The 144,179-nt window shown below is 44.4% G+C and overlaps 1 protein-coding gene across 1 annotated transcript; it reads left to right on the forward strand.

The window, feature by feature from the left end:
* The first annotated feature begins 867 nt into the window (after window positions 1-867).
* cyth1a (cytohesin 1a) lies at window positions 868-99,210 on the forward strand. Its single transcript, XM_084329479.1, has 13 exons — window positions 868-1,072; window positions 53,064-53,146; window positions 58,317-58,381; window positions 60,647-60,713; window positions 62,081-62,199; window positions 64,239-64,319; window positions 65,863-65,975; window positions 74,140-74,288; window positions 74,784-74,895; window positions 80,039-80,115; window positions 80,217-80,285; window positions 81,874-82,028; window positions 97,179-99,210. Exons 1-13 carry the CDS (start codon window positions 1,045-1,047, stop codon window positions 97,255-97,257), a joined length of 1,197 nt encoding a protein of 398 aa, XP_084185605.1. The 5' UTR covers window positions 868-1,044; the 3' UTR covers window positions 97,258-99,210.
* Window positions 99,211-144,179: the final 44,969 nt, after the last annotated feature.

A 144,179-nucleotide genomic window follows, 5' to 3' on the forward strand; every position in this document is an offset into this window, starting at 1 on the left:
CTGTGGCTCTGCAGATATACCCTACTCGTTTACACACAGGCAAGAGGAGCACGTCATCTGACAGGGCAGGCCCAGTTGCGTGTAGCTTATTCCCAGCGGAAGAGTGCGTCGCGTTTCTCTGATTGGCCATGACGCCCATGTGACCGCGGCAGCGCGAGAGAGCGGCAGTGCGGAAATAGGCTGCATCCTCCACGTCAAGAAAGACAGACAGGCATTCTCTGTGACAAACCCTAACCTTAACCAACTCAGAAATAATGCCTAACCTTAACCCTCCCTAACCTTAACTTAACCCTAACCTTAACCAACTCCGAAATAATGCCTAACCTTAACTTAACCCTAACCTTAACCAACTCCAAAAGAATGCCTAACCTTAACCCTCCCTAACCTTAACTTAACCCTAACCTTAACCAACTCCGAAATAATGCCTAACCTTAACTTAACCCTAACCTTAACCAACTCCTGACCTAAAGAATGCCTAAACTTAACCAGCGGAAGAATGCACGTTTATAGCGAGAGATGATAAACGTAAAAAAAAAAAAAAAAAAATTGAAGTGATTCAAACTTGTGACAAACCGCACCGCAGGCTCCACAGCACGGCGGCATACCAGTTGAGCTAAGCGTCGAATGAAAAACATTGGGGATTACGGCCACATAATGCCGCAAGCTCTGCCGCTCCGCTTCGCGGCTGCCGAGCTGCCGCGCTGCCGCGGGGCGTGTCGCAGCCAATCAGGGAAAACGCGGAAGCACTCGGCAGCACTCTTCCGCTGGGAATAAAGAATAGGCGGCCCAGTTGCTTCACAGACTTGCTGCGGAGAAAACATTGGCTGAATGAAGTCCTCGGTCTCGAAACCACTCCCTTGAGCGGTAGACAGAACGCCCTTCCTCAACCGAGAAGAATCGCGTCCGGTACATTTGTTTTAGTCCACAGAGCAGTGCGCAAAAGTTTAAGTTTATAAATACATCGATATTGGCTTCGGATCTAAGTTCTGACGCACGAACAAAACTGAAAGTCCAACTCGCTTCACTCGGACCACCGCAGACAGAATGGTGTTAAAATCGGAAGACGGAGTCGGTGAGTAAAGAAAATATTCTAGATCGAAATGTGGCCTACGTACGTCCACAAACGAGTTTGTAGTTATATCACGACAGGTACGGTAAGTTACATGGCAGTAGAAAACTACTACTAAGTTTATTGGACAACTTTTGACAGACAAAAGTCTTGAGACCAGCAATGTCCGAAATGAAATGCTGGGTCGTCAAATGGCCTTGTTTACATTACTACTGTTGTGTTATCAATTCCAAAGGGGGTTTCTTTATGTAATCACCATTACAAATATGAATTATGCCTATAGTAGGCAGGCTATAAGACCCTTTATTGATATGTTAGGGAGCTTTTCATATATTGTTCCCTGACTACATTTTAATTGAAAAGTAAACGAGATGCAATATTACAAGTTATAATATATTATATAGTTTGTCTAGTAGTCTAATACATTTGCTAAAATTACTTGTTTGCAACAGGTGTGAATTGACCCATTGTCTCGAAATGAAAGGACACTTTTGGCACATGAATTAGCCATTTTTCATGCCAAATTTGCCAACATGCACTTTTCACTCAGATTAGCCTACCCCCTCATCTCGAATATGTTAGTATTGTCTTCTCAATCAACTAGTGTGTGATTTGTGTGTCCAGTAGAATGGCGCCTCTGCCCTGTTGTTCAGTCTGTTTGTGCTGGTTAGCTATAAGCCCGGGCAGAATTAATTAGCACACTTGGGGCTTATGAATGGCATTAGAGGAGCAGTGAACCTTTGACCGACTGATCCCATTAGGTGCTGAGAGAGAGAGAGAGAGATAGAGAGAAGCACCTAGAGATCTAATGGGCCCTGCTGCCCTGGTACTAATGCCCCTGGTGGCTTAATAATCATCATCCCCACTCTCTGCATAATCATATTTGACCTCCTCTCTCCTCATCCATTCCATCCTCTTCTTTCCACAATGGGGGCCAGTGTGCCAAGCCAATATAATGTAGAGCTGGCAGTGGCATCCAATTGACCAAGTGTGTGTGAGTGAGTGGAGAGTTTTGTTCAGAGGCCATGTTACGTAACACAGCGACACAGTCACACACACGCACACACACACACCTCCATGTAGGCCATATTACTGACATAGTTTAGAGAGGTGTTCTGTGGGTGCTTGCTGCAGGCTGTCATAGATACCGCAATAGTACCACCAGTCTGGATGAACGATTATTCACAAGACTGGTATTGCATCAGCTGCGAATTGCATGGTTGATTTGCATTGAGCTTAGCTTGTATTTCCTCTGAGAAGCTTATCGTGTACAGGCTTGCGTCGCTGTGTCATATCCTGTTCTGGCCTCCAAATATCTGTACTCTTATTAGCATCCCCAGACCTACATATTTGAGAGTATTAGGAGATAAAGTGGTGGTGGTAGGGGTTTGGACCAGGGTGCTGAGTTGATGCTTAAGATATTCTCATGTCCCTGTTCTCTGGGCCAGTTACACCTAGTGATGCACCGATGTGAAAATTGTGGCCGATACCGATATTAATATTGCTGTTCTGGCCGATACCGATATTTACCGATGTCGATATCTCTGTATAGAAAACACGTTTTTATGATAATCAAATAAAGAGCTATTTTCCTAAACATATTATTTATTTTTTTACCTTTGTAACTTATTTTCAGAAATGACTTGATATTTTGAAACTATTTAAGGCCAAAACATGTAAAAAAAAGAATAATAAAAAAGTAAAAAATATAAATTTAATTTCTTTATCGGACCGATACCGATGTGTACAAAAACTGCCATATCGGCCGGTATTATATCGGCGGCCGATATATCGTGCATCACTAACCACTGGGAATAACTATTATTTCAATCTAAAATTATAGTAGCATAATCTTAAAATGTAGCATAAATGCAATTTTATCTTTAAACGCCTGTTTCAAATCATAAATGTAATCCCATGTAAACTGTGACTTCCCAACTCTGACGTGTGCAGTAAATACAGAGTTGTACCATAATGATCTGTTCTAGAGGATGTGAGAATAGATAGGCCCCTCTTTATCACCACAGCTCATCGTGGAGACGCCTGTGATTAATGCACCACCACAGCGGCCCTGGGGGCCCTCTTCCTCTGTGGGGGAAGTGGACGAGTGGGTTCATAAAGTCATTAGATTTGTAGTCTTAACTAACTGCAATCACACATAGCTCCAATTATGCGCTTTCACTTACAACACTTCTGCTTCTCAGACTCTATGGCTTCACTGGCCATGTTCTGAAAGTTAAAGGGTAGTTCAGTCTCTCTCTCTCACTCTCACTCTCACTCTCACTCTCTTTCACTCATATTCTCTCTCTCTCTCTCTCTCACACACACACTCTCACTCTCTTTCACTCATATTCTCTCTCACTCTCTACCTCTCTCTCTCTCTCTCTCTCTCTCTCTCTCTCTCTCTCTCTCTCTCTCTCTCTCTCACACACACACTCTCACTCTCTCACACACACACACACACACACAACACTATCTATCCCACTCTCTTTCACTCTCACTGGCTCTCTTTCTCTCTCTCTCCAGTATATATCCTATGACTGAGATGATATTAATTCATATTTTACTTTACGCTCCATGCATGTCTTTCACTTTACACTGAAGCCATGGCTAAGATGCAGAGTGTGTGTGGGGGGGAGGGGGGGGGTGAAACCAGCAGTGCTTACTTACTCACACTGCACTGCACTATAGGGGTGGACGGTATGGTCTAAAATTTATATCACGGTATAATTTGAAGCATAGACGGTAACGGTATATATCACGGTATCATTGTTTTTGATAATTTTTATTTTTTATTTTATATAATTTTTTTTTTTTATAAAATATATATATTATATAATTAGACTTGTACTTGTATTATCTGCGAGACATCGCCACCACGCAACAAGCTCCACTGTCTGTGTGTACTCTAGTAGCCTCCAGCTACGGCCAGGATTCCCCGGAGCTGCACCTGGACCTATACTCGAGTAGCCTCGAGCAGAGCTACGGCCAGGATTCTCCGGTGCTGCACCTGGACCCTATTCTATTGGGATAACGTTAGCAAGCCCTCAGCTCGAATACGCATCGAATCAGTGTTATAAGACATTGATATCAGGAGCTATCCGGCTAAGCCGGATATATAACGTTAATACAACGCCTCAGTGAATTATTTAGTTCAATGGGACATTTCGTTTTGAACGGTGAACTAACTTGCGTTAACGTGAGCTAACGGCTAACAGGTAGCACACACACGTCTCTCTCTACTAGACTTTGTGGAGCGTTTGTTGATGTCAGGAGCTATCGGTAGCTGGCCGACTAGATACCGTTCGGTTAGACAATGCCTCATCATGTATTAAACTAAAAGTGAATAGTTGACTGGGTCATTTTGTAACGGTAGCTAAGCTAACGTTAGCTCAGGGAGACGCCGCCGACAGCTGAGCTCCCGTGTCCCGTCCCACTAGACTACTAGATCCGTGTTTACATGCGTGCGGTAGGGGCTGGCACGCCCACTGCGCGAAGCCTCCCAAATAACTTTTTCCAGTTCGCACATATCTATTATCTATGACTAATTCTATCTATTTTTAGGGGCAAATGCGAGTGAAATAGTCGCGTTGTGGTTACATGACGTCATTGGTATTTTAGAGCTGCACTACCGGTTTAGACGGTATAGTCAAAATCCATACCGTAGAGCAAATTCATACCGTTTATACCGTATACCGTTTATACCGTCCACCCCTACTGCACTACGCTCCGCTCCGCTCCTCCGAGCCATTACACCCAATCCCTCTCATTCCTCTAGGGAGGGAAATGTTACCAGCTCAGCCTGTGGCTCATAATATTCAGAAACGGGAATAAACTGGAATATATGGGATATATTGTTTGCAAAGGCTTTTTTACCATGTCATATGCAGACGGGGCAACAGTGGCTCAGGAGGTAGAGCGGTCGTATGGTAATTGGAAGACATTAAAGACCCGCCATAGACTCAGCTTGCCTGGTAAACGAGTCAGGTGTCCCCCTGCTCCCCCCCTCTATGGCGAGCTGCTAGGGCTGGACCTCTGGACTTGAACTGTGCTGCACTGTTTCCATGTCTCCTACCACTGCACTTTACTGTCTTATTGTTGTCTCACTGTTCTGTCCTGTTTTGCACTTACTTATTTATTTATTATTATTATGTTGTTCCTATTTGTGAAAAAATCAATCATGCACTGTAATGTCAAATCACGTTCCATTTTGTACCTGTACAAAATGGTGAATAAAGAAATCTGAATCTGAAGGTTCCCTGTTTGATTCCGGCTCTTCCCGGCAGCATGTCGAAGTGTCCTTGAGTAAGACACTTAACCCCCCTAACTGATGAGCAGATTGGCACCTTGCATGGTTGCCTCTGCCGTGTGTGAGTTAATGGGTGAATGTGAGGCACAAGTTGTGAAGCGCTTTGGATAAAACACTATATAAATACCATTTAGATAGAAACAAACCTTTTACCATATCGTAAGTAGATATAATTGCAAACCCTTCCATTTGAAAAAGAAAATCAACATTGATTGATTGATTGAAAATTGTAGGGATGCCCCGATCACGTTTTTTGCCACCGATACCGATCACCAATCGTCTTGAGCCATATCGGCCGATACCGATCCGATACCGATCGTTTTTGATTAATAATTTTTATTTTTTATAAAATATATATATTATATAATTAGACTTGTAGTTGTATTATCTGCGAGACAACGCCACCATGCAACAAGTCAAAATGCTCGCTATCTCCACTGTCTGTGTGTATACTCTGCTTTGATCAAATCACATTCGGCTCTGCAGATTTACCCTAGGCTCTGCAGATATACCCTACTCCCTCAGCTATTCCCGTTAGTGACTGCGACGCAAGCCGGGCTTCGAATATGCATCGAATGAGTGTTATAAGACATTGATATCAGGAGCTGTCTGTAGCTACTGCTAGCCGGAAATATAACGTTAAGACAACGCCTCAGTGAACTATTTAGTTGAATGGGACTAGGGGTGGACGGTATAAACGGTATACGGTATAAACGGTATTAATTTGCTCTACGGTATGGATTTTGACTATACCGTTTAACCGGTAGAGCAGCTCTAAAATAGCAATGACGTCATGTAACCACAGCGCGACTATTTCAATCGCATTTGCCCCTAAAAATAGATAGAATTAGTCATAGATAATAGATATGTGCAAACTGGAAAAAGTTATTTAGGAGGCTTCGCGCAGTGGGCGTGTCAACACGCAATTGTCATTTCATAATAAACACATATCACCGCGGCGCACAGCAAACTTTCAATTTCAGTTCCTGGCATTTTTAACCAGTGGAGAAAGGTAAGATATTTCCCTATCGTTTTTCTTATATGAATTATTCTACGTTAATAAAACATACCTGGTGATCAACTACAGTTTGCTGTAAACATTACGATATGTGTGTAGTGTTATGATAACGACGGCAGCAGCGGGAGCCGGGAGGACGGCTGCAGCAGTGGATTTGCGAATAGCATGCAGCTGCAGAGCCGCAGAGCCAGGGGCTCTTTCAGGTCTGGTCACAGGCCCGTCAAACAGCGCCCCCCCACCCTTGCGCCGTTCTGACCCCCATCGTCTCTAAGCATTTTGTGTGTCAATTTGTTGACACATGTGTCAATTTGTTGACACAATTGTCAATTCTTAAAGCTGAGGATGAGTGGCACCTTTGTCTCAATTCTTATTCAATTCAATTCGCTCTGCGGCTCTGCAGCTACATATGCTTCTAGCAAAATCCAGCCCTGCTGTTTGCAATGGGAGCAGGAGTCTCGACTCGGGACTTATTTTATTTGGAATATAATGACTTTATACGCAAAAGTAGCCTAGTTTTAAGTTAAAATATTATAAATATACATGCCTTGAGGATGTCATTCTTTATATAGCCTGCCTATCAGGCAAAAAAAATTATTCGAACAGAAACACTGATACCATGATATATACCGTTACCGTCTATGCTTCAAATTATACCGTGATATAAATTTTAGACCATACCGTCCACCCCTAAATGGGACATTTCGTTTTGAACAGTGAGCTAAGCTAACGTGAGCTAACAGAGGTATCATACACTAGTACTAGATAACTAGACTATTGCTGGAGCATTTGTTGATATCAGGAGCTATCAGTAGCTAGCCGGCTAGATACCGTTCAGTTAGACAATGCCTCATCATGTATTAAACTAAAAGTGAATAGTTGACTGGGTCATTTTGTAACGGTAGCTAACGTTAGCTCATGGAGGTCTTGTCCCACTAGACTAGACTAGACCCGTGTTTACATGCGTGCGGGAGGAGCTGGAGGAGGAGCAGACGCGCAGCACTGTGTGCAGCTCCCGGTGTCTGAGACAGAACTCAGCGAGTGAGATCTGTTTTGACGATCGGCGAAAATAAAGCATTATCACCGATCACCGATCGCATATTTATACTGATTATCGGCCGATAACGATCGGTGGCCGATCGATCGGGGCATCCCTAGAAAATTGTATTAACAGATTGCAGAATGGGTACAATACAGTACGGCTCAATACACACAATTGTTAAGGGTATGCAGACCAGAGAAAGACTTTCGTCTTGTTTACATCAGGGTCCCGCATTTTCAATTCATAATGACATTTATGACATACAGATATATATATCATGACATTTATGACATACAGATATACAGTACTGTTTAACAGAGATCCTAACAGAAACTATATACATTCGAGGGGGAGGAAACTGTACATTAGGAGGGGGTTGGGTGGGGGGTTGGACATTTACGGGGGCCAGTTTCGAATTGCAGCCTCCCGTAGGTGCTCTTTGAGGGCGGTTTTGAAGGTGGGTAAGTAGGGATTCACATTATTTTACGGCTGTGGGTAGTAGGGATGGGTACCTTTCCCATTTGAACCGGTACCGGTACCTGTGAATCGATACCGGTACCCAACGGTACCTTTTTTCGGTACTTTAGTCTCAAGAAATTTAATTTACCTACCCCAGTTGTAAAAAAAAAAATCCAAACTTCAAATAACTACAATTTCGACAGTTTTCGGCTTGTCATTGCTCCGACTGCTTTGTTGTTGAATCAAGTCAAATCCTAGGTAAGCATATATTGTGCGTGTGAACGTTGACATGAAAATAAAAAAGTAAAAAAAAAATAAAAAAAGGTAAAAAAATAAATAAATAAAATTTCTTTTTTTAAATTTTTTTAAATTTTTTTTAAATTTTTTTTTCGGTTTCTCACTTGATTCGATACTCGGTAGTACCGACGTGTTTCGGTTCGGTACCTCAAAAGTACCGAATTCGGTACCCATCCCTAGTGGGTAGTAGGGGTGGGACCAGGGACCGAAACTAAAGCCCGCCGCCCGCCAGGGGCGCTCAGTTTTTACCTTTGGCGCTTGACACTTAGAGGGCTGCCCGCCGTGTGGCGTGTAGACGTGTAGTTCATAACGATACTCTTATTTTGATTGTGCGAGTACAGAGTATAGCCTCTCTCGTCTTTTTTTTCTCCGCCGCGAGATCGTTAAAAAACTACAAGTCCCACATTGCACTCAAGTCAACGGTCCAATCACAGTAGAGTGACGTGACTGGTTTCATGAGAAAGAAAGCAAATGACCAATCGGAAGCTCTCATTTGGCTTGTTTACTTCCTGAAACGCCACCATTGCGATATGCGGGCAGTCTGCTCTAGTCTATATCGGACCTCCATGAGCTACCGTTACTGTTTAAACAATGACCCAGTCAACTATTCACTTTTAGTTTAATACATGACGAGGCATTGTCTAACGGTATCTAGCTGGCTAGCTACTGATAGCTGCTGTTATCAACAAATGCTCCAGCAATAGTCGACTCGAGTGCATAATACCTCCGTTCCCTCGTTAGCTAGCTCGCGTTAGCTAGCTCACGTTAGATCGATCTGTCCCAGTAAACTAAATTGTCTTAACGTTATCTACCGGGCTAGCAGTAGCTACAGATAGCTCCTGATATCAATGTCTTATAACATTGATTGAATGCGTATTCTAGCTGAGGGCATGTTGAATGTGATTTGACAAAAGAACCGTAACGTTATAAATAGGGTCCAGCTGCATCGCCGGAGAATCCTTGCATGCTGAATGTAGGGTCTAGCTGAATATAGGGTCTAGCTGCAGGGCCGGAGAATCCTTGCTGGAGCTGGAGGCTACTCAAGTATACACACAGACAGTGGAGCTGTTTGCAGATAGCAAGCATTTTGACTTATTGCGTGGTGGCGATGTCTCGCAGATAATACAACTACAAGTATGATTATATAATATATATTTTATTTAAAAAAAAATTATATAAAATATATATATATTTTTTTTAATCAAAAATTTTTTGGCAGGTAAGAAATATGCTTGGCGGGTAGACTCTTCCCATCTACCCGCCACTGGCCGGTGAGTCAAAAAGTTAATTTCGCTCCCTGGGTGGGACAATACATCGATCCAGATCGATATATCGATCTATTATCAATAATCAAATAGGATCGACGCAACGTAAAAAGATCGATTCATATTGCGATACTCTTATTTTGAAAATCCCCGCGAGTCATATCCGCCGGCGCCCAGTATTGTGAAACTCCGTGTAGACATTACAGCAGTGTTTGCGTCTGCTGTAAAGCACTCAGAGCGTCTATTTTGCGAGCCGATATAAGTCTGTGCAGTTTTTTCCCCGCAATGGGTCAAATGCATATAACAGGCGTTGCATCGTCGCCATTCCTTTATGACAACGTCGCGTTAAATATCTAAATGAACGTCGCGTTGGCTGCTTAAAAGCTAAGCAGCTAACCGTGAGAGAGAACAGGAGAGGAGAGAGGGGACTTGGAAGGAGGAGGGGTGGGGGCTGTGGGGGACTGTGTGTGTGTGTGTCTGTGTGTGTCTGTGTGTGTGTTAAAGCTCAATATATAAAAACAAAAGTGAACAGGAGGTCTATTTGTATTAAAAACAATAGATTGTTTTTCATTTAAATGTCTGGAAGAGCTCAAAAATAAATACATCAATTGATATTTCCGTAGCCTTTTTTTAGTTGATCTAAATGTGACTGATTGTGTTAAATGGGCACATAATATCGCCTCATATCGATCGCAGGCACCTGAATTGAATCGTATCGTATCGTGGCAGACTTTGTGATATCGGCAAATATCGTATCGTTGTCCAAAGAATCGATATCGTATCGTATCGTGATGAAACTGGTGATTCCCACCCCTAGTGGGTAGGGTGTTCCACATTGTTGTGGCATAATTGCGAAACGTGTTTAGTCCCTTGTTTGTGCCGAATCTGGGTTGAACATGAATGATTTGTGGAACTCCCTCTGGTGTTGTGGTCATGGAATTCACTGACCTTTGGGAAGTATTTCGACATGTACATGGGTATCTTAGTGGTGTAGTGTATAGAGCTGCCGCGGTATTGATGTTTTCCTTACCGCATAAATTTGCAAAATATTTCCTACCGCCGCGGTTATTACTGCATGCAAAAAAGAAAAAAAAAAAAAGTTTGAATGCATTTTTTTTTTAGTAGTCTACTCTTTATAGCATATAGCCTGCCTCTAGTCTAAATGTCTATCTTTAGAGGATGACTTTGCAGCATGAATATTGTTTGGGATTCGGCAAGCACGCATTAGTTATTGAAAGTGAAACACGGATTCGAAGTTTCCCCTCTGGTCGTGCGCCGTTCACTCGGTGTCGCGGGCAGGGGTGGTTACCCCCCCGACCCTTTCTTATTATTATTACTATAAAGTTACTACTTTATAATAAAGGCATTCGTTTTGTGGCATTAACATTATATAGTTATACGTTCAATAACAACCGGACCATAGCAAGGCAAGCAACTCTATTCATATCTCAGTTACTTTCTTTGCTCAGAGCGTGCTGAGTTGTCCCATTCTGCGGTCTGTTAATAAAGTTTTCAATCAGACAAGTGTATAGAACGAAGGGCTTTTATTATAACATTCGTTGCAGACAGTAAAATCATTATGTCTCGTTTAGTACTCCGGCGGGGAGCTAAAGCTAACGTTATTAGCCGTATTGTGATGAGCTCTGATCAATGGCTGACATTCAGGACGTAAAAAACTGCAGGACGCTCCAACGTGTGACGCGTCTCTCTTCTGACCAATCAGTGGTCTGCAATGTTTCACGTGACTTTTCTGGTACCCAATAGGGTCGCTTGGAACCTCGATAGAGGAGTAGGGTATATCTGCAGAGCCGCAAGCCCAACGAGAGGAGGGTACTTTATTATTATTATTATAAAAAACAGCGGTGATGCGGTATTCAGCCTACTCTGCAGTGGCCGTGATGTAACAGCGATACCGCGGTAATGCGGTAATCGCGGCAGCTCTAGTAGTGTATCTTGTAGACAAGGCCCATTGCAAGCTGCTGTTTTTGACTTACCAGCCATTTGGCTGGTAGATTTTAAAAACTACCAGCCAGGCAGATTTTTTACCAGCCAAAGATTATAAATAGCTTTTTAGTATATCGCCATGTGTTATTATTACTATAATACTCTCATATGCTATTTTCAATTAATATCATAAACAACATAAGAATATTAGCATAATCTTGAGTGGACTGAAGGAATGGGTCAGCGTTAATAGTTTTAAATGCAAATAATTTATTGAAACATAGAAGTGGGGTCGGTTGGGACACACACACAATGGGGGACCCTGATGTAAACAAGACGAAAGTCTTTCTCTGGTCTGCATCCCCTTAACAATTGTGTGTATTGAGCCGTACTGTATTGTACCCCTTCTGCAATCTGTTAAATAAAGTTTTTATTCATTCACACTGTTTCAACTCACCACCCCTGCATCATATTGTAGTCTAGTCTGTCTTCAAACTTCCACTCCTCTCGAAACTTTTTTATATTTGAATATCAACATTATCTGTCCATCCTCAGTAATCCTCAGTTTACTATAATATACTCCTGACTGACTTCGTCGTCTTTCCAAACGCACGCACACACACACACACACCCTTTCCCCAGTCCACACTGTCTGCTGTTCTCTATTGCTCTGCCTCTGATCAGGATTAGCTTGTTAGCTTACGCTAATGTAACGTTCATTTCGGGCAATGTTGGCATAAAGGAATGGCGACGATGCAAAGCGTGTTAGATGCATTTGACCCGTTGTGAGAGAAAAAAAACACCACAGACTTATTTCGGATCGCAAAATAGCCGCACTGCTGTGTAGCGCTGCTCCTCTGCTTGACCGACCTGCGCCGCAGACAATAGCACGGACTGGGCGGATATGACTCGTCGAGTTGCCACTGAGTTTTTTCAAAATAAGAGTATCATATAGAGCTGCCGCGGTATTGATATTTTCCTTACCGCACGAATTTGCGAAATATTTCCTACCGCCGCGGTAATTACCGCACAGTGCGCACAAAAAAAATAAAAAATTTGAATGCATTTTTTTTTTTTTAGTAGTCTACTCTTATAGCCTGCCTCTAGTCTAATGGCGCTTTTCCACTGCATAGTACCTACTCGACTCGACCCGCTTTAGGCACCTGGTACTTCGTTCCTTTTCCACTGCAGCCCAGCGTTTCCGTTAGCCGGTAATTACCGGTATTTTACCGGCAAAATCTGTTTAAGTCCGACATATTTTATCTCTCCGGTCTTAATGTCCGGTGAAAATAATTCCCTGAGTCTAAGCACAATTTGATTATTTGAATTGTATTAAAATAGGCTAAAATTAAATAGCCTATGCGATGAACGAAACGATCATTACATTTGTTTCCTCGTTGCTTCTAATAATGACAACGACGTTGTCGGCGAGAGCTTAGTGCTGGGTGTGCGGACTTTTCTGAAGCTGTAGAGCCGCAGTACCAGCAGTACAATGCAATATTCCAGCAGTACTCCAATTCAGCCATTTTCAGCCAATGTTGGGTGGGGGGCGCTGTTGTGCGGTTCCCAGAAAAGAGCCAATAACAGCTGAACAGCTTCTCTGCAGCGCCATACTCTTTGCAAATAAGTCGTTGCGAGGTGGAGAGAGTCGTCACGCAAACCCACGATAATGTTGCCGTCTCTCTGCTTTCTCAGTTCTTCGCTTGATATAATTAATACAAATGTCCAATATAACGGAATTCGTTAGCTCATAAAAATGTGATTATAACAGACTGCTGTTTAGTGTCGGACCGACTGCGTATCGGTCTATTTTATTTCAAGTCAGCAGCAGCACGGAGTATCGAGGGACTTATTTTATTTGGAATATATTAATGACTGTATACGTGAAGTTGAACATTATGATATGTGTGACGTGTCTGATACAACGAGGTGAAGCGATGTCGACTCGAGATTCATTTGGGGGTGCGTGTGACAGAGCTGCTGCAGCGGGAGCTTGATGCTGGTAGCGTATCGCACTAACTTGAGAGGCGAGAGATAGTAATTTGATTCTGCAAATCAATTTCTCATTCTTCGCTTGATGTAATTAATACACATGTCCAATTATAACGGAATTCGTTAGCTCATAAAAATGTGATTATAATAGACTGCTGTTTAAAACTCTGACCGGAATATCTCGAATATGTCCGGTGATAGAAATCTTGCAGGACACTCAGACCGGCACGAATATGTTCTAACGGAAACGCTGCTGCAGCCAGGTGCTACTCCGTTTGTCTCCGCGTGGGGATACAGGCGGGGCCGCTCGCTTGTGTGTGTACACTGAAAGCTCCGTGGGCATAGATGTCCGAGGGCTTGCAGCAAGCCAGAGTTTAACACAGTTTCAATCAATCAATCAATAACAACATTAACCAGACTCTCGTTGCGTCTATTCTGCCAAAGCTAACGTTACCTCTCATTGTGTATTCTACCAAGCAAACCCGGGTTTAACGTTACCTCTCGTGTATATCGGCTGACGGTAGTATTAAGCTAATAACAACAACAAACTTAACACATCAGCGATCTTGTTGTGACACTAAACTCTCCGCTCTGTGGTAAATTGGGTTGATGTCGGTTTTGTTTCATCAATAAATAAGGCAGAATACACAGTGAATCTTGTAAGTCGCTTTGGATAAAAGCGTCAGCTAAATGACTAAATGTAAATGTAAATGTAAATGAATCCATTCTTTTGTTTATTGCACTTGGTTCTGTCGCAAACAAATCCTGAATGAAATGCATCCTTAGCGAGGCAGTAAAGATGGCGGCGTTCTGTTTTCGTTCAGAGGCTACAAAGTGTGACGCGTCTCTCTTCTGACCAGTCAGTGGTCTGCAATGTTTCACACGACTTTTCTGGTACCACTTCTACCCAATAGGGTCGCTTGGAACCGAGTAGGGTATATCTGCAGAGCCGCAAGCCGCAAGCCAACTTTATTATTATGATAAAAAACAGCGGTGACGCGGTATTCAGCCTAACTCTGCGGTGAGCGTGATGCAACAGCGATACCGCGGTAATGCGGTTATCGCGGCAGCTCTAGTATCATATGAACCGAACGTTGCTAGCTGACGGAGCCATCGATATTATGACTGGAGCTGCGCTTGGGGCGGAAATGAGACCCGCACAGGATTTTTTCAAAATAAGAGTATCGATATGAACTACACGCCAGGTGGCGGGCAGACCTCTCATTGTTAGTCGCCAACCCTTAAATCTGCGTGCCATTGGCGGGTACTTATTTTGTTCCCTGTATCCTAGGGATGAGCATTTGAAGGCATTTTCTTTATTAATCGGTTAAGTGACCTGACCCCCCCCCCCCCCCCCCCCCCCCCCCAGTCAGTCGGCTGAATCAGTGCATTTGACACAAACAAAACCATCAGCTATATAGTCGAATACCTACATTGTTTGGAATTAATCAAATAACCATGCCGGTCCCCACTTCATCATACCTTACATTACACTGAGTGAGATACCAGTGAAATGGGTGGATTCATGTCATTATCATCTGTTACGCATGACTCAGAAGAGCGGATACCTAGGCCCTGGTTTTCTGATAAATCTCATTGGCTTTAGGAGTGATGGGATAGTGACTCCGTGTGTGCATGCTGCACCTGCGTTGTGTCTGTCCGTCTATGGAAAGGAAAGAATGGAAGGGAGCAATATAAAGACCCGCCGCCATAGAAACAATGTTAAAAAGAGGTAAACAATTCAGGGCCAGCAGACTCGTTGTATAGCAGACTGTGGGCTGTCTGTATGGGGTCAGAGTCGACGTTTGACCCCTGGTCTTTTGAGTAGTGCTCTGTCAGACCACCGCCATATATTGTCGTCTTGACTGCAGAATGCACTGTCCTCCATCTTGCTGTGGCAATTGGGAGATGGAGAGATTTGTGGTTTGTGAAGTAGGAGGATATATGGTTTGCGCTTGTCCTGTCATTGTTTTTCACACAGTGAAAAATGGGCGGGGTTGGTGAGTGCCCACTTTCATTCCCTCCCCTGGTGCTGTGAGAAAGCGTCGCAAACAGGAAGTTGGTGAACTCGATAATGTGCTTGCCAGGAGGAAGTGACATGCCCACAACACAGGAATTGTGTGTGGCTGGTAGGGCTGGGAAATTAATAGATTCATAGACCTATGCAATCTCATAAAAAAATTATGACTATTTCTTTTTATAAAAAAAAAGAACAAATTATTACATTTTATTTTTTTACTTTTTACTTTACTTTTTTAAATGATGACGATTCTGACTTGAGTTATTTTGTATGTTACAAGAGACTTTTAAGTTTAAGTCAAGCACTTTGATATATGTTATGTTTAGAGATGTTCCGATACCATTTTTCCCTTTCCGATCCGATTCCGATACCTAAGCTTTGGGTATCGGCCGATACCGATATTTATCCGATACCAGTGCATAAAAAAAAATTTAAAAAAAAATTATATAAATTATACTTTTTTTTTTTTTTTTTTTTTTTTTTCAGATACTGTTATACTGTTTTTTAGTAATAACTAGAACGTATGGTATTTATTCAACAACAGGTGATTGTATAGATTTGTATTAGTATCATTAATCAATGAGTATGGGCTGCAGCACTGCAGATATACCCTACTCCAATGATCCACACGGACATTAAACGGTGTTGCACTCGCTACTCAGTGGCTCTGCAGATATACCCTATTCAGTCTGTAAGCTAGTGGCAGATAGAAGTTCGTTCATGTTGTGATTTTTGATGCAAAATAAATATTCAACATTCTCTTTTGAAACTCCGCCTCAGACTCTTATCCTTTGGCACTTGCTGTACTTTGCTTGCAGGTCTGCAGCCATTATTGCTGGATTATGTGAATAGCACCAACTTTAGACACGGTAACGTTATCAAGCTAAGCTAACTGACCTAGCTCGCCTTCCCGCATCGACATTAAGATAACGTTAGTAATAGTCAGCTAACGCTAGTCCGTAGCTACTTAACTTAAATACAATTCACCGTGGGTGCATTATTGTTGATAGACGGTCACGGACAGTGTTAGGTCCTGGAGAAAGGACAGGCGATCATCTGATTTGATGTAACGTTAAAAGCGGATGTTGTTCCAACTAGCTATCTTTCCAGCCAAACACCAGCCAAACGCATCCCGATTCCCGTCCGAGCTCCCCGTCACACCGCACTGTCGGGGACAATGGAATTTAAGAAAGTGTATCTGCTGTTAAAATGACACAGCATCACACTTTAAAACATGTTCATTTTATAATCCTCACTCTCCGCAGGAGATAAATTACATCATGGGATCGGAGGCTAGAATTTACGTGTACTCGCCGATACCGATACTAGCATTTTAGGCAGTATCGGCGGCATTTCCGATACTAGTATCGGTATCGGAACAACTCTAGTTATGTTGTCTGTTTAAGAAAGAGTGAAATAAATTATTTTATTGAAAAAATAAGAATTGTGTGAGAGAATCGTGATCTCAATTCTTACTCTTAGAGGGAAAAATCGTGATTCACATTTTAGCAAGAATTGCCCAGCCCTAGTGGCTGGTTTCTACACTATCTTGTCGCTGCAGAGAAAGAGAGATAAATGAAATAAAGAGATGAAAAGAGTCAGAGAGAGAGAGAGAGAAAAAAGTTTTACCTTTGTAATGTTGGTAGAACCAGAGAGCGATGAGATGAGTTTCCTGTCTGGCTGGCTGCTCCATTGTGTTGGTGGCCTTTTGTGATGGTTCATCTATCATGTGACTGGGGTTTTGGACTGTGTGTGTGGTGTGCAGGGGGGGATTTCCCTACCTCTGGCCGTTTGTTTTTGTTGCCAGTGGGGATAGGATTTATCCCCCCTTATCGTTCTAGATTATTGTTCATTCTAGCATTGAATTAAATACATACATTTCTTAAAATGGTCAGCAGCCTAAACACCGGTGTCTCCTGCTTTCCAGTGTGCCATCTTGCTGGGACAGAAAGACACACTGCAGTGCTGACTACAGCAAGTTGTGTTGTTGCGTCTGGCACTTTGTTTCATTGGCCTCTGCACTACAGTTGAAGATGAGCTATATATCATCACAGGGAAGTTGTAACGCGCTGTAGCGTCCCCGTTTGCTTTGCACCATACGTTCCATCTTCTTCCGAACACAGAATTTCAGTCCAGATTAGGGCAAATTCTGCAATATTCCACGTTTTACAGTTTATTCCATTTTTATTGGTCAATTCCGCGATTCCGTGAACGTGGATTTCATATGGCTCTAGGGACGTGGTGGAGATGAGAGTGACTGACAAGAGTGTTGTGGATTTTGCTGAAGGATATCAATCTCGTCTGCTTCTTCCTAAGCATCCTCGTCACAAATGCCTTTGTGGAAAGAGGCTGCTCTCTGTCATGACCTGTGCGTGAATGGAACAATTATGCAGTGTGGATCTCACGAAGAGGGGCGTTTTCACACCTAGCTCGTTTGGAGCTGTTGTTCCGAAACCTGGAGCGTTTACCCCCTATTTCGGTTAAGTTGGGCATATGTGAACACAGCAATCGCATTCTGTTGCGGAACAAAACAAGCGGGCCGAGACCACCTAGAGAGGGTGGTCTCGGCGCACTTCCAACCGAACCCGACGCGACTCGTACGCTGTGAGAATGCAATCGACTTAACAAACCGACACAACTCACTTGCTGTAGCATATGAATGAATGTGGAAGAGAGCCGTGATGTAAGTGGTTGCAGATACGGCTGTGGGGGTGCTGGAGACATGATCGAATAGACTTGTATCCGCCTGAATCTCCTGAACACGGCACGAGCCATTCCTAATCGATCAGAACTAAATCGGCAGCGAAAAAGCCCATTTTTAAAGCACCTATTCCCCATGCACATGCGCAGATTGCCCACGGAGTCTGGACGACGCGAGGTGACGCACGAATGAATGTGGACTGTTCCATCAGAGGGGCGAGCTTCGGTGGCCAGTGTCCTTTCAGCCGAACAGGATAATGGAAAAAATTATCCCACTAAATGGCCAGCCGCGTCTTATGGCGACATCTACAATTACCTCATTGAGTCTCCAGGTAGACTAATGTTTATATTTAAGTGCAGCGGTCTGTAGCCACTCACATTACCACCGAAGCTCGCCCCTCTGATGGAACATTCCACATTCATTCGTGCGTCATCTCGTGTCGTCCAGACTCCGCACACACCCCAAAATCTGACCAATGAGTGACAGTTTGCTCGCGCATGCGTTTGTTTTGGTCCGCTGTTAACACAGCCGTGTGAACACAAACGAACTAAGGGACAAGTGCAACATTGTATCATTATAGTCCCTGTGTCTCCCTGAATCGGAACAAAGCAAACGAACTACAGGTGTGAAAACACCGTGAGATTCAAGACTTAGGCTATGGTTAGACTAGTGTATTCCTGGCGTTTTTTTATACGTTTTTGACGACGTTTGATGTCCTATCTACACAGAAATGCGTTTTTTGGCGTTTTTTTGTGGATACGGCTGAAACGCAAAATTGTGTTTGCGTTTGGAGATACGCAAAAAAAACGCGCCGACAACAGCGTGTAGTCTGCACGCTAGCCGTTGTTGCGAAAACGCCCATGCGCAGTAGATACCATCGCGTGCCCTTCCGGTGACAACAGTGTGTGTGTTTGGGACATAGCTCCTCCGTGTCCCAAATAGCTTCAGCTACCATGTGTTGTCAAGTTATTGTTATAAGGACCCCAGTCCAAGCTACAACAGTCTGCATTCCCTTAACAATTGTTTGTATTGAGCCGTATTGTATTGTACCCATATGCAATATGTTAAATAAAGTTTACATCCATTCATTCTGCTAGCATTACCGATTGCATGAGCAGCTGGCTAACGTGAGCTATCAGGATTCAGACCCTGTTAGCTCAGAGCTACTCTTTCAACTTAACAAGCATTAAACAAAATGGCCCAGTCATCTATTCACCTTTGTTTAATACACACAGCGTTGTCTCTAATGTTATCTAACTACTGATAGCTCGCGATATCATCAGTTTGTGCTGGCTAAGTAGCGTGAGCTAACGTTAGCTTCTAGCCACAATGCTATATTGTTATAATGGCATACTCCATTGACGTTAGCATGCAGCTAACAATGCTACCGATCGTTTTTTAGACTAAACTATCCGCTCTTGGTGGTCACTTGTGTTGATGTTAGTTTTGTTTCATCAACAAATGACAGGCAGAACACACAGTGAATGTATCCGTTTTGTTTATTGCACTTTTATTAGGCTTTGCTGAAGAAGAATTGCTGCATTGAGTAAATAGGCAAGATGGTGGCGCGGCATAGGCGCCTGCCTTATTGACATATTTTCTTTGCTGGAGCTTCCAGGAAGTGTATTGGCACATTCGTTAGGGATGCACCAATCCGATATTGGTATTGGTATCGGTATCGGCCGCCGATATCGGTAAAATAGCTGGATCGGGTATCAATAAAAAAAAGGTATACAGTTTATTAATTGAATGAATGAAGTTTATTTTCTGTCTTTGTTTACAACAAATCCTTTACAATTCTTAAAAACAAAATATATTTTAATATAAAATTTAAATATGGACAATGGGTATCGGATCGGTATCGGCCGATACCCAAACCCAGGTATCGGTATCGGGACTGAAAAAGTCGGATCGTGCATCCCTATTTCAAGTCAAAGCGAATTTTTCTGACATGCCAAACGTTTTATAAAAATCTAAGCAGCATGGTCCAGCAAAAAATATGAATTCCTCAAAAGGCCTATAATGGCCTACAATCTATGTTCTGTTCTGCAGTGTTACTGCTCGTTAGGCATTTGGTCTGTTTAACCTACTTCAAATGCTTCATACATTATGTAAATCTTTTATATCGATATATATCTTTAAATAAATAATAACGTCCCGCCCTTTTTTCACTATTCTAGTCGTGTATGTGTGTCGCAGTTATTTCATCCAATTTCATTTTATTTAGTCAGTAATCATTATTATGCCTAAGTGAAGACTTCTCACTGTTTTCCCTCATAAGTAGAAGAGTGTGTGTGTGTGTGTGAGCACATGTGCAACTTGGTGCTGCTCAAAGAGGATGTTGATAGTCGGACAACAGCGATAAGCATCAAGGGCAGCAGCATCACAGAACAAAGGAATACATTGTAGACACATGCACGCACACACTCATATACACACACACACACACAGACACACACACACACTCATATACACACACACACACACACACACACACACACACACACACACACACACACACACACACACACACACACACACAGCACTTCTGCTTATGAGGAAAAATAATGAGATGTATTCACTTAGGAAAAGGCATAATAATGATTACTGACAAAATGTATTAAATTGGATGAAATAACTTGACTGAGTGCGTGTGTGTAGCCCCCCCTCCCATGCTGCAGGATGTCAGGATGTTTATGCTGTGGGGCCATGTGTGTGTTTGTTTAACAACCAGGCTTTGTCTACTTTGGTTCTCCTCCATATGTGTACAGCCCTGGTTCCCACCCAGCCACAACCTCAGTCCATACGTTCCAATACACCAGCTTTTACCGGACTGATTATTTAACCCAAGTCAATTGTAGGCAGAGCAATGGGGGGTTACTTCCAGTAGAACAGATTGGCTCCCACTGTGCCATTTACAGTAAACCCCATGACTCTGTATCATGTGATACATGACACCATACCTTTCTTTGTTGTTTAGTTGACTACTTTTTTAAATAAATATTTCCCCTTATGTTGAACAAGTTACTTCCTATAAACCGATCTACGACCCTATTACTCCATATAAAATCAAAAGATGTCTCAACTTCTATTTTCTTGCTTTTGCATTGGCTTTTTATATACTGTATATTTTTATATTCATCAACTAAATAGAAGTTTCATAAACTAAACGGAGTGAATATTGAATATCAAGTTCACTTCTATTTAGTTGATTTAACTATAAAAAAGCCAATGCTAGTTGAATGAACTAAATAGGAGTGATTTGATGTGATCGCTTGAATGCCAGCCTTTTTGGACAGATTTTCCGATATTTCGTGATTTTCGCGGAGCTATTTCTATATTCTATATTATGGCTATGTGTCTAATACGCCCGTCGCTTATCAATGACTTGCTTGCAGTCAACATGTATGAAACGGATTGTTTTTTCATCTGTATATTTCCGTTTTATAGCGTTTTGAAAAACTGAAGTTTTTGGACATTTCTAGGGAAAAAAAAGATTCTGCGGAAATAGCCATTTACTGGAATACACACAACACGTTGTCATTTTCCGGCTGATTTATGAATCGTTTTCAAATAAACGCTAGATTATCGATAGTATATGTGTACTTATGCACGCTAGAGAAGCGGGCTGAAAAATCGATTATCTATGACCTGGTCAGCGCTAACGTCATATACACGCATACACACATAGGGGACACGTTGTGGAATATGTGAAAAAAACATCTGATTACCCCAAGACTGGTCAAATAGATTCCTTACCTCACATCAGATGTTCTGCAAAAAGATTATTCCAATTCCTGATCGCCATTCCAAATATCGATCGCGTTTATTGATCCAACGATCTAACCTCGAAACACATATTCCACGCTCCTCTGAGGGTCTCCAATGAATGCAATCGTCTCGGGTTACATGCCTGAGAAGTAAGATGTGGAATCCGGGTTTTTTTCCCCCCATGCATTTCCATTGAGTCCAATCCAATGGGTGCATTACCATCCGGGAGACGATTTGATTGATTGATTGATTGATTGAAAAGTTTATTAACAGATTGCAGAATGGGTACAGTACAGTACAGCTCAATACATACAATTGTTAAGAGGATGCAGACCTGAGAAAGACTTTCGTCTTGTTTCCATCAGGGTCCCCCATTTTCAATTCATCATATGACACACATGACATACAGATAGACAGTACTGCTACATCTATACATTTATGACATACCAGATTTTCAAATACAGTACTGTTTGTGATACTAAAAAAATCCAGAAGAAGAGTATATACATTTGACATAGAAACTGTGCATTGGGGGAGGTTGGGTAGGTGGGGTGGGGCTGTACATTGGAGGTGGGGGGGGGGGGACACTGTACATTGGAGTACTGACATACATTTGACATGGAAACTGTACATTGGAGGAGGTTGGGTAGGTGGGGTGGGGTTGGGTGGGGCTGTACATTGGAATAGCCATGCTTGGTCTTTATTGTACAACTGGGTTAGGACATTTGTAGGGGCCAGTTTTGAATTGCAGTCTCCCGTAGGTGTTCTTTGAGAGTGTTTTTGAAGGTGGGTAGTGATTTACATTCCTTTACAGCTTTGGGTAGGGCGTTCCACATTGTTGTGGCATAATTGCGAAACGTGTTTAGTCCCTTGTTTGAACCGAATCTGGGTTTTACATGATTTGTGGAGCTCCCTCTGGTGTTGTGATCGTGGTATTCACTGACCTTTGGGAAGTATTTTGACATGTACATGGGTACCTTGGTCGTGTAGTGTATCTTGTAGACCAGGCCCATTGCAAGTTGCTGTACTCTGTCGTCTACTCTAAGCCATCCTAGGTTGGCAAAGTGTGCAGGGGTGAGGTGGGTTCTAGTAGTCAGGTCAAGCAGTAGTCTGACTAGTTTGTTTTGAGATGTTTGTAATTTGGTTTTTAGTGCCTTTGAGGTGCTTTGGTACCATGAGGTGCAAGCATAGTCGTAGTACCCTTGAATGAGTGCTCCTGCCAGAGTCTTCAGGGTATTCTTGTTTACCAGGGAGGAGATCCGGTACAAGAATCGAGTTCGTTGATTGACTTTTTTTATTACATTGGATGCCATTTTGTCACAGGAAAGATTAGCCTCTAGGATGGAACCCAGGTAGGTAATTTCATCTTTCCTTGTGACAATATTGTCACCCACTGTAACTGAGAAGCCGTCTGTTTTGCTGAGTTTGTTATTTGAACCGAAGAGAATGGACTCTGTTTTGCCCATGTGTAATGACGATAGGGGGCGGTATTTACCCTTTTCGAGGTCAGAGCCAGTCCCAATGATAACGTGAGGCTGGATTGATGAAAAACGTATGGATATCGCTAATAAAAGCAATAACGATTAAATAACGAGATTTCTCGTCATTGGCACTCAACACATGGCGGCGAACAACGCGATTTCTCGTTGTTGGCACTCAAAGTGTTAATATTCACTCTCTCTTATTCAGTTGATTCAACTTAAAAAAGTTAATATATAGACAACTTTTTGTGTATGAATGTATGGGTCACCCTACTAATACTTTACTCTCCGGCCCCATATCAGAGTCAGAGGAGAGGACGCAGCAGAGTGAAGCTAACACAGCAGGGACACTAACATGAGTGAAGCTAACACAGCAGAGTGAAGCTAACAGACCTGAGTGAAGCTAACAGCAGAATAAAGCTAGCACAACAGGGAAGCTAACATGAGTGAAGCTAACACAGCAGAGTGAAGATAACACAGCAGAGTGAAGCTAACACAGCAGAGTGAAGATAACGCAGCACAGTGAAGCTAACATGAGTGAAGCTAACACAGCCGGGTGAAGCTAACACAGCAGAGTGAAGCTAACACAGCCGGGTGAAGCTAACACAGCAGAGTGAAGCTAACACAGCCGGGTGAAGCTAACACAGCCGGGTGAAGCTAACACAGCAGAGTGAAGCTACCACAGCAGAGTGAAGCTAACATAGCAGAGTGAAGCTACCACAGCAGAGTGAAGCTACCACAGCAGAGTGAAGCTAACAGAGCAGAGTGAAGCTAACACAGTAGGGTGAAGCTAACACAGTAGGGTGAAGTTAACACAGCAGAGTGAAGCTAACACAGCAGAGTGAAGCTAACACAGTAGGGTGAAGTTAACGCAGCAGAGTAAAGCTAACAGCAGAGTGAAGCTAACAGCAGAGTGAAGCTAACAGCAGAGTGAAGCTAACAGCAGAGTGAAGCTAACAGCAGAGTGAAGCTAACACAGCTAAGTAAATATAACACAGCACAGTGAAGCTAACACAGCTAAGTGAAGATAACACAGCACAGTGAAGCTAACGCAGCAGAGTGAAGATAACACATCAGAGTGAAGCTAACACAGCAGAGTGAAGCTAACACAGCAGAGTGAAGATAACACAGCAGAGTGAAGATAACACAGCACAGTGAAGCTAACACAGCAGAGTGAATATAACACAGCTAAGTGAATATAACACAGCACAGTGAAGCTAACGCAGCACAGTGAAGCTAACACAGCAAAGTGAAGTTGACACAGCAGAGTGAAGATAACACAGCACAGTGAAGCTAACACAGCAAAGTGAAGATAACACAGCAGAGTGAAGATAACACAGCAGAGTGAAGATAACACAGCAAAGTGAAGCTAACGCAGCAGATGGCTCCAGGCGGACTCAGTCTGGCTGTGTTTGTGTGTATAGATGTGAGGAGAGTAACTCATATCCCCTCTTCTCCATGTAGTGGAATCTAAGACAAGAGTAGACTCATCCTGTATCAACAGATAACTATAAGGATAGTTGTGATTTTTGGGAGCCTGTTTCCAGGGGCGGAGCTTCCTACAGACGACATAGGCGGTTGCCTAGAGCGCCACCCATAGGGAGGCGCCAAAAACTGAACACAGTGGTGAAGCTTGCCTAGGGCGCCAAATGTGCTAGGTCCAGCCCTGCCTGTTTCTTACTTACCAATGATGGTGATGACTAAAGTCCTTTCTCAGCAGAATCCATGTTGTTCCTTATAGCTCTGCATAGTTGGCCGCAAAGTCAATGGGGTCGAGCTCCTGTCTGTACAAGCTGATTGAGGCTCACTGAAATCTACTTTGTGTGCACTGTGGAGTAAATCTGTGAGCCTTGGTCAACTTGTACAGACGGGAGCTTGACCCCAGTGACTTTACATTGGTTTGTGCGTGTGGCTAACTAGTCGGAGTTAGTAGAAACAGCATGGATTGTGCTGAGAAAGGATTCTACCGAATCCGATCAACATCATTGGTAAGTAAGAAATGGGGCTAGGATTACAAAAATCAGAACTATCCCTTTTTTAAATGTTTATTTTCAGACTTTCTTGAAGTCAGTATTAAAACCAAAAATCTGTCTATTACAGACGTGAGTGTTGGAGTCTGCTTTCTCCCTGCAGTAAAATCCGAGGCAGGAGGAGACGTGTGCTGCTGTACAAACTAAAGAGGGACTTAAGGAAAGAATGCCGGGAATCTTGTGCAATGATTTGGACATGGGATGGGCCGTCACTACAGCTGTAGGCTGCCTAAACAACACTGTACTTAAAGCCCCAATCTGGATCTTCTCTTGACCATATACAGTAAATATGGGGTATATTCACACATACATTCCTCAAGACTTTGTTCTGTAGATTGAAAATATGTTTTTGGGAACTTTATGAACCCATTGTAAATCAGAATATACTGTAGGTTGATTTTACTCCCAATGTTATAAACATTACCGACATAAGTAACCATATTACAGCCACCAAAAGGCAACAAATTCTATTTAAAAACTCATATTTACCTGTTGTCTAATGTTAGTTATTGTATCAAGAGAGTCATGTCCTTTTTATTTTTCTATTTGGATCACAGATCGGGCCTTTAAAATACACAATTGTCTTCAGGACTCGACTCCTCTGTTCAGTTGGGGGTTATGATGATGATAGTATGACTGGGCAGGACAGAGAGAACCAGACTCAGAGGGAGGGATGACTGACTGGGCAGGACAGAGAGAACCAGACTCAGAGGGATGACTGGGCAGGACAGAGAGAACCAGACTCAGAGGGATGACTGGGCAGGACAGAGAGAACCAGACTCAGAGGGATGACTGGGCAGGACAGAGAGAACCAGACTCAGAGGGATGACTGGGCAGGACAGAGAGAACCACACTCAGAGGGATGACTGGGCAGGACAGAGAGAACCACACTCAGAGGGATGACTGGGCAGGACAGAGAGAACCAGACTCGGAGGGATGACTGACTGGGCAGGACAGAGAGAACCAGACTCCGAGGGATGACTGACTGGGCAGGACAGAGAGAACCAGACTCGGAGGGATGACTCATTATAATAGCTCCATGTTGGAGCCAGTGGTTTGTCCCCTCCAGGATCACTACTAGGAGACTTAAGATGGAACACCATAGTCAGTCATCATCATGTATTCACTTTCAAGAACAATGCATCCTTCCACATTTTTATTCTAATTTGTGTATCACAGAGGAGAGGCTGTACTCTAATACCAGATGTTAAATATATATATATATATACTAGGGCTGACCTTCGAAGCTTTTTTTGGCAATCGAAGCTTCGGGCCGAGCTTCGATTTTAAATTTGAAGCTTAAAAAAAATAAATTATAATATTTATTTATTATTTTATTTTTTTTATCTTATGTTGTGGGACTTGTACAGCACTTTGGTAAACTTTGTTGTTTTTAAATGTGCTCTATAAATAAAGTGGATTGGATTAAGTATCCCCTTTCGTGACTGTGACGCAGCCAACAAGGTTTCACTCGGCTCCGCTGCCTGGGTGCAGTGGGGCTGCTCTCACAGCCAACGACATGACATTACATAATTATGTTGCAACCTTCGTCTATCAAGCAAACAATTATATTATATTTAATTTATAATTATATCAGACAATGCACCTACAAAAGCAGATGATTACAATTAAATTAGCCAACTTGGTAACACATTAGTCATAGCAGCATAGGCATAGCCTTATTAATGTTTTGTGTGGCGTCGCTGTCGTGTACAACGATACTTATGTTTTTTAGGTGATTTGACAAAGTTGTTGTAGAGTTGTGATATGCCATTTTCTTCTGGCATATCTGGCACTCGGCTTTTTGGGCATTGTCTTTGCATATTTTAAAGTGTAACCACACGTCTGATGACTTCTTCCTCAACATGTCTGCTGCACATGTCCTTGTTGTTTTCAACACAGATAATCTCCATGTGCTTGTTGTAGAGAGGTGGAGTCGAGGCGCCGCTTACTTTCGTTTCATTGGAATGGAGGCGCAAGATTTTGGAGGCAAAAAGAAATAATTTAAATTATTATTATTTTTTTTTTACTTCGATTTTCTTTTATGTTCGAAGCTTGTGCCATCGAACGAAGCTTCGAAGTATTTAAGACACAGCCCTAATACATACATATATAATAAATATGACTATTTTATTTATTATTATTATTATATATATGTTTTAAGATATTTTTAAAGTCATGTAAAGGCCTGCATTCTCTTTGGAGCTCTGGGCCTTGTGATGACCCGTCATCTGGTACACTGTGTATATAATATGCGTGTGTGTGTGGGGGGGGGGTTCAGTGTGAGAAGAATAAGCAGAATAGGGAATGGCCACTGGGTGGAGCCTCCATGTTAATGATAGTAGAGGAGAGAGAGGGAGAGAGAGAGAGAGAGCAAGAGTGAGGTAAGGAGGGATGGAGGGAGAGAGGGAGGCAGTCAGTCAGTCTCCAGATGGACCGTGGCAGTGAGCTAGGAGCAGGCTGTTAAGTGAGAGCTGTACTGTACAGTAGTAGACGCTTGGCAGTCTCTCTCTATCTCCTCTCTTTTCCCTCTCTCTCTTTCCACTCTCTCTGTCTCCCTGTCTCTCTTTCTCTGTCTCTTTCACTGTCTATCTTTCTCTGTCTCTCTCTCTATCTCTCACTCACTCACACTCTCTGGAGGAGCAGGCTTGTTTGCTCCCTCTCCTCCTCACTCACCATGTGGACATCAGGTTTGCCAGCAGCACTCTCTCCAAGTAGCTGACAGCAACAGGGACTATACTGTATCGTTTGGTCTCTGAGAAAGAGAAAGTGATTGAACAGGGGAGGTAGAGGAGGAGAGGGAGGAAGAGGAGCTTTTCTGGAAAGAGCTGATATACTTCTTCCAGGATTTCTCTCTCAGGTCAGTCGCTACTATTTTATAGTTGCAATGGTAATTATATGCTTATTAATATATGGTGCCATTATTTTGCCATGTTCTCATAGGTCTGTGTGAGTGGCTTGGTGTGTTTTGTAGCACATTTTGTTTGTGCCTGTGCGCTTGCACATGCTTGAGGGCTTGTTCATACTTCATACACTGTATACTATATGGATAATATATATATCCATCCATACCTATTTTAATTGTTTGTAGCAGTTAGAATAGCATCCAAGCTGGAGATCACATAGGCCGACACGTCCTGGCCAAATCAATATCTCACTATGATGGGATCCATATGGTGTAATGGGTTTCAACACTCAGTTGGCTTGACTTAACTTACCATTGGATCGTATCCGTTGATCTGCTCTCCTATTCACCTGCGTGGCCTGGGTTCAGCCTTGGCTTGTTGCAGTGTGGATCAGGCCAGGGATCCATGCAGACAGGCCAATGGCTAGGTCATGTGGCGCTGTCAGCGAGGTGTGTATGTGTGTTAGGGGGGATGGTAGGAATAGGTTATTATTTGTTTGTGCTGGTTATACGTCCAAAGAATAAAAAGCGCAGCGGTTCATCTACAGGCACAGGGTCTACGGGTGTGGTGGTAAGGATTAGGTTTTGTTAACGTTCCACCAAACATGAATGTGTCTGAAGGGTGAACTTGGGACAGTTTTAGGAAGTAGTCCCCCCCCCCCCCCCCCCCCCCCCCCTTCCCATCCTGGGATTTGTGTTTAAATACAAAACAAATCCACTGGACTGACTAAAGGGGAACAAGCCAAGGATGCTGCAGCCAGTGACCCCCCCCACCCTCCTTTCGCTGGGGCCTAGCTGTGGAGGAATGTCCTGAGCCAGTGTTCTCCAGACACAAAGAGAGCTGTGATTGTCCCACCGCTCGTCCCACTCTCCCTGTGTTCGCCTGCCATCCCCGGGCCGAACACAGAGCCTGTTCAACCTCCTCTCCGCCTCCTCTCACTCCTCCTGGCCTGGAGAGTTGGGAACCCCCCCCCCCCCGTCCTCCAATGTGGCTTTGTGTGTGTGTGCAGCCCTTATCCATCCCTGGGACTCCCCTTGACAGCCAACAGTCGGTAGGTCGGAGGTGGTGAACAGTGCCCACAGTGACTGGCATTCCTCCACCCCCTGCTCTACCTTGTTAGACTAGTCTAGTAGTCTATAGAGACTAAAACTGCTGTTTGGCTGGTGGATGGATGCTTTGAAAAAAGAAAAAAAAAAAAAAAAAAAAAAATATATATATATATATATATATATAAAATTATATATAAATAGAAGGGGGTGGGATGGGATTGACTGCAGTAATGAGATTCAGAGTCTCTTAGATCTGAGATTACAGGATGGCCCTCTAGCTTTTGAAATCACCCGCTGTTGGTCATGCAGACAAAATTAACCATCTAATGAACGTTTTAGGCAAGGGGTAGGGCTGGGCGATTCTTGCTAAAATGTGAATCACGATTTTCCTCCCTAAGAATTGAGATCACGATTCTCTCACAATTCTTTTTTATTTTATAAAAACATTTATTGCACTTTCTTAAACGGACAACATAACATATATCAATGTGCTTGACTTAACATAACTTATATCTTAACTTATAACAAAGTGCTTGACTTAAACTTAAAAGTCTCTTGTAATACAAAATAACTAGTCTCTTTTCCTCTCTTATTTTAGAACACTTAATCAAAGTGATTCACTTAAATGCTGCTGAACATAAAAAAAACTAGAATGTAAAATGTATGAATAAACTTAGGTGTGATTGCTTCATCAGTAATGAATGTTCGGTTATGGCTTTAGAATGTTCAGAGTGAAATAGGATGTTCGCTTAGGGCTTTAGAATGTTCAATTATGGTTTTAACATGAAATAGAATGTTCAGTTACAGCTTTAGAATAAATAATAATACAAATAAAACCTCATCACATCACGCAGTTCTGTCTCGACTGTCGTTCGACACTGGGTGTACAGAGCAGACAATGCAACATTTGAAAAGTATTACGTAGCACTTGTCTAGCGTCTTGATCATTTTTTATTTTTTTGTATCTACTTTTTCTCCCATTTTCTATTTTTCTCCCATCCCAATTTCGTATTGTCCAATTCTACCCTCCCCTGTCTCGAACGTTGTTAGGCCATGCCTCCCACAGGTCGGCTGCAATGTGGACGAAACCTTGCATCACGTGTCCCCTCCGGTACACGAGGAGGCAGCTGTCGCATCTTTTCACCTGAACAGCGCAATCTCTCAGTGGCGAGGGTCTGCATGGGAGGGACACGCCGCCCTCGTTGCTTCCTGATTCTGCTGCGCAGGCGCACCAACCGACCTGTAGGAGTCGCTGTCCACAACGTCCGATCCCCACCCACCAGCTTCCCACCCCCTAATACTGCCAATTGTATTAGTATGAACGACCAGCTCGAACCCAGCATCTCCTGCATTAGTGGCGAGCGCCTTGCCCACTGCGCCACTTAGCCGCCCAGCGTCTTGATCATTTTCTTAAACCCCTCGTTTTGAACGGTGTTGATTGACTTGATGGATATGACGATGCACTGTATAACGTTTGCGTTATTGAGGCTTGTGTGGTCTGACGGCTGTGATTTTGTGATGTGGTTGTCCTTCATTGCTAAATCATATTCGACTTTATGGTGTCGTTTGAGGTGGTTGTAGAGGTTGGTCGTGTTACCTTGCGTTGCTGCGATGGTGCCAAAGCATTGCTTGCAAAGTAGGACTCCTCCTCAGGGCTCTACGCTAACCTTTTTCACTAGGGGCACAGGTGCTCCTAAATGAAAAAATGTAGGAGCACACAAAGAAATTTAGGAGCACCCAAAAATATTTAGGAGCACAGTGAAAATATTTCAAGTAACATTTTTTTTTTTTTTTTTTTTAAATAAATGTATATTTGTACTGTGTCTGTGTGCATGTCCAAACGGGAACGGGACACACCATCGGTGCAATAGCACATACCACCAAAGTCACTGGCCCACTGTGTGCGTGTGTGTGTATCATCTGCGTGTGCAAACGGGAATGGGACACAGACATTTGAACTATTAATTAAGTGATTAATGCCTACTGTGGCAAAGTTGTAGCCAACAACTCTGCCTAATAAGAAAGGCAGTGACATTAAACAAAAAAGAAAACACTGGCATTACCACCAGGGCCATCAGTAGAGGGGGGAGCTAGTGTTGCTCTTCTAGAAAAATAATCCTTTCAGGGTTGCCTATTAAAATACTGTACACCTCCAGTACAGAAACATTGTTTATGAGTTTGCGTGTCAGGTAGACCATTGATTGACAGTCGATTCTGCCAATTACGACGTCACACCGCTTGCACTCTGGCCGTCCGGCGCTGCAGCTGGACCCTATTGCCCACCTCTGCGGTTGATAACGCTAGCCAAGTTAGCTGTACACACATACACAGTGGGCCAGTTACTTTGGTGTAGGGGTTAACAATGCATCGCAATGCATCGATCCTACTTTGCAATATTTACAAAACATGACATTGTTTTCGAACTCTAGCCATGGGAAAATGTTTAGCCAATTCACGTTAAATTTGTATGTCTTCCCTCCGGCTCCAGTGGGTGTAGCTTCGCTAGCTACAGTGGGTATATTGGGTGCTACAGTGGGTGTAGCCTCGCTAGCTTGGCCAACTTCGCTAGCATGCTGGCTAGCGTCAGTATCTTGGTTAACGTTAACTATCACCTCTGTAACATGAGCTGCCTCGCCTGACTTCTCATTCTCCGGTATCTTTTGCGCAAAATAAAAATGAATGGGCTTCGACATGGCTGTATTGTCTGACTCAAGACAGTGACGCTGATCGTTACTTTCAGTTTCCAGTCACGTGACCACGGGAAACTCTACTGTGATTGGAACGTTTATGCGGCTGTGAACTGTGGGACTTGTAGTTTTTTAACGATTCTCACAGCGGAGAAAAAAAAGAACGAATGAGGCTGTAATCTGCACTCAGTTGCACGCCGTGCGAGTAATTGATTTTTCAGGTTCGCACACACATATTTTTAGGGGCATATGCAAGCAATATGGTCGCACTGTAGAGCCCTGCTCCTTGTACATCATAGTCGGGTTTAATTAAACCCGAAAAAGTTCCATACACTGGAATGTGCTCCTTTTTTCGGTATAAGCACAGCAGTGGATACATCACTCTCCCTCACCACGGGATTTTCTTCAGTGTCGCTAATTTCTTTCTTTTTTCTTTAGCTTGAAAATGTCTTGTCGTGCTCGTTCGACAAGTGCCTTGTTATGTGTGAGCTCAGCTGTTTACTCAGCTGAGTAGCCTGGGGGGAGGGGCATTGTGGGGAGGGCAGCGGCAGTGAGTGCTGTGTGAGCGAGGAAGAGAGTATAATAGGAGCGAGTGTTTTTAATGCACTTGATCTCCATTTTGACGCAAATGTAAATACATCAGAATCGCCGTCATTTAGAAATGAGATCGCATAGGTCTATGAATCGAGATTGCGATTAATTAATTAATCGCGCAGCCCTACAAAGGGGTAGATAACCCCTGAGCCCGCAGGGACTTCCATGGTGCTCTGGGCAGGGCTGGTATGTTTATAATATGATGGACTGTGTTGAAGTCTATATGGGTGAAAGTCTGCTTTTTATTTTAGTGCTTCAAATTCTTAGAACGATCATCAACACACCCTAAAGATCAGTACTCTCCTAACCTATGGACAGTTTTTAATACCATGATCACAAACCACCTTGCTTCAACTGTTTTAACAGATTTTTTTAATAAAAAAAAAAAAATCTCCCATCCCAATTTTGCTGTGCCAATTCTCCCCTCCCCTGTCTTGGACGTTGCTCGCATATGCCCCCCACTGGCCGGTTGTAGGGAGGATAGAAGCCTTGCATCACGTGTCCCCTCCGATACACGAGGAGGCAGCCTGTCACATCTTTTCACCTGCCAGCGCGGACTCTCATTGGCGAGGTGTAACGTGGGAGGCTCACACTACCCCCGCCATTTCCTGTCTCTGCTGTGCAGGCGTCCCCCAACCGACCTGTAGGAGTCGCTGTCCACAACGTCCAGATTACCACCCATCAACTTCCACCCGCTAACTCTGCCAATTGAGTTAGTATGACGGCCGGCCCAAGCCAGAGGCAACGCTGACAGCCGGATTCTAACCCGGTGTCTCTTGCGTTGGTGACGAGCGCAATGTCCGCTGCGCCACCCAGACGCCTTTTACAGATTTAGCTTTACCTTCACCTGTGTTGGTCTTGTTCACTTTAACGTCTCGGTACACTCAACGTCATTGTAAACGAGGGCAACCTCAATGGTTCTTATAGTTTTAAATAAATGAATTGAATTTGGGAGATAAGAGAGATAGGCCAGGAGGAGGAGGGGGGCAGGAGAGGTAGCAGCTGGGCGGATGAGAGGAGGGAGGAGGAAGAGGGGGTGGGAGGAGAGGTAGTGGCTGGGTCGGATGAGAGGAGGGATGATGGAGGAGGAAGAAAGGAGGAGGGTAATCAGGCCTAATGGAAAGCTGTGTGTGAGAGCTTCTCCCAGATCAGTGATAAGGATGGAAACACACTGGTGAGTGGATGAGAACCAGAGATGAGGGCTCATTGCTGCTACACATGTCTTTTATCTGCCTGGATTGCTCCACTGTCTCCGCACTCTTCATCAAAATGGGATATAATCACACACACACACACACGCACGTAAATACACATACATATGGCTGAATACCCCCCCCCCCCCCCCCCCCCAGTCAGATCATAGTCAATCTTGCAGAGTAAACATTATTCATTGACGTTTCCATCTGCTGCTGCGATCAGTAGGATTACATGGTGGTGGTTGTTGTGCTGCCCAGGAGAGACCTTTTGGACTGGTATAATCCTGACCACATGCAGAGATTGCTTGTAGGCACCTCCTGATCACTGAAACAAGACACTAGTCTTCAGAACATGTTAGGGCTGGGCAATTAATCAAGTTTCCATTACGGTTATGGCTTCCCACGATCTTGAAAACAAGATAATCGAGCCACAGAGCGTTTCTCCAGTTATTTAGGCAGCCTTTGGTCAAGAAGATGGGTAAAACAAATTCGGTTGTCGTCATATGATGTTCTCAAATCAATGGGTAATCGTATTTAATAATCGTGATTTCAGTATCAATGGAGCAGCCCTGGTGTGTGCTGAACGATATAGTCCCTAAACCCTGGCAGCCGCTGTACCAGTGGATGATGACCTGGAGCAGAGCTTATTTTGGTTGATCACTTTATTTTCTGAGTGTGGCGGGGTCTGCTCAGAGGAGCTCTCTGAATTGGGTCATATTTGAAGGGGGGGTCAAGAGATCCTTGGAGCTCTCAGATTTCAAATTTCCTGATTTCCCGAGGAGATTTCTCCAGTGATCTGGGTGGAAATGAGACGTCTGCTTCATCTGCCAGGATGGCAATCAGCTTCTGTCTTGCTGGGCTCGGTCCACCTGGGAGATGGGGAGGTATAATTGGCATCTCCCTCTGACCCACACCGTGCTAAAATGGAGGGGTGGCACACTCAGGAACTCCACAGATGAGCTGAGCCGCAGAGGAATAGAATCCAGAATTATCTGATGAGGTTGGGTGGGACGCAGCGCCAACGTTGTTCTAACAGAAGTTTAGCACTGGGAGACGGTCTAACTTAATTTACCGTTGGTTTGCTCATTAGATCGATTGATTGATTGATTCATTCACAAGGTCACTATTTTTGCATTGGCTTGCTGCTAGTTAGCTAGTGTAATGGGAAATATTAAAGGACTAAACGATGAGCCGTTTTATCATTCTGAGTCATTATTAATAAGAACGTTTATTTCACCATGGCCACAAATGAAAGGACAGTTTATAGTCGGAGACAATATGTTAACACATTAGCGTCTGGCCATAGACTGACCAAGAGTTCTGTTCAGACATATGTTAAATACACAGTTGTCGGACATAACATAATATCAGATATGATGATGAAGGTAAACAAAAATGGTTCTCAGTCACTGGAAGCAACAACAAAGAAGTTATGGCTGGGGAGATGTTGGAGTCTTCTTAAAGAGACATACACACATTAACCAGTCAAGCTGGTCACACTCAGGGCACGAAATTAGAGCCCGCCACCCGCCATTGGCGGGCAGATTTTACGTTTGGCGAATGACACTAAGAGGTCTGTCCGCCATGTGGCGGGTAACCAAATAGTCATGTAAAATTATTAAAACTGCGGTGTGTTTTGGTCTTATGACAGGCCTAATTTGTGGCTTGTTTACCGATGTCACATCCACTACTCTTCTGTCCTGACTGCCCGTGGCGCCTGCTTGCACTGTAGCCGGGAGCTAACGTTAGCTTAATAACTTTAAATGGGTTACAAATAGAGTTGTTCCGATACCGATACCAGTATCGGAAATGCCGCCGATACTGCCTAAAATGCTGGTATCGGTATCGGCGAGTACCCTCTAATGTTGCGCTCCGATACCATGGCGTAATTTATCAACAACACTGCGGACGTTGGGCTCTGTAGATACTTTATATACTCATACTTCGCTGGGTGAGCATTATAAAACAAACGTGTGCTTAATCGACCGTGAATTAAAGTGTCAATTGCCATTAACAGCAGAGCAGATACTTTCTTAAAATGCCATTGTCCCGACAGCGCTGTTGACGGGGAGCTCTGATGAGTTCGCTTGGTGGCTGGTGTTATTAGCATTGAACAGCTAACCGAAAGCTAGCTTTGACGTTACCTTGGCTAAAGTTGGGGCTATTCACATAATCCAGCAATAATGGCTGCAGATCTGCAAGCAAAGTACAGCAAGTTGGCAAAGGAGTATTCCAAGTTAAATCACAATGTCACCGGCAGTAACGTTACAGTCTTTCCATATAGCGGTAGCTCATGCTAGCTAACATAGCTCACGGTAACGTTGTCATTGCACAATTGCACGTCGCGTACACAATTAATGACATGTTGCGGACAGCCATATCGGCAACAATGTTTAGCTTTTAGTGCCAAATGATAAGAGTCTGAGGCGGAGTCTCAAAAGAGAATGTTGAATATTTATTGTGCAAAAATCACAACAACAGAGCCTCTGGTACTAAACGGAGCCTTCTTGTGGAAGCAAGTGCAGCAACGAATAATGTCCGTGTGGAACTAATGTGCCAACAACCTTTCCGTGGGTGAACTCATTGAGATAGTTTTCAATTACTGATACTAATACTAATCTATACAATCACCTGTTGTTGAATAAATACCATTACTTTATAGTTATTACTAAAAAACAGTATATATAAAACAGTAGCTGTATTAAAAAAAAAAAACGTTTTATAATTTATATAATATTTAAAAAAAAATTTAATGTATGCACTGGTATCGGATAAGTATCGGTATCGGCCGATACCCAAAGCTTAGGTATCGGAATCGGATCGGAAAGGAAAAAATGGTATCGGAACATCTCTAGTTACAAATAATGTGGAACTATGGAAAGAGTTTTAGCCGACCGCTAAAAAGAAAACCCACCGCAGCAGCGAGAGCGGGACCACCAAACAAAAGAACGTTTTGCAGAGCTTTTCCTATCATTTCATTATAGACAGACCATGAGCTGACTAAGCTAAGCTAATTAGCGTTAGCTGCTAACCCTGGAAACGCTCAAAGCACCGTCAGTGAGTCCACAAAACCAGTTCCATTAGTGAGGAAAGGGGGGGGGGGGGGGGTTATATTAACGAGGCTTGACAACAGGGGTTCAAAGATAACTTCACATTTATTGGCTATTGGTTTCTTTATATCGTTTCATGCATCGGGCATCCAGGCTCTGTGTGTTCTGTTGACATCCTAGTCTAGTGTGTGTGACATCATCAACTACGCGACTCAGACGGGGGCTCTCTCGCTCTCGCTCTCGCTCTTGCTCTTGCTCTTGCTCTCGCTCTCGCTCTCTCTCTCTCTCGCTCTCTCTCTCTCGCTCTCTCTCACTCTCTCTCTCGCTCTCTCTCTCTACGTTCAATATGATTTAAAGCCAAACGTTAGTATAATACTAACTGGATAGTTGATAAACATTTCATTATCTGAAATATTCTAAAAATCATTAAGTCTGCTATAAGCCATTATCCCTTTGTGTGTGATTATTATTTTCTCACAGTCAAAGTCAAAAAGAAAAACAGAAACAACACGTTTGTCATCGGTAGTAAATCAATGAGATTGTGGACTCTGATGAGGACATGATTGAGGAGGTTTAAGTTAGGTTTATAAAACCTTCACATTTTATTATGTTCTGTTAAATCCTGCAAAGAGGGTAAAGTGAGGAGTCTGATGATTAACAGTAGGTTACAATTTAAGCTTAAGATTGAATTGACATGTATTGATTAATCAATCATCAATGAATATATTAAAATAATTTGCTTAAAACTCTACTCTGGCCTCTTATTTAAGTGTATTCTTCAACATAATACCCTATCTACTTGAAATTTACAGATTTTTTTAATATATATATATGTGACACAAAAATGCGTATTTTTTTTTGGCTGGTAAGAAATATGCTTGGCGGGTAGATTTGTCCCATCTACCCGCCACTGGCCGGTGAGTCAAAAAGTTAATTTCGTGCCCTGGTCACACTGAAAGTCACGCTGTATAACATGATATCTCAACACAAATCTATAAGGACATGATAATATATTCCACGACACTAGCTACCCTAACATTTAGATCAGTTAATTTTTATGACCACTCTCTCCCCATTGATGGTCTTGTCATTCAAGCAAAGAACACCTATGAATATGTTACCATAGCTGGCCGAGAAGTTGATTTTGGGCTAGAGCTACATGTTGTGGGGAAATGTCTGGTGTACTATTCATTAGACGGAGACAAAATCCCCTACTCTATCTGTCTGTCTATCTCTGTACACTGTACAGACTCTCATAACCGCAGACAATCATTTACAGCAGTCTTCTCTGCAGCAGAGCAAAACCTTGGCTGCCCTCTTTAAACGCAGCTTGGTGTGTGTGTGTGTGTGTGTGTGTGTGTGTGTGTGTGTGTGTGTGTGTGTGTGTGTGTGTGTGTGTGTGTGTGTGTGTGTGTGTGTGTGTGTGTGTGTGTGTGTGTGTGTGTGTGTGTGTGTGTGTGTGTGTGTGTGTGTGTGTGTGTGTGTGTGTGTGTGTGTGTGTGTGTGTGTGTGTGTGTGTGTGTGCTGCATTGTTTTGCATTGTCACTGTGTGGTTATGCGCTGTTGGGAGAGATAAACCAACAGTGAGTCAATTATAGATTTGGGTCAATGAGGGAAATAGGGGTGCAGCAGGACAAGCCACAGATGAAACACTGTCTCATAAGAACATATTCCAGAACATATTCCATTTGATTAAAAAGCACAATAAACCTTCTGAGGGAATATAATTAGAATTGTACTTTTTTGGTTCGATGACACAATCAACTGGATGTTTTACTAATGAGATTTCACAGCATCAGACATATTGGTTATTGTGATATTTATTTCTTCCTATTGTCATTATATGATGTCCTCCGTGCTCCGTCACTCTGGTAAATCAGTTAGTTATGTGTTTATCTTTGGTGTTTTTGTGAGGCGCCCGCTGGTCCTCATGTAGCCATCATGTGTTCTTGTGAGGAGGCGCCCGCTGGTCCTCTCATGTAGCCATCATGTGTTCTTGTGAGGAGGTGCCCGCTGGTCCTCTCATGTAGCCATCATGTGTTCTTGTGAGGAGGTGCCCGCTGGTCCTCTCATGTAGCCATCATGTGTTCTTGTGAGGAGCCCGCTGGTCCTCATGTAGCCATCATGTGTTCTTGTGAGGAGCCCGCTGGTCCTCTCATGTAGCTAGCCATCATGTGTTCTTGTGAGGAGCCCGCTGGTCCTCTCATGTAGCCATCTTGTGTGGTGGCACGGGCCCGCTGGTCCTCATGTAGCCATCATGTGTTCTTGTGAGGAGCCTGCTGGTCCTCATGTAGCCATCATGTGTTCTTGTGAGGAGCCCGCTGGTCCTCATGTAGCCATCATGTGTTCTTGTGAGGAGCCTGCTGGTCCTCATACGCCATCATGTGTTCTTGTGAGGAGCCCGCTGGCCCGCTCATGTGTTTGGACTGAGAACACAGCCGGGGTCTTGATGGCTGTTCCGTGCGCTAGACTTGTGTACTGTAATATTATTGAAAGTTTCCGATGGAACAATAAAAGTGATCTGCACGGTGCTGAGTGCTGACACAGCACCAAGCACAGCAGGAGGGCATACTGTGCGAAGCCTGAGGCCTTGGATTGTGTGTGTGTGTGATTCCCCTGAATGACCTGTTTTCCAGGTAGCACACAAGGCCCAGAGGCTAGAGGACGGGTGCAGTCTGTTTCTCTCTCTCAGCCCACGGAAATCACTTCACACTTTGACTTCATCCCACAACCAGGTTGCTGTGGGATAGGCTCCAGTATACAGTAGAAGAGAGAGAGAGAGGCAGATCATGAGTAATATACACCTCATGAATATGGAGAGGGAAACATTTATCTTCATATCTGTCCCTCGCTCTTATCTTTCTTTTTACCAGAGCATCAGTAAATCTGTCGGAAGATAAATTTAAATTCTCTCTCTCTCTCTCTCTCTCTCTCTCTCTCTCTCTCTCTCTCTCTCTCTCTCTCACTCACTCACTCACTCACTCTCTCACTCACTCACTCACTCACTCACTCTCTATGTAATGCCTCTCACCAGTCACCACCACTCTCTTTTGGCCCCGCTCTTTCTGTCTCTCTCTCTCTCTCTCTCTCTTTCTCTCTTTCTCTCTTTCTCTCTTTCTCTCTTTCTCTCTCTCTCTCTCTCTCTTCCCCCCCCCCCTACCCTTCTACTTTTTGACAGTATCTTCACCTCTCAGCTGTGCCAGTGCTGCAAGGCTTGCTTGATGACTGGTAGCCAAACAGCGGCGCTCCCAAACACTCTCAGCAATTAGTTAAGTGGATGGGTTCCCCCCCACCCCATCTGCTGCCTTCTGGGAAATGTCACTCACATTGGTGCCGCATGGCTGCCACTCAAGTCTGTCACAGCAGAAGGGCGGGCCCTTCTCCTGTCATGTGGGTGGAGCCATGATGAAGTCATATGTTGGCCGTTCTCTAGTCGGTCCCTGAATAGCCCAGGGGATATGATGTCATGGAATTGTTGGGGTGATGGATGAAGTAGGACTCATAGTTGATGGGCTGAATTGGTCATTAGGGTCTGATTCGACTAAGATGGTTAGTTTATTTCCAATGGTTTTTATTTGGGATGCACAAATATATATTTCTGCTTTTGGTTGATACTGAGATCCAATCCCCCCCCCCCCCCCCCCCCCCCCACTCATATCTGATAATGGTAATACTGATTGAGATTTTCAGTAAATTTGGAACAAATGTAGATAAAACAGCTTACCGTCAAAGTTACACTTCAATTAATAGGCCAGGCTTTTATTTGCATCAATCACTGAACCTACCCTCCTTTTATTTGGGACTGGCCTATAATTCCTATTGCACAAAAATCGAGACCTGCCTTATTTGTCAAAAACGTGTACAACACCCTGCCTTTATTTGGGACTGGCGTCTATTTGGGACTTTTAACCCTTTCACTGCCACACGACAGAAGGTTAACCCTTTACAATCACACAACCGACGGTCGCGGCTGTTGTGTGGCAGTGAAAGGGTTAACCTTCTGTGTATCGTCGCAGTGAAAGGGTTAACCGTTTTGGTAGTGCGGCAGTGAAAGGGTTAACTGAGCTTTTTTCGGTATATGGCAGCATTTCTGCAGAGGCTGTATGAGTTACTCATACAAATGCTGTCCACCTGTCTGGTATCATAACAATATTAGACTAGATTAGAAGATGCAAAACAACGTGGGAAACGGGATAAAATCAACCAATCAACAAAAATTTAAAACCATGAGCATTAGTTGAACAAGAATGTCTTCTATTGGAGGACAGTCCTATTGAGAATCTCATGTAACTGTCTGGGACAGCTCTATTATGAAGTATTCCTCTCTCTCTCTCTTTTACCCTATCTCATCCTTGGTGAAATTATAGTCCTGTCTTTTTTCCTGTCCTGTCCTCTCTCTCTCTCTCTCTCTCTCTCTGCTATATGTCAAAGTCAGGAATGCTGTGGGTGGGTTGTGTTTTGCGCCATTCTTTCCTGCTGGCTCTGAACGTCACCCAGGATGACTTCCCGTCTCCAGCAGAAGGAGGAACGGCCTTCTTGTGTTTTTTGGCTTTTGTCCCCTGGTCCCTCCTGTTTGTGCTTCTAAATAAATACACGCTGCCCTTGTTCTGGCTTCTCTCAGCATGACATTAACCTGTCCAGTCGATCAGAGAGAAGGCCAGTAAATGAGAGGTGGATTCTCAGGCCTATCAGTGTGTGTGTGCGTCTATGTGTATTTAAGGCCAAGTCTTCCTCGACACGGAGACCCTCTCGAGGGAATCGTCTAGCGTCACTCTAGCCACCACCCATTACATTAGCATTTGTAAATGTATATTGTATAGTATTGTATAGTAGTGTATATAAGACCCAGTGCCTCATCTGTAGCTTAACACTGTATTATTGCACTATCGCAGGATCTTAGCATGTCTTTTACCATGCATTTTCAACTTTATGTACATTATACCTGTTATGTCTTATTCTTATTACTTGTATTATTGCACAATCGCTGCGGGCATGACCACCCGCATTTCACTGTATGCCCTGACAAATAAAACTCTTGACTTGACTACATTAATATAAAATATTCCCTCTGCTTTGTGGGAATATAACATGGAGTGCAACGCTAATTATAAAACTCAGTGTGGGGGATTATGTGTTGGTGTTTGCATACATGCACAATTGCGTTTGCATACGTTTTGGATGGCTGACCATGTGCTTGCTGTGCCAGGTTTTTTGCTTATTGGTGACCTTCCTTCCACCCTTTACTGCAGGCACACAGTGTCCAATCGGAGGTTAGCCTCTCCGCTTTACCAATGCATTTTACCACTGCTTTTTATATCAGGATTATATTAAGCTCATAGAGGGAGAGGAGCATCAGCAGAAGCATCTCGAGATATTGCGGCCGGTGGGTTGAATGAGTGAAACGAGGCCTGGTGTTGATGTGGGTCAAGCCTCCTCTGTCTCAATTGCTCCATAACCACAAGCTTATTAACCCCTCCGTCATATCTTCACCAAGTCAGCCCCGGCCACAACCCCCTGACCCCTGACCTCCCCTGCTATAGAGTCAGCTGTGAGGTCACTGGGGAAATCAGAGTGAGTGACATTGAAGGACTTTGTATGTGATACTTATCTACAGGACCTGGACATATAACCGATAGATGAGTAGCTCCAATGCATTGAACCTAATAGGGAGGTGTAGTGGTTATGTCATTGTTGTTTCCGGCCGGTCCACCTCGCTTGAAAACGCTATGTATTTCCCCATTTCTAAATCGTCTCGTTTAAAACAAATAAAGCATGAACATTTGCATGGTGTACCTTTCTGTGCGTATTCATCCACAATCTATAGCTCAACAGAAAATATTCACAATTAATCATAAAATAATTATGTCAAATTTGATTTCAACCAAAAATGCTTAAACAATAATGTTAGTGATGGAAGGGAACTCATTTTGTGCAAAAATGGAAAGCTTGCCAATGTTCATGAGGCAGAATTATTACAATAGCCGATAATCCATTTTCCCAATGATAAATTGCTAAACGGGTGGACAGCGCGGGCGGTCCAAAGTGACGTCAGACTACACCTCCCTAATCCCTATAGAAGAGGTTCTCTCTATGTCAGGGTTAGAAATTAAAAAAAAAATTTCAATGGCTTTTTTTGCCCCCCTTACTTGATTTTCGGGGGCTTTTTTTGTATTTCGGGGGCACAACATTTTTATAATGAAAATTAACAAAGATTATAAAACAAAAAAAAGTCTTCGTCCCTATGTTCGATAACGTAATGTTAATGTCTCCATATATAGGGCTCTACGCTAACCTTTTTCCCAAGGAGCACATGTGCTCCTAAATAAAATGTTAATAAATAAAATCTAAATACAAATTTAGGAGCACAGTGACAATTGTTCAAGTAACACACACACACACACACACACACACACACACACACACACACACACACACACACACACACACACACACACACTGGCTTGGTTTCATGTTTTGAGGTACCTTCAATTATCTTAAATATGATTGTCCCTGAGGGCAAGTTGTGTTGTTGTCTTGATATATCTACAAATAGCAGACGAATAGCCGGTTGCCTCTGGATCAATGAATGTCTAATATTGAATAATATTATTAGCTATTTTATTTTTAACATCCCTAATTCCAACAGTCAAGAGGCTTGTTTCAAATTGATACATGAAAAACCCCACACACGCAACAACATCCACCTCAAACACAACAAAAGAACAGAGCATCTCATGAACTTATGTCATGGACTCTATGGACTATCAGCTGAACTCGCACCAATGCATAGGGAAATAGTCAGACATCCCAGAATTATTTCATAATACAAGTTTTGAATGGACGTTTGGATTAAAATCATCCCGAAGACAGCACTGGAACGTTTGTGAGTATAGGCTCTGGCCAGATCTATCAATGAAATACGTTGCACGCTCAGCGCTGTGGAATGAAGGAAATGCGCATCAGGATCTGATTTGGATGTTATTCTTTGAAGTTGTGTTACAAATGGAACGGTCTTTCCCCGCCGAACACAAGTTACTTAACGTTACACAGGTCGCGCTATGCAGATGCTTAGCTTGCTAACGTTAAGATAGCAGTGTATTACTTAGGAGACCTGACACACGAGGGAATACAAGGGGGGGACAAATATTTAATAAAGATAATGTTGATAGCGGCCAGAAAAGCAATAACAAGACTGTGGTACAAAGAAGACCCACCGACAATAGCACAATGGGTAGGAATAGTGGAGGAGATACAGGATATGGAGAGGATAACACGCATGCTGAGGTTACAGGAAGATAAATTTGGAGAAAGATGGGGAAAGTGGGAGGATTACAAGGGGAACGAAAACGACATCACAGAGGAAGAACCAAATGCATCACAAGAGGGCGAAGGGTAAAGGAGGAAAGAGGTTCAAGGAGGGTCTCTGAACCCATGTCACACACCTTTGACTTAGTTAGTATTTTCTGATTTTATTTTTAATTTTTTTGGGTATTACAATTGTATTATATTTTTTGTACTTTATTATTTATGTCTGTTCAACAATGTTGTATTAATAATCAAGGAAGATGTGGTTTGTAAATGGGTGAATCAAAAGGCAAAGAGACATTTTGTATAAAAGAAATAGAAAGGGCGAAGGATAAGAGAAGAAAGAAATTCAAGGAGGGTCACTGGACCCATACCATACATATTTGCCTTAGTCAGTATCTAATCCTTTGGAGTAGGTATTAAATTTGTCTACCTGTTCAAGGGCGGTAAACAATCAGTCTTTGTATTAAGTGCCTGGAAAAACAACTGTAGTGGAAACATATAACCAACAATGCTATTCATGTAACCATTTATGTTCACTGCATTCTTTCATGTTGTGTTATGGGATCCATTTTTGTGTAAGTGTTTGTCTATAAATGTTAATAAAAATTTAAGTTTAAAAAAAAAAAAAATAGCAGTGTAGCTTAACACTTTGGTTGCCTAAGGTTAAATTAATGATATACCATAGATTGCCAGCGCTATTTGTCTATGGAGAAAGTCCCCTTCTTTGCAGGGCTATAACTTTTTAAATTCTATTGCTACATTGCCATTATTAGGGCCCATTCAAAGTCCTATATGTATTGTTCATTGTGTAGCAACGTTAAACTTTTTCATTCACATATTCATAGTAAAGTATGGTCTAATGTATAAGTATGTTTTCATCTCTTTCTGCAGCTTTCTCCAGAACGTGATATATAGCCCCAAATGCATTATATTGATGATGAAATACAGTTTGATGGCAATCAGCGCGATATAAAAAATTCCAACTAGACGTACTTCTAGAAGTTACTACACGTCATCTGATGTTGACCGGATGGGCGAGGGGGCGTTTATAATTCCGTGGGCAGCGTTATACCAATCATCTAATGTGGGTCAAATGTTGATAATATCAGTTATTATCGAAGACGGTAACGTTACACGCTGAAACTCACCCCAGTCTCCGCGCGCCGTTGGGCGATCATCGTCGAGTAGAAATTGTATCATTATGGGATATATTATTACCCGGTCCATCTCCAGCTTGTATAATGGTATATACGTCCAAATCATGTTGTTTATCGAGTTATTGGCAATCGATCGCTATGTAGAGTGACGAGCTAGAGTCACGGGACATGTACCGAGTGGCCGGAAGCAATACGGACGTCTAGCAAAACCTCTAGTGCGCTTCCTGTTAAGCGCTTGCGCCGATCGGCCACCAGATGGCGCTCCTGAACCGCCAGAGAGCTCAGTGGGTCCTGCTGGTGGATCTCAGGCCAGCGGAGGGACATTATGAATCCGATCGCAGATTTTTGAAATATTGATATAAAGACGACGTACAGCGTCCCCCGGCAACTTTAGCATGGCCAGCAAAGACGTCTAAAGACGGCTCCCGGCACCCAAAGTGTTAATGTTACACTATGCATGCTTGATGAAAGCAGAGCTCTCTGTCTGTCTGCGTTAGCACCTCTCATTGATTGATTGATTGAAAAGTTTATTAACAGATTGCAGAATGGGTACAGTACAGTACAGCTCAATACATACAATTGTTAAGGGGATGCAGACCAGAGAAAGACTTTCGTCTTGTTTACATCAGGGTCCCCCATTTTCAATTCATCATAACATATATGACATACATGACATACAGATAGACAGTACTGCTACATCTATACATTTATGACATATCAGATTTGCAAATACAGTACTGTTTGTGATACAAAAGTGTCCAGAAAAGGAGTGTATATACATTTGGCGTAGAAACTGTACATTGGAGGAGGTTGGTTGGATGGGGTGGGGTTGGGTGGGTTGGGTGAGGGCTGTACATTGGAGGTGGGGGGGGGGGGGGGGGGGGGGGTTGGGTAGGGGACACACACACATTTTACACTGTACATTGGAATATTGGCAAAGCCTTACTTGGTCATTTACTGTACAACTAGGTTAGGACATTTGTAGGGGCCAGTTTCGAATTGCAGTCTCACGTAGGTGTTTTTTGAGAGTGTTTTTGAAGGTGGGTAGTGATTCACATTCCTTTACAGCTTTAGGCAGGGTACTACAGGCAAGTACCCTGTAACACGCAGCAGGCCCCGCCTCCCTCCCTCCTTGCAACAAATTCCACCCAAAAACTGAATTTCAGTCCAGTTTCTGAACTATTAACAGCGGAGCTGTTTTGTAATCTTCACTCGTCTCGCACACTGCAAGTAAATGATTTTTCCGGTTCGCACACACACATATTATTAGGGGCAAATACGAGGGAAATGCTCACACTGTAGAGCATATATATAATTAGTAAACTGTCGGGGGCTTTTCTTGCCCCCCTTAACTGATTTTCGAGGGCATTTGGTCAATTTTCGAGGGCATTTTGCCCCAAGCCCCTGTTAATTTCGAACCCTGCTCTATGTATCAGGAGCCGCTGACTGATCTTCTGTTGTGATCAGAGCCCTGATACTAGTGGTGTCACTTTCAGCACACGATCAGGAGTGCTGGGTCTGCAGGACTGTGTGCATTTTTGTGCACAACTTTGCTTGCATACGCATATGCATACACACACACACACACACACACACACACACACACACACACACACACACACACACACACACACACACCAAGGGCAGCCCATCATTCAGGACACATTGCTCCCCCCTCAGTCCTTGGCACTAGAAGCTAATAAGAACATCCTGCTGTGACAGACAGGCTGAAGTGCCTTGTCCTGCTAACTGTACATAGTATACTGTACAGGTACTACATGCTCATCAGCACTGTCAAGTTAACCTGTGCTCTGTTTAATTTACACCCACTAAAGTCACAGCTTCCTTTTTCTCAAAGCGCACAGAGCTCCTGCTCCATCCATACAAGTAAATGGCTGCATTTATATAGCGCTTTTATCCAAAGTGCTTTACAATTCGTTCCTCACATTTTACCCATTCACTCAAACATTCACACACGGACGGCGGAGGCAACCATGCAAGGTGCCAACCAGCTCATCAGGAGCAATTAGGGGTTAAGTGTCTTGCTCAAGGACACTTCGACTGCGACACGCTGCCCGGGAGGAGCGGGAATGGAACCGGGAACCTCCGGATTACCAGACAACTGCTCTACCTCCTGAGCCACTGTCGCCCCCAAGTACAAGTACACCTGCTACCTTCAACCTGTTAAAAGTCTTGCTTGATTTAATTTCACCCTTAGATATCCTCTTAAAATCCAAACGTGAGATAATAATTTCCTTTAGGTCCCTGCCATGCTCCTGTTCTGTATCTACTGATTCTAAGACTACATGTGAACTATAACATGTAATGTAATGATGAGTGGCATTCATATAAAAAGCTAGAATGTCTCCAAGTGCCTCATCATCATCCACACTGGTATGTTACCTAACATGGTGTATATGTTGCCTACCAAGACAAATTTACTAGTGATAGACCGAACAACTGGGCCGGCCAATTAATCAGTACTCCCAATGTGTCAATCCCCACAAGTGTGAATTGATAAAGAAAATAGTTTTTCTGTCGTTCTCAATCAATTTATATTGGTTGATACATTTGCTGATTTAAAATAATAAGTAGAGTGCAGATCTACTAAACTATTAAATTGTTGTATTTTATTAATGGAAAAAAATAAATGTATCATCAACCTTTATTTATTCTTTTTTTTATCCACTTTTTCTCCTGTTTTTCTGTGTTTTTCTCCCATCCCAATTTAGTCGTTATGCCAATTCCACCCTCCCCTTCCTGGTCGTTGCTCGCATGTGCCCCCCACTGGTCGGTCTAGGGAGCCCTGTAGTCCATCAGATGCTTCCTCCGAGACATAGGAGACAGCCAGCAGCATCTTTTCACCTGCCAGTGCGGACTCTCATTGGTGAGGTGTAACGAGCGCTTAGTCCGCTGCGCCACCCAGCCGCCCAACCTTTATTTATTCTCAAATACAATTGAGGTCACCCTCATTTTCTGTCGTCGAGACTTTTATACAGACATTTCAATGCACACATTTCTACAATATAACAATAATAAATATTAATAACTATCTATATATTATATAGTACTCTTCACACATGGACCGCAGTCCAGAGTGCACCACAGCAATTAGTATAAAATAGGCATAGGCATAAAATCAGCACACAAATTGATAAAATAAAAAAACAATGCATACATTTCAGACATAAGAATAGGTATAAAAGACAATAAAAGTAGTGCAATAAACGTGCAGAAGAATAGGCATAAAATAAGTACAATAGTACAATGTCGCTTGAAGGCATGTGAACCCCCCCGGAACAGTCAGTCCCCCAAACACCCCACACATCAATCCCTACCACATCCCCGTCCAAGACACCCCCCCCCCGATAAAGCACGCCATGACCGTAGGAAAACACAAACAGCCCGCGTGCCACTCACACCGCCATGCACGGTGACGGGAATGCCACCCCTGCGGGCCGGCCCATCTCCCCTGGTCCCGGTGCCCCCGCCACCACGAGGAAAACCGACGAATCCCACGGCCCCCACGCCCAAACTCCACAGAGGAAATGACAGGCCACGTGCCCCAGGACCCGCAGCCACGCCAAAGGAGACACAACTCCACACACAAGCAGACAGACACAACAGCTGCCAAATGAGAAGACGTGCAGGATCGGGACGCCCCCCGAGATGACACCGGGACCCCCGGGACACCCCGGGACACAGCAGAAGCCACAGTGAGCCCCCCACGCAAGGAACCCCAAAACCAGTCAGCTAACCGAGGGAGCCCAAAGACCAAGACCAACCAAAATCCACACGCAAGAGACCAATACCCAACTCCAGGGAAGGTCCATGAAAGGTCCAGCCGAAGCCATAGGCGCCATAGGCTCCAACCAAACTATATATCGGCCACTGTAGAGGCCAGGGGAGTTGAAAGCATTAATGTCGGCAGTTGTACTGGTATTGGAAGTTGTAACTGAGGGGTACAATTCCCTGACTGTATTAAAGATTGTGATATACCAAACCACTACTAGTTATGTACTTTAATTACTGGCCATACAGTACATGAATATATATGGTGAACACCCACACAAGAATACGGCATTGAGCTTGACCAAACTAAAGTTACTGTTCCTCTGTCATTAGGGCTGTCTTAAATACTTCGAAGCTTCGTTTGATGATGGCATGAGCTTCGAAGTGTAAAAAAATAAAGTGAAACTTTTTATTTTTTGCCTCCAAAATGCATCTCCAAGGGAATATCCCTTGGAGTTGTACACGACGGCGACGCCACACAACACATTAATAAGGCTATGCCTATGCTGCTATGACTAATGTGTTACCAAGTTGGCTAATTTAATTGTAATTGTAATAATTGTAAACCTCAAAGGCGCTAAAAGCAAAATTACAAACATCTCAAAACAAACTGGTCAGACTACTGCTTGACCTTACTCCTAGAACCCATCTCACCCCTGCCCACTTTGACAACCTAGGATGGCTTAGAGTAGACGACAGAGTACAGCAACTTGCAATGGGCCTGGTCTACAAGATACACTACACGACCAAGGTACCCATGTACATGTCAAAATACTTCCCAAAGGTCAGTGAATACCACGATCACACCAGAGGGAGCTCCACAAATCATGTCAAACCCAGATTCGGCTCAAACAATGGACTAAACACGTTTCGCAATTATGCCACATCAATGTGGAACGCCCTACCCAAAGCTGTAAAGGAATGTGAATCACTACCCACTTTCAAAATCACTCTCAAAGAACACCTACGGGAGACTGCAATTCGAAACTGGCCCCTGTAAATGTCGTAACCCAACCCCCTTCAATGTACAGTAATTTACCTAGTATGGTTTTGTCAATATTCCAATGTACAGTTTTGCTTGTTTGTACAGTGTTTCCCCCTCCCCAACCCCCTCCAATGTATAGTAAATTACCTAGTATGGTTGTCAATATTCCAATGTACAGTTTTGCTTGTACAGTTGTACAGTGTTTCCCCCCCCAACCCCTCCTACCCAACCCCCTGATGTAAACAAGACAAAAGTCTTTCTCTGGTCTGCATCCCCTTAACAATTGTGTGTATTGAGCTACTGTACCCATTCTGCAATATGTTAATAAAGTTTTAAATCAATCAATCAATAGCATTTTAGCATTTTTATGAAACTACTGTATATTTGTATGTCTCTAAATGTTTTGATGAATTGAAAATGGAGGACCCTTATGTAAAAAAGCCGAAAGTCTTTCTCTGGTCTTCATCCTCCTGTACTGTATTGTACCCATTATGCAATCCGTTAATAAAGTTCTCATTCATTCATTCTGACGGAAAACAGAATAATTTTGATTGACAGTAGAGTCTGCCAATTACGTCACAACGCTTGCACCCGCCCTGCTGTTCTTAGCACCAATCGGCAAGCGCATTAGTTTTTGACTTCCTGAATGCCCCGTGTGCTGAACATCAACAAAGCTACTAACGTTAGCTCCCCGCGGCCGTCGAGTAGGAGACCAGTGCTCTGCAGGATGACTAAATGAGGCATAATGATTTTACCTCAACGAATGTTATAATAAAAGCCTTTCCATACATCTGTCTGATTGAAAACTTTATTAACAGACCGCGGAATGGGCATATCTCAGCACAGGCTGAGATATGAACGAGTAACGTGTGGACCAGATTGACGCGACACAAGGTTTACACAACAGCCCCCACCCCTTGTTTTATTGTATTTGTACCTGTACTACCTGCTGTCAGCTGTTTATCTCTCTCTGTGAGCTTGATTAGCTCACGTTAGCTAGCGTTAGCTCCGCGGCTAACCCTGAACTAAATCAATGACATCATTTCGAGTAGTTTTCACTGCACATAGAAGCAGCCAAACAGCGGGAGAATTTCGGGAGCATATGGCCAAAACCCAGTTAGGAACCATCGATTCCCATCCCTACTACTAACTTTACTTTTCTTCATAGCTAAATCAGACAGTCAGCCAGTCTATCAGAGTGAGTGCTCAGTTGATTTTCCCCGCTGATCATACCTGAGTGCTCAGCTTCATCACACGCCTTGGATCATTTAGGAGTGAAATGCGAATGCAAGGCTTGAAATCCCTACTCGCAAGCCCGCCCCCAAATATTATTTACCAATCGCAACGGCCAATTAAAGGGGCAATTTGCGATGAGATCATCGCAGCGTACAGCCCTGAGCAGTACTGTCTAAAGTATAGATATAGCTATCCAAAAGGACATCGTTTTGTTTACGAAGCTTTGTCCTCCAGCCACATATTAGACGGCGCCGGCCGGTCCTCAATGTGTTAACAATTGTGTGTATTGCGCTGTACTGTATTGTACCCATTCTGCAATCTGTTAATAAAGTTTTCAATCGATCAAATCATCTGCTTTTGTAGGTGCATTGTCTGATATAATTATAAATTAAATATAATATAATTGTTTGCTTGATAGACGAAGGTTGCAACATAATTATGTAATGTCATGTCGTTGGCTGTGAGAGCAGCCCCACTGCACCCAGTCAGGGCAGCCGAGTGAAACCTTGTTGGCTGCGTCACTGTCACGAAAGGGGCTACTTAATTAATTAATCCAATCCACTTTATTTATAGAGCACATTTAAAAACAACAACGTTTACCAAAGTGCTGTACAAGTCCCACAACATAAGATTAAAAAATATATATATATATTATAATTAGGGATGTCCGATATTATCGGCCGACCAATATTATCGGCCGATATCGGCAGTAAAATGTGATATCGGAAAATATCGGTATCGGTTTAAAAAAAGAAAAAAACAATAACAATATTTGTTATATATATATCCAGTGAAATTATTAGTTACCTGAAATTATTCAGTTTTTTGGGGGGGGATACCCTGCATATATCGGTATCGGTTGATATCGGTATCGGAAATTAAGAGTTGGACAATATCGGAATATCGGTATCGGTAAAAAAGCCAATATCGAGCATCCCTAATTATAATACATTTTTATTTTTCCCCCGAAGCTTCTAATTAAAATCGAAGCTTGGCCCCGAAGCTTCGATTGCCAAAAAAAGCTTCGAAGGTCAGCCATCATGGAATGGGTGGTCCTTGTGCTGGGAGTGTTTGTAAACGGAGGGCAGTCTAGCTGCTTGCCTGATCCATATACTGCAGGAAACCCTTCTCTTCTCTTCTCTTCTCTTCTCTTCTCTTCTCTTCTCTTTTAGTCTCCTATCCTCCTTTCTTCTATTTTAGTCCCCTCTCCTTCTCATCTCTCCTTCTCTTTTAATCTCCTTCTCTTCTCCTCTTCTCTTTCAGTCTCATCTCTATTTTAGTCTCCTCTTTTCTCCCCTCTTCTCTTTTAGTCTCCTCTTTTCTTCTCTCCTCTTCTCTTTTAATATCTTCTCGTCTCTTCTCTTTCAGTCTCCTCTCCGCTCTTGTTTCCACTCCTCTCAGGCTCCTGTTTGGCTCTTCTCATACAGCTAATCGATCCCCCGCTAACAAAAAGAGCATCTCTCATACTCTCTCTCAACGTATTCTCTGTAGCAGACCTGGCCTTGGGCGTTCAATCACCCAGTGCTGTACAGGAGAAATATTACAGTATAATATTATTTGTCTCCAATACATCCTGCCTTGAGGAATAGATGTGCAGTGCAAGTGATAAAGGTGTATTGTTCTGTATTTGTGACTGCCCATGTCCTAACCCTTCATCTCTTTCTCTCTCTGTCTCGGTCTTTCTCTCTCTTTCCTCTTCTCTCCCCAGTGCCTGACGACCTCACCCCAGAGGAGCTGCAGGAGCTGGAGAATATCCGCCGGCGCAAGCAGGAGCTACTGGAGGACATTCAGGTGAGAGAGAGAGAGAGTGAATGCATGAAGAGCGAGCAGGTGCCTGCGTGCGGGACTGCCCCAATTGTTTGTGTGGGCATGGAAGTGTTGTCCCGTTTTAGTTGTAAAATAACCTGGAATCCACACAACGGACAACATGTCTACCCTGTGCACTCAGTAACCACAATCACTTTTGACTTTCCACTCATACTGAATATTGTATGAGTGTAATTAACGTTTTATGTATTATAATAGCTCCTCTTTCTAGGAAGCTACAACTTTGCATGATTCTCTATAGCTTGCTCCTTTGCTTGGTTGGTCCACCATAGTGTCCCCACCCTCTAGCCACAGTCTTCATCCTAGGTGTGTGTGTGTGTGCATGGATGCATGCGTGGTCACAGCTTTTGCGGATGCTTGTTATTGTTTATTATTCAACACCATGTTTATTGAAAGCGATGAGACATATCTCCAGACCAGTGTGAAATCATATCCTTAGAACCACTGTGGTCCACCCAGTAATGTGAGCAGAGGTCTGACTGAGGCTCCAGCTGGAACACCTCTCTGCTTTTTGATTAAATATCCTTGGAATATTTCCTCTGAAGTGGAATGCGAGGCATTTCCTACTAAAGTACTTGCTTCCTTAGTGAACTGTATCTGTTTATTCTGAGTCATGTGTGTAGAGGAGCTGTGTGTTGAGGCCACTAGTATTGATCTGTTGTGTTGTTGAAGTGCATTATTGGACTAAAACAAGTACACAAGCAATTAGGGATGCACCGATATGAAAATTTGCCACCGATACCAATTGTTCAACTAACACAATCGTCCGATACCGATATTTGTGGCAAATCTTTTTTCTTTTATTATTTACATTTTTTTTGTAATATTTAATTTTTTTGTAATACCGTAATTCCTCTAATAGTAACCCCGGCTTGTATTTGTTTCAACTGTAGCGGATACCAGGCTTGTATTAGGAGGAGGCATGTATAAGAGAGAGCCCTATATTTCAAATTTTCAAACGGATCATAATGAATAAATCAACATTTTGTGTCAGTTTGAACCCAGTAAAATGTACTGGGTTCATTTATTGAAACCAAGTACTGTATGAAATGCGGTAGTAAACAGTGCAATTACAGGTGGTCAAAAAAAGTTAAATAAAGTAAAATAGTGCAATCACAATACTGGTATAATAATAATAATAATAATAATAATAATAATAATAATAATAATAATAATAATAATAATAACTTCGTTTTATACAATTCTGAGGTAGGCTTACTCTCTTGGTAAACATTAACACCATACCATTATATGGTATTTACTGCACAGCCAGGCCAGCATATAACAACAATAACAAAATATATTGCCTATGGTAAATCCGTTGAGGGAAATACCTTAATTCCTCTAATATACATGAAACCCGGCTTGTATTAGGAGGCCGGCTTATAATTGCTTAGCTCAACAGCGCACCCGGTCATTAATAGAGACCCGGTTTTTAATTGAATACCGGTTACTATTAGAGGAATTACGGTATATATATATATATATTTTTATGAAACTACTGTATATTTGTGTTACAAATTGTGCTCACCGATATGAACATAGGCCTCTTTACTTACTTAAAAAAATGAAACATCAAGAAATAGCACTATCTCTCTCTCAGTATGGTCTGCCGGGCTGCAGCTAGATACTAGTTCTCCCAGTATGGTCTACCGGGCTGCAGCTGGATACTATTGTCTCAACCAGAGCTCTCAACCAATGAAATTTTGATTGACAGTCGATTCTGCCAATTACGTCACACACCGCTTGCACCCGCCTCTGCTGTTACCACCAATCGGCAAGCGCGTATACATTTTTTACTTCCGCTTTTGTCCGCCATTGATTTTGACGAGAGGTTTTCTACAACAACAACAACGTTAGATCCCCGCGGCGGCGCGGCTGACATTTAGCTTTTAGCTCCGCAGGATGACTAAACGAGGCATAATGATTTTACTGCAATGAATGTTATAATAAAACAAAGCCTTTCGAGTAATGCTTGCTACGTTCGGGTAAATAATATGCTGATGTTATTGAACGTGTAACACTAACTATAACGTTAATGCCACAAAACGAATGCATTTGTTAATCATAAGTAGTAACTTTGATGCAGTAGCTTGTGTGTGTGGGCCGGGGGCGGCGTTGTGCAGGACGCGACTGAACTTTTTATTACCTTTTGACGCGACACAAATTGATGGATATTTATCGGCTACTGCCATCGGCACATTCGAGCTTATCAGCCGATAGGCCGATTGCAGTCAACAAGGCACTTATCGGCCGATACCGATACCCGACCGATACATCGGTGCACCCCTACAAGCAATAATAAGAAGAAGAATATAATAAATTGGTTACAAATACTTTTTATGCAAATACGTTGTGTTTTCCAAGTTAGCTACAGCCTGAAAGCTAACGTTGACTTATTCTCTTTGACTCCACTGTCCAACCCACAAACCTGAATACGTGAACACACAATGCAGTCTGCCTACAATCAACCACAGCATTGTGTTGTTGTGATGCCCAGTAGAATCACCCCTCATCTCTCTCTCTCTCTCTCTCTGAGGTCAGGACTGATTTCTCTACTTATATTAAGAATTATATGAACGTCCTCTCTGTGGCCTCCAGTGATGTTCATGGCCCATGACCCTAGAGGACAGTCTCATTCCTTTAGCCTGCTTGCTCAGAGTCCATCCTGTCATGCTCATCATCAGCCAGAGGACAGACTCTGCCACCAGACGTCCCGACTTGGCCCTGACAAACATCGCAGGTGTGACATCGCTCAGGTCACCACCGTTCCTCCCCCACCTAAGGCCACTAACCTCCCCCCCACACACACACACACACATACCCTCCACCTCTCACAGTTCCAGCCTTTGTTTGTGCAGGCAAGCATCTGAGGAATGTGTTTGTGATTGTGTAAGCCTGGGGAAGGGGGGGGGGGGGCACAGATGCTCCCTTTTTTGAGGTTTTGACCTACCAGTGGATTGTTATTCTGTATTAGAAGAATGATACTCAAACCTTACGGCAGGGTATGAATGGATCATCTTTGGATCCTCCCTTAGCCAATAGTAGCCAGGTTCTGTTTTTTTATTGATTGATTGAAAACTTTATTAACAGATTGCAGAATGGGTACAAATACAGTACAGCTCAACACTAACAACTGCTAAGAGGATGCAGACCAGAAAAAGACTTTCATCTTGTTTACATAAGGGTCCTCCATTTTCAATTAATCAAGACATTTATGACATACAAGACATACAAATATACGGTACTGTGTACGAAAAAGAGAGATTATAAAAAAATAGGCTTGCTTGCTCTACTGCTGGAGTCTATTATCCCAGGGCTTTGATCGAGATGACATCACCCGGGTTCCACCCATGTGGAGTGCTGCCCGGGCCGGCTCTGGTCTACCCTGCACTGCCACGGTGCCACTCTGGCACCAGCAGGGCCCCTTTGGCTTGATAGACCCACCCAGTCTGTCTCTGACACCATTAATCTCTGAAACAGCACCAAAAATATATATAATCCACTTTCTCTACTTACTGCATTTGTATCGAGGTTATCCCATGAATGTTCCCCCCGGCTAATCAAATTCAGAAAGGGAGTGGATTGTTTGGAGCAGCGAAGGCAGCTCTGGGGCACACACACAGAGACACACACACCCTGTTATATTAGATCTGGGTGGTAACTGTCAGCATTGGTTGGGGAATATTGGGAATACCAGAGAACGGACTGAATGTACCCCAGCATGTAAAGGGGGCAGAGGGCCTTTTGGAGGTTTATCCCGTTTCACGTGCCACTCTGTGCCGTGTTCGTCAGCAGCCTCAGAGGAGACACTGCTCAGTTGTTTGTTCCTCTGATGTGTCTGTGTGATAAAAAAAACACACACACATGATTCAGAGAGGATAGTCTGCCTCTTGCTGCTGTCTGATAGAACCCTCTCACATTTTATGGAAACAACCAGGGTTATAAATCCTCCCAGAGCCCCAGTGCTAAGCAAACTGATGGATGGGTGGATGGATGAATGTTTCTCTCTCCCTCTCTTTCTCCATCTCTTTCTGTCTCTCTCCATCTCTTTCTGTCTCTCTCCATCTCTTTCTCTTTCTCTCTGTCTCTCCATCTCTTTCTGTCTCTCTCCATATATCTTTCTCTGTCTCTCTCCTAGGGCTGACCCCTATTAATCGATTAGTCGACTAATCGGTCGAAAGTAGCCGTAGTCGACTGGCCAACCTCTTAGTCGAATATAATATAAAAGAAATAATTTATTTTTTATTTTTTTACCATTCTTTCCAAAAGAAAAGAGGCCTAGAAGCGTGGCTAACGCTAATGGCACGCATACCAGAGGCTAACTGCCTACGAAAACAGGCACAGAGGCACTGAAAGAGGATTTCACCCATCTAATGAACACACTAGACTAGACAAATATCAAGATGTATCCATCAGTGGACCAATTGAATGCTTTTGCAGAGGACAAGAAGCCTTCAGTCGACTCCTTCAGACATTAAGCACCCCCCACAGCGTCTATACTTTCCGTAGCCGCATTTCTGCAGGACGCTCTCTGATTGGCCGACGTCAGTTTCTACACTGGTTAGGCTTAGGCACTCTTTCGAAGTAGGTTAAGGTTAGAGTTTGTCTTAGAGCGTGACGGCAAGCTCTCTCGACGGTTAAGCTTAGGCACTCTTTCGAAGTTGGTTAAGGTTAGAGTTTGTCTTAGAGCATGGCGATAGAACGGCAGGTAGTTTGCAGGCTGTTTGACGCGGAAATGGGCAAAGACACAGCTCGTCACGCAAACATGTCAGTGGCCAATCAGAGCGTCAGTCAGTGGCCAATCAGAGAGCGTCCTGTAGAAATGTGGCTACAGAAAGTATAGACGCCCCCCCCACAGCGCAAATGGAATGATACAATTTTTTTTTTTTTTTTTTTTTAAGTCGACCAATAGTCGACCAACGCACATTTTGGCCAATCCTAGTTGACCATCCAAATCCTTAGTCGGGGACAGCCCTACTCTCTCCATATCTTTCTCTTTCTCTCTCTCTCCATCTCTTTCTCTCTGTCTCTCTCCATCTCTATTTCTCTCCCTCTCTCTCCCCATCTCTCATGCTCTGTCTCTCTCTCCCTCTCTCTTTCTCTAACACTCCTCTCGTCTCTCCCTCTCCAGCGGCTCAAGGATGAGATAGCAGAAGTAACCAGTGAGATTGAGAACCTGGGTTCCACCGAGGAGAGGTGAGACACACACACATACACGCACACACGCACACACGCACACACTACCTAAACTGGTTTCTTGTTTGTCTTCTATTAACTTAGCAAATTACCCAGTGAATAATTAATGTTAAATGGCCAGGTAGCGCATCACCTCACGCTGAACCCCCCTTATGCCCCCTACCTCTCCACCCCTGCCTCTAAATTGGCCATGCTTTTAAGGCAGTTTAAATGTTTCATCATCCACTCCCCCTTGTAATGGGAGGTCCATTGAATAATGCAGGAGGTGTATGGGTAGGAGCAGACAATGGAGGGTGCGTGGGGGGTCTCATGCGAGGGAGGTGTCTGGAGTGCCAGTTATGGATTCCATCATCTCCCGAATGTTCCAAAGCACTTTCTCTGTGGTCTGTCTGAAACACATTAAGGGCTCATTCAGACCAATTTAGGGAATGTAGAAAAAACACAGTAGTGTGTTTAGGCTGTGGCAGTTATCGCATGGGGTGCAGAAATATAACATGCAGCAGCCTGCCTGGCCGTGTGGCAATAAAATGAACTTGAACTTGAACTTGAAAGTAGAACCAGAATAAACGTTTGGCGTAATCTGTCACTCTTTAGGTTGCCGCTGTTATTATATATTCCTTCCGCAAGGAAGATGCTAACTGTTAGCTGAGTGGCATTAGCATATTGCACATTTTTAATGAGAGATAACATGAAACAAGTTTATTATCGACAAGAGCATACATGTGGTTATGGTGCTGAAGCGGCATTAGCGATAGCAGGCCTAATGTGATGCCAATTCTAGAAGCTTCCTTCGTCTTCTTTGCTAACAACTTTTAGGTGCATTATCCATTTATTGCCACGTGGCCTTCTGGATTGGGGGGGTTAAAGCTCACAGCATAACGTCACACAAATGGGCCGTGTACTAGCACGCCTAGTCGCCCACACCACCCTGCGGCGAGGTGCCACATTGCCTGTATGAGCCCTAAGGCCCACAGTACTTAGTACCCGTTGTCCCCATCTGATCCATTTATTGGAGACAATTGTACACAATATACATCAGACCGGCAAAATGTAAATCGTACTGAACTTTGATCACCACCCCTCTATTTTGGTCGCGCCAGGCGACTTTTGAAGGAAAACCACTTTAGGACAAAACGCACAGATATAAATCTTTCACAATGGTGTGAACACTCAATGGTGACCAGTGTTGGAAAGTAACAAACCTTTCAAACAATGTAAGCGTTCTGCCGACTGATTTTTTATACAGACTGAATACAATGGCAGTCAATAAGAACAATGTCTGTGTCTCCCCCCAAAAAGCCAAAGTACCCGGATTTGCCAGTCTGGTGTATAGCCGGTCTGATCTGGTGTATAGCCGGTCTGGTCTGGTGTATAGCCGGTCTCCGTCCCTGCTAGAACCATAAGACCGGGATGAGTCAGCGGCATCATGAAACAGTTGGAGAGAACTGGTAGAAGTAGCGTTGTCTCCCTGTGTTTGAAGGGGCCATGTCCTCGTCATATCCTTCTAGGCTTTCCCTAGTGTTTCAGCTTCTTGCAACATCTGTTGGCTGCGTGGTGTAGCTTCACAGACAAAGGCCAGAGGAATGCAGGGTGGAATGAATCAGTGGGAAGAAGGGCCGATCTATTGCCGGCCGGGGAAGATGACGTAACCATGGCGATGACTGGGACTGAGAGTGCACTTTGACCTCTTTGACACTCCAGGCCTGAGCTTTTTCCATATGCATGATATTGGGGCTCTTTATCTCTTTAAGAATAAGCCATGGAGGGGAGCTCCAGTAGCTCACCACGTACCGCGAGTGCTATTTCAGCGCCGTGGACAACCGCGCTCGCGCGGATCTGGGGCTGAGCGCGTTCGAATCCCGGACGGCAGCCGTGCCTTTCCCAGAGTGTCTACCCCCCCATCTGAACCCTTTCAGCCTGCTTCTGTCGGTCGAACTTGACCAAGTATGAATGTGAAGAAAAAGCGATAAACGCTAAAAGAACCAGGTGACTGGTCAAAGTTTAAAAAAAAAAAGAATAGGCCACGGCCAAACGAACGAGAGACATGTTAATAGAAGTGAATGAATTGGGACAAGCCTTGTAAAATAACCAAGTAGATGAAGAGAAAATCTATTTTTATCAATGACATTCAAAGGGAAAATAGATGGCACTTAATTTATTGGCTGATTAACACAATGTCAACCATTTCAATTTTGACACGCAATTCTCTTTTCAGTGTCACTTTTCATCAGTCAATCATGTACAATGTATCTATTGATGTTCCAGGAAAAATATGCAGAGGAATAAACAGGTGGCCATGGGCCGAAAGAAATTCAACATGGACCCTAAGAAGGTGAGGATAATTATCTAGATTCCTAACCTCTTTAAGTCCTAGCCTCTAGGTCTAGAGACATCTATGGGACCTCAGGGAATGTATTCGCAGTGTGTCTCTTACTATGCTTGAGTAAATTGTAATGAATGAATTGCAATTTTATTTTTCTCATCTTTGACTGTGAATAACGCCATGCATTGACCAGAAGTGAAACATTTATTTTTCTTGATCTTCTTGAGATCAAGTGTACAAAATATCTAAGCAAATTAATAAAGGGCAGATGATTTACAGGGTTTTTTGTAGATACAGTACTGAATTTTGTCATCCGGACACATGCAATTTGAAATATGAATATATAATATAGAATATCAGGCCTATAAATTACCTTATTATGGCCAAGTCATACATCTATGGATCGGGCCAAATCTGGATTTAGTACCACCAGGCACCCGTTACAGGGCAGAAAAGACTGTGAATGAAATCTACTGTAAGTACAGTTACTTTTGTATAATGTCCATAGCTTTGCCATCGTTCACCAGATTGCGAAGCATTTTTTTTTGTAGACTTTCACAGAAAGGTAAAGAAACAATATACGTTGTATTTTATGGCAATAACGTTCAGGTTTGTTTGATCCATGAGACATAATCACAAAAATAACGCCAATATATTTTTTCACGTCACCTTTTGACCGGCTAGTGTGAGCTGGGTAGTGGGTAGTGTAGTTTTATGAAATGTCTACGTCCATCGAAAGCCCTCGGTCCAACGATTTCATGACTGTGTAATTTCGTCTAAATCATCCGATTTACGATGCAATGCGCAGAGATTTTTATAAGCTCATATTTAGCTAATAACATTTAAAATGATTGGTAAACAAACGTAGTGCTGAAGATATACACTTTGACTGCTGTTTTTATAGGGTTACGGTCTTTACTCTTGGCTACATTTGAAAAAGAAACGCAACATTAATTAATACAGACTATTGATCTATTTATGACGTGAAATAAATCTCGGCCCAGTACCGGGCCAATCGGGCTTAAGAGGTTAAAGACATGTGAATTATTATAGACAACTGGGCTTTCCTGTCTTATTTGATTAATTGATTAATCCAGTCATTATGGTCTTCTAGGTCCTAGGAATTATGAGCACATCACTGGCATCCCTCATTGACCAATATGCTTTCATTCTGTAATAAGCACTGAATTTAAAGTGCTTCCTTTGTGTGATTGCATTAATTTGCGGAAACAACAATAATGTGAGAATGATTTGTGGATTAAATAAACTATTCATTATACTCAGAAAAATCCTTTGACTTTTAGTTGACTAGTAATTTATTTAGCTGAGGACAGCCCTGGTAGGCAGGATGTAACCTGGGTCCTCTCCTCTCTCAGGGCATCCAGTTCCTGATAGAGAACGACCTGCTGAAGAATACCAGCGACGACATTGCTCAGTTCCTCTACAAGGGAGAAGGCCTCAACAAGACCGCCATCGGAGATTACCTTGGAGAGAGGTCAGGATGATGGAACCATGACTCTGTGTGTGTGTGTCTGTGTCTGTGTGTGTGTGTCTCTCTCTCTCTCTCTCTCTCTCGCTCTCTCGCTCTCTCGCTCTCGCTCTCGCTCTCTCTCTCACAGGGCTGCCTCTTCTTAAGTAGTCAACTTATTGGTGGTTACAATGAAGTCCACAAAGACCTTCTTCAGCCCTATAGTGTGTGCGTGTCTGGAGGTCTTTACTGGAAGTGCATGTGGGCTTTTGTAGGGTAGGTGTGTGTCTTAACTGTGCGGCTGATCAGGACATCAAACGGTGATGAGCCACTTCCAGATCACATAGTTTCCACTGAGCTCCATTTCCTCTTGGTCGAGGCACACACCCCTCCTTAACCCCAAACACACATTTATGAGTCCCACATTTAGACTCTACCCCTAAAAGAAGCTCTCCATTGCTCAATAGCCTCCCATCTGTTTATCGTTTTCCCAACCATTTGTGAATAACGTGATTTAAGAACCTAATCATTCTAGAGTGTTGCCTTTCAGCAGGCGGACGATCTTGATAGATTCTTGAGCAGATTCCTTGTGTCATATTGACCACATAATGAAGGCAACGCCCAGTGACCGCTGTGTGTGTTTGTGTGTGTGTGTACACTGCCCAAGGAGCATAGGCAGGCAGAGTTACAGTTAGGGTGTGGTCAGCAAACTCAAACGAGGAAATGAGAGTGCGAGCGGACATCTTTACAGAGGCTCTTCTGTTTGATTGGTATCAAGGTCTTCTCCTTGTATCCGTGTATCTAATTATGTAAGGGGGGCAGGGGGAGCAGCCTGTGAAAGAGATACCATTAGTCACTTTTTACCTGACCCACTGGGCAGGGTGGAGGCTGTATTTGACCCGGTCAGTGAGACGTGCTCAGAGCCGTCTCACTTCCCTGTCTCCCACAGGGAATATCAGTGACTCCGAAGGGGAATGATGTCATCATGACTGACTTGAGATGATGATTGTGGTGGCATGGGTGATGTCATCATGACTGACTTGAGATGATGATTGTGGTGGCATGGGTGATGTCATCATGACTGACTTGAGATGATGATTGTGGTGGCATGGGTGATGTCATCATCTCTCCTCACCCCCCAGTCCTCCTCACGTTCCCTCCGCTCCGGCACAGCCTACCTCCTCAAAGCCCCCAGGACTAAGCTGCACTCCATGGGTGATCGCGCCTTCTGCTCCGCCGCACCAAGACTTTGGAATGCTCTCCCCATCCACCTGAGAGCACCACAATCCGTCGAGGTTTTTAAAAGGGGCCTAAAAACATTTATTTTTAACAAGGCTTTTGCCTGAATTTTCTTTTACTTTTTTTTTTTTTTTTTTTTTTTTTTACTTCTATTCATTTTATTATTATTTTTTTATTTATTTTACTCTTAGGTTCTTCCATTTTACTGGTTGTTAGTCTTTTTAATTGTTTTTATTCATTTTAAATTGTTTTATTCATTTAACTTTTGTTTTTGTCTCCTGTAAGCGCTCTGAGATTCTCGCGAATGTGGAGCGCGGTACAAATCGAATCCATTATTATTATTATTATTATCATGACTGACTTGAGATGATGATTGTGGTGGCATGGGTGATGTCATCATGACTGACTTGAGATGGTGATTGTGGTGGCATGGGTGATGTCATCATGACTGACTTGAGATGGTGATTGTGGTGGCATGGGTGATGTCATCATGACTGACTTGAGATGGTGATTGTGGTGGTATGGGTGATGTCATCATGACTGACTTGAGATGGTGATTGTGGTGGCATGGGTGATGTCATCATGACTGACTTGAGATGGTGATTGTGGTGGTATGGGTGATGTCATCATGACTGACTTGAGATGATGATTGTGGTGGCATGGGTGTGTGTGTGTGGGGGGGGGGGGGGGGGGGGTGGTATGTCCTCCAGTCTTGAATTCAAAATAAAGATGCGACCCTGGCCGTGTAGAGTGAGGTGTTATCAAAGTGATGTCAATGGGGAATTGTTTGACCGTAATGAACTATGATGTTATTTTGTCTCCTGTAGAGATGATATATATATCCAAGTCCTCCATGCCTTCCTGGAGCTTCATGAATTCACAGACCTCAACCTCGTACAGGCCCTAAGGTAAGAGAAGATCTCCCTCCAGACCTCAACCTCGTACAGGCCCTCAGGTAAGAGAAGATCTCCCTCCAGACCTCAACCTCGTACAGGCCCTCAGGTAAGAGAAGATCTCCCTCCAGACCTCAACCTCGTACAGGCCCTCAGGTAAGAGAAGATCTCCCTCCAGACCTCAACCTCGTACAGGCCCTCAGGTAAGAGAAGATCTCCCTCCAGACCTCAACCTCGTACAGGTCCTCAGGTAAGAGAAGATCTCCCTCCAGACCTCAACCTCGTACAGGTCCTCAGGTAAGAGAAGATCTCCCTCCAGGGAGTCAGGTCACCCATACCGTACACTTACCTTGACCTTATTTATTATATGCCGTCGTAGATGAGGTTATGGTAATAGCTTTACAGTATCTATGTGATGTATAGAGTCCATATAGGCTGAAGCTTAGGGGGGACCGTGCTTTTGCAGTGGCAGCCCCAAAGCTCTGGAATGAGCAGCCACTGCATGTTAGGCAGGCCCCCACTCTGCAGGCGTTTAAATCACGCCTAAAAACACACTTATTTGCTCTGGCTTTTGTTTTTTAAACCGTTTTTTGAGAGATTGGCCTTTTTATGTGACACATTGTACTGTTTTATGTGTTTTTATTACATTTTTATGTTTTATGTTTTATCCTATGTTTGTGGACTTGTACAGCACTTTGGTCAACTTTGTTGTTTTAAATGTGCTATATAAATAAAGTGGATTGGATTGGATTGGATATAGCACAGAACTAGCCAATTTCATAAATGTCTCCTCATACTGTAAATGTTGTCCCCTCTATTCCCCCAAGGGGATTAATAAAGGGACACTTGATTTGACTTTATTTGCATTTACAGTGACTTGAAGCACCGATCTAGAATCTTGTTGAGTATATGGACATATTCTGTTCTTGAAGAGTTTTACTTGTAAATGGAAAGCAAACAGCCCATTCTTATTTTGTTAATTTCAACACGTAAACAAAGCGTTTGCAGCTATAGAAATTGGTAAAGATTTCAGGTTTAAATGTCATGATCATTGCTCATATAAAGAGCTCAAGTCATTCAATTTGAGACTGTGAGGAATCGAGACGTGGAACTCCCTAGCTAAAATAGCTTATACCAGTAAAAGTAAAAGGCTTATTTGATTGAGCAACAGATTTGCTAAGTTTAGGTTCTTAGAAACATATTGACATTTTAAACCTCGGAATATCATTCAGTGGATATTTATTTTTGTTATATTTTGGGTGCGTTTTTTGAGAAAATATTTTATTTACATGATTGAAATTGACATTCCGGATATTTAAGCAGTTAATTGCTAATGACATGCGTTGAGTTTTTTTTACTTACATCTTTATTTGCTACAATGTGCGTTGGGTTTTCAGTGAGCACATCCCCTCCCATCCATTTTCCCAGCCATTTCCCTTCTTCCTATATCCAGCCTCTTTTGACAGCATCACGTCGGTACAGAACTCATGCAGCTCTTTTTCCTCAGTGATGATGAGCCTTGATTGCTACTCTGTTGCCAATTCATATGAATTCACAGGCAGTTCCTGTGGAGTTTCCGACTTCCCGGAGAAGCTCAGAAGATCGACCGCATGATGGAAGCCTTCGCCCAACGCTACTGTCGGTGTAATCCTGGAGTGTTCCAGTCCACAGGTAAGACCCTCCCTTATACTGGCTCTGACCCTACTCTATAACATTATACTGCTGACTGTGATGTAGATCCCCTAGGCAAGCCCTTAGGCAGTGCATGCATGGATACCCTTGCACAGTATACAGAACACATACTGCTATACAGTAGGGATGCACACAGCAGGGTTATTGATTGCATGAGATATCGGGAAAATACCAGTGTAATATGGGGTGTCATTATCTGAATTTCCCTAGTGCCAATATCTGATATGAGGAGCCCTATAATTGCCATGTAAACATGTTGGGAATCAAAGTGAAGGGACTTGATTTTTTCCTTATTCTTAGTACATTAACATGTTAGATCTCCTCTAATGGAGAAAAATTGATTATATCTCAATATCTTATCCAAATGACCCCCGGACGTATTGGTCTAAGTCTATACTGTTCAGCAAAAAACAACGGATGGGATCGGTAGAATCGGTATCTCCAGTGAAAAAAGTGATACCGCTGCATACCTAATACGCCGTAAGTGAAGCTCTTTTCTAAAGTACTCCTGTAACTAACTCTGGTAATGCACGTATACATGCAGGGTCAAACCACCCCTACCCCTGTGTTGCATCATGTAATGGGATTCTCAGCGGGACTCCATTACCACTTGTTTATTTAACAGACATGGTTGAAGTGTGTTCCAGTAGGGTTTCTGGCCTTTTCGACCAGGACATAGTGGCCACCGCAGACGGCTGACATTATGCACACGGATGTGAATAATGCATTGGGACTTTTCTCTACTGCCTAACAGGCCAAATAAAGTGGTGCTGTGTCAGCCGCACAAACAACTGACCACATTTGGACCTCATTTTCGAATGCAGTTACGAAGAAATGTCTTCTTAATTCCACTGTCCAAGTTCCCAGGACAATTCTGGCATTCCTGAATGGTTCCTTACCTGGGATTTAAGAACGTGGAAAAGCAGTCGTAGATGGGCCAGATTGGAGTGCACCGTGTTCTTAACTCATTGAGCGCCGGAGGCCTAGAGCATCTTAGTTCCTACCATGCCAACGCTCTAAAACAGCGGTTCTCAAACTACGGGTCGCAACCCAAAGTGGGGTCGCAGGTAGGTGACAGTTGCGCATTGGCAAAAAAATCGATCGAGTTTTCCACCCAGCAGCTGTGTGTATTTGCCATGTCTCGCCCCTTCATCAACGGAGGCCGACACACAGTATTCCAATACACATCTCACTACATCCTGCGCATGTATAATCGCGGGAGGGGACCGGGGGTCTGGTCTTTTGTGTGTAACCTGGACTCGCAATGGATAGGTTTGTTGTCGGAAGTGGTGCCGGTTGGTCGTGATGAAATGGGCTCTGCACATAACCAGCTGCTATACCACACTGAAGTGAGGTGGTTATCTCGAGGCAGAGTATTAAATTGCGATTTTTAACTCGGAGAAGAAGCGCATATTTTCCTTGCAGACAAAAACAACCCATTGGCAGAGAAATGTGCTGATAATGAGCTGGATTACGAAACTCTGTTAGTGACACTCCAGGTTAATCAGCGGAGATTTGAGGGTAATTCGTCTTTTGTGTGACGACCTACTGAAAGTCAAGTTCACTGGACAGGCCCTCGCAAAGTTCTGGATATCAGTCCGGAACGAGTACCCAGTGTTGTGTAATGCTGCGCTGAGAAAGCTTGTCATCAACATACCTCTGTGAGGCCGGATTTTCAAAGTAGCAGCGGATCTCTGCCAAAGGGCACATGAGCTAATTTTCTTTTCATGTTCTGGCAACATATTTTGGCTAAATATGCCTAATTTTATAAATGTGTATAAAGAAACAATTCCGTTCCTTTTGTTGATAAGAATTAATTTCATTGATAACATAGTGCTGTAATTTCATTTTCTAATAAATATGCATGATCAAGTTCAACAACGTGTGCTTTTATTTTGATATTCCTTATTTCCACGTTGAAATTACGCGATACATTAAGTGTGGGGTCGCCAAAGAAAATCCGAAATAAAATGGGTTTGTGGTATAAAAAAGTTTGAGAACCCCTGCTCTAAAAGATAGGAATAAGTGGCTGTGTTTGCAGGGCTATATATATTCTATATTATAGCTATGGATACAATACTATGGCCCATTTCACATCAACTGTCTATCGTTCAATATGTGAAAAAGAATAAAAAATTTTGCGTTGCGATACTGTATCGATACAGGGACGCCAAGTATCGATATAAAATTATTTATTTAAAAAGAAATTTAAAAGAATTAAAACATTTTTATATATATTTTTTTTTGTATAAGGAAGTTGCATTGTTCATTTCAGTACCTGTAATAGTACAGTAGTCCACACGCACATGTGTGCATTCAGTTAAGTTGGAATATGACTAATACAAACAGTTCAGTTTGTCAGGTACATGCAACACAGATTACTGCTTGAGAAAATACCATGTTCTGCAATAAAAATTATTGAAGTGAGATGAACAGACTGAACTTTATTTTATTAGATAACATGTTGACAAAGTTTTATTTTGCAGTTGAAAAAAGGTAATAAATTAAATTTGAGCACAAAAAAAAACGCAATATTTTCAGCGTATCGTGATATTTTTTGTATCGCGATACTATCGTATCGTGACGCAAGTATCGCGATAGTATCGTATCGTGAGGTCTCTGGCGATTCCCACCCCTACACATAATATTACGTTTTTGGTTCGTTTTTCTTTTTTTTCTCGATTTTAATTATCCTATTCAATGCCAGAGACCCGTATGTTGCCGGTAGAAGGCCTACTCCGACACAGAGGGTGCAGTACCGGCCAGATTCCCCCAGGTGGTGGTATCGAGAGTGCAGTAAACCCTGTTCCAGACCCTGTGTTACACTGAAAGGTCTCCAGGCGCAGATTTTCAGTACACGGCAAGGCTAGAGGTTCAATCGGTCGCATCCAAACGTCTACGGGACATCCGATGCATATGCTGTGGTGGGTTATGTCGTGGGCCAAATGGGCATCGGATGGAGCAGATATCGATCAAACAAATTGCACTTGTCCTAATAAACTAACCTACACTGTAGCACTCAACACTTTGATGAACATTGTTACTCAGCTGATAAGAGTTGTGCCCTTCCTGATGACTTGTCGTACAGAACTTGTAAGTCGCTTTGGATAAAAGCGTCAGCTAAATGTAAATGTAAACAATTGGAATATTATTTTTGGAATACTCCCGATCAAAGGTAAGGATCATCTGACGTAAATTCTGGCTTGATTGTGCAAGGTTTTCATACCGATCCAGCTGATCAGCGTTTTTAGCGTTCAATACTAATGCCCGTTACTGGTAATCAATAATCAGAAACGACCCCCCCCCCCACCCCCCCTTTCATGGATTCATGATGAAACACAATACCTACTGTATATATTTGATTCGGGAATACTAGCGTGTATAGGCAATAAACGCCAACGCAAATAGTAGCCTTTCAGGAATTACCCCATACCGCTGTAAAACCATACTTATATTCACCACTGTATAACATGGGAATGTATGCATGGAAAAAGTATCTCTTTTTTGCATCTTGACCGGAAGAAACAGTGTCAAATGACTATAGTAATGTATCCATGGCTAGAATATAGAATATAGATTTAGCTCTACAAACAAGGTCATGCAGTCGTATCTTTTAACGCTTGGCCCAGCTACAGCGGTCCGCGTCTAATGGCTGGCATCCAATGTGTTAACAATTACATTTTACATTTATAGTCACGAGGCATCATGATGTCCTAAAATAAATAAAAGCACTACACAAACACTGCAAATTGCAATGAATAAATAAATAAGCACTAAACTCAATCGTGTGGATATGGCTATAGTGGAATAGAATGGACACATCCCATTCCTTTCATGTAGGCTATATATTTGCCATTTTGTATTAATACTCCATATTTTTTTTGTCTATATAGTCTTGTTTTCTATTGTTATTTTTTATTGTTGGTTTTATATTTTACCTTGCTTAACTCGTTCAGCGCCTAGAGGTCGCTGTTTACTGTGTGGTAAGAAGGCCAGCACTCTGTTCAATGGGGATAATGCCTGTGTTTGCGAGTGCTAAAACTATATTAAATGTTATAGCTATGGATCTAATAAACACGTCGATTGTCAGTGAGTTTCTTCCGGTCAACATGCAAAAAACAGATAATTTTTTCATACATACATTTCCGTTTTATACCGTGGTGAATATGAGTAGTTTTAGAGTGATCCTGTCGAATCCCAATAAACTCCAGCAAACGGCGCTTCAATGCATTTCCTTAGAAATCATGCCATTTGTCGCTTGATTTATTTTTTTTATCCACTTTTTCTCCCATTTTCTATATTTTCTCCCATCCCAATTTCGTATCATCCAATTCAACCCTCCCCTGTCACGAACGCTGTTTCTTGCCTCCCACAAGCCGGCTGCAATGTGGACTAAGTCATACATAGCACAAGTCCCCTCCGGTACAGCAGTCGCATCTTTTCACCTGCGCAGCTCGATCTCTCAGTGTCGAGTAGTAACGCATGGGAGGCTCACGCTGCCCCCGACACTTCCTGATTCTACTGCGCAGGCGCACCAACCGACCTGTAGGAGTCGCTGTCCACAACGCCCGATCCCCACCCATCAGTTTCCCACTCCCTAATACGGCCAATGTGTATTAGTATGAACGACCAGCTAAACTGAAAGCAATGTGGAGCGCTGGGCTCGAACAGGCGAGCCCAGCGTCTCGGCATTTGTGGCGAGCGCCTTGCCCACTACGCCACGTAGCCGCCCCCATTTGTCGCTTGATTTATGAATCATTCTGAAATAAACGCTAGATTATCTGTATTATGTTTCATCATGCACGCACGAAAGCGGGGGAGGAAAAGTCACCCCTCCGTGCTTTGGTCGGCGCCAACGGCACGCACACACATGTTGTGATCATTACGAAAAAACCATCGGATTAACCCAAGATTGGTAACATAGAGATCTTACCTCACATCTGATGTATTGCAAAAGGAATAATCAAATTCCTGATCGCCATTCCAAATATTGATCGCGGTCGTCTGTCCAACGTTTATCAACCAAAACACATGAATCCACGGTGCTCCCAGTGTCCCCAATCCGTGTGTTATAACGTTAGTCATGCCCGAGAAGGAAAACCTGGACCGGACTTCTTAGATAAGCGTACAGCCCAAGACAGAGGGATTCCAATGATGTGCAATATTGGCAGCAAGGCGTTAGGCGGCGGTATTGGCCTTTTGCGAGCTCAGACCCATTCCCAATGATAACATCAGGCTGGATGGATGAAAAATGTATGGATATAGCGAATAAAAGAAATAACGATTAAAACCCGACTTTTCTCGTGATTGGCGCTCAACCACCGGCGAGATAACCCAACTTTTTTCGTCATTGGCGCAGAATAAGTTAATGTGCACATTGTAAGAGCCAGTGGAGAAACATTCCACTGCTCATTATACTGGTAGGAGGTTGCGGGTGACGAATAAAACCTTGAACTTGCACATGGACTTGAACATCATGTAAATTGAACCATGCCATCCAATAATGAGTGATCAATCGTGCTATTTAAAAGGGTAATTTCTGTACCCTAGGCCTACACACACAATATGGCATATTTACTGCTGCTGGAAGATATCACTGATTGTGAGCTGAGGAGAGAGTGATGAGTACCTAGTGGGACGCTTCAGGCTACCAACACCTGTCCTAATGGAGCTGTGGAATACACTGGAGCCAGCACTGAGGAGCCGGACCAGACGCTCAACCCCTGTGCCACCGCACATCCACGTACTGTCCTCCATGGGCTTTTTAGCCTCTGGGACATTCCAGAGGGAGCTAGGAGAGGAGACAGGGTGGGCATATCGCAGCCATCCATCAGCCGTGGCCTCCAGTGAGTCGTGGATGGAATCATACTGGCCACACAATACATCCAATTCACATATACTGAACAACAGTCAAGAGAGGATTCCATGCCATTGCTGGTCTGCCCAACACCATCGGCGCAATTGACTGCACGCACGTGCGCATCAAGGCACCCTCCCCAGATGCATTTCCATATCAAAGCAATACCACACCATCAACATTCAAATCATCTGCGATGCCCAGAACCACCTGCTCAACGTGGTCTCCCGCTGCTCAGGTGCTGCACATGACTCCTACATCTAACAGCTCTGTGAGTGTACACCTCGAGCCAGAAGACGATGGAGACACATGGCTAATTGGTGCGTAATTAATCGTTCCAGCAACAGTAGGCTTCTGTTTTTCTAATGACTTGTTTTATTAAGAGTTTGCGGATATGCGCTGGCCCCCTGGTTGATGACCCCACTCACCAAACCAGTGAGTTGGAGCAGGAGGTGGCCTACAGTGAGAGCGCTCTCATTCCACCGCAGTTGAGCGCAGCACATAGGATGTGTTTAGACATAGCAGCTGCCACACCGGCGGGTGCCCATGACGGCCTCGATGCTCCACCTCAGACAACCCTGAGCCTGCTGTTCCTCCTTAAGTGGCCAGCATCTCTCTCATCTGTGTTTTTCCTTTTTTGGACCCATTTCTTTTTCACTTCAGCCACTGTGCGCCCCTCTCCTGACACCACATTAACCTCACCTGTTATCTCATCCCATGCCGCTTTTTTTTTGATGGCCTTGTACCCTGTATTGACACTACTAGATAAGTTGTCAGGCTAAGATGTCATGTTCTACTTCTTACAACAGTTAGCTCTGTGTTTACTGGCCTGTGCACCACCGGGTGACATATAGGACACACACACATTTTTTAAATGTCCTCTCTGCGTTTGACCAATCCCCCCCCCCCCCCCCCCCCCCCAAGGGCAGCTGTGACATGTTTGCCCACAATCACCAAATTCATAATTACCCCACACGTAGTTCCTGTTTGCTTAGACCACCCTTTTCCCGCACTTCCCAATCTCAGTTTTGTTTGCTCTACCGAGGGTCAACGTTGTGGAACTCTTTGCCTCCACATATTTTGGAATTTTCTTTTCTGAAATTCAAAAGAGCACTGAAATCTCATCTCCTAGATCACCAATATTTCCCATATGGACTTCCTTTACAAACTGTGGTCTGATGGCTTGTTGTATTTTGTTATTGTATTTTCGTTTTATTATATATTCTTCCTGTCATTAATTGTTTTCTCTATACCAGAAATCGTATGGCATGGGTGCCTGCTTCGGTGTCTATGTAGGCCTGCTTGTGTGTGTTTGTTTGTTTGGGGGGGGGGGGTTATATTTTATCTTGATATAATGTAATTTTGCTTCCTGGTGAATGCCACATGCAAGCCCCTAGAGGGTTTTTATGCAATTTTCCTACACATCCCTTGTGGATTATATTGTATTATATATGTAATTGTTTTTATATGTGTAAATAAACAAACAAACAAACAAACTAGAGAACACTTTGGCTGTTTAAAAACACATTTCCACACGTTCATGAATACGGCAGAGATTTTTCTTAGGTTTATTCTTACGAACTTCATAAGAAGATATTTAAGAAGACACTTAAGAAAATGTTTGAGAATGAGCTCCATTGTCTTTATGTATACTCGTGCACAGACATACACACACATACACACATACAAATGGTAAATGCAATTAGCTATTCTGAGACCTTACACATATAGAAAGAAAATACATTCAAATGCATCTGCACACAAATACATACTGTTAACACAACAATGACACTCCTTAGCCAACGAGTACAACCACATTCCTAGTTCCGCCCCATAGGACCCTGGGAAATTCCGTAATACCCATAGTAATGCGATTCCTTAACTATTAAACTTAACACATATGTCAGATACACACAACCACATGCACACACAACTACACAATGCGCATTAGCCGCCCACAGACATACATCTTCCTGCTAACAGAACATCACCTAGCTCTCCTTCTCTGTATGACTGTGGTCCCCAAAGTGCAATCCTTTCAGCTTGGGTAATTTGCATTCATATTTAAACAGTGCATTAAACACAGAGGCGGCACCTGGAGCTGATTGCTGTCACACACAAAGCACACGCTCATCTCCCTCTCTGTTGAGGTGTGAGTGTGAAGACATTCAGCAGTGTTTTACCCTGGGTGTGTGTTGGGATGTAACCCTCTCTTTCAAACAGCTCTAGAGGTGTAACGATGCATGGGTCTGTGTGTGTGTGTGTGCGTGCGTGTCTTTGTTCCAGACACCTGTTACATCCTGTCGTTTGCCATCATCATGCTGAACACAAGCCTCCATAACCCCAACGTGAAGGACAAGCCCGCAGTGGAGCGCTTCATCTCCATGAACCGAGGCATCAACGACGGGGGAGACCTGCCTGAAGACCTGCTCAGGGTGGGTCGAGCTTCCAAAAAACATCCCCCTGTACACCCCCCCCGTGTGTGTGTATGCATGCGTCTATCCACCGAAAATGCCTCTCAGCTTGTGTATATATGCCCCCCCATCTCCCTCCTCCATCCTACCTACTGTAAGAGCAGTGAGGCTGTATCTTTAGCTATATAACTTTTTAAGCAATATTACATTTCAACTATGTTGCATTTGTGAGTAGCAAAATAAAACACCGGTCATCTAATAACAATTCAATATGAATATGTAGTAAAAAGAAAAAGCCTCTTTCCTTTTTTCAATTCAGACTTTTGGATCTATTGATCTCCACCCACTTATCCATCCATTCTCAACCTTTTTCATCTCCTCATCCTCCCCCTCCCCCCTGTTACCTTCTCCTCCTTCTACCCTCCTCCAATCTCCGGACCCTGAGGTCCATCGCAGACCTACTGTAACTGATTCATATTCATGTTCTTAACTCTCAACCCCCCTCCCTCCCTACAGAACCTGTATGACAGCATCAAGAACGAGCCATTCAAAATCCCAGAGGACGATGGCAACGATCTCACGCACACATTTTTTAACCCAGACAGAGAGGGCTGGCTTCTTAAACTGGGTGAGTAGAACCAGAAGAGTGGAGGGCCAACATAGAATTTACCGATCTAAAAGCCCACCCTCTTTTAATCCTTCAATCACAACAGTTTTGATTGAAGGATTAATTAAAAGAGGGCAATTTGAGATAGGTAAATTACACACAAAGCATTCCAAACCATTGCATTCTGTGTGTGTGTGTGTGTGTGTGTGTGTGTACCTGTGTGTGTGTGTACCTGTGTGTGTGTGTGTGCCTGTGCCTGTGAGCACACTCACCATCTAAAGAGCCTCTGCTCCAATATATTATGAATGTGGCCTTGATCAGATCCCATGTGGAGGCCTTTCAATTATTCAAGACTAGAGATATTCAAACACTCTGATACATACACACTCACGCAAACACACAGACATGCTCGCATATACACAGACATACTGTCATATTTGCATAGCTGCACAGTGTACATAAACCCACCGGACGTACACAAACATTCAGACTCGGATACACACACACACACACACCACCCACACACACACACACACACACACACACACACACACACGCACACGCACACACACACAAGCAGTTCTTCTCCTTGTATATTTGTATCTTCTTAAGAAGTTCCTGTGTCCAGAAAGTCAGTTGGTAGTGTGACTGAACAGAAAATCCCCATGAAGCACAACCACAGACTCCTTGCCTCTCCACCCCTCTTATCTCCCCCTGAGATCTTTCTCTGTTTTGTATCGATTCACAATGACCAACTGAAACAAAATCGAAACGTCCAATCACTGTGAATCTCTACAACTACTACAGGGAGGAAGCACAATAATTGGTCTCTCTCTCTCTTTCTCCGGTGACGAACAAACTGGGAGATTTGAGTCTTAACAATCTGGGTGAAAGGTAAATAATTTTGGAGATAACACAGTGGGACCCAATGAGGAGGAGCCTAACTAAAGTACTGCTTTACAACGGTTGGCCATGGCGAACACTACAAACTTAACTTGATTGAGCGGAGCTCCCTCTGGTGGAGGTGAATTGGATAGTCCCAAAAATCCAAACTTCACATGAAATAATAATATGGAACCTGATAAATATTTTGTCCCAATGCAGGCTTTTTTTTAATTGCTGTGTTCTTTGCCAAAGTTGTAAAGCACTGCAAAAAGAAGTTCCCCCCTCACAACCAGATTAGGAGGATTGTGGTGCTACGATTTCTTATCATTTAATTTGATTTCTTTTTTTTCTTTTCCTCCTCGTTTGTTTGTTTGTTCCCATGATTTTGGCTGTTGTCTTTCCTCAGGAGGTATGTACACCAGCTCTTCCCAACTCTCTCAGGTGCTTTTTCTCGGTGGTCCACCATGCTTCCGTTCTCTTCCTCATTTATTTCTGTTGTGCGGGTTTTTATTTATTTTTGTCTTTCCATTTGACTTGGTAGCATTTGATTAAACTGTTTGTTTGTCTTTTTGGTCTTCCATTGAGCTTGTGGTCTGTCCACATGCCGCTCTTATATCTATGTGAGTGCGTGCGTGCGTGCGTGGTTACCAGGACGTCAGCGGGTGCAGTTGTCACTCTGCTTTGTGAGCACACTCTGCTGAGCAGCCTGACGTTCTGTATGCTGGGGTGATCAACCTATTTGGTCTCTGTTTTTGGGAGCTGCAGTATACCTTAATCTTCACCCAGAAAGCACCAAAAACAACTTTACAATGATGACGACAGCAACAACAAAAAGTTCAACAAGTTCACCATACTGATTGGCTCATAGGAAATGAGCATTCGTTGTTAGCTCTCTAATTGGGTGGATGGAGGATACTGCACCTTTACCAAAATATCTCTGCTCTCTCTCTCTCTCTCTCTCTCTCTCTCTCTCTCTCTCTCTCTCTCTCTCTCTCGGATCTGAAGGGTCATGATGTGGCGTGGTGAGGTGTGGTGGTGGACTAGATCAAACTAGAGTGGCTGTGGGCATGTGGGGAGAGGGGAGGATAGTATAGGATAAGAGCGCGTGCTGATAGGGAGTCTGAATGGGAGTGGGCGACTGGGATTGGGATGATTTGTGACATGTATCTTATAGGTATCCTATATGTATCCTATAACCCTTAAATGCATACCATCAGTGGTTTGGCCATGCATTCTACCCAGTAATCTAGTTAAGGAATGCTCATTTAATCATCTAATGATCTAATGAGACCATTGCTTTGCTGTGTGAATCTTACAGGGTTTTCCTCATCAGTATAAGTGTAATTAAGCAGATAGATTGCCTTTGTTTATAATTATTCAAATTAATTAAATGGTTAATTTGATGTGATTTATTTAGATCGTCTTCTCCTTCCTAACCTCCACTTGTCCAGCTCTCTACTACCCACCCCCGTGCATGGGTGATCCCCCTCACCGGCCCTCCTCCAGGGTGATCCCCCTCACCCACCCTCCTACAGGGTGATCCCCCTCACCCACCCTCCTACAGAAATCTCACGGGACATCCCCCATTGTCCGTGACATTTCTGCACGGGGGTCAGTCATCTTTCTCTCTCTCTCCCTCTCTCATTGAGTGACAGGAACCGACGTGTTCGATCACAACCGATCATTATCAACCAATCACAACCTCTGACTCCGATCAGCTCTCTTCATTGGCTGTGTGATTATGCTCATCGTGTGTCTGTTTGCTCTGTGCTCCGACACGCTGGAGAGACTCCTGTGTGGGGGAGGGAGGGGCCGTGGACTTCTCTCTCCGAGTCTGTTCAATAAAACAATGCCTATGGTGTCTGTAGATGACAGTACCTAACTAGTCGTAGCCCGTTTGAATGACCTATCATGACCCTCTGCGATATGATGGGGTACCATAAACAGTATCTTGGCTGTTATATGATACACATAAGTGTGCTTTTTCTGCCTTTTTTGTGATCAGAAACCTTGTAGTGTGTGTCTGTGTGTGTGTGTGTGGTGTTGCAAAAGTGCTGCTCTTCTCTCTTGGTAGATGAGTTTTTACTAACACTGGTGGTGGTGGTGTAACTACTAAGCTAGTACCCCAGTGTAGCCCAGGTAACATGTGCCTTGGCTCATGTTTAAAAGGGAACTGTGGCCATTTTCAGAACTCAGACATGTTATTCCTATGGTCATCTTGAAGACGGTCCAAAAAAGACCTCTCTCCCAAATCCAACAGCTAGAGTGGTAAACCTCAAATGTGTGTCATCAGGTGTAAAGTCTGAAGCTGCTCCACAGACATGAATTGGGAACGGTTTTATAGAGGACACTGAGAGCACCCAATAAAGCTGATTTAGGTATAAAAAACAACAACAAAAAAACAGAACCACAAAATCATTCTCCCATTCATTGTCAATGAAGAAGCTCCAGACTTTATACCTGATGCCATTACAAGTTTGAGTCTTACTTCTGTGGTTTCTGGCTTTGGGAGAGAGTAGCTCATGTTCACATTATATGGATGGAACTTCCACTACTCCGCTGAGGATAGTCCGAGGCTGCGTTCCCCACAATTACTCAACATTTCCACCCTATTACTCTAAATTCAGTTCAGTTCAATTGACCAATCTCAAACCCGCCCTCTTTTCCTGATCCTCCAATCTCAGCTGTTGTTTGTCCGAGGAAAGCTACAGAAAAGAGGCCAGAGTTTGAGATGTGACAACACGAGAGGCCCACGGTGCAGCTGTGAGCAGCTCCGGGCACTCTGCTTCCTGCCCCACTGTGTTTGTCAGCATCTAGTCCTCCCAGCGCGCTGGCTGCCATCTGCCACGGTGATCAGGTTTCCCCTCACAGGAAGTGGGGGTGACGAGGGGAGGTCAGAGGTCATCCACAGATCACTGAGTTAACCAGAGAACCCCTCCATACCAGGGTGTTAAAAAAAGGAGAAAAAAAGCGGTGCCGATTGCACAGCCAGTGGTGTGAAAAGACCCCTTAATCGCTCCTGATATTCTGGATATGGTCCAAGTTTTTATCATTTAATTGTTTTTCAGCCCTATAAATAGCCTGCCTGGGATTTCATATGGGCGGCAGTTCATTAGGTTCAGAAAGTGCAAAGCATAGGGCTCTATATCCTGGCTATTGATCCTGCCCCGCTGTACTGCTCTGAAAGAGAGTTCCTCCTGAGTCAGCGACTAAAGAGAGACACGGGAGGACAAAGTGAAAGGCACTCAGCTTTCAGACGCAGCCGGGCATTCAGTTAATAATAATTATAATAATAAACTTTATTTGTATAGCATCTTTCATACCAGAATTGCAGCCCAAAGTGCTTCACAGCAGTGATGTGGACATAAAATATACATAGGCATAAAATTTGCCTAAAATTGGCATAATTATAGACAGGCATAACATGAGCAGAGAATTTACATTAAAACCTCTCAGTCTTTATAGATTTCTGACATTAAAATCTAGAAAAGGCTATTAGCAGGTTTCTGACTAAATAAAAGCAATGCATAAAGTGCAGACATAAAATGAGTAAAAAATAGAAGACTCAAGAGAGGAATAAGAATAAGAGCAATGCAAAAACTGTAGACAATAAAAGTAGCATAAATTAGCATACAAGTTTGTAATAGTGCGGTGCAATAAAATAGCTCCCATCTGCAGTACAACAATCAGTCTGTTTCAAAGCAGCCGAGTGTATTAAAAGGCTAAGGTGAAGAGGTAGTTTTTTAGCTTACTTAATGCAGAGAGACACTTAGCCTTTTATAGGGCTTTGATTTAACAACAAAAATAACTGATTATTTCGGTCATCAAGATAATCCTAGCACATACTATAAGGAGACTTAACAACTACTTGGTGACATCATATTTAGGCATTCAACTTATATTACTTTGGAGAATTACATACGACTTAGAGAAGTTGAATCTATTCAATGGATGCCTGGGAAATTAACAGGATCAAATGAAGGTTCAGGTGGAGCACTCTTCCCCACAACGGGACGCTATGCATCTGCGGTGATGGTGATGGTGAGAGCATGGTATGATATGGTACGATATGGTGCTGGATGCTGGATTTCGGGGGCCATATTGGTGGGCGCATTGGGGAGAGGGAGTCCTCTAGAGCCGCCATCTCTCCTTTTGTCTGTCCATACGCATCTGTCTGCCTGTCTGCTACTCTGCTCTCCGTTGCCCGTTGCTCCGATACCCCTCTTCTTCCCCCCCCCTCTCCCTCTACCAGACCTAATGCTAGCTGTTTGCTCCATAGGGGGACGCGTAAAGACCTGGAAGAGGAGATGGTTCATCCTCACAGACAACTGTCTCTACTACTTTGAGTACACAACCGTGAGTACAGTTAAGAGTATACTCCCAAGCACACTAAATGTCAAATACATCCCAAATCGTTCCTTTTTAAACCACTGTTTGCTTACATTTTCTTTTTGCAGGACAAAGAGCCCAGAGGTATCATCCCGTTGGAGAACCTGAGCATCAGAGAGGTGGAGGACAAGAAACCTGTAAGGACGGCGCCCTCTGCTGGGTCACTCATCATGACAGTGCAACACACAATGCTATCATTGACTACTTTTATATGCATGGAGTAACCAAGGCTATTGGCTGTAATCTGGTTAAGGTCTTTTTCTAGTTAATCCGTTTACATGCACCTTGATACCCTGCACCCTGAGTGTCCCTGTTTCCACGAAGAAACAGTATAGTCCTTTCCTGCTGTGACAGATAGAACACTCTAGTAGGTTACTTCTGGAGAAACATTGATCATTCTTCATATGAGAGGACTTAACTTTTTGTTTAACCCTCTGAGACCCACATGGACCTGGGCCTTTTTTTTAGGGGAGTGGGACAGGGCATCTTTAGGGGAGTGGGACAGGGCATCTTTAGGGGAGTGGGACAGGGCATCTTTAGGGGAGTGGGACAGGGCATCTTTAGGGGAGTGGAACATGGCATCTTTAGGGAGGCAGGTCAACAGAACATGGCTGCTGCTTTTTTTTTTTTATATATCGCTTTTATCCAAAGCGCTTTACAATTTGTTACTCACATTTTCATTCACACACTGACGGCGGAGGCGACCGTGCAAGGTGCCAACCTGCTCATCGGGAGCAATTAGGGGTTAAGTGTCTTGCTCAAGGACACATTGACACGCTGCCCGGGAGGAGCGGGAATCAAACCGGGAACCTCCGGATTGCCAGACGACTGCTCTACCTCTTGAGCCACTGTCGCCCCCTGAACATGCCACATAGATGCCACACATCATCTGAAAGCTGGGAACCTGAAGATTAATTTGAGATCCAGCTCAGCACTGTGTGTTGCAGTTTTCATTTTCAAATCAACATTGCGCAAATGTTGTTGTTGTTGTTGTTTTTTGGGGGGGGGGGGGGGGTTATACCATTTGTTACACAGATTTGTTTAACCATTTTTTATCATTGGAGAATTGATAAACATGGTGAAATACCACATTAAGACACCAATACCTTGAGGAACCTCACATAATTGTGATTTGGTATTAAAAAAATTATTTCTGTAGTGTAATTGTTCAGTGATTGGATGGCACTTTTGTTTTGGAAATTGCTAATTTCTTTAAGCTTTTATCCAAAGGGCTTTACAATTTGTTCCTCACATTAATCCATTCATTAACACACTGACTGCAGAGGCAACCATGCAGAGTGCCAACCTGCTCATCGGGTGCAGTGAGTTAAGTGTCTTGCTCAAGGAGCCAGTCTCCCCCAATAAGTGGGTTAAATCTGTAACTGGGGTATAGTGTTTACATGTGTCGACCGAAAACCAACCTAACCTTAAACCAACCTAACTCCTAACCCAAAACCTGGTCACGTGAGTAGCGAAGTTCATTCTCCATGCATCTAAATGTAGCCACTGTCAATATTCTTGCTAGTTAGTCTTGTTTGACCGTTGATTAATCCACTCCAGGTCTTGCACTATCCATGCTACCGGCTCGTTAACTCACTTCTGGTGTAGAGCTTAGCAAGACGAGGAAGCACTGGGGTGTTTCACACAGTTCATCTTTCCTCAGACACAGTCCGTTGCCGCTTGTTAGCATAATACTAACCCCCGTCTCCTCACCACTCTCTGTAGAACTGTTTTGAGCTCTTCATACCCGACAACAAGGACCAGGTGATCAAGGCATGCAAGACGGAAGCAGATGGCCGCGTGGTGGAGGGCAACCACACCTTCTACCGCATCTCCGCCCCCACAACTGAGGAGAAAGATGAGTGGATGAACAGCATCAAGTGAGTTTCAGTAGGGAAATGGTGGTATGCACTAGTACTAGTCTGTATAAATTAAGAGACTCTAGGAAACCATGTGACTATGTGAAATAAGGGCTTTTTATTCACATAACTAAGTATTTTTGTTCTGGCTTCATGCAAGACATGTTCTTCCTCTGCCTGAGTCACTAGCCTGGTCAGATGAGCTCAATGGTACACTAGTTGAAGAAACATGGCTTGGTTTCAAAACCAAATTTTCAACAATACTAAATGACATGGCCCCCCTAAGAACCACCAGGGTAAAAAAACGTGCTGAGCCGTGGATGCACTCCGAAATATTGGCCGCTATGAAAACCAGAGACAAAAAATGCTCTGAGTTTTGTAAAAGTCAGTCAAAGCTTACCAAAAGCACGAGCAGCGAACTCCAAGCCTACGTGACTGAACTCAAACTGGAAAGAAACCGACTAAGAAATGACGTAAACTCCACTCTCAAAGAACACCTACGGGAGACTGCAATTCGAAACTGGCCCCTGTAAATGTCCTAACCCAACCCCCTCCAATGTACAGTAAATTACCTAGTATGGTTTTGTCAATATTCCAATGTACAGTTTTGCTTGTTTGTACAGTGTTTCCCCCTCCCCCAACCCCCTCCAATGTACAGTAAATTACCTAGTATGGTTGTCAATATTCCAATGTACAGTTTTGCTTGTACAGTGTTCCCCCCCCCAACCCCTCCTACCCAACCCCCCCCACCCAACCCCACCCAACCTCCTCCAATGTACACTTTTTACGTCAAATGTATATACTCCCTTTTCTGGACTCTTTTTGTATCACAAACAGTACTGTATTTGCAAATCTGGTATGTCAAATGTATAGATGTAGCAGTACTGTCTATCTGTATGTCATGTATGTCATATATGTCCTGATGAATTGAAAATGGGGGACCCTGATGTAAACGAGACGAAAGTCTTTTTCTGGTCTGCATCCCCTTAACAATTGTATGTATTGAGCTGTACTCTACTGTAACCATTCTGCAATCTGTTAATAAAGTTTTCAATCAATCAATCAATAGCATACAGAAATTATTTCTTATAATAATTAATAATTTGATTGATGATTGATTTTTTTTATTATTATTACTTACATGAAAACAAGACAACACAATAACCACAATAACAATACACAGAACTTCACAGGGAGATAACAGAAACAATAATAATACAGAAATAACAAATTATATAAAAAAAAAAAAAAATTTAAGGGTACTATCTCATAAATGGCCTTTCCCAGTATTCAGCACCGTTTCCCGGCCGTGTGGCCCTATATTAATAAAACGTATGTCTCTAATTCTCAAAAAGGCGTATTCTTCCAATTCACCTCACAACATTCACCCTCACCGAACTGAGTCATCTCAAAATGTGCATATCAGTGATGTCAGAGATTTCCCAGCTGCATAACAATGTGGCAGTTGCCACCGGGCCACACAGTGGTTGGAGCCCAGCCTCAAAACAGCCTAAGGTCCTGAGGTAGAAAGACGCTGCTTTTGAGTACCCAAATAGAAATACAAAACAATTAACCTTCTTGAAAAACAAAAACCTACAGAGGTGTTCCATAGACTCACAGGAACCGTGTAAAAGTGCCCAAATAGTGAAGAAATTGCAAAATAGCTCCCCCCCAATAAAATCCCCCCAGTTAAAGTCAAGAGGACAACACAAAAGACAAGACAGACGAGACATTTCCTCCTCCCCCTCCCACGAGACCGCCGGACTCCCCCGGACAAGCACCCCAACCCCGCTCAGCCGCACACGGCGGTTCTGACCTTTTCAGCTGCTGCGACCCACAGTTCAATCCCAGCCTGCCCCACCCCAATCACCCGCGCTGTGGATATCTCAAGACAAATCACATCCAACAGTGTTAGGGACCAGTTAATCACTGTGAGCTTCTCGGGCTCCTTCCATCTCAATGCTATTAGCTTCTTCGCTGCTGTGACGCCCGCTAGGATAACCCTTTTTTGTTGTACAGACGCGGGTAGTGTTGTTATATCGTTCAGGAGTAGCGTAACAGCTGTGAATGGGATTGTTAAGCCACATAGATCTGAAAGTTTGTCCGTTATTGACCTCCAGAAGCGGGCTACTGGTGGGCAATCCCAATACATATGCATATAAGTGCCAGTGGCCCTTTGAGAGCACAAAGTGCACCGAGAGTCGGTTACCAGTCCCATAGCAAATAGCTTCCTAGGTGTAAGATAGGTCCTATGAATATAATTAAAATGTATTTGCTGGTGATTGGGGTTGCGGGAGGACAATGCCACATTTGTCCAAACCTCATCCTAGTCAAACTCGGGGTCCAACTCCGGGATATCCCCACGCCAGATTGTATCCAATGATACATTTTTATACGTGGATTGAATTAAGAGCGTATAAAAGTCTGAGACAAACCCTCTGGAGGTTGTCCTGTCCACTATGAGCCTGAGGAAGGGGTGTGGGTGCAAAGCTTGAGCCCACGGCACGCCATGCGCCCTCAGCGCTGACCTTAGTTGAAGGTAAAGAAAGGACTCGCCGGGAAGATCATAAAATTCTTTTAAGTCCTGAAACGATTGAAGGCCGTTCTTATCATAAATATCCACCAGAGTATGAACTCCCCTCCTTTGCCATTGAGGAATACTAACCGGTTTGTGCCCAACAAGTAGTTGCTGGTTATTAAAAATTGGAGAGTCCAGGTGCCATGGGCATTTAACCGCACACGACTTCTGTACATTACGCCATGTTTGGATCACGTGAGTTATGATCGGTCCATATCTTAGTCGGCATTTTGAAATAGGATAGTGGAGTATACTACATCCTGTAATCTTAGCGGTGAGACCGCCGCCGCTTCTAAGGAGCGCCAAGATACAGCATCTACAGGGTCTAGCCAGCACATCAGAGGTCTCAGTGAAAAGGACCAGAAATAAAGCTTAAAATCAGGGATTGCGAGGCCCCCATCTTGTTTCCTACGTTGAGTGGTAGCTCTTTTGATTCTCGGGCGTTTGTTATTCCAGATAAACTTAGATATCATCGATTGTACCTTGCGCCAGTGGTCTATTGGAGGGGGCAGGGGGAGCATTGAGCTAACAAAATTTATCCTAGGCAGGACGTTCATTTTGATTATGGAAGCCCGGGCTTGCAAGGAGTTAGGAAGGGACGACCATCTATCTAGATCCTGGTGTATTTTATCATAAGTACCCGTGAAGTTGTATTTAGTAGTTTGACTTAGTGTGGGGAATATCTCTATGCCTAAGTATTTAAAATGTTCCACTATGGGGATATCAGCTGGTAGTCTCACCGCCTTGGCCAGCTCATTAAGAGGTAGGCAGGCTGATTTGTTCCAGTTAATCTTAAAGCCTGACAATTTACCAAAGTCGTCGATTATTTCCAGTAATTTTGTGGCCGACTGGGAGGGGTCATTCATAAAAATCAGTAGGTCATCTGCATAGAGAGCAATTTTGTGTGGTGTATTATTGATCATTATGGGGACGATGTCCTCCGATTGCCTAATAAATTGGGCCAATGGTTCGAGGGAAAGCGCGAATAGTCCTGGGCTCAGAGGACAACCCTGTCTAGAAGATCTGGAGACTGGAAAAAGTGTGGAACAGTTTTTGCCTGTCAGTATCATCGCCGACGGTGAGGCATACAGGACTTTAATCATATGAATAAAACTCTTTCCAAGTCCCATAACCTCAAGTACCTTCCACAGGTATGACCATTCTAGTCTGTCAAATGCCTTCATGGCATCCAAGGACAGAACTGTGGCCGGAGCTGTATTGTCTTTACTGTTATCGATTACATGTAACAGCCTCCTAAGATTATCTGCAGCCAGGCGCCCCGGGATAAAACCAGTTTGATCACAGTGTACCAGTACCGTCATAAACTTCTGCAGGCAGCGGGCCAGTACCTTGGCAAACACTTTAAGATCGGCCCCGAGAAGACTCAAGGGGGCCTATAGCTACCACAGTCATTGGGATCTCTATCCTTCTTAAGAAGTAAAGAAATCAATGCCATGTTGACATCTCTTGAGAACTCCCCTTGTTCGATAGCGCAATTGATCATATCGAGCATCAATGGACCCAATTGGTCCCAGAAAGCTAAATATACCTCGGGTGGAATCCCATCCCAGCCTGGTGCCTTACCCCTTTGCATTTCAGCAATCGTCTCCCTAAGTTCCATAAGAGTGATCGGTTTCCCCAGTTCCTTAGCCTCTTCCTCAGAAATGTGGGGTATCTCAAGCCCGCCAATGAACGATTCAAATTTAGAATTATCTAAATTAACCTCTGAGCTATATAACTGTGAGTAAAACTCTTTAAAAGTGTCGTTGATCTTTTTCGAATCAGTAGTGACTGTTCCCTGTCGCGTCTTGATCGAAGGAATATCCGAGAAATTATCATTCGAGCGTATTTTCATTGCCAGTAGATGGCTAGGCCTGGAACCGTGAAAGTAGTAATTTTGCCTTGTCCTATGTATCAAGAACTCAGACTGTTGCTTAAGTATGGAGTTTATTTCTTTCTTGACTATCTTGCGTTGTGTGTTTAGTCGTTCACTATAGTTAGCTTGCAAAGATGTGTATAGGTCCGCGTATAATGTTTCCAGTCCTTCTAGTTTTTTGACCGGGATTTACGCAAATTGGAGGCGAAAAGTGTGACATGACTGATAAATCCCTTCAATGCGTTCCACAGGACCCTAGGGTCTTCGACTGTGCCGACGTTGATCTGCAAGAATTCAACTAGTTTACTCCTGAACTCAGTACAGAAATCATCGCTTTTTAATAAGGTTGAGTTAAAACGCCATCTGGGAGCTCTCGTGGAGAGCTTGCCAAAGGTTGCTATAAGGGAAATCACCTTGTGGTCCGAGAGAGCTAGGGGAACCAATGAGACGTCGAAACTATCAAAAATATTAGGGGACGCGAACGCATAGTCTATTCGAGAGAAGGTTTTGTGTCTGGCTGACTGGTGAGAGTAATCCTTGAGGGTGGGATTGGATATGCGCCAGAGGTCTGCGAGCCCCGTGTCCTGGGCCCACATCCTGAGGGCCTTAGAGGACTGTTTTTGGTCACGTGTTTCAGAGGACCCGGACCTATCCATCTCCGCATCCCAGCATGCATTAAAATCGCCACCCACAATGAGAGCGTATCCAGTAAGTTCCAACATATTCCTTGTGATTGTTTTATAGAACGCTGAATCAAATGTGTTATGGGCATACAATGCGATTATTGCTATCTTCCTATGAGAAAACTCAACTTTTGCTATAGTAATCCTTCCCTCCGTGTCCGACCACACATCCAGGACTTTGATATCAAGGTTACGTCTTGTAACTATAACGACTCCTTTTGTCTTATCGGCTGAGGATGAGGAGATAACATGATATTGTCGATTTGCTAGCCTTGATACATCACTCACCAATAAGTGCGTCTCACTAAGAAGAGCAATGTCAATACTTCTTCTCTTCAATAACCAAAGGACACTGGTACGCTTGTGTGGGGTGTTAAGACCTCCTGCGTTCCAAATTAAAATATTCAATTTAGCCATGGTCGAATTTGTCTAAATGCGTAGAGAACATACCAGTGCAGCCAGGCTGAGGACAGAGGCGCTGATCCAGGCGGGCCCAGACGGTCAATCCCAAGAGTTCAGAGGAGGAACAATTACACACATATAGGACAACAGTACAGAAAACACAGAAAAATACCACCCCAGTTACAACCCCCCTTACTTCTACTCTATACACTAACCCACCCATCCTAATATTAACCTTCCTATACCCACTCTCCAATCCCCTCCCTATGCTCCATCCACTAAGGATGGTCATCTTCCTATCGTTTCCCACTGGAATCATGGATCCAATAAGACGCTCTTCACTCCGACCCCCTCTCTAGATAAAACCCTGATTAAACCCCCCACTAGTCCAAGAAACAAAAATTAAAATTAAAATAAAGTTATTGGTCAAGGTGCAAGCATTTCACCGTCCCTCTGGTCAGGCACATAGGCTGGAATGACAAAATCCTATATAAGAATAGGAGTAAACACCTTCATTAACTCGGAGGTAGTAATAAGCTATACCTGACACAACCTGTTATTATATATTATATATATATAACCGACATTCAATGACCGGAGCCTAAGGCTCAAATCCGGCCAAACCCAGTCCAAACAACAACAAAAAAAAACCTAGAAACACAACAAAACAGATCAACCGAAGGTATTACTAGTGAAAACAAACGTGAGCATTGGCCCTAATATGAGCCAACTATAAGGGAAAAATTTGCTATTATATAATAACTCAACGCCATCCCTGTAACCAACTACTTCTGAACGTCGCAATGCTTCAGCACAAATAGATAAAAAAAAATAAAAGAATTAAAGCATACCAGAAGACGGTTAAGGCAGGACCCGATCACAGTTAAATTGTGCAAACAGATGTCATTTAAACAGCAACAATAAAAAAAAATATATATATGTAAGCCTCCGGTTACCACAGTACGTTGCTCCTGTATGATCAGCTTTTAGCGTCCCACTACGGACACTCAAATACAAATGGATATAAAAAATTTAAGCATACAAGAAGTTAGTTAAGGCAGGACCCGATCACAATTAAATTGTGCAAAACGATGTCACTTAAACAGCAACAACAACCAAAATATGTAAGCATTAACGGATCTCGAATGACCCGGTACGGGCGATAGACATAGCATGCCCGAGGCTAGCGCGTCCGCTAGTGATGAATCCAGCTAGCACGCTAGCATCTGTTATGTACATTGTCCAGCTAGCTCGCTAGCATTCATAGAGGTGACACACATGTACGACCACGAGGTCAGCATTAGCAAGTAACAGAAGTCATTGAGATGCCCCGCTAGTTTGGATGGGCAAGGACCAGTTAGCCTGTTTGGGCATGACATTATACTTTTGTGATTAGTCCGCCATATCAATGTATTTAGGCCCACATCGCCACGTCACTCACCTGACACAGTTATCAAGCTACGGTCTCGGCTATCCCCCCCCGAGATATTCCTCCGCTTTAGCCATCGACCAAAAAGATCGACGTTCATCGCCCTTGCACAGCACAGATAATCTTGCGGGGAAGAATAGCGTAGGCCTCAGGCCCAATTTCCATAGCCTGGCCATGACCACTTTGTACCCGCCTCTTTGTGCTTGAACCTCCGGCGTAAAGTCTTCGAAAATGGCCACTTTGTGATTGCCGAGACTGAGTTCACCTCTCCTGGCACGGGCCGACCGCATGATGAGCTCCCTCTGTTGTATATCAAAAAGCAGGGTAGCCGGACCAGCACTCACAGGTTCAATGGTTTTTAATGGCAGCCTGAATAAATAGCAGACATGTTTCGGACAATGTCCTTCTTCAGTGATATGGCTAGCTCCCTCCGTTGTAGCCTGTTTAGCTTAACAATGATGGGCCTCGGCTCCCTCCAGGACTGATCTTGCCCGCTCTGTAAGCCGACTCGCACATGGGTGGGCTGGGGAGGACATCCTCCCCCAGTATCTTTTGCAACAACTCCGGCATGGTCTCCGAGGGACGACCTCCCTCACTGCCCTCCGGGACACCAACGATCCTGATGTTGTAACGCCTCTCCCGGGACTGCATTTCAACAAGGAGTTTGGCAACGTCAGCCTGTCTAGCCAGCAGGGAGCTCTCCAGACACGCAATCCTCTCGCCCTGTTGTGAGGCCTCTGTCGTTAGCGAAGCTAGTTCGTTAGCATTAGCCGTGGAGGCAGCGTGTAGCGACTCCATCTTCTCTCTCAACGGGTTGACCGCCAACCTAATTTCCTCCGTCACTGCCCGATGAAGGGTATCAAAAAATTCCGCCTGTGCTTTTCTTTCAGCGAAGCGTACTTCAAAGTCTGCATGGAGTTTGGTCATGACCGAGAGAACAGCTTCACTTATTTCACTGATTCCGGGGCGAAGGCGAGGATGGATTCGGTGACAGTCTGCCGGCTGGCGTACTCATGGCCCGGGTCTCCATTAACACCGCAAAAAGTTGAAAAAAGTCGACGAAAGTAGTTGACACTCCACGACCCAACAAGAAAACCAATAACAAATAAAAATAAAATAAAGACTAATGGGGTGAAAAGTGTATTTTAGCACGTTAGTAGGGATCTCTCGTGAAACACGTCCTACTCCATGAATGCCTGGCTCCGCATACAGAAATGATTTCTATACATTTATTTTTTGAAAGTCTGAACTTTGATAAAAACATATAAAATGCCATTTCTACTTCCGGTTTGAGAACGAGATGTAGCGGACACGTTTGGTCAACGCTCCGCTCCCGTTAATGTTAATTTAGCTTCAAAACCTTATTTGTACAACACTAATGTGTTTAAACCTCATCGTATATATTAAATAAGACCTTCTACTAACTATATCAACAGAAAGAAAGATTCAACATGGGACCAAAGAAAGAGAAAGAACCTGGAAAGAGACACGGAGTAGACAATATAACGGCCCCGGCTGTGACTCGCTCCGCGAGGGAGATAGCAGCGGACAATATAACGGTCCCGGCGATGACTTGCTCCGTGAGGGAGATAGCAGCGGACAATATAACGGTCCCGGCGATGACTTGCCCCGTGAGGGAGATAGCAGAGGACAATATAACGGTCCCGGCGGGGTCGAGCTTCATGAAAAGGGATAGCAGTGGAAATTGAGAAGAAAATATCCGACAATATCACGGCTCCTGCCAACGCTCCTGCAACCTCAACCGATACAGGCATGGAGAATACACCACCCGATTTCAAGTCTCTGACTAATCTGATAAAGGAATTGATGGATAAAGCGGACGTCAAGGCTGACGCCAAGGCTGACGCTTTTAAATTATATATCGATGCTAAATTCGAAGAGGTTAAAACAGCGGCTGCAAAACAATCCGAGCATATTACTGCAGTTGAAAACACCGTGATCGAATTTACACTGAAAATCGAGGAGAACAAGAATACTCTTCATTCCCTAATAGATAGTGTGTACGTAAATGAAAATGTATGTGTCTGATAAAGAGATAGGTATATATGGATGAAAAGGCATGTGTCTGATAGGGATATATTATTAAAATATTGTATAATTGGCTGATATGAACATAGATAATGTATGTAAAAGCTAAATAGTATATTATGCTGTATTGTATTATGAATTAATTATGAGTAGGTATTGTATTGTATTATGAATTCATAAGGCGTATATATTGTTGTATTGTATTATGAATTTGATTAGGGTTTTTATTGTTGTTTTAATTGTCTGTATGACATGTAAATGTTGTGAGTGTATAAGTCTGTAACTGTATTTTATGTGTTATGGACCCCAGGAAGAATAGCCCCAGCACTGCTGTGGCTAATGGGGATCCAAATAAACTTATAAACTTATGAAGGAATCATAAGGCTATGCAACAGGGGGACAAAGAGCTTTTGCAGAAGATGCATGACAACGAAGAGAAATCAATGGAGAGGCTGCTCGATTTCGAACGTCACTATCGTAGATTTAATATCCGTATTGTGGGATTGGATGAATGAATGAATCAGTCAAATGCACAGACGACACATTTCCAGCAGTGTTAGCTGAAATTCTAGGTAAAGAAATCCTCCCCACATTACCGTTAGTGGATCATTGCAACAGAATCGGTACCCGGGACCCCAGCGGCAAGAAGGTGAGAGTTATCATTGCTACTCTGCGTAAAACAGAAATAAGAGACACGGTCATCAGAGAGGCACGTAAGCAATGGGGGAAACTGAAATATAACGATAAACCAGTGTCGTTCTACGAAGATTTGTGCAGGGAGGCTATAATCCGACGAGCCCCTTACAAGGAAGTGATGCAGAAGCTCTACAAGAGAAAACTCCAGCCCAGCCTACGCTACCCAGCGTTTCTTTCCATTGTGGGGGAAAATGGGAAAAGAATCGGGATACGCTCGCCTGAAGCCGCCGAAGATTACATGAAGGAAACGCAACATGATACCGGCCCCCCGGGGCCGGGCGCATCATCGGCCCGTCTCAGATGACAAGCTTATTCATCTATTTTTATTTTTATTTTTTTTATTTGGATGACTTTGCCATGGCTCGGACTTCAAAAGCGGCAGCAAATAAGCCTGTTGACAACACAACATTGAGGTACAAATAGTTTAATACGAAACGATAGGCACTATATTTATAGATTTCTGGTTTTTGTGCAGGCAATATTCTGACGTTGACATTTTGGAACACTCCGGAACATTCTGGATTCTTCCCTCGATCGTTCAGTGTCATACTGGAATATACTGGAATACACTGGAATGACATAACTCTTGGATAGGAAGAATAATCTGGAACATAACATCAGTTTATACAAGTCAAGATCGGTGGCTAACTTTCTAGAATACACTGTACTCTTACAATGAAGGCCTGTGAACAATAACATTCGGTATGTATATGCACATGAACCAGTTATGGAAGTTCAATAAACCCTCATAACGGTTTAATGCCCACACTTGTCGGGGGACGAACTGCATACAAGGATTTAAAAAACTCATTTTCATCTAAAGGTATAAGCTTGACAAAGTTATTTTAATATTTTAAGCAATTGCTCCATTATTTTAGGGATTTACATAATTTAGTTCTAAATTTTTTTTTTTTTTTTGTAAGGTTCCAACATATACGTGTTAGTAGAAGGTTCAAATAAATATGCCAATTGAGGTATATTTTTCATATTTCATTTTATTTTTATTACATTAAAGGGAAGGCGCTAGACCACGAGTGACATTCTATTAAAACGTTTTAGATCCTATGGCAACTAGCATAGGAAAGTTAAGGTTAAAAGGCACACTTTGGGCAAACCGGTGGTGTAAGGGAGGGAGTTATACGCGAAGATTGTGTCTAAGGAACACAGCCCTGTACGACTCTCTGAGGGAGGGGGATTTAGGGGTTTATTTGTATATATGTATGTTTTTAAGCTCGGCTCTCAACGGGACCTCAATAGTTCGATGTATATCCATTGTGAATCCGCACTCCAGAAGCACTACCAACAATTACACAACAACATGTATAGATTATGGCTAGTTTGAATATAATGATCTGGAATACTGGGGGAATAAATAATCAACATAAACGCAAAAGCGTGCTCACACTGATGAAAAACAAACAGGTTGACGTGGCTCTTCTAAGCGAAACGCACATTTTAGTGGAAGACAAAGCTACGTTAGCGGACAACATATATCATAACATTAGTCACTCTTCCTTTGGAACGAGATCCCGTGGAGTTGCTATAGTCGTGAAACGGAAGTTGAATATTGAATTGAAGGAAGTATGGTCTGATACATATGGTCGGATAACCATAGCTAAAATTGTATACAGGAATAGGAAAATAGCGTTGGTAGCGGTATATGCCCCAAATTTGTACGAAGCTAACTTCTACACTACACTTACCAGAACAATGTTAAACCTTCCTGAATACTCATTTATAATTGGCGCGGACTTTAATGCCATTTGGGATCCTGCGATGGATAAATCATATCCCACCTTTTCCAACGACCAGAAAAATTCATCTAATGCGTTAAAGGATTGGTCTAAGAATACAGGTGTAAATGATCTATGGCGATCACTCAACCCTACGACCCGAAAGTACTCTTGTCGATCTGCAAGACATAACACACTTTCCAGAATAGATTACGTTTTTGCATCCCCGAGACTATTTGATAACTCTGACGTGGAAATGGTACCCAATGCACTATCAGATCACTGTTATTTACCCCTAAAAGGATCATTTGGTATACTTTGGTCATCCCGAGCCCCAAGATGGCGATTTAACTCGATATTGCTGAAAAACAAGGAATTCATTACACGATTCAAAGAAGCTCTTTCTGTATTCCTACTGGAGAATGCGAAATCGGTACAGGACCCCAGAATATTATGGATGTCGGTAAAGGGATTGATCAAGGATTTTACCAGTACTTTTCCTCCAAAATACGCAAGAATCGTTGCTCAAAACTGGCAGAGCTGGAAATGCTTTACTCTACGTTATTTTCCTCTTTACGATACAACTACTCGGTTCGACTGGAAACTCAAATTAATGTGTTAAAAAAAGAGATTAATGCCATTTATAAACAACAATCTGAAGTTCAAATACGTAGCACAAGACAACAGCATTACTTTCATGGTTCTAAACCAAGTCACCTACTAGCTATGCAGTTAAGAGTCCACGCAAAATTTGCAGATATGACTACCATTAAGGCACAGCAAGGACTTGTTACAGACCCTAAAAAAATCAACGAGACATTCAAAGAGTTCTACTCCAACTCCAATAAATCAGAAACGGCCTTCGATCAAAACAAAATGGACACATATCTTAATCAAATTAACCTTCCTAAACTATCAGAGGATGACGCTAAACAGTTAGAAACACCCATCACACTAGATGAACTTAGGGAGGCCATATCTGAAATGCAAAGTGGTAGGGCTCCTGGAAGAGACGGTATCCCACCAGAAATGTACCTCTCATGTTGGGACGTAATTGGACCCCTATTACTTAATATGATTTTATATTCAATCAAGGAGGGGAACTTCCATAAGAACGACAATATTGCACTCATAACAGTCCTCCTTAAAAAAGACAAAGACCCCACAGATTGCGGTAGTTACAGACCCTTAAGCCTCCTCGGAACCGATATCAAGCTGTACTCCAAGGTATTAGCCATCAGACTTCAAAAGCATATGGCGTCTTTAGTTCATCCTGATCAGACTGGCTTCATAAGAGGCCGCTTGATCACGGATAATATAAGACGGTTACTACATGTGCTAGATGCCAGCAAGGATGACACCACACCTAAGGCGATGCTGTCCCTGGATGCGATGAAAGCCTTTGATAGGTTGGAATGGTCTTATCTATGGGCAGTATTAGAAAGGATGGGGTTAGGAAAAGGATTCATTGATATGATTAAAGTATTATACAAAGACCCATCGGCCATGATTACAACAGGTATAATCACCTCCGAAATCTTTCCGGTATCACGCTCTTCTAGACAGGGTTGCCCTCTTAGCCCCGGACTATTCGCTTTATCATTAGAGCCTTTAGCACAATATATAAGACAATCCCAATCCATAGAACCAACCGCAATCAAGGGCACACAACATCAAATTAGTTTATATGCGGACGACGTAATACTGTTCATGCAAAACCCTAACACCTCAATGCCTCATCTTCTCAAGTTGATTGATGACTTTGGCAATCTATCGGGATTTAGGATAAATTGGCCAAAGTCGGCTTTCCTTCCACTTAATGCCCCTGCAAAAAATATACTCCTTCCAGAAGAAATACCAATGGTTAAACACTTCAGATGTTTAGGAGTTGAAGTATTCCCTACTATAAGCCAAACGGTGAAGTACAATTACATAAAAATCCAAGATAAGATCAAATACGACTTTGACAGGTGGTCCAAACTTAAAAACTCAGTACAGGCACGGGTATCAATAGTTAAGATGGATGTCCTACCTAGAATCAACTTCATTAGCTCAATGCTACCGTTACCCCTCTACCGCATACACATTTATTTGGAATAACAAACCTCCACGTATAAAAAGATCCACCGCACAGAGAAACAAAGCCGACGGAGGTATGGCATTTCCAGATTTTTACCACTATTTTAAGGCGTACACTTTAAGACCACTGACAACCTGGTTTGATTCCCAAGCATCTGTATCCTGGAGAAACTTAGAAGTAAATATAGTAGCACCACATAGACTGCAGGACATAGTATACACCAAATTATCAATTAAGCAATGCGAATTGAAATTTGGCCCCATAATTACTCATGCGATCCGGATATGGTGTGAAACACAAAAAAAATATTCTAACCTACATAAATGGCATAGTCATACTCCCCTATTCAATAACAATGCACTCCTGATTGGAAAACGACCTATAAGATACCCTAAATGGGAAAAGCAGGGCATACACACATTAAGAGATGTTTTCAACAAACAGGTTTTTTGTAGATATAAAGACATACATACATTTTTTTTATCTCACCAGTTCCACACATTATTTTTACGCACAGTTATTGGTATGTTTGAAGGCTCATGGAGTCCCATTAAGGATACCAATTGAACACCACAGATATCACAAATTCTTCTATGAAAGAGAGACATCGAGAGGTTTTGTATCTGATTTTTATCATCAATTACTAACGTCCTCGTATGGAATCCTCCCCCTAGACTCAGTCTGGAGGAGGGATATACCAGACCTGGAAATAAATTGATTGGCAAGAAGTCTGGGCAAACGTTCGAATTGCGTCACGTAACCCGGACCATCAACAAATTAATCTTAACTATATTCATAGGACATACCTGACTCCTATAAGATTGAACAGAATGGGACTTAAACAAGACTCCAGATGTTTCTTATGTACAAATGGGGATGAGGGTACATTTATGCACATGTACTGGGATTGCCCACCAGTTAAGATATTCTGGAAAGAAGTATCCCAGCAATTATCAAATTTCTTAATTCTGAATATACCTGTACACCCCTCTGTATTGCTGTTGAATGATGTTTTTGAGTTTGCAGTCCCTATACAGCTAAAGAGATTAGTTTTATCTGGTATCACAGCGGCTAAAAAGCTGATAGCATCACGATGGTTTCAACCGGAAAAAATTTGTCTGAAGGTTTGGGTTCTTGCATATCTCGATGTGATTTATCTAGAAATATATACAGCAAGAATTTTAGGTGTCAGTGAAACCAAAATTGCAATGTGGTTAGAAGTGGTGGAGAGAATAAAAGCTAGCATATGAATTGTAGTGCCTGGTTAGGAGCGAATGATAATGGATGGATTATCCAAGTGGGGGTCCGGGGGGGGGGGGGGGGGAGCGAGCGAGAGAATATGTATGTATGTAGGGTATTAGATAGCAAGTATTAGGTGTATATCTTGTATACTACATTTATTCAAATGGTGATTTCATTGGATGTGTACTGTTAATTAATGCTTGTATATCTAATTTTATGTTATGTTAAAAAAAAAAAAAAAAAAATCATTTCTTTTTATATCTAAAGTGCCCTACATTACCACCACAGTCACAATGCAGTAATCCATCCACTTCTGAAAACGAGATAAGGAGTGGTTCAATACTCATGCAGGTGCATTTACTTCCTGGCTTTTGACACTGTTTCACCCTTTGCTCCCACACAGATCTGCCATCAGCAGGGACCCCTTCTATGAGATGCTGGCCGCCAGGAAGAAGAAAGTGTCATCTATGAAGAGGCATTAAGAGCTGCTCAGCGCACCTCACATTGCACTTGACAGACTTTGGGGGGGAAACTGTGGGACTCTGCTTAACCAGCTTACCCCCCCTCTAAGGGGCTGCCATGACCGGGGCTGGGGTCTACCTTAAGACCTCTGCAGTGGGGGGGGGGGGGGTCTCTGGGATACACAGCTCATGCTTTGGGACTCTACTGGCTACAAGAAGCATGCTGGAGCTTCTAGGTAGAGCCAGGGTCCCGGGTCAAAGCTTCCCCACTCTCCTGTCTGAATGTTCCCTTTCTCTCAGCTTTGTCCTGTGTGTTTTGTGTATAGTTGTGTGGAACTAGGGGTCTCAGCCACTCTATCCTTGTATGAACCCCCTTTCCATGTGCTTTACAAAAACACTGTATATGTTACACACAGATACACATGCAGTCACCCAGCTGCTGCTCACATCCTTTAAACTCAGCAGGTCTGACCCCGAGTGTGGCAAACTCCAACCAAAATATTCCTACTAGCTTTTTGGAAAGAAAAGTTTTAAGACCTTTTCTCGTGTGCTTTAATACGTTCATCGTGTGTCTATTTTTACAGCTTCTCTCGAGTCTTCTATCAGATTTTCTTTAGTTTGCTTTTTTTTTTTATGGCCTTGTGAGGAAATTAGTACATTATACATTGCCATCTGCTTGTTTTATAGAAAAGCGAAAACTCCACTTTTGGAAGTCTTTCAGTTAAAAAAAAATGCAAAGGTTGCCACTCAGGAGATTGTTTACTACTATGTTCTGGAAGGTTCTGCAGAACCCCATGTTCCCACTCCAAACAACCATGCAAGGAGGAGTTAAAGTCCCAAACTGAACTAAATTGTTAATGTATAAACTGCAATGTGGACTGTAGGACTGCAGTTTGGACAAACACTCTGAAGCATGGTAATTAAAGACTGTAGTGTGTGTGTGATTTGGACAGGAGATTCTGGAGTGTGTGTGATCGTGGGGGTGAGGGGTCTCTCACTGTTCATTTCCTGAAGCGCCTGGAGATTCATTCTGGGGAGTCTTCTGGACAGTTGAGTGTGTATTCAGGATCTTACAGTGTGGTCTGTCTATTACCCCCCCCCCCCCCCATCTGTCTTTATTTTCCTATTTTTCTGTCTGTCTTTTCATATCTCTTTGTTTCTCATCATCTGTCACACACACGTAACAATTGTAACAAAGAAATCTTAATTGATCAGCAAAGAGTTAATCTACTGTTTCTCCTTGTCTGATTAAATGTGACAGAAAAAAATGCCGCTGGTTGGCAACAATAATTCAAGAAGATCCCTAAATTGCCTTTCCAATTGTACATGGGTACATTTAATCACAGCTGATTTTTCAAGCCACAACCCAACCTCAAAGCGTTGTACAATACCTACCTTCAATCTACCGTTGAAGTAGCTGCTCTGTTATTTACTAGGCATCAGTTTATTATGCATATTGAGACAACTTACAAGATAACATTATTGTTGATGCTTTAGACACAATACAGATAAAGCACCGACTTTTGGCAGATCGGTCAGACCGTTTCCTCTTTGAAAGGAGGGGGGGGGGGTATTGTTTTTGTGAAACAATACAAAGCTATTTATATCAGGAACGTGCATGGTGTGGTTGGGGGGGGGGGGGGGGGGGGGTGGAATCCAGTGCCAAGGGAGGAGCCAGATCAGAGAGCACTCCATGACTGGGTGACATCACATGTTGTTTTTTGTAAAAGGAAAATTGTAACATCAGGTGCACTTGGCACTCAGGTAATAATGACATAGTCTCAGCTGGCCATAAAGCTAGTCTTTTATCATAAATGCTCTCTCTCTCACTGTATGTCTTCAGTGCCTGCTGCTCTTCACATGCGATCTCTCGGGCCATTTCCATTTCCTGATCGTCTCCCTCTGCTCCTCTCAGCGCACTGATCCTACAGAGAATTAAAAGCAGAATGCAAATAAAACAATCATACTTCTGGACAGTATTGGTTTATTTATCAACCGTTGTATATACTTAAATGTATAGTGGGTGTCCATCTCCATTTTTACGTCATTTTACGATTTTATGTCTCAGTGTGTTCTTAGTTTGTAGTGAGTGCCATTTTTCTTGATCTTTATTATTATTATTTTTCTATTTCATAGTTGTTTGATTTGAGTTTTCTATCATCCCATGTAATCAAACTGAAATAAAAGGAAGGTAAAAACATGTCTCAAACACTGGTCGTGTGTCTCTCTTCCATAGCACATGCCATGGTATGGTGAGAAGCAACATGTCAATGCAATTCAGAATGACTGAATACCATCATTTGCCAAACACAGGAGTAGGAGTTTGCCAAGGCCCCCAAGTGCGAAGCTCCAATTTTCAAACCGCTGCTCGGCGTTTTGGTTGACATCGACCTGCATTTAATGTGACACCGATCTGCATTTTACTCTGAACACTCGCTCCGTGCCAAGTGAGAGTAGGGCAGGATCTAGCCCCTTTCGTGACTTATGCACCGAGTGAATCCACAGTCACTTGCTCCTCAATAGGAGACCAACGTATGTTGACCATGAAGGACTGGTTCTGGCCGAACCGTTCGTTATACAAGTATCACAGAAATTTCAAAGGTACTCACAGTTGCACAAGGGTTTCGGACAAGAATACGGGATGGTTTGTAAGCTCGGCGTCGCTAATAAACATTTTAAATATCTTTTATAAACTGGTCAACATGGCTCAAAACGGCATTATTGCCGGCGTTGGCTGCCCAATGCAGTGTTGACCAGTTTATAAAAGATATTTAAAATGTTTATTAGCAACGCCGAGCTTTCAAGCCATCCCGTATTTTTGTCTGAAACCCTCGTGCAACTGTGAGTACCTTTGAAATTTCTCTGTGATACCTGTATAACGAACGGTTCGCCCAGAACCAGTCCTTTGTGGTCAACATACGTTGGTTTCCTATTGAGGAGCAAGTGACTGTGGATTCACTCTGTGCATCAGTCACGAAAGGGGCTAGGCAGGATCATGACTAAAAAAATGGGTAGGATTGGTCCGGTAAAACTTTGGCAGGTAGATGACGCTAAATTTAGTTTTACTGTTGCTAATCGTCATCCATTCCAATTCATATACATTTGGACCATGTCTTTTTTCATCATCTGAAGAAAATTGAGAAGTTTGAATGGCTTTTCTAAATGAAGTGTGTAAAACTGCCAGTTTTATTTAGAAATATTGGAAACGGAGATAACCTAGACCTAGACTCTTTATTTTGACATCGGATGACGACGACATGACAGTCTAAACAGCGTGGGAACAATTGTGTAAACTGGCGCAAGACATGTAGGAAATTGGCACGCGGAGGTACGCTCGACTATGGGAGTAGTCAAGTAGCCAAACGTGGAGCCAAAGGTATCACAAAGATGATGCAGTAGCCTACAAGTTAACACATGCATAGTACATGGACTTAACATGTACTGCATGGGGCGGCTAGGTGGTGTAGTGGGCAAGGCGCTCGCCATCAACGCTGGATTCGCTGGGTTCGAGTCCAGCTCTCGGCGTTGCTATCAGCTTGGCTGGTCATTCATACTAACACAATTGACAGTGTTAGGGGTGGGAAAGCTGATGGGTGGGTCCTGGGTGTTGTGGACAGCGACCCCTACAGTTCGGTCGGGGCGCCTGCACAGCGAGGGTAGGATCTGGAGTGGGGTAGTGTGACCTTCCACACGTTACACTCTCCCGGTGAGAATCTGCGCTGCCAGGCTGGCTGCCGGCTGGCTGCACATGTGTCGGAGGAAAGCATGTGACAGTCTCCGGCCTCCCGGACCAACAGTAGGGGGGAGTGCGCAACAACCAGGAAGGGGGTTGGGAATTGGCATTACGACTAACAGTGGGATGGGAGAAAAAAATCGGAAAAAGGAGGGGGGGAAAAGATAATAAAAAAACATGTACTGCATGGAGCAAAGCTTGCGTACATGGTAGACTATACATAACAGGCATAAACGTCAGTACACACTAGATTCACTGGCGGACTCGGTGCCCCCATGGTTGAAAAACGCGCGCTAAAGTGCCCTTTTGAGTGGTGAAAAATGAGAGGGTGTGCCCTATTGGTGCTCTTCCAATGGTCTAAACTTGACCATGTGCCCCACGGTTAAATAATGTCACGCAATAGTGCCCTTTTGAGTGGAAAAAATTTGAGGATGTGCCCTCTTGGTGCCCCTCTAATGGTTAAACGTGACCATGTGCTCCTACAGTTGAAAACATTGCTCTAAAGTGCCCTTTTGAGTGGCCAAAACGAGAGGGTGTGCCCTATTGGTGCCCCTCCAATGGTTAAACTTGACCATGTGCCCCCACAGTTGAAAACATTGCACTAGGGCGGCTGGGTGGCGCAGCGGTCTAAGCATCTGCCCACCACCACAGAGACAGTGGGATGGAATCCAGCTGTGGTGCTTCCGGGTTGGCCGACGTCCATACTAACACAATTGGCAGTGTTAGAGGGTCGGAAACCCGGCAAGGGTGGGTCCTGGTGCCCCCACAGTTGAAAACATTGCGCTAAACCTAAAGTGCCCTTTTGAGTGGAAAAACTAGAGGACGTGGCCATTGGTGCCCTTCCAATGGTCTAAACTTGACCATGTGCCTGACGGTTAAATAATGTCACGCAAAAGTGTTACTACAACTCTGAGCAGCCCCGTCACTACAATATTCCATCCATTTAAGTTTTCAGTTTTAGACACATCCCCTCTTGAATGTTCAGATGCCAGAGGGCTTAATGCAGTCTGAGCTGTAACCCTAAGGTAGGTAATACATCAAGCTTTCTTTGAAGTTGCAAAGTTTGAGTTTGTTTTACCAATTATGCATTACTATAGATATACTAATGTACACTGCAAGTGCTTTTATTGATGGCAGTATGTTTTAGCCTAGGCTAGCTGTATTACTACTGTAGCTAGCTAACTAAACAGGTACCTTGCTTAGCTGATTCTATGCAAACCTGTGTTCTCAATTTAGAAATAAAGTGTACAGCTTTTTTTTGGATTATTTGCACAAAATATATCCATAGCAATTTAAATTCTGTGTGAATTGCTTTTTAAAGCTAATTTAAGAGTGGTAGTAAACTTAAAAGTGGGTTTAGCTTTGGCCTATATTCTATGATTACAGAATGCCAAGGAGAGAAATAAATCGGAAGAATATTAAAAAGCAGCTGAACAATTCTGCGAGAGGCAGCTTCTCTTTGAAGAATTGGGTCCAAAGCAACAATAGTAAGGGAGGAGATAAGGATACAGGTATGTATTTGTAAGTCCTCACTACATAGTTTGGATTATAACTGAGAATCTGGTGCGAACATGGTTAATAATGCTTAATTTGGACAGAAAAATGTGTCTTAAACATTTAAATTGACCAACCATAGACCCTTTTTATTCCAATCAAGGCAAAAGGGCTAGTGGTGGTAGTGCTATTATGACATATTATTTTATAATACAATTATAACATTGTAGGCTACAGTATGAATATTATATACAGTACAATTATATTACTATTATAAAACATATATTATTTGCTCTACCTTAGATAAAGACAGTAGGGACAATGAAGATGGAGATATTCAAGAGAGAAATGATGATATCAGGAAGAGAGATGGTGAAGAAGTGGAGGAAAGAGAAAATGCAGATGATTCTATGGAGAGAAATTATGAAGAAGTGGAGGAAAGAGAAAATGCAGATGATTCTATGGAGAGAAATGATGAAAAAGTGGAGGAAAGAGAGAATGCAGATGATGCTATGGAGACAAATGATGATGAACAACAAATAACTTGAATGCTCTCCTGTTGCCATTAAAATATCCCACTGATCCAGCCAGTATCCAGGTATATTAACTTTAATGGAGAGAATGGGGAAGATAGAGAGGGGGGAGGGAGAGAGAGAGAATGAGAGGACAGGATGAGAGAAGGAGAGGAGAGGACATGAGAGAAGGAGAGGACAGGAGGAGAGAAGGGGAGTATAGGAGGACAGAAGGAGAGGGCAGGAGGAGAGAATGGGAGTATAGGAGGACAGAAGGAGAGGGCAGGAGGAGAGAAGGAGAGAGGAGAGAAGGGGAGGAGAGGAGGACAGAAGGAGAGGGCAGGAGGAGAGAAGGAGAGGACATGAGGAGAGAAGAGGAGGAGAGAAGGAGAGTTAGGAGAGAGAAAGGAAGAAGCTCAACGGCACTCGAATTAACTTTAACTGTTGAACTGTTTTATATCCTGTAAAATATATGTTCTAAATAGCTTTTAAAGAATAGGTTCACTATTTTTCAACCCAGAAGACCATATTAAAATGCTGTTTCCCAAATATTTATATTCCTCACTGATATCTTTAGCATTGAGAAATGTACCACTGCAGCAATGGTGTAGGCCTTCAAACACCATGATAATCTACTTTTCAAACACCATGATAAATCTAAATTTCAAACACTATGATAAATCCACTTTTCAAACACCATGATAATTTACTTTTCAAACACCATGATAATTAACTTTTCAAACACCATGATAAATCTACTTTTTAAACACCATGACAATGAGGTGAAATATACATTTGAAATGTGTATTGTTCCCAGTCTGTTTTTATCATATAGGTGTGGTTATACTATTAATCTGGATTGTCTATGTTATTCTAATGTTAATCGTAATCAAGGATGAAGACTATTTCACCATACATGACGCATCATAGCTTTTTGCTCACTGATGGGGTCCCATGTTGTGCAGTAGGTGCTCTTTTTTTCTTTTCGCCCCTGCCCTTCAAACAGCCTGAGTCCGCCACTGACTAGACTAGACCATTGTTAGTACACACTACACAAACGAGACTTGCCACTGCCAGTCAGTTAGTAATTGTGCTGAATTACACCAGCAGGTGGCAGTGTATGATAAGTATTCACTGCAGTGACAGTCCACTGGTCCAAGATGCTGCTGGAATACATTTAAAGGGGACATGCATTGCAATTCCTTGCACTATTTGGGCAACTTTACACAATTCCTGTGAGTCTATGGAAGACATCTGTAAGGTTTATTTAAAAAAAAAAAAATCGGGTCGTTTATAATTCCGTGACCGACGTTAAATGATTGATCTAGTATGGGTGATATATAGATCAGAGCAGTTTGTATCGAAAATGATAAACGAAAACGCTGAAACTCACGTCAGACTCCTCCTACCGTTGGGCGATGAGAGTGGAGCAAACAGATCCCAGTTATGTGGTGGGGATCGAGGCGATCCATTTCCGGTTTGTATATTACTAATACACACCCAAATCATGTAGATTATTGAGTTATGGCAACGATCCATATCCACGGTGTGTGTATTGAGTCCCGCGATGACATACGAGTGGCCGGACGGAATAGGGAGACGCACCGGGATCACAAGAGATCCACTTCCAGTTGCAACTCGCCGATCAGCCACCAGGTGGCAGTATTGAAGCGTTGCAGAGTTGTGCTGGCTCACACAGCATCCGACAAGGCTCCGTGAGTGAAATATGAATACCATGGCGAAAATATGAAATATGATCAGAATCACGTCGTACGCCGTGATCTGGCAGAATTCGCATGAACTTGAAACCCATTGTATGACGTTTTTGGCGGAGAAAGGGTTAATGGGCCAATTTCGAATTGCATATCATTCTTGGTTGACACTGAAGTTAGTAAAATGCCATCCGAATTATGAAAAAGCTTTCTTGATTGAGAAACTGTATCAAAAATCTGAAAGAAGGAAAGATAGCCTACTGTTTGAAATTCTCCCAGTTGTTAGATTACTGCTTCCCTCTGCTGATCAGCTCTTCCACATTAGAGCTATATATCCAGGCAGCCTCACGTTGTTCACTAAGCACAACATTTGACGACACAGAAGCGAATCTTCATTCAAACAGCAATGGCAGGCAGCTCGCACAGTAGAAGCAATCGTCCGTGTTATCTGATTTGGAGAGTATTCCTTCATTAAAAGGACAACAAAAAACGTCTCTGAAGGATTATATTGTCAGAGAATAGGCTACGCTACGGTGTCAGAGAATTATGAGAATTAGGCTACGCGGTATGCTCCAAATGGCATTGAGTTTCTCTCGTTCGATGTCACGGATAGGCTAGGGCAGCGGTTCTCAGCGGGGTGCCTAGACACACTAGGGTGCCTCAGAGAGCTGCCAGGGGTGCCTTGAGATTAAAAAAAAAAAAAAAATATATATATATATATATATATATATATATATATATATATATATATATATAGGTGTAGCAGGGTGGATTATCCCTGCTTTATGGGAGTGGTTGTACACAGCCACCTAGTAGCAAGAATGCAGCAGAGCTGAGTCCAGCTGGATCCCCGACTGTAGGCCAGGAATGTTGAAGTGGAGGTCGAGCAGCAGGAGTGGATGCGAGGCCCTGTGCGAGATTTAAACGCGAGCCCCCCCCCCCCCCCCCCCCCCAAAAGGTAAAAATAAATAAAAAATAAAATATATATATATATATATATTATTTTTTTTTATTTTTTTTTCATACAGTCAACATATTCTTAAATAATAGCGCTGCCCGAGGCTGGGCATGATACAGTCAACATATAGCAAGAGAGAGAGCGAGAGAGAGCTCCCGTTCTACAGTCAATATACAGTGTACAGAGAGAGAGACACATTGGAAAGAAATTGAAATGCTATTTGGCCCTAAACAGAGAGTACACAGTGGCAGAATACCTGAGCACTGTGACTGAAGATCCTTGACTAGGTACAGACTCAGCGAGCACAGCCTAGCCATCGAGAAAGGCCGCCATAGGCAGACTGTGTGTGTTAGAAAGAGAGAGAGAGAGAGAGAGAGCATGTGTGTTTGTCGTGTGTGTGTGTTAGAGAGAGAGCATGTATGAGAGAGATAAGCAAAGATGACCCCCTAAAGGATATTCAACTTTTAATGAAAGAACAAAACAGAAGAAAAGATAACTTCACAAAGGCAACATGAATATACATAGATCCAAAAGGACAAAGATCAACACTTAAATCCAAAGAGAAGAGGGTCTATACCAGAGAAAACAAAGCAGCAAGGAGCCATTTGGCCGACATCAGCTAAAGGCTAGCCAGGTAGGCTACTAACACCAGGCCACACACAGCTTTGGCCAACGGCCCAACGCTACCCAAGCTACACAAACGACCAAGACAATGAATTCACACACAGCACATGTCGTATCTCCAAATGTTGTGAAGTAACATATGTTTTGCCTGGAAAAAAACATCGTTATTAACAAAACATTCGGGAGGGGAAGGAAGGAAGAGTGGGGTAATGTCATGACATTTTCATTAATCTTACCTGCACCAAGGAACGCAGGGCGAAAGGCCGCAACACAGGTCTCCACGTTGACGAAAGGCCTCTTGCTGGCGGGACAAAAATAAGCTATGGCCAGAGCCTTGTCATGGTGCAGGCCCGACTACATCTTCTGTCAAAGATGATGTCGTAGTCAGAGTGCCAGAACCCCCTGCTATTCTCACGGCTAATGTCAATGGTCGTAGCACAAGCTAACAGCTAACTAGTCTCTAGGCTACGCAGCCGGCAGCTAACGTCGTAGCTAAACAGCTAACTGGCTAACAGTTAGCTCAACCAGGCTATCGCTAACCATTAGCTAACGCAGAAGCAAGCTATGCGGCTACATACAGGTGCTGACACCAGGCCACACACCGTTAGCTACTAGTAGTACTACAACAGCTAGTCGGCCAGTTTGGCTCCAGAGAGAGAGAGAGAGAGAGAGAGAGAGAGATCCACGGCGGGAATAGAATAGAGTTAATAGAATAGGTTAAAAACTCACCAAACGTCCAAGAGGATGGAGACAACCGCGTGGAGTTGACGAAGTTCATCTGCCAAACGACCATCCTCTTCATCTTGGCTGCATGCGCTGTCTCTAGGTTAGCTAATGCTAGTTAGCCTTTAGCTAAGCTAGCTACTAGCCGACATCATCATGGCTATATCCCGACTGCACCATGACAAGGCTCCGGCCATTTGTCCCGCCAGCGAGAGGCCTTTCGTCAACGTTCCTTGGTGACCGACCGACTGATAATGACCGACCTCTTCGTCTTGGCTGGCATAACTAAGCATAATAGTCAAAAGCTGCACGCGCGAAATAGTCAAACGCAGCTGACGCACGCCGGCTTACTACACATGATGTAAGTAACCACTCCCTTCGTTGAAACCAATAGTATGTCTGCTGCAGAGCCCCAGAGCTCCAATAGTGAGTATGTCTGCAGACCCAGGAACAAGTCAGACACATTCTACAAACGTGTCTAATGTGAAATATATAAGCATATAAGCAAAACTAGATTTTAGGTCTGTGATGAAAAAGGGCCTCGCGGGAAGGGGGGCCTCGCAAAAAATAAATAAAAATAAAAATAAAAATAAAAAAAATAATAAATAAAAAATATATATTTTTTTATTTTTTATTTTTATTTTTTTTTGCGAGGCCCCCCTTCCCGCGAGGCCCTGTGCGACCGCACTGCTCGCACACCCCCTGAGGCGGCCCTGGGCCTAGGATTCACTGACCATGTTATGGTTTTTCACCGACCTCAAACCAACGGCACAGAGAGAGGGTTCAGAGTTAGCCAAAAGCTAGGGCGTATTTATTTACAGAGTCACAAGATGGAATGAAGTACAGCAATTGAACAAACGGGGAATCTGGCATGTGAAGATTGTTGCGGCTCTGCAGATACTCCCAGTAGGTAGTGGTGAGGAATTGGCTAGTGACGTTGAAGCGGCTCTGCAGATCCTCCCAGCTTTCACTCCTGGTGGAAACGGAGAGAGAGAGAAATCAGAGTTAGCCCAGCGCACACACAGAGGCAGAGAGGTGACTGATCCAGTATAAATCCAAGTGACTTGATCTTCGGTGTACCACACACAAGTTAGCAGAGTCCAGAGAAAAACAATACCGTAATCCACAGTGTAAATCCAACACAAAAATAGGTGAGTCCAGTACAAACAAAAACGGGATCTCTTCGGTGTTTCACAAACACACAAAAAACTGATGATCCAAAAAGACTGTATCCAAAAACTCACCAGAGCGCAACGCGTAAAGCGGGCAGATAACGAGGCGCAGCTCCGAACGGGGAACCAGATTCTCCACAGCAGTTCTCCACAAAAGATCCTGGAGAGCAAAAAGACAGCAACAGCGACGGGGAAAGCAGGTATATGCAGGTGTAATTCAGAACAGTAGTACACAAAACGACCCGGCATCGAATGACAGAAGGTCAGAGTATATGAAGCCTCTGGGGCGCTGATTAGAACACACATCAGGTGCGTGATGGTAATTGATACTTGACTTAGAAGTGTGCGTTCGGCAATGGACCAATCATCACAGAACCCTCACAGTACCTTAAAGGAACGGAGCGTGTGGCGGGGAACGGACCAATCATCACAGTACTTTAAGAAGCCTGTGGTGGGGAAAGAACCAATCCTCACAGTACCCCCCCCCTCCACGGGAGCCACCCGGCGACCCACTCGGCCCCGGCCAGCCCGGACGGGACCGAAGGAAGCCGGCGATCAGGGGCACTGGAGAGGGGGACAAAGACAGAGGCCCGGAGAGGGGTACCGGAGACGGGGACAGAGGACCGGCGAGGGAGGCCGGAGACGGGGACTGGGGCCCGACAGCAGAGGCCGGGCACGGGGACAGAGGACCGGCGAGGGAGGCCGGAGACGGGGACTGGGACCCGGTGAGGGGGCTGGACGGCACCTGAAGACACTGGGCACGACAGGAGGGGCCCCACCCCCTGATGGTGCCGGAGGACCAGGCGATGTGGGGCTCATGCAGCGCGAGCCAAGGCCTGCCCAGGACCACAGGGACAAGAGGAGAGCTGGTGATGAAAAACTGGAGTCTCTCAACGTGGTTACCAGCAATGGTGAGAAGGACTGGACAGGTGCGTTGAGTGACGTCAGCCAGGCGGCGATGATCCAGCGCGAAGACCTCCAAGGGCCTCTCGAGGTCCTCAAGTGGAATGTTGGCCCGGGTGGCAAACCCAACGTCCATGAAACTCCCATCAGCACCAGAGTCAATGAGTGCACCCACCGTCGCCCGCTGGTCCGCCCAGGCTAGGGTGACGTCCGCCAGACGGTTAGGTGGTGCACGGGTGGGGGAACAGGAAAAACGGCTCACCAGGATTTCCCGGGGTCCCGGCGAGCCTGGTCTTCTTGGCCGGGTAGGGCAATTGGAGACACGGTGTCCATCCCGGCCGCAGTAGAGGCCAAGGCCGGACCTGAGCCTGGACTCCCGTTCGGCCGGGCTAAGGCGGTTGCGTCCCAGCTGCATGGGTTCCTCCTCGGTCACGGCTCGGGAGGGAAAAAACCCACCAGTCACGGAGGGGGCAGGACGGTCAGCACTGTAGAGGCGGCCGCCGGGAAAGGGAGCCCCTGAGCGGAGGTCGATGGCACAGTTGTAAGGCCTGTGAGGCGGAAAGACCTGAGCCCTGGACTTACTGAAAACCTCCTCGAGGTCGTGGTACTCGGGGGGTACGTCTGGGGGTCCCCGTCATGCTCGCTCACGCCTTCTCTCCCGGAGGCGGCCGTCGATGCGGATAGCGAGGCTGATCAGGCCCTCGAGAGAATCGGGCTCCTCTTGGGTCGCGAGCTGGTCCCTTACTGCGTCGTTGAGCCCCCTCAGGAAGGTGAGACGAAGCGCTTGATCGTTCCAACCGCTCTCCGTTGCGGCCAGTCTGAACTCCAGCGCGTAGTCTCTGACACTGCCACTGTCCTGCCGGAAGGTGCCCAGCCGAGCTCCTGCGTCCTGGCCACGGGCTGGGTGGTGAAAAACCCTGCGGAGCTCTGCCACGAAGTCTGGGTAGGAAAAAGATAAATCAGCCCCCATTGCCCAGGAGGCAGTAACCCACTGTGCTGCTTGGCCCGTGAGCAGGTTAGTCATGTAGGCTACTCGGGATCCCTCTGACGAAAAACGGCTGGGTTGATGAAGGAAGACCAACTCACATTGCATGATGAATGTGGCACAATCCTCGAAGTTACCATTGAACAAACGTGGTTCGAAGAGACGGGGCTCCCGAGGTGCGAGGTCTGCCGCGGGTGGTGAGCTGGCCGAGACTCCTGGGACAGGTGGGGTCAAAAGCAGAGTGTTTAATGATGTACGGAGAGCCTGAAGCTGGTGCAGAGCAACAGCCTGCTGATACTCCTGAGTGCCAAAGGCATCCAGAATAAGCTGGACCTCGGCCCGGAGGTCCTGTAAAGCGGCCGCAACCGCACCCAACTGTTGGGTGTGGTCGTTGACCAACTCGATCTGGACCGCCAACGCTGCCCTAACCCTCTCTGTGTCGGCTGAGGTCGTCATGGCCGGGTCGTAATGTTATGGTTTGTCACCGACCTCAAACGCAACGGCACAGAGAGAGGGTTCAGAGTTAGCCAAAAGCTAGGGCGTATTTATTTACAGAGTCACAAGATGGAATGAATTACAGCAATCGAACAAACGGGGAATCTGGCATGTGAAGATTGTTGCGGCTCTGCAGATACTCCCAGTAGGTAGTGGTGAGGAATTGGCTAGTGACGTTGAAGCGGCTCTGCAGATCCTCCCAGCTTTCACTCCCGGTGGAAACGGAGAGAGAGAGAAATCAGAGTTAGCCCAGCGCACACACAGAGGCAGAGAGGTGACTGATCCAGTATAAATCCAAGTGACTTGATCTTCGGTGTACCACACACAAGTTAGCAGAGTCCAGAGAAAAACAATACGGTAATCCACAGTGTAAATCCAACACAAAAATAGGTGAGTCCAGTACAAACAAAAACGGGATCTCTTCGGTGTTTCACAAACACACAAAAAACTGATGATCCAAAAAGACTGTATCCAAAAACTCACCAGAGCGCAACGCGTAAAGCGGGCAGATAACGAGGCGCAGCTCCGAACGGGGAACCAGGTTCTCCACAGCAGTTCTCCACAAAAGATCCTGGAGAGCAAAAAGACAGCAACAGCGACGGGGAAAGCAGGTATATGCAGGTGTAATTCAGAACAGTAGTACACAAAACGACCCGGCATCGAATGACAGAAGGTCAGAGTATATGAAGCCTCTGGGGCGCTGATTAGAACACACATCAGGTGCGTGATGGTAATTGATACTTGACTTAGAAGTGTGCGTTCGGCAACGGACCAATCATCACAGAACCCTCACAGTACCTTAAAGGAACGGAGCGTGTGGCGGGGAACGGACCAATCATCACAGTACTTTAAGAAGCCTGTGGTGGGGAAAGAACCAATCCTCACAGACCTAGGGATGGTACTCTGGTCCTTCTGGCCCTCCAGGGCGATCAACAGTAGTTCCCCACACACTCACACTTCCCCCAATACTTCCTGAGCCCTCCCACACCTGATGGCAGCAAGATGGATGAATATTCGCTCCCCAAAGCAGTACTCTTCCTTAATGATGAGTGAAGACCTTTCATAATAAACTATAGGCAGGGGGTGGGGAAAGGGTTAAACAATAATGAGCATTACCCGGAGAGGAAAAGGGTTAGACAAAATGCACATTAAAGACTCACACACAGTGTTCCCATTTACGTCTCCTTTATATAAAGTCTGGTTCAATGTACAATTGTATTACTCAATTAGAAAAGCTATTCCCACACTGGGCACCTATTGCTCTCGCTCTACAATACACATGGAGGAAAGTTATTCCCACACTGGGCACCTAGTGCTCTCACTCTATATTACAGACACAGTAAGAACCTCTTCCCTTTAAGGGTTATCTACTGCTCCGCTTCGCGGTAGGTGAGCACAAGGTAAATAGTAAAGGAGTTCAATGGGAATTTTATAAAGAACCACACGTTGTTATTATTACACTCAAAAGAAATTAACAGTGGGCCCACATTAGCAAATAAAAGTCCTATCTAAAGCCGGCTTTTCCCCCAAAACAATAAATGGTTGGGGCGCCCCTATACACTGCTGCCAGCGTTCGTTCAAAGCGCTGTTTATCTTCGCCCTTAGAGAGCCTGCGCCACACAGTGAATTGTCTACCGATAACGTTTCAGCACTCGGAGCGCCGCTGTACTTATCCAAGATGGCGGGCCTACTCTCACAACCACTAGTCCGGGTGTTAAGATGGCCGTCGGGAGATCCCGCGATAACAGACAGCGGGGCGGGGTAGACGCTGGGGCAGGTGAGCTGCTGGGGCAACAGCTTGGGGGGGCTGGAGGAGCGGGCAGTGTAGTGGCGTCCTCTGCTGGGCTGAAGAGGTGGGCCGACACGCGGGCTAAACTGTGGTGCTAACCTAAACAAAGCTAAGCTGTGGGTCGTGGTGAACCCCCCTGCTATGATGCCTATACACAGCTAACGCAAGGTGGACAATATCTACCACCTGGTCTTCGGCGATGCTCGCCTGTTGGTTCATTCACAGTGTCTCTGGCACATTAACCAAACGCTAAGCTACCGCATACTTCTAGGATAACCCGTTGTGTAACTGAGTTTATCTGGCGCATTAACCAAACGCTAAACTACCGCATATTTCTAGGATAACCCGTTTTGTAACTGAGTTTATTCCTCGCGTGCTGAATCTCCGGAGCTCTCGTTCCAGACGTCCTTCTTCCTCCGTGGAACACGCTGAAGAGGAAGCCCCTCCCTATGCACAGCACTCTGAACCCATTCTTCTTCACCTGTGGCTCCCTGCCCAGCGTGACCACCAGCGCCCCTGGCGGCACCTGTATCCTGTCCCACTATGAAGCATCAATGTTAGGATAGGGAGAATCAAAGAGCACAGCAAGTTAAGTGTCAGTGTCGGGGTAGGGATGATCAAGAGCGGTCAGCCGGTTACACAACGTCCTCGTGAACACAGGGAATGCAAAAGATTAGCGTTAGACACCTTGAATAATAGTCATACATTTTCGGGTGTCTACATTGGCTATATATATATTTTTTAAATATGATTAAAGAAAATTATCACTAAAGTGCTATCTGTTGCAGCTGCACTGTTTTCCATGAAAATACCACATTTGGATAAGTTTGACCATTTCTCAAAAACTGAAAATCATAAAAAAAATTATATGTTTTGGTAGCTTTTTTATTTGTTTATTGGACAAGTCCGGCAGAGAGGAAGGATGGGAGAGAGATATGGGGGAAGACATTCGGCAAAGGTCGCCGGGTCCAGGAGTCGAACCCGGGACGGCAGTGCACCACCCTGGCACCCCCCGAAAATCATTATTTAATAAAACACAGAAAAGGATCACCAAGTTACTCTGGATAAAGAACCCCTTTACAGACAACATTGAGACAAAGCTTCCTGACACATCTCCATCCAAACTCTTGGAAGAACTAATTGAAATCTCATCTGATACCACCTGGAGAGCTGGTTTTAGTGAAGTGCCCCTGGAAACATGTTGGTCTGAGTGTGGAGCTGAGTACCAAGTATCTCATGATGCAGCAGTTAAGGTGTTGATACCATTCAGCACCACATATCTGTGTGAAGCTGGCTTTTCATCCATGACAGCTCTGAAAACAAAATATAGGGCCAAGTTGAGCCTTGAGGATGACATGCGCGTTGCCTTGTCAAATATCTCCCCACATATTGACCGTATTATTAGCCAGCAGACCTCGCATTGAGCTAGAAATGTCCACTGAGTGAACAAGTGCTTATCTTCTGTATTTATTTAAATTTTTTGAGAAATGGTAATGGTAAAAGAAATACATGATTTTCTGTTTTTGAGAAATAGTCACACTTTTCCAAATATCCAAATATGCAATTTTAATGGAAAACAGTGCAGCTGCAACAGATAGCACTTTAGTGATAATTTTCTGTAATTTTATAAAAAAAAAAAAATGCTATTTGATTTACTACTACAAGCAGTGTAATGTCAACAGTACTAAGCCATTTAGACCTGAAACGCCATTTAAACCTTATTTTGAAAGCAAGCACTTTTGTCATCATTGTAGCAAAAAAGACAGGACCGGAAAAGTCTTTATCGTATATAGGGGTGCCCTGGAATATTTTATTGGATACAGGGGTGCCTTGGCAGCAGAAAGGTTGAGAACCCCTGGGCTAGGGGACACAAATTCAGCCTGAGACGCTCAGACTCGCTCCGGCCCGCACGCACCCGCGCACACACACTATTGTCACCTATGTGTGTCGTTGCGCTCTGGGTAGTGTATCTGTAGTAGAGCTCTGTGTAGGCTATATCATCTGGACGGACTGTTTCTGTGCGAGCGAGCATGCGTACTATGGAATTTAATCCTGCCGGCGCCACTGCCGGCCCACACACTGGTCCACACACCGGCCCACACACCGGCCCACACACTGGCCCACACACCAGCCCACACTCTGGCCCACACACTGGCCCACACACCAGCCCACACACCAGCCCACACACCGGCCCACACACTGGCCCACACACCAGCCCACACTCTGGCCCACACACTGGCCCACACACCAGCCCACACACCAGCCCACACTTTGGCCCACACATTGGCCCACACCGGCCCACACACCGGCCCACACACCGGCCCACATACCGGCCCACATTAGTGGCCCACACACCGACTCACACACTGGCCCACACACCGACTCACACACTGGCCCACACACCGGCCCACACACCGGCCCACACACCGGCCCACACACCGGCCCACATACCGGCCCACATTAGTGGCCCACACACCGACTCACACTGGCCCACACCGGCCCACCGTACAGACCATGTAGCCTGGGAGATGACTGAAATCACTGCAAGAGCTGGTAGGCTATTTTTAAGCATCTTTCTGTGGCAATTTTCATTTTTTTTTTACATCTAACTTTTTCAGCCCTACCCTACCAAAGTGGGCCGATCGGAGTGGACTAAATGGGCCAGTCCACTTTACTTCCGGCCCATCGGGATTCGTCCCGAACGTCCCGATGGCCAGTCCGGGCCTGAAAGGGGGCGTGATTAACCTAGACTAATGAATGTAGAAGTCTGTACTGAGTTGATTGACACATTCCATAAGCATGTGTGTGTAAGAGGCTCATTCATGTGCCTGTCACTTTAAGTGAACGTTTTTAGTTTTTTTTATGTGCATGAGACACGCTGCCAGCCTTAACACATTAACTGCCACGCAGTTTGCCCCTCTCATACCACTCTCTGCCACCACTCTAAGCCTATGGAGATGTTCACCTTCTTTGCAGGGCTATAACTTTTTAAATTGTATTGCTAAATTGACATTACTATGGCCCATTCAACATCGATTATCTATCGTTCAGGATGTAGGAACGTTATACTTTTTCATTCATAGATTCATACGAAAATACCGTCTAGAATATAAATATGTTTTTATCGTTTTCTGCAGTAATTCCTAGAACGCTAGTTATAGGCCTAAACGCATAATATAGATTATCGATTGCAGTTTATTCGTGATACACGCTATATTAAAAAATCCAACTGAATACGATCCTAAACGTTATGACTCATCATGCACGGATGAACGGGGGGGGGGGTCGTTTATAATTCCGTGATCGTCAGTAAATGCTTTATGTAGTATGGGTGATATATTGATCAGAGCAGTTTGCATTAATAATAATAAACAATCACGCTGAAAGTAACGTTACTGTCCTCTTACCATTCGCCGATGAGACTGGAGGAAAAAGATCCCACTTATTTGACGTGGATCGACTAGATCCATTTCCGGTTTGTATGGCGAAATAAACGCCCAAATCATATAGATTATTGAGTTATGGCAGCGATCCATATACACGGATGTGTGCCTAGAGTCCCGCAACAATATGTGACTGCCGGACGCATTTCCCAGATGCACGGAGATCGACTCGATCCATTTCCGGTTTGGTAATTCGCCAGATCATCCACCAGGCGGCGGTATTGAAGCGTTGCACTGTTGTGCAGGCTCCCACTGTATCAGACCAGGCTCGGTGAGGGAATTATGAATACCATGGCGAAAAAATTAAATATGATCTCAATAACGTCGTACGCTGTGGAATGGCGGAATTCGCATGACCTTGAAACACGTCGTAAGCCGTTTCCAGCAGTGGATGTGTTAATGGATTAAAATCCTAACTGACACATATCCTTCCTCAATGCATTTCAATGAGGCAAAACCATAAGAGAGCTTAGATCTTTGAATATGAGTACTTCAGGAAGTTGATGAAGGGTTATTTGTGATTATGTGTTATTCAGTCTACAATTGTGGACTCTGTGGTGATCGGAAGACAAGCGAAGAAACTGTGAAATCACAGATTTCAGCTAGAGTGGAGAGTCCATTAGTGTGTATGTGGAGCTGTCAAATAAATGCCCATAAGTTTCAAGTTCAAGTTTCAAGTTTCAAGTTTCTTTATTAGTTGTCATACAGAAATACAGAATACTTTTGCATGAAATGCTTCTTTCTGTTTTGCTCCTGAGAGTGTGCTAGATAAAATAACAAGATAGTGTAAAATAGTAATTCAAGTACGTAAACAAGTGTAAAAACAACAAATTTCAATATACATATATACAGTATATGTACAGTCTATACAGTCAGCTACTATACAGTACAGTGTAGAATGGTGAGGTATAGCTTAGCTTGTGGTGCCACCTTGTGGTGGTGAGGTGCAATGAGGTGCATGGGATTGATGCCAATAAATATAAAGTGTGTGTTAGTGTCTAAAGCAGGGGTGGGCAATTATTTTTCCCGGGGGGCCGAATGAGCAACTGAAAATATGTTGGAGGGCCGGGCCAAAATTCCAAACTCAATTATGCATAATATACATTTTATTTCTATATAAAAAGCAGTAAATGGCATTGTTTTGACCCCTGGTAAGAGTGTATGTTATTATTTGGCAATTAAAAGGTGAGGTTAGCTTTCAAAAATATCATTTATTCAAATAGAATTTATTTCCAAAATGATAAACAAAATGTGAAACATTAATAACAAAGGGCATGTATGAAAAAGTGCTATACAAATAAAGTTATTATTTTGAGTTTCATATACTATTGAAACAAGGATTTTCTTAGCTTTCTAAAGACATCACATCATCTTATAGCCAAAATAAACAAGACATGTCACTGAACTGTGTAAAGAAAAGTGTCCCAGTAGCCTTTTTTACTTTACATGCCTATCGCTGCTGTCGGGACAAAACCTCATAACTCCAAAAACCCAACTTTTCAGCAGATGAAAAAAACGAACACAGATTTGAGGGTGAATAGAGTTAGGAGGTTTAGACAGATGATCGGTTTAATGCTTTCCCATTGTTTAAACTTTGTAAAACCCACACACACATATGGATGATGATCTACGGAGTTGATTTATATAAAAAAAAATATTTTAAAATGGAGTTATGAGGTTTTGTCCCGACAGCAGCGCTATATTAAACATTTAATGTTTTCAGAACTGTGCAAAAAAAAGAAAAAAAAAGATGAAGTGTCCCATTTCACTTGTTATATTTCCACATTTTAGTGTTCTTCAGCTATTTTCTTTTTCATTCAGTGTGATAAATCCAGTCTCTGTTGAGCTTTAACAAGTCCATCAAAGTCAGGTTGCATGTCTGTGGTGGAGATGCGAAGCACAGCTGCCAGATGTTCATCAGTGAGAGAGGATCTGTACCTGGACTTGGTAAACGTCATGACTGAGAATTTCTGTTCACATATAGGTGGATCCAAAAAGAACCAACATCTTCTGAGCATGTCTTCTCATGTTTGGAAAGTTCTCCTCCTTGAGAGCAGAGTAGAACTCTAGCAGTGATGCTGAAGTGCTCTTTCAGTAGTGAATCAGACTGCAGGTCAATGAGTTCAAGCTGCAGGTAAAGGGAGAGGAAACCAGCTGCATTTCATCCTCAACCTTTTTGAAATCTTTAAAAACGCCTTGAAAATTCATCATGCAGTGCTCCCAACATGGATGAGTACATGTGCCGGTGATCAGCTGATGGTTTGACTTCTTTCAGGGTTTTCATGTGTTTGAGATTGTTGCTGCCTAGTTGCCTTGAAATTAATTGCAACTTTGTCATGAAGGCTTTCACATGGCTATGCATTTCATGAGCAAAAATGCCCTTGCCCTGCAGTCAGGGCACGAAATTAGAGCCCGCCACCCGCCATTGGCGGGCAGATTTTACGTTTGGCGAATGACACTAAGAGGTCTGTCCGCCATGTGGCGGGTAACCAAATAGTCATGTAAAATTATTAAAACTGCGGTGTGTTTTGGTCTTATGACAGGCCTAATTTGTGGCTTGTTTACCGATGTCACATCCACTACTCTTCTGTCCTGACTGCCCGTGGCGCCTGCTTGCACTGTAGCCGGGAGCTAACGTTAGCTTAATAACTTTAAATGGGTTACAAATAATGTGGAACTATGGAAAGAGTTTTAGCCGACCGCTAAAAAGAAAACCCACCGCGGCAGCGAGAGCGGGACCACCAAACAAAAGAACGTTTTGCAGAGCTTTTCCTATCATTTCATTATAGACAGACCATGAGCTGACTAAGCTAAGCTAATTAGCGTTAGCTGCTAACCCTGGAAACGCTCAAAGCACCGTCAGTGAGTCCACAAAACCAGTTCCATTAGTGAGGAAAGGGGGGGGGGGGTTATATTAACGAGGCTTGACAACAGGGGTTCAAAGATAACTTCACATTTATTGGCTATTGGTTTCTTTATATCGCTTCATGCATCGGGCATCCAGGCTCTGTGTGTTCTGTTGACATCCTCTAGTGTGTGTGACATCATCAACTACGCGACTCAGACGGGGGCTCTCTCGCTCTCGCTCTCGCTCTCGCTCTCGCTCTCGCTCTCGCTCTCTCTCACTCTCTCTCTCGCTCTCTCTCTCGCTCTCTCTCTCTACGTTCAATATGATTTAAAGCCAAACGTTAGTATAAATACTAACTGGATAGTTGATAAACATTTCATTATCTGAAATATTCTAAAAATCATTAAGTCTGCTATAAGCCATTATCCCTTTGTGTGTGATTATTATTTTCTCACAGTCAAAGTCAAAAAGAAAAACAGAAACAACACGTTTGTCATCGGTAGTAAATCAATGAGATTGTGGACTCTGATGAGGACATGATTGAGGAGGTTTAAGTTAGGTTTATAAAACCTTCACATTTTATTATGTTCTGTTAAATCCTGCAAAGAGGGTAAAGTGAGGAGTCTGATGATTAACAGTAGGTAACAATTTAAGCTTAAGATTGAATTGACATGTATTGATTAATCAATCATCAATGAATATATTAAAATAATTTGCTTAAAACTCTACTCTGGCCTCTTATTTAAGTGTATTCTTCAACATAATACCCTATCTACTTGAAATTTACTGATTTTTAATAATATATATATATATGTGACACAAAAATGCGTATTTTTTTTGGCTGGTAAGAAATATGCTTGGCGGGTAGATTTGTCCCATCTACCCGCCACTGGCCGGTGAGTCAAAAAGTAAATTTCGTGCCCTGCCTGCAGTTGTGTGTTCAGTAGGGATGGGTACCGTTCACATTTGAACCGATACGGTACCGGTACCTGTGAATCGATACCGGTACCCAACGGTACCTTTTTTCTGTACTTTAGTCTCAAAAAATGTAATCTACCTACAGTACCTCAGTTGTGAAAAAAGAAATCCAAACTTCAAATAACCACACTTTCGACCGTTTTCAGCTTCCCCCGACTGCTTTGTTGTTGAATCAAGTCAAATCCTAGGTAAGCGTATATTGTGCGTGTGAACGTTGACATGAAAAGAAAAAAGTAAAAAAAAAATTACAATTATTATCATGTAATCTTTCGCGGGCCGGTCAGAATCATCCCGTACAATGCCCAGGTCTGGTCTAAAGTGTGTAAGTGGGTGCTACAGTGTGTTGTTTATTTAAAGTGAGTGTGTGCATGTGCATGTGGATGTGTGTGTTGTGGGTGTATTTGATGGTCTGTTTTTGTTCATTGTTCATTGAGCATCCTGATGGCCTAGGGATAGAAGCTCCTTCTGAGTCTCTCTGTGCTTGCCATGAGACTCCGGTATCGCTTGCCTGACCGCAGCAGTTCAAAGAGGCAGTTGTTTGGGTGGCTGGGGTCTTTGATTATTCTCTTAGCCTTACCCATACAGTGCTTGTTGTAAATGTCTTGGAGAGTGGGAAGCCCCCCTCCAATTGTGCGTTCGGCTGAATGGGCCACTCTCTGTAGTCTGCTACGGCCTTGTGCAGTGCTATTCCCAAACCAGGAGGTGATATTGCCAGTCAGGATGCTCTCTATTGTGCATGAGTAGAAGTTCTTGAGGATCTTCTGACTCACTTTGAACTTCCTTAGGCGCCTAAGGAAGTAGAGGCGTTGTTGTGCCTTCTTGATAACACTGTCAATGTGTGTGGTCCATGTCAAGTCCTCGGATATGTGGACTCCGAGGTACTTAAAACTGTTCACTCTCTCAACCGGTGCTCCGTCGATGCTGAGGGGGCTGTAGTCTCTGACCCCCGACTTCCTAAAGTCCACAATCATCTCCATTGTTTAGCTGATGTTCAGGGAGAGGCTGTTCTCTTGACACCATCCCGCTAGAACCTTTACCTCTTCCAGGTAGGCCCTTCTCGTTTGCAGAGATCAGGCCCACCACTACTGTGTCTTCAGCAAGTTTAGATAGAAATGTCCAATTCCATTTATTTTCTAATTCCATATTTGTATAACTATGTCCAGAATTGAGACCACTGTCGTAATTTATTAAAGTTAAGCAAAAACTCTAAATTGCAGCTGCTACACTCTAGTATTGAACATTCCGCCCATTCATTCCTATGGACCAAAATTGCCTGTATAGAGTCGATTTGTACCCAAACCGTGCAGTGAATCTTTCCAAAAAGTATACTCAAGTTGGAGCACAGGCGGTCGTTTTTATACCTTACACATGTGTGAAAGCTCTTGGAGGAGTAGCGAAACAAATCGGCGGAATAATAAATAAATAAATAAGATAGATTATAATAGTGTGATGTGACTGGCTTTGCCAGGTCACCCACACTAATAAATAGGAACTAAACCCAATCGCGAGGACACATCTACATTCTGCTCTCAGCACAGGCTATATATTTGTAATTATTTATTGTTGGTTTCATTAAAATTTCTTGGGTTAGGGTTATTGCTTATTGTATATGTTGTGAAGGGCCAGATTGAAGCTGAGAATCTACATTTATTGTTTTATATACCTTGTATATTATTTATGTATACACGATATATCCCTTTAAGCCTGCGTTTGAATCATAGTAATATTCGCTTTCCTTATTGGATAACGCTATCGGCGCCAGACCGCAAGCCCCCAAAGTCAGGTTCAAAGGCGAGTCCGGGCAACATGCCCGGAGACAGCGCATTGATTCGAGACGAGAACTGAGGTTCGGCACTAGATAGCCACTTAAGTATATATACGGCGGCAGGTGCGAACAGTAGCTGTTCATCAAGTTCGGTAAAACAGTGAAGTGAGAAGCAGTGCATCTAACAGAGCGTTGAGAACCACGTGCGAAGTGAATAGTAAAAGTGTCAGATTTAATGCAGTAACGTCAAGTTCGACTTAGCTTAATGTGAAGTAAAGAGTCGTTAATTATTGTGTATCGTGCCAACAGCAGTTCGTTCGTGTGCAGCATTACCCAGCAATTCGTTCGTTTAGCTAGTGGACCTTAGCCAGGGTGCGTGGACTAAATACATTGGTACCAGCACACGAGGAGGCCTAGTCGGAGAACCTACTGGACATGTGCACAGGAGAACCGACAGCGGCGATTGCAGAACCAGTATTGGTTGGATTATATTGATTGTGGAACGTACTACCTGGAGAAGAGCATCGTTAATCTCCACTGTCGTTTGGATTTAACCACCTTGAGGATCTACATTCGGGCTGGCCTCATGGACCGAGGCTAGCTGGCTATCATCATTGCTATCGTGCAATTGGATTACAGTTATTGCTTTTGATGCTGAGCTTTGGATTACAAGGACTGGATTCTGTACGTGAATCCCCTTCTTCTTCAATTGATCAGACTGAGTATCCGAACATTCCTCTCTCCTCCAGAGCTTACAACTCTGGGAGGAACCCACCTCACCCCTGCCCACTTTGACAACCTAGGATGGCTTAGAGTAGACGACAGAGTACAGCAACTTGCAATGGGCCTGGTCTACAAGATACACTACGCGACCAAGGTACCCATGTACATGTCAAAATACTTCCCAAAGGTCAGTGAATACCACGATCACAACACCAGAGGGAGCTCCACAAATCATGTAAAACCCAGATTCGGCTCAAACAAGGGACTAAACACGTTTCGCAATTATGCCACATCAATGTGGAACGCCCTGCCTAAAGCTGTAAAGGAATGTGAATCACTACCCACTTTCAAAAACACTCTCAAAAAACACCTACGTGAGACTGCAATTCGAAACTGGCCCCTACAAATGTCCTAACCTAGTTGTACAGTAAATGACCAAGTAAGGCTTTGTCAATATTCCAATGTACAGTGTAAAATGTGTGTGTGTCCCCTACCCAACCCCCCCCACCTCCAATGTACAGCCCTCACCCAACCCACCCAACCCCACCCCACCCCCACTCAACCAACCTCCTCCAATGTACAGTTTCTACGCCAAATGTATATACACTCCTTTTCTGGACACTTTTGTATCACAAACAGTACTGTATTTGCAAATCTGATATGTCATAAATGTATAGATGTAGCAGTACTGTCTATCTGTATGTCATGTATGTCATATATGTTATGATGAATTGAAAATGGGGGACCCTGATGTAAACAAGACGAAAGTCTTTCTCTGGTCTGCATCCCCTTAACAATTGTATGTATTGAGCTGTACGGTACTGTACCCATTCTGCAATCTGTTAATAAACTTTTCAATCAATCAATCAATCAATCAATCAATCAATCAATCAATCAGTCTCCAGCGGTACCAGCGTTTCCCCCATATAATTGCCATCCTACGCCAGGCGGCGTTAGCCTAGTACCCCATCGTAGGAATTATTCTATTCCCATTGACTTATGCTACTGACTGACTTATGCATATTCTTCGCCATACAAGCGCGACCCTAATTCTCATATCTGTAACATTTACTGCATAATAATAAATACCCTCAAATGATATTTCTTTGTCAGTGCCGTGTTATTATGAGTGTCTGCCATATATTAGATGTACTGTCTGGCCAGTAATTAAAGTACATAACTAGCAGTGGTTTAATCTATCACAATCTTTAATACAGTCAGGGTTTTGTAACCCCTCAGTTACAATTGGTCCTTCGAGCCGGATGGTATCAGTAATCTTTAATATCATATTAATATTGATATGGCCAGCGGCGGACACTCTCCAGACCTCTCCCAAACTAGAGCGCCCTCGGCGCAAACGTCAGCCACCTCCACACCTGGAGGACTACGCTTTCGTTTTACCTCCTAGCTTACCTAAAAAGACGTTAAGCACGGATAAAACTGATAGTTTAAGCACGCCCAATCCTATCGACTTGTCGGCCCCACCAGTAGAGACCCCAGTGGGTTCAAACGAAACTGACTTAGCTCACGGGGGGGAACAAGCGGGACATGACGTGACTATACCCCAAGACAGCGCCACCGGGATAGACCCCGGAGCGCCCCAGGATAAAGAAAGCGCCACCGGGATAGACCCCGGAACGCAAGAGACCGAAGAGTACCACACTCAAGAGATGGACCTCGGGGCGCGGGAGAAATCAAGAAGCAGCGCTCAAGAGATGGACCTCGGAGCGCGCCAAGAGAACAGGTCTCCACCAAGTCCTGCCAGCGCCCGATCACCTCCATCAGTGTCATCCCCCAGCGAGGCTGACCAGAGACTGGCACAAGCCTTGATTGCCACACTAACTGCATCAACCGAAAGGGACCGTCTCCAAGCACAGACACTTAGTGAGCGCGAACACTCTGCAGCGGAACGAGAGCGCCTCCAAGCGCAACAACAGAGTGCGCACGAACAGTCTGCAGTGGAGAGCGAACGTCTCCAAGCACAGGCACTTAGTGAGCGCGAACACTCTGCAGCGGAACGAGAGCGCCTCCAAGCGCAACAACAGAGTGAGCACGAACGCATCAGACTGGAAGAGAGGCGCCTCCAGACTGAAGAGAACATTCAGCGAGAACGCGCCAATGCACAGCGCGACGCCGCCAATGCACAGCGCGAAGCGGAGCGCGACGTCTGCAGGCGCAGATGATAGAACAATTGATCCAGAGGGCGACCCCCCCCTCCTCCACACGGAGCTCCCGGAGATCATCACGACACGGGTCTAGGGCACCTTCCCCTACTCGACAAATCTACACGGGACCCGGCCAACAGGAAGAACCTGCCTACGGCGCCGAGCCCCCTCCCCGACCGGTCCATACGGGACCCAGCCAACGGGGAGAACCTGCCTACGTCGCCGAGAGACTAACTAGAAGACTCCAGGACCTAGCGGAGGACGAGGAAGGACAGCAAGCCCACCAGCACGAACCTACTTTGGACCAGGAGGCCCAGTACAGCCCCGACCCCAGCCCCGAGTCACTGCGTTACAAACCCCCGACCCAACCCATGGGTGAGTTTGATGCACAGTCAGCACCGAGGAGCAGCACCTGGGGGCCCGGCCTCTGGTACCCACCCAGCACTAACCCACGACCACCCGTACGGGGAGACTCACCCAGGAGGCCTCTCCCCCTACGCTCATCGGTGTCCCAGCCATCCATGGCATCTTACCTTGGAACACCGACGTTCCCAGACTTTACGCGCGAGGACAGAGCACAGTACACAGAATTACGCATGTGTTTAGAGACTATAATGTCCGATGTCCACGACGAGTCTTATAAATATGCCATCCTCCTCAAGCATCTCAAAGTGCCCAGAGCGCATAACATAGCGCTGGCATATTCGAACTCAAGAACCCCCTACTCAGATGCTCTGGTGGCCCTCGACGCGCGCTATGGACGCATATGGGATTACGTGATCCAAGAAATACGAGATATCGACCGCCTCCCCCCAGCCAAAGACAATAGAGCACTAGATGACCTCTCTATCAAGGTACAATCCCTCGTGGGGATGCTGGGGTCACAAAAGGAGAAGGGGAGATATGAACTGTATGCAAATTCCAACGTGGAGCGGATACTGGAGAAGCTCCCTCCAGCCCGTCAAGAGCGTTTTCGGCGGCAGAAAGACCACCGTGACCCCAACGGCCCAGAACCATCCCTCCTAGACCTGGCTGATTTCCTCGCCAGGGAGGTCAGTAGTCTACGATTGGACACATTCGTGTGGAGTGGCTCTAGCCCTAGAGATGGACCGCGGAGGTTCAATGACAACCGCCGGTCAGTGACAGTTATGCACCAGGCCGAGTCAGTGCCGCAGCACAAGAACCACAACACCCCCCACGCGAAGGGAAAGTGGAAGATTGCCTGCCAGTACTGTGAAAATGAACATTGGCTGTCTCAATGTGACACCTTCAAGAAGTTGACTGCTGACGAAGTGAGTCAGTGGATCAAAGCGAACCGCCGCTGCTTCCGCTGCGCGCGCAGCCATATGGCAGCTGAGTGCCGCCTGAAGAAAAGATGCAGCAAGTGCGACGGCGCCCACCTGGAGGTCCTGCACGACAGCAACAAGAGGAGACCCGTACCACAAAGCAGCTCGAGAGTAAATGTCATGTATATAGACCCTGCGAAGAGCGGGAGCTCCCGAGTGCTCTTGAAGGTGGTCCGAGTGCTCCTAAGCTACGAGGACAAGGTCCTGGACACTTATGCCGTCCTCGACGATGGGTCTGAAAAGACTCTCCTCCTCGCTTCCGCCGCAGCCCAGTTGGGCCTGCGGGGTACCGAAGAAACAATGACAATCCGTACTATTCGGCGAGACCTAAAGACCATAAAGGGTGAAAACGTCTCATTCACAATAGCAGCGGTCGAGCAGCCCGAGAAGCGGTACAGCATCACTAACGCCTTCACAAGCCATGACATAGGTCTGTCACGTTATACCTACCCCATCCCACAGCTGATGGAGAAATACGTGCACCTACGTCAACTACTTATACCGTTCATCGACGGCGCCACCCCGACCCTGCTCATAGGATCCGACCACGCAGACCTCATCGTCCCAACGGACCAGGTCCACATCGGACCCAGAGGCTGCCCAGCAGCGGTCAAGACCCGCCTGGGTTGGACGCTACAAGGCCCCCTCTCCGGGTCTTCCAACCGACCGACAGCCACCCGCTGCCTCTACACGAGGATAAGCGAAGACGACACCACCCTCTTGCAGCACGTCGAGAGACTATGGACATTAGACTCGATGCCCTTTAAGAACGAACGGAAACTAGTTTGTTCAAAGGAAGACACGTATGCCATAGCTCTCCTCGAGCAGAAGACAAAGAGGGTCGAGGTCGACGGAGTGATGAGATACGCAACTCCACTCTTGAGGCGAGAGGGGATGCCCACCCTTCACGCCTCAAAAGAAGCGACACAACGCTATCTACTGAACACCGAGCGGCGCCTAGATAAAGACCCCACTCAATCACTATATACCGTGCGGAGATCGACAAACTGATCACAGCGGGACATATCAAGAAAATTGACAATCAAGAGGCAGACCAGACGACTGAATCCTGGTACGTGCCCCACCACAAGGTCCACCACAACGGCAAGAACCGCATTGTATTCAACTGCAGCTACCAGATCGGACTACAGAACCTGAATAAATTGCTCTTGCCCGGCCCGACACTCGGCCCCTCCCTCTTCGGCGTACTACTACGTTTCCGCCAAGACAAGGTGGCCATCAGCGGTGACATCAAAGGGATGTTCCTGCAGGTGCGACTGATGGAGGAGGACAAGCCCCTGCTGCGGTTCCTGTGGAGAGAGAGGATCGACGATGAACAACCCTCCATCTATCAATGGGAGGTCCTCCCCTTCGGCACCACATGCAGCCCATGCTGTGCCACGTTCGCACTACAAAAGCACGTGACCGAAGACCCTGGAGCTGATGAGGAGGTCAGACAAAGCGTAGAGAGGAGTTTCTACGTGGACAACTGTCTACAAAGCGTATCAACGCCAGAAGAAGCCGAAGCCATCCTACTTAAGCTCCGAGCCTCCCTGATCAAAGGCGGCTTCGACCTTAGGCAGTGGGCCAGCAGTGACCCTCAAGTACTTCGCAGCCTCTCCCCAGAGACAAAGGCAGCAAGCAGCGAGACCTGGATGGCGACCACCCCAGGTGAAGCACAGGAAATGACATTGGGCCTCGTCTGGCACTTCAAAACAGACTCGCTCCATTATAAGCACACACCCCTGACCCAGGAGCAGGGAAGGTCGACCCCTCTACCGACCACTCGACGGAGCGTATACAGAACACTCGCAAGCCAATACGACCCGCTGGGGTGTATCCTACCTCACACCACTCGGGCGAAGATGCTTGTGCGAGAACTGTGGGACAAGGAGCAGGGCTGGGACGACCCCATACCCGACCACCTAGCTTCCACCTGGAGAGAGTGGGAGAGAGAACTCAACTCGCTCCAAAATGTGAACATTCGCCGGAGCTACTTCCCACCCACAGTGCGGCTGGAGACGTGTCAGATGGACCTGCACGTCTTCAGTGACGCCTCAGAAGTAGCTTACGGTTCGGTGGCTTACTTGAGAGCCCGAGAGGAGGGAGGAGAAGTACACACAGCTTTCGTCCTGGCTCGCTCAAGAATAGCCCCCCGCAAGCAACAATCAATCCCGCGTCTAGAGCTCTGCGCAGCTCTGGTAGGCGCGCAACTCGCCACGCTGATACAATGTGAACTCACCATAACGGTGCAAAAGACAATCTTGTGGTCAGACTCGATGACTGTGCTCACATGGATCCAGTCCGATTCTTGTAGATACAAAGTCTTCGTCGGAGTCCGAGTCACCGAGATTCAAGACTTGGTAGGATCAGCGTGCTGGAGGTACGTTGACACCAAGCAGAACCCAGCAGATGTCATCACACGGGGGATGTCTCTAGACGACCTCACACGTCCCAACATTTACAGTGACGGTCCTGAGTTCCTCAAGCTCCCGGAGGAGGAGTGGCCTACCCCCACACCACGGGAGGCTAGTCAAGAGGAGGCAGAGATCAAGAAGTCTATGTTCTGCGGGCTGACGCACGTCCCAGCTCCAACAGACCCTAACATAGACGACTGCTTAACCTTTGAGAGTGCGCAGAAAAAGACATTCTTGTGGCACCACCCTGAGGTTCCCCCCACCACAGACATCGACGCATCGAACTACGCAGAGGCGACACTCCTTCTGCTACAGCGAGCCCAAAGAGACTCATTTCCAGATGAGCTAGACTGCCTGCAGGGGAAAAAGCCAATCCCTTCAGACAGCCGACTGCTCACGTTGGCCCCCGAGCTCGACACCCATGACCTCATCAGGGTGGGTGGTCGTCTGAGACGGGCCCCGGACTTAACGGATGACGTCAAGTATCCTATTGTCCTCAACAGCCGACACAAGGTAACCGAGCTTATCATAAAGAAGTACGACGAGGATGTGCACCACGCGGGGGCAGAGAGAGTCTTCGCTGAGATCCGACGCCGTTACTGGATACTGCAAGGGAGAGAAGCAGTACGTCGCTTCCAACGGACCTGTCTAGACTGTCGCAAGTGGCGAGCACAGCCCAGTATACCTATGATGGCCAACCTGCCTCCCTGCCGCCTCCGACTCGTCGAGAAGGCCTTCCACTCCACAGGCGTGGACTGCTTCGGCCCGCTCTACGTCAAGAAAGGAAGAGGGACAGAGAAGAGGTGGGGCATTGTATACAAGTGTATGACCACACGGGCCGTTCATATAGAGATCCTCCAGACCATGAGTACGGATTAATTCCTCATGTCCTTCCGGAGATTTAAATCCCGAAAGGGAAGCCCGTGTGTGTTGTTGTCCGATCAAGGGACAAACTTCAAAGGCGGAGAAAGAGAACTGAGAGAGAGTTTCCAGGCCATGGGCCCAGAACTTAAGACCCACCTCGCTCCCTATCAGGTCGAATTCCAGTTCAACCCCCCGTACGCCCCTCATTTCGGGGGAACCTGGGAAAGAGAAGTCCGTTCTAAAAAGACAGCTCTGTACGCCGTGCTTGGGGCCCAGACCGTGGCGGAAGAAGTCCTCACGACGAGATCGAGGGCGTCTTGAACTCGAAGCCCCTCGGTTACGTCTCAAGTGATGTAGCAGACTTCGACCCAGTCACCCCAAACTATCTCTTGATGGGGCGGCTGGACCCTGCCCTTCCACAGGCGGTGTACAGACCTGAAGTCGCCTATTCTCAATCCTTGCCCCACAATGGTGGAATGAACTACCCACCCCAGTTAGGACAGCCGAAACACGTCCAATCTTTCGCCGTCGACTAAAGACGCACTTCTTCAACCATTATCTGAATTAAAAAAAAGAAAAGAAAAAATCTAACCCTAACTAACCATACTGTCATGCACTTGTCCTAATAAACTAACCTACACTGTAGCACTCAACACTTTGATGAACATTGTTACTCAGCTGATAGAGTTGTGCCCTTCCTGATGGCTTGTCGTACAGAACTTGTAAGTCGCTTTGGATAAAAGCGTCAGCTAAATGACTAAATGTAAATGTAAATGTAAGAAGTGAACGGCCGAAGAATGTGGAGATACAGTCAGGTATTGGCTGACCAGTTTTGGAACAGTTTCCTCCTCCACTACCTACCGTCCCTCCAAGCCCGTCAGAAGTGGGTAAAGGACAGGGACAACCTGAAGGTGGACACAGTCGTTATGATCATAGACCAGTCACTACCCCGAGCTATGTGGCCGGCCGGCCGCGTAAGCAAAGTGATTACTGGTGCCGATGGGAAGGTCAGAGCGGCAGAAGTCATAGTCCAAGGGCGGACCTACACCCGACCCGTGGCGAAGCTGATAGAGTTGCCGGAGATCCCTGACTCCCCTGATGACGACCATGACCCACTGAATTTGTAGATTGCCCTACTCCTCACAACAAATATTGAGCAGTTGACTGGACTATTAATCTGTCTCCCTTAACTAATTAGGTGCGGACTAATTAGGAGGCGGCTGTTGTGAAGGGCCAGATTAAAGCTGAGAATCTACATTTATTGTTTTATATACTTTGTATATTATTTATGTATACACGGTATATCCCTTTAAGCCTGCGTTTGAATCATAGTAATATTCGCTTTCCTTATTGGATAACGCTATCGGCGCCAGACCGCAAGCCCCCAAAGTCAGGTTCAAAGGCGAGTCCTTCGCAACATGCCCGGAGACAGCGCATTGATTCGAGACGAGAACTGAGGTTCGGCACTAGATAGCCACTTAAGTATATATACGGCGGCAGGTGCGAACAGTAGCTGTTCATCAAGTTCGGTAAAACAGTGAAGTGAGAAGCAGTGCGTCTAACAGAGCGTTGAGAACCACGTGCGAAGTGAATAGTAAAAGTGTCAGATTTAATGCAGTAACGTCAAGTTCGACTTAGCTTAATGTGAAGTAAAGAGTCGTTAATTATTGTGTATCGTGCCAACAGCAGTTCGTTCGTGTGCAGCATTACCCAGCAGTTCGTTCGTTTAGCTAGTGGACCTTAGCCAGTGCACGTGGACTAAATACATTGGTACCAGCACACGAGGAGGCCTAGTCGGAGAACCTACTGGACATGTGCACAGGAGAACCGACGGTGGCGATTGCAGAACCAGTATTGGTTGGATTATATTGATTGTGGAACGTACTACCTGGAGAAGAGCATCGTTAATCTCCACTGTCGTTTGGATTTAACCACCTTGAGGATCTACATTCGGGCTGGCCTCATGGACCGAGGCTAGCTGGCTATCATCATTGCTATCGTGCAATTGGATTACAGCTTTTGATGCTGAGCTTTGGATTACAAGGACTGGATTCTGTACGTGAATCCCCTTCTTCTTCAATTGATCAGACTTAGTATCCGAACATTCCTCTCTCCTCCAGAGCTTACAACTCTGGGAGGAACCCATTGTCTCCAGCGGTACCAGCGTTTCCCCCATATAATTGCCATCCTACGCCAGGCGGCGTTAGCCTAGTACCCCATCGTAGGAATTATTCTATTCCCATTGATTTATGCTACTGACTGACTTATGCATATTCTTCGCCATACAAGCGCGACCCTAATTCTCATATCTGTAACATTTACTGCATAATAATAAATACCCTCAAATGATATTTCTTTGTCAGTGCCGTGTTATTATGAGTGTCTGCCATATATTAGATGTACTGTCTGGCCAGTAATTAAAGTACATAACTAGCAGTGGTTTAATCTATCACAATCTTTAATACAGTCAGGGTTTTGTAACCCCTCAGTTACAGTATACATTGTAAGAGCCAGTGGAGAAACATTCCACTGCTCATCTTGCCCGGACAACAGACGTGCTGTCCAAGTCCGAAAGCGATTAATTGCATGGATGTAGGATGAATAAAGCCTTTAAACATGAATTGGACTTACTTGATTTTGTCACTATTATTAGATACAGTTTACAATTTATCTCAAGAACTAAACACATCACTTCAGTAATACTCAAACAAGGGTGTCAGGGAATTGTATGTTGTATTTGGGCCAGGGTAGCCGCAAGCGCTTCCATCACCACCATGGTCCTCTCCTGGCTGTTAGCGAACCTCTCCAGGTTGTTGGCAAACCCTCTCCTGGCTGTACAGCATCGCCTGTACCATGTTGCCACGGGCACTGGGTGTCCGCGTGGCACCGCTGGTGGATGGTCGCGCTGAGGGGCACCACTGGTGGACGGGGGTCTTTCTACCTGTATCACTGTACATATTAATACTACAACTATGTACATGCATCTGATGAGCACTATTACTCAGTAGTATTCATACATTTTTATACCCACTTTAATCACCTGTGCATTGTTACTATTGCACTTTACTGTTACATTTGCACTCTGGTTGGATGCCAAACTTATTTTCGTTGTATTGTACTTGTGCTGTATGATGACAATACATTTGAATCTAATCTAATACAATTTTGATCAGTCGCAAATTGCTTTTGCGCTACCTGTTGAATATTTTCAGAGGGGTCCGCACAAACCTGATGCAATGCGAGCCTCTTCCTTCAATTATAAGGAGCTGGCGGGGCGTTTCTGTATGCACATTTCGGTGTACAAGAACAGCTCTCAGTTTAACCCTTTCACTGCCACACTACCAAATGGTTAACCCTTTCACTGCGACACTACAGAAGGATAACCCTTTCACTGCCACACAACAAAGGTTTAACCCTTTCACTACCACACTACAGAAGGTTAACCCTTTACTATCACACTACAGACGGTTCTGTAGTGTGGCAGTGAACGGGGTAAGAATAAGTGACATACTTAATCAAATCAAATCAAATTTATTTATAGGGCCCGACAACACACGTTAATGTCCCCATGGGCCATACAGATCTTCTTTAAACAAGTCAAGAAGAAAACATAACAATAAGTCAAGAACAGAACAAGAACACCATAAGGTGCAAACATTTTTAGATGGATGCAAATAAATGAAAGAATGCAAGCACTCCCAGACATACCCCACACGAAGGTAAGGAAAAACTCACTAAAACCTAACAATAGGGAAAAAAGCTCCACAGGCAGTGTGGAGGAGAGAAACCTTAGAAGGGCCATTCAAGGGGGGATCTCCCTTCTTAGATGTTGGTGATAGTAGTGTTGCAGACGGACAGTTGGTAAGCATGCACTCATGTGTGTAGTGGAACACAGATGAGTGCATGCAATAGCAACTGTACATTTTGAAAAATTAAAGATAGAGCTAATAGCGATAGCAACTGAACATTTTGAAAGATTAAAGATAGAGCTGATAGCAATCTATTTGAGGCACAGGGGCGGCGCAAAGAGGGTCACGTCCTCCCCGTCTTAGTCAAGGGACATTTAACACTCCGTCGTTGCTCAGGGACAGCCGGAGACAGGGAGATAGGGGGCGGCGCAGAGAGGGTCACGAACTCCCCGACATCATCGCGGGACATCCGGCACTCCGGTCACCACTACGAGACCTCCGGAGACAGGGGGGCACGCAGAGGGGATCGCAACCTCCCGGCCTTCGTCACGGGACGTCCAACACTCCGGTCAACACTCCAGGACAGCAAGTCATAGGGAGACAGGGAGACGGGACAGGCGTTAGACAGCTCATGAGATTGTAGTAGGCGGACATAGCAATAGATACAAGTGGTTACTTGTATCTACTTCATTCAGGAGTTTGCATCTGCAATCATTTTGGCAATTTACGAGCACCTCTTCGCACCAGTGCAGCTCTCTAAGAAGTGGGGTAACATGGGCTGACTTTGGTCGGTTGGAGATTGTTTATTCCATCCAACTACCTAGTTTTAAAGGTTTAGTCCACCCAAATGCTACTTTGTCCAACTACCTAGTTTTAAAGGGTTATTCCACCCAAATGCTACTTTTCTTTTAATGTTTAATTTATTTACATGTGTATAACAGTATAACAATATTTAAAAAAAGAACAATATATAGAACAATAGAAAAAATATATATAATAATTTAACAACATATACAATTTGACCATTCACTTTGTTTGTTTTCAAAGGTTTGCAGCGAACACAAAGCTAAAGTTTGAGATAGTTTGCAAACGTTTGCCTTGTTCGCAGAATTTTGATATTTTTGAATTGTTTTTAACATTAAACAAATAAAACTTGATTCATATTCAGCACTCACGCTCCATGGTAATGCGACAGTGGCTCGGGAGGTAGAGCAGTCGTCTGGTAATCCAGATGTTCCCGGTTCAATTCCCACTCCTCCTGGGCAGCATGTCGAAGTGTCCTTGAGCAAGACAATTAACCCCTAAATGCTCCAATTGAGCAGGTTGGCACCTTCCATGGTTGCCTCTGCCATTGGTGTGTGAATGTGTCAGTGAATGGGTAAACAAAATTGTACAAAAGAACAATCAGCGCTTTGGATAAAAGCGCTATATAAATTTACCATTTACCTTGGTTATCCAATTCGGTAGGTGGGACTGTTGCAAAAAACGAGGGTCTTAGAACTGCGGTCCTAGAACTGCGGTCCTAGAACTGCGGTCCTGAGACTGCGGTCCTGAAACCTTAGTCTTCGGGGCTGCAGTTACCTGCTACTGGCTGAACTGTAGTCTCCCGGGCTGCAGCTACTGGCTGAGCTGTAGTCTCCGGGGTTGCAGCTACTGGCTGAACTGTAGTCTCCGGGGCTGCAGCTACAGGCTGAGCTGTAGTCTCCGGGGTTGCAGCTACTGGCTGAACTGTAGTCTCCCGGGCTGCAGCTACTGGCTGAGCTGTAGTCTCCGGGGTTGCAGCTACTGGCTGAACTGTAGTCTCCGGGGCTGCAGCTACTGGCTGAACTGTAGTCTCCGGGGCAGAGCTGTAGTCTCCAGGGCCCTCATTTATCAATGGTGCGTACGCACAGATATGTGCGTAACCCGTGCGTACGATCATTTCTAAGCAAAGTGTGGGACTTATCAATTTGAACGTGTGCTTGACTTTGTGCGTATATCTACGCACAGCTCGGAGCATGCGTACCTGGCGCCCGGTGGTAGAATATTATTATTGCAACGCAGAAATAAGCTTCCGTGCATTAGTTTCAACACTGCCGTGTTCTGTTGTATGACCCATAATTCATTATAGCTCATTGTAAAATAGCGACAGTAGTGTAATTATTGTCAAACCCTATAAATATAGCATTTGGAATAAGTCTTTCTTTCCGAATGAATGCAGCATGGTTTATATATAGGGTTATCGGAATACTATGGGGTGCACTGACTGCGCTCCGCGGGGAACTGTTTTCAGAGATAGCAGATAGGAATGAATGAATGAATGAATGAGGGGCAGTCTAATTGCAGAGAGAACATAAAAAATATTAACTAGAGTCCGCTATACCCGAGACACCTCCTTCATTTGTACCGCAATTTAAGACAGAAATTGGAGCGTGGAACAAAACGCACAAATGCCATCCCCATGCACATTCAAGTGCCACCGGCACGGTCCATCGTGATATTGGAGATGGATCGAGCAATAGACTGTTACTGTACCACCCATGTAGCTGTTAAAGCGCCATCACAAATGCAGTTATGTGAATAGAAAGGTTTTGTATATGCTCTCGTATTATTGTTTATATAGGCTATAAAAATTAAAAATGGCGCGACCCCGGTCAGTCGCCTTTGGTTTAGCTCCGCGACGATTGTGCAAATTTTTAGCTATTATGTTTGTTTTTTCGACTTTTTTTATTAAATCATCACTGGCGGGTATGTCATACGACCGCCAGACACTTATGGACCTAAACTCCGGACTCAAATTGGAGTTGGGAGACACTTTATGCCCAGAAGGGCTAACAGAAATCAAGCGGGAGAACGGCAACAAAGGAAACGGCAGAAAGAAACATAGAGGTAGACGAGGCGGTATCAGACTTAGATTAAAAAGATCTGCTTACCGTCCAGCAATTCCATCCATCTTTCTGGCGAATGCACGTTCGTTGGAGGGAAGGATGGACGACTTGAGAGCGAGGGTCCGATTCCAACGGGAGATGAGAGACGTTAATATCATGTGTTTCACTGAGACATGGCTCAAGCCAGCGACGCCGGACAACAGCGTCTCTCCATCGGACAATTTCACCGTCCTGAGAGCAGATCGCACGGCATCCTCTGGGAAGAGCGTCGGAGGTGGGGTCTGCATCCTCACGAACAATCTCTGGGTTAATCCCAAGGAAGTACATGTCCTCTCAAGTTCATGCTCCCCAGATATGGAACATCTCCAGATCCTGTGTCGCCCGTATCACCTACCCCGTGAGTTTACCGCGGTCATTTTATCCGTCGTGTATATTCATCCACAGGCAAATACCGGCAAAGCGCTGGGGGAATTACACGACCACATCAACAAACAGCAGATCAAGCACCCGGAAGCCGCAACGATAGTGACTGGTGATTTCAACCAGGCAAACCTGAAAAAAGTGATGCCGACTTTTTTTCAGCACATCGCCTGCTCCACAAGAGGGGGGAACACACTCGACCACTGCTACACCCCGTTCAGAGCTGCCTACAAGGCTGTAGCGGCTCCGCCACTGATGGGCTCTGTAAGCGCGAGCGATCACGACTCCATCTTTTTAATCCCAGCATACAAACAGAGATCACGCGAAGTCGTCGTGTCACGTGAGACAAAAAAGTGGTCTGACGAATCAGAGGCCGAGCTCCGTGACGCGTTCAAGGATACAGACTGGGACATGTTTGAAGGAAGCGCCAGTGACGTCAGCGAGTATGCTGATACCGTTGTAAGCTACATAACTACAGTGGCAGATGGCATTGTCCTCACAAAGACGGCGCGGGTTTTCCCAAACCTTGGGTGGACAGCACTATAAGAACAGCCCTAAACTCACGCACCACGGCTTATAACCTGGGCAGAGAGTCAGGAAATATGGAAGAATACAAGGCTTCAGTCTACACTCTGCGCAAGGCTGTTAAACTTGCTAAGAGGACATATGCTGAGAAACTGGAGACACAAATGGCACAAAACGACACAAGAGGCTTGTGGAGGGGACTGAAGACAATAACTGACTACAAAGTCAGCGCCCCCTCAATGAGGAGCGACGACGCCTCTCTAGCGGACAAACTCAACTCCTTCTACGCTCGGTTCGGTGTAGACAGTGTCGCCGCTAGCCCTCTGGCTAGTGACGTCACTGGCGCACCGGCTGTTGTGGAGGGGGGGGGGCAACCGCGGGGGGGCGGGGGCGCTCTCTCGTTGTCGGAACACAGTGTGAGAAGAGCATTTATGCAGGTGAACACCAGGAAGGCTGCAGGCCCAGATGGTATAACAGGACGCATACTTAAGTCCTGTGCAAACCAGCTTGCCCCGGTGTTCACCGCCATATTTAATCAATCCCTGGCGGAGTCAGTAGTCCCTGCCTGCTTCAAGATGTCTACCATCATCCCTGTACCGAAGAAACCCTCCCCAACATGTCCAAATGATTACAGACCGGTGTCACTCACCTCTGTGGTCATGAAATGTTTCGAGAGGCTGGTCAAGGACCACATTTGTGCCTCTCTCCCCAGTGATATGGACCCTATGCAATTTGCATACAGGACAAACAGGTCCACTGATGACGCGGTCTCCCAGGTACTGCACAGCACTCTCTCCCACCTTGACCGTCAGAAGGGGGGCTATGTGAGACTGTTGTTCATTGACTACAGCTCAGCGTTCAACACCATAGTCCCCACCAGACTGGTGGACAAGCTGATCGAGCTAGGCCTGAGCTCCGCCCTGAGCGCCTGGGTACTGGACTTTCTGAGTGAAAGACCCCAGGCGGTCAGGGTGGGGGGTCAGACCTCCAACACCATCACCCTGAGCATCGGGTCCCCCCAGGGCTGTGTTCTAAGCCCCCTGCTGTACTCACTCTACACACACGACTGTGTGGCCAAGTTCAGCTCCAACTCCATTGTGAAGTTCGCCGACGACACGGTGGTGGTGGGGCTGATCTCGGACAACGACGAGAAGGCCTACCGGGAGGAGGTTGAGGTACTGGAACGTTGGTGCCAGGACAACAGCCTGCTCCTGAACATTGGTAAAACCAAGGAGCTGATCGTGGATTATAGGAGAGGACAGCGGGAGACACACACACCACTGAGGATTAACGGGGCTACCGTGGACAGGGTGAGCAGCTTCAAGTACCTGGGGGTCCACATCTCAGAGGACCTGACATGGTCAACACACATAGGCACAGTAGTAAAGAAAGCGAAGCAGCGCCTCTACCACCTGAGACAGTTAAGGAAGTTCAGAGTATCGGGGAAGATACTCCAGTCCTTCTACTCAGGAGCTGTAGAGAGCATCTTGACCGGAAACATCACTGCCTGGTATGGGAACAGCACGGCACAGGACAAGAAGGCCCTACAGAGTGTGGTGCGCTCAGCCGAGCGTACCACGGGTATTGCGCTACCTCCCCTGCAGGCTCTATACAACAAGAGGTGCAAATCCAGAGCCTGCAGGATAATGAAAGACCCCCACCACCCCAATAACAGCCTGTTCCAGCTGCTGAGGTCAGGCAGACGCCTGCGAATTCTAGAGACTAAGACGGAGAGGCTTAGGCTAAGCTTCTTCCCCCAGGCCATCAGAGCCTTGAACAATGAACATTGAGAGACACAGAACTGAACTATCCACACACAAGTACATACACGACACGCACGCTGAGCACGCTCACACACTAGCAGCCACTTTAACACTCATGCCGCACACACGCACACTTATGGCCAGAGGAAAGGCCACTTAAAGTAGTATAACATCAGGAACAGTGTATTGCACTACTAAAGCTAACTAGCATGTCCTATATGCTCTGTAAATACTAATGTACAGATACCGAGATGGCACACCATGTACCTGTTTATTGCACTGTTTTATTGGATTCTATTAATATGTTGTACCACTGTATTTTTATTGGATTCTATTATATGTTGTACCACTGTATTGCACATCGTCGCGGGCAAGACCAGCCGCATTTCATTGTATACCTGTATGCCGTGACAATTAAAACTCTTGAATCTTGAATCTTGAATCTTGAATACCGACATCAAAATAGATTGTATGCCTCTACAAATCATATGCAGGTAGAACATTTACGGAAAATCCATCGCGATTTGGAATGAAATTGACGGAGAACTTTAATCCCTGGGTATTAATCGAACAAAACGAAGAAAAAGCAGTCCTATTCCAGCATGGTTATTAATGACACCAATGGCAAACAGTGTTTTTTTTTATTTTATTTATTTTTTATCTCCCCCCCCCCCCCTCCTTTTTCCGATTTTTCTCCCATCCCACTGTTAGTCGTTATGCCAATTCCCAACCCCCTTCCTGGTTGTTGCGCACTCCCCCCTACTGTTGGTCCGGGAGGCGTGTATGCCTTCTACGACGGAACTGCCAGGTCATGTGATATGTGCGCCAATCGTGGGACAGCAAGTTCTGCGCCTATTTCCGGGTCTAACAGCCTGCAAACTACCTGGCGTTCTATCGCCATGCTCTAAGACAAACTCTAACCTTAACCAACTTCGAAAGAGTGCCTAAGCTTAACCGTCGGAATCAGGGCAGGCGTTCTATCGCCATGCTCTAAGACAAACTCTAACCTTAACCAACTTCGAACAAGCGCCTAAGCCTAACCAGTGTAGAAACTTGCGGTCCCACGATTGGGCGTACATGTCACATGACCAGAAATGACCTGGCCAATCAGAGACGCAGAAACGCAGTTCTGTTGTAGAAGGCATTCAGGCGTCCGGGAGGCCGGAGATTGTCACATGCTTTCCTCCGACGCATGTGCAGCCAGCTGGCAGCCAGCCTGGCAGCGCAGATTCTCACCGGGAGAGTGTAACGTGTGGAAGGTCACACTACCTCCCTCCAGATCCTACCCTCGCTGTGCAGGCGCCCCGACCGAACTGTAGGGGTCGCTGTCCACAACGCCCAGGACCCACCCATCAGCTTTCCCACCCCTAACAATTGTGTTAGTATGAACGACCAGCCAAGCTGATAGCAACGCCGAGAGCTGGATTCGAACCCAGCGTCTCCAGCATTGATGGCGAGCGCCTTGCCCACTACACCACCTAGCCGCCCACTGGCAAACAGTGGTTAACAGTCTTTATTAGTGTTTGCGCTGCCCAGGCAGCAATGGTCTTTAGGAAGTTAATAGATATCATATCCGACTGTTTCCGACATCACCGTGTACATGTCTGTCAGCCTGTCGCGTATTTCTCCCAGGTGTTCGCTCGGTTTAGTCCACTTTTCCACATTTCATGGGGGTGTTTCATTACCATATATGATTAATTACGGGCGGTTCTATATGCAAATACATAAAACCGTGCACGAGCGTGGAGCGTAGATCAAGTGATATTTATCAACACAGAGTACTTGGGACACGTCTATGCACGTGTGATAAATCCAGATTTTTCTGTACGTACACACATTCTAAATTCTGTGCTTAAGAACGAAATTAGAACACTTTCTAAGAATTGTTGATAAATGAGGGCCCAGGGCTGCAGCTACCTGCTACCCGCTGAACTGTAGTCTCCGGGGCTGCAGCTACCTGCTACTGGCTGAGCTGTAGTCTCCAGGGCTGCAGCTACCTGCTACTGGCTGAACTGTAGTCTCCAGGGCTGCAGCTACCTGCTACTGGCTGAGCTGTAGTCTCCAGGGCTGCAGCTACCTGCTACTGGCTGAGCTGTAGTCTCCAGGGCTGCAGCTACCTGCTACTGGCTGCGCTGTAGTCTCCTGGGCCCTCATTCATCAACGTGTTCTACGCACAGATCTGTGCTTACCCTGTGCGTACGATCATTTCTAAGCAAAGAGTGGGATTCATCAATTTCGATTTGAACTTGACTCCGTGCTTACATCTACGCACAGGTCGGACCTGGCGTACCTCGCGCCCAGTGGTAGAATATCGTTACTACGCATAAGCACTCCTCAGTCCTGCATTAGTTTCAAGGCGGAAATAAGCTTCCGTGCATTAGTGTTCAACTTCTGTATGACCCGTAATTCATTATAGTTCATTGTAAAATAGCGACAGTAGTGTAATTATAACGGGCTCACACGCGAACAAGAGGTTGGCCTGCTTGTTTGGCACGGGGGGGCAGACGCAAAACACCAACCTCCAAACGCGATTAGATATTGTTTCGAATAAAAAGCGAATTATTTTGTGTGTCATGTTTCCAAATAAGATTGGTCACGAAATGCTTTCTACTTCAATTTGTTGGTTAGAATAGATGACCTCCGTTGAAACTTCACTGAGACTAACAGTCTATTTGTGAGCTCCCGCACAGATGTGATGATAATAATAATAACAATAATAATAATAGCTTCATTTTATATAGCGCCTTTCAAGAGACCCAAGGTCGCTTTACATAGATAGGGGGGGGGGGAATAACAAAGTAACAAACATAGTGGACAGACACACAACATATATATATGATGATGGAATTCATTCAAGATCCTCTCCACCCTCGGGTCTTTGCCACCGCGGCACGGTCCATCGTGATATTGGAGATGGATCGACCAATAGACTGTTACTGTAGCTGTCAAAGCTCCATCACAAATGCAGTTATGTGAATAGAAAGGGATTCCACTCAGTCAATGTTGCGATGCGCATTTGCCTGATACTAGGGCTGTCAGTTTATCGCGTTAATTAGATTAATTAATTACACAGCAAATTATCGCGTTATGAAAATTACCTCAAAATTAATTACAAAAAAAAGTTTTTTTTTTTTTTTTTTTTTTTAATATAAATTTTTTTTGTATCTCATTCATTCCATAAGAATGTAGAATACACATTACAGACTTTTTTTTAATATGGTCCATTTGCATGTTCTTGGTATCTGATTCTAGGGACATCTATGAATCTCAGGGAATGTATTCCCAGTGTCAGAAATACTGTGGGCTAGATCCACAAAGAATGGATTGCACGGTGCAAGGTGCACCCTTACTTACAATTCATTATGAATTGAAAATGGGGGACCCTGATGTAAACAAGACGAAAGTCTTTCTCTGGTCTGCATCCCCTTAACAATTGTGTGTATTGAGCCGTACTGTATTGTACCCATTCTGCAATCTGTTAATAACATTTTCATTCAATCAATCAATTTTATTTTGAGTCAATTGTAATGAACCAAATGAGAATATCAATACATTTTTTTTTATCTTTGACTGTGAATAACACCATGCTCAAATTGACCAGACCTGATAAATCTAAGCAAATTAATAGATGGAAGATGATTAAACAGAAGGTTTTGTAGATACAGTACTGAATTCTGCCATCTGGACACATGCAATTTGAAATATGATTATAGAATATAGAATATCAGGCATAAAATAGTTATGCGATTAAAATGCGATTAATTAGATTAATTAATTACAAATCCTGTAATTAATTAGATACATTTTTTTAATCGCCTGACAGCACTACCTGATACATGTTATTGCTGGATGCCGGGAGGAAGGCGATGCTGAATGTTTTCAATTCATTAAATAAAACGGATACTTTTTGCAAGGGTTTACTGACTGTCATACAAATGATCAACCAACTACATACTGTAACTTTTCAGTGCACGTTCTTATTTACATTGTGACAACAGCCTTGTGAGTTCCCGCAGTGACCCGCACACAGACATGATGGAATTCAAGTTCATGTTTGTATTGATCACATATAGGCAGGCTACACATGGCGTATAGGCTACATCATACATGGCAGTAAGATTCATTGTTCTTGTATAGCTCTCGTATTATTGTTTATGTAGGCTACCCAATACTGACATCAAAATGGATTGTAGTATGCCTCTAGAAATCATATGCAGCAGGTAGAAAATTGACGGGAGATCCATCGCGATTTGGAATCAAATTGAGGAGAACTTTAATCCCTGGGTATTAATCAAACAACACGGGAAAAGGCAGTCATATTCCAGCGCGGTCTTTATTAGCCGACAACAAAATAGATGCCTCTAAAAATCATATAGCCAATCGAACACAAAGGCATTCATATTACAGCACGGTTATAATGACACACAACCAACGCCAAACAGTGGTCAACGAACGGTCTTTATTAGTATTTTGAGCTGTCCAGGCAGAATTGCAGCAATGGTCTTAGGGAGCCGTTGATATCTGACATCACCGTTTACAAATCCGCCTTTTATTTATCCCATAATACGCGATAGTGTCTTCTTGGTTCGACAGCAGTGAATTCTCCGTGGAGTTTCTCAGAGTACCGCTCGGGTCAGTCCATTATTTCACATCCCATGGGGGGTGTTTCCTCACTTTCATGACCATATATGGATAATCATGCACGAGCATTGACGGTAGAACAAAGTTCTACGGAGGAGCGTAGAGCCTGCGTACGCACCGTGTGATGAATCCCGACTTCCCTGTGCGTACACTAGTTCTACATTCCGTGCTTACGTGTGGAAATAGAACATATTCTACGTCCACGTTGATGAATGAGGGCCCAGGGCTGCAGCTACCTGCTACTGGCTGAACTGTAGTCTCCGGGGCTGCAGCTACCTGCTACCCGCTGAACTGGTGCGGTATACATCAGCCTGGCTGTTCGCACTAGACAGGGGCGGACCTTCCTACAGGCGATATAGGCGGTCGCCTAGAGCGCCACCCAGAGGGGGACGCCAAAAAAAAAAAAAAAAAAAAACATTATTTTTATTTATTTTTTTTGCAGTTTTGGCGCCCCCCTCTATATCGGCAACCATTATTTTTACATAAAAAAAATTCTAACATAAGGGAAAATGAGCCAAAAATCTAAAACGATCGGTCGGTCTGAGCCTCAGCTTTAGGTGTTCACAGTCAGAACATGCTAGAGCGCTGTGCATTGATGGGTATCGGTCAAGTGTTTATAGAATTGAGCATTGAGGAAAGAAAGACTAACGTTAGAGAACTATGAAGAGGCAAAAGCCATAAAAAAAAAAAAAGAAATAAATAAAAAAAAATAAAAATCTCGCCTGGTCTGGTGAATCTCGCCTAGGGCGCCAAATGTGCTAGGTCCGCCCCTGGCACTAGAAGTGTATTTTCTCCACGGCGGTCAACAAGAAATTCTGCTCCAATCACACGTACTGTAGAGGTGCTTGTGGTGTGCGGAGAAAATAGACCAGATGCCTAAAACTATCGCTGAAGATCGGAAGCCACCCATAGAGCTCCGCTCTCTGTGTGCCGAAAGGAAAATGGCTGGCGCACCCAGAAGTGCTTCAGGCTTCTGGTGTCTCTCCGTCAATTATCTGGCCTTTTGCCGAAGCACCGAGAAGAGCAGCCAGTTTAATTTCGGTGCAGATGTTAACCGAATGTACTGTTCAGACCGGCCTGCGGCTCTCATCTTCACTTTTGGTGTTTGGTCTATTTTCTTCATGTGTGTCACCAGTTCCCTCTACAGTGTACATGTGATTGGAGCAGGAGGAGCAGAATCTCTTGACCCAGAGTGGAGAAATAGCTTCTCTTGTGAACAGCCAGGCTCCTGTCTGCATGAGAACAGCGCTTCAGCGTCTGGTGTGTCTCCGGCATTGGCTGTAAATACAGAACATAACTCACAACGCCATCCATACTTCTCATTACCCAAACAGCATTTTAAATCCTATTTTATTTTTCCTGAATAAATCCAGCTATTATTTACAGTGC

The sequence above is a fragment of the Notolepis coatsorum genome (genome assembly GCF_963971535.1).
Source record: "Notolepis coatsorum genome assembly, chromosome: 14".
Taxonomy (NCBI): Eukaryota; Metazoa; Chordata; class Actinopteri; order Aulopiformes; family Paralepididae; genus Notolepis; species Notolepis coatsorum.

What these genes read in the sequence shown, in the direction of transcription:
- cyth1a (XM_084329479.1), top strand. Translation starts at nt 1,045, where the DNA reads ATGGTGTTAAAATCGGAAGACGGAGTCG. An exon ending in CTGGGTTCCACCGAGGAGAG is followed by an intron (nt 58,382 to 60,646) that starts GTGAGACACACA and finishes TTGATGTTCCAG; the next exon opens with GAAAAATATGCAGAGGAATA. An exon ending in GGAGATTACCTTGGAGAGAG is followed by an intron (nt 62,200 to 64,238) that starts GTCAGGATGATG and finishes TGTCTCCTGTAG; the next exon opens with AGATGATATATATATCCAAG.